This window comes from Dromaius novaehollandiae, chromosome 7 (assembly GCF_036370855.1).
Source record: "Dromaius novaehollandiae isolate bDroNov1 chromosome 7, bDroNov1.hap1, whole genome shotgun sequence".
Classification (NCBI taxonomy): domain Eukaryota; kingdom Metazoa; phylum Chordata; class Aves; order Casuariiformes; family Dromaiidae; genus Dromaius; species Dromaius novaehollandiae.
Window position 1 is genome coordinate 46,033,988 of NC_088104.1, and position 142,615 is coordinate 46,176,602.

The following is a 142,615-nucleotide window of genomic DNA, read 5'->3' on the forward strand; positions in this document are numbered from 1 at the left end:
GTAACCAATGCTGTCTGGAAACCTGCCCGGCCCGTGAGCAGTCCCAACCCTAGCAGGCTCCTTTCCCAGCGAGGCTCAGCGCTCCGTTGCCACGGCCCTGCGGACACCCACGGCTTGTGCACAGAGGCTGCAGCGCAGCGCAGACACCCCCAAGGTGGCACTCCGCACACAGTGGCCTCTGCAGAGTGGGGGCTGCTGCCTCGCGCCCCGGAAGCTGCCTGTGCCCAAAGCCTGGCCCCGCGCTCAGGCTCCCCCTCCACCTCGCAGCAGGATGCTCCCTCTGGGCACAGCACTCTCGCGACACAAACCGTCTGGAGATGGCTTGCTTGGTGCTGGCTCAAGATATCTACAGCATCCCCTGGCCAGCCCCACGCTGCCTGCACAGCTTCACCCGGCTGTCCCCTGCTCACCATCTCCTGTCTCTTGCACAGCAGGACAAGGCCTCGGAGGGCCAGCCCACGCATCACTCTGCACTGACTCCGCAGAGACATCAAAAGGGTTCCCAGGAAATCGTCCTTGTCGCCAGGAAGGTCACTGCAGGCCAGCAGCTGAAACACACAGCACAGAGAAACTGGCAATGGCGGCAGGACTCCCTGCATCGGGCAGTGCTGCATCCCACCAACAGCTCAGGACAAGGGGCCACCAGGCACAGACAAAGCCCAGTGCACAGGCAGCAGGGAGTGTGGAGAGCCCCTGGGGCCCCACTCCCTGCCCTGGGCCTCAGGGCACACCATGCAGATCCCCTGCCTGCTCCTCTGCTCCTCTCCACCAGCTGCAGCCTCTTATCCTCAGGCCTTTGAGGAGCTGCTGAAGAGAGAGCTGGCACAAAGGAGGCATCAAATACAGGTGGCGACAAGAGTTACCCCACCACAGAGGGGCCAAGGCCAAGGGCACTAATTGCAGGGCACTCCCTGCCCCACTGCCACTCGCTGCCATCCATCCCACAGGTGGGTAGAAGAGAGCACCGGAGCTAGAGGCACTCCAGAAAGGCACCGTCTGCCATCAGGCTCACCTCCACGAGGAAAGCCATGGCGGGGATCTCCTGGCAGGACTCCTTGCTCTTGAGCAGCGCTGTCAGCCGTTGGAAGAGGAAAACACGTACGTGTCTTGGGGTCTTCCTCATCTCTCTGGCAGAGGGAAGAAGGCACTGTCAGTTCTGAGCAGCCCAGGCAAACCTGGGCTTCTGCGACTGCCCTCCCAAACCCTCTCACCAGTGCCCTATGGGCCATGACAGGCAGGGCAAGGCCACGGTTGTGCTCGGCTCTGGCAGCCAGCAGCACTGCCCAGCGTCATCAGGCTCCTTTTGCCAGGGGAGACTGGAAGAACACCCTTCCGGCCCTGAACTCCAGCCTTCCAACGTGACCCCTTTCCTGCCCCCTTGAGTCAGGCACCCCTGGGCTCTTCCAGGGGCACCTTGCCCCTTCCCTGGGGGCTGCCCTTGACGGGGCTGCCTGCACACACACACCCCGGGGCTCCTGTGGCACGAGCCCAGGCCCCACGGGAGGGGACTCCACGCCTTTGGGAGGGAACTGCTCCTGGCCACCCCCCTCTCTTGTGCCTCCCAACACCACCTCTCCCCCAGCAGCTCGCAGAGCCTGGCAGCGATGGAGCCGGGGCTCCCTTGGCCGCTCAACTCGGCCAGGCCGCTGTCACAAGCGCTGAGGCTGCAGCCCCTTTCTTGGGGAGCTGGGCACCCCTGCGGGCTCGGTGGGGCACCGCATCTGCAGGGGAGAAATGCTGGGGCAGAGCAGGCACAAGGGGGCTCTCACCTGGCCAGCAAAGCCACTCCGCTGTGGTGGGTCTCAGCGCTGAGGAGCATGTCCCAGGCGCTCTTCCTCACCATGGCCAGCACCAGATTCTCATAGCCAGCATGGCAGAGCAGTGCTTTCATGGTCCGCACTGTTAACCTGTGTGCAGAGCAAACACCAGCTCACACTGGCACCCCGGCCCTGCCTCCAGGTCCGTGGCAGAGATGGTGGGGCTGGGATGGAGCACCTCACGGGGCTCGTGGGAGTGGACTCTTCCCCTCCGCATTCCTTCCAGCACATCTCAGCCTCTTCTGGTGTCAGCTCTGCGGTGAAGGAAATCTGGAATAGCAGCGCCAGGAAGAGCCGGGGGAAAAACTCCTCTAGCACCTGCAGGCAGGGGGGCTGCTGGAGGACCTCCTGTAGCGCTCTGGTTGCCTGCAGAAAAAGCCCAGAGGCAGCTCTCGCTGCTGAGACGTCCCTGTTGCGCTGCCCGAGCTTGGGGGTGAGGCTCAGGCACTGCCCTGCACCTGGGGAGAAGCAGCAGTGCCTGCCCTGGCTGTGTGGCCTCCCTCACATGCTGTGCCTGTGCGCCCTGGGGGAGGTCAGGGCTTGGCGGTAGATGAGGAAGGGGAGAGGGCTCCCTGCCTCTTGCCTGCAGAGGCAAGCGCAGCCCTAGGAGAGAGCGAGGCTTCCTCCAGAAACTCACGGCCAGGGAAGAGACGTCCACGACATCCCCAGCCGAGGTTACTGTCTCATACAGCGGCCAGTCCTCCAGCACGCTGAGCAGCTCCTGCAGCACCCGCTCCGCAGCCGCGGGCTTCGACACCAGCACCCTCCACATGGCCGCGGCAGCACTGCAGGCCCAGAGCGCCCTGTCAGCGGGTGCCGCAGCCGCAGCGCCGTGGCCTGGGCAGCCCCACAGGGCCTGGGCTGGCCGCCAGCCCTGCCGCTGCCCGCTGCCCGCTGCCCGCTGCCCGCTGCCCCGTGCCGGCAGCACCCAGCCGGCCCTGCCCCAGCAGGCACCACACCGCCAAGCTCAAGTCCCTTGTGGGGCAGGGAGGGAGCCAGGCGACCAGGCTCAGGGGCCCAAGGCAGCCAGGCTTGCTCAGCTCTGGCTGCTGCAGCCCTGCCTGAGGCAGCGGGGCTGGCACACGGGGACACCGGGAGGGCCCAGCCCCTCAGCAGAGTCCTGAAAAATCTCCCTCTCCCCCGCAGCCCACACGGGACGAGCTCTAAGGCCTGCGGGGCCCCAAGCACTAGAGGCAGCAGGGCCCGTACCTGTCGCAGGATGGGGAACAGCACAGCAGGCTCACAACCACCTCCTCGGGGTACGCGCAGGCCAGCTTGAGAAGGGCCCTGTCCAGGCTGTGCTGCGCAGACTCCTCCGTGACGGACAGCACGCTTCTCCACAGGCACCTCACCATCTCTGGCACCTGGAGGGCACACGGCTCCGAGTGGGGCTGCTGCCAGCCTGCAGCCGTTTGCCCAGCTCCCACCCAGAACTTTGGCCTCAGAGGGTGTCGGGTGCCTGGCATGCCTGGACTCAGGGGAAAAACAATCTCCCAGAGGCCTCGAGCCTCAGCCACACCACCCACAGGCTACTTACATTCGCCAAAAGGGAGGCATCGTCCGTCACAAACACATCCAGCATGTGAGTAGCTGCCTGTGTGTCATAGGTGCTGCAGGCTCTCATGCCCCTGATGGCTGTGACGATGATATCGGCCCTCTCAGCGGGCTGGAGGTATTTCCCAAACAGCTATGGGAGAAAGGAGGGCAGCCAAGACGGATACATCACACCCAGGGTCCCAACAGCAGTGCCTGGCTGAGTAGCAAGTGGCCCTGGAGAGAGTCGTGGGGCAGTGCTGGCACAGAGACTCCTGGAGAGCCAGGAGCAGGGCTTCTGCTGGGCTGGGTGATGGCACTGGGCTGGAGCTGGATGGTTGGGGTCAGGGTCCCCATGCACTGGTCCTGCGGGGAACCAGAGCTCGCTGGGGGCAGGAGGGAAGCCTTTGGCTAGCCCCAACCCATGGGCAGTGCGAGCCCTCACCCAGTGACCGCAAGGCCCCATCAGCCTCACGCGTTAGCCATCCCTCTCTTCATCCAAGTCGCATGCTGACCCCACGGCTGGCAGCCCCAACCAGGGAGGTGCTCCTTACCCTGCTCATTTCGCTGGCATCCTTGCACCCTGAAAGCCAGAAGGGGTTCGCAGCTTCCCCGTCCCTTTGGAGCTGCAGGTGCTCTGGGCTATCCTGCGACAGCTCCCTGCCTGCACAAGAGGGGAAAAGCAGGGCGGTCAGCAGGAAGGCTGCAGAGGTGGAGATGGCCCACTGAGGGCATCAGGGAGGAATCTGCCCTGGCAGACAACGGGGGCATGCCAGGAAAGTCTGGGCGGCAGGACGCCCAGGGAGGGGCTGCGCCTGTTGCCAGGCGGGGGAAGGAGAAATGGCTTGCAAGAATACAGAAAGGCAGAAGGACTCTGATCAGATGGTCTGGTGTGAAGCAAGACAGCAGACCTCGGAGCAGCAGGTGCTGCTGAAGGTTTCCCAGGCCGCTGCTAAGCAGAACAGGGCTGAGTGTCTGTGGTCTGGCTGCCCGTGTGTGCAAGAACCCAGCCCAATGCAGCTTCTTACTCTCTTCCCGCAGCAGGAATCTGTACAGGTGCCAAAGAGCATCCGCTGCCCTGTGACTGCTCCCCTCGTCCTTGTAGGCGCAGCACAGGGTGAGATGCCCCACCAGCTGCCCCAGGATTGGCACATGCTGCTGGTCGAGGGAGGCAGAGCTGGCACTGGATCCTTGAAAGCAGCCGCGGGCCTGGGGGAGGGAGGTAGCGCTGACACCAGGCCTGAGGGGCAGCGCTTGGGTCAAAGCCCTGAACCCGGGCTCCATGCAGGGCTGCATCCCAGGTGAGCCAGAGCTTTGGTGGCCCCTTCTGGCCCTGGCTCCCAAAGCAGCTGCGCAGCAGCCCAGGGCACGGAGGGCTGCCAGACGCGCTGGGCCCACGGCATGCGCCCAGGGCAGGCCTGGCCTGCATGGGCCAGGGGCACCGCTGGCTCCTGAGAGAGCAGAGACCACAGGGCAAAGCCCAAAGAGGCAGGCCAAGATCTTAGCTCCAGGGCAGGCTCTTGCTGAGGGCCCTAACCTCTGCCCAGGCTTCCCTCAGAGGGAGCCCGCAGCTGCAGGGCACTCCGGGGAGCTGACAAGGGGTGAGGGGGGGGCTGGAGCTTCCCTGCACCACAGGCTCCTTACCGGCAGCAAGGAAGAACTGGTCAGGAGACCACTCAGCCTCGCAATGCGTCCCACGGCCCTCTCATGCACAGCTGCTCGCTGGCAGTCGGTGAAGGTCAGCAGGACCTGGGAGGAGAAAAGCTGCTGCTCTGCCCTGCGCCCTGACGGCTGCTCCAAGGCAGGCAGCTCTGCTAAACACCTGGCCACATTTACGCTTCGGCTCCTTGGAGCACGAGCAAAGGCTCTAAGGAGGTTCTTGCCTCCAGAGTCCCTCGCAGCCATGGCGCAAATGCCCCAGACGGGCCTGCTGCGGCCACACTGATAGCTGAAGGCCATGAGGGCTCCAAGAGCACTGTGGGGAACCCTGCTCCCATGAGGGAGCCAGGCCCCTCCCGGCAGCATGCTCTCCGCTGCTGCTGCTGGCAGGGGGGTCCACCTGAGGGGGGAACTTCCCTTACAAACGAGGGACTGGTCCTGGGACCCTTTCTCTTGGCAAATACCAGACCTGCAGGATGCTCTGCATCTCCAGGAGGCCAGAGGTCGGGGAGTAGAGCACCAGAACCTGCAGCATGTTGTCCATAGCATCCAGGGTCTGCGAGGGGGACAGAGGGTTGAGGTGCTTCTTCCCCATTGCCCCCTACCTGCCGGAGAGGGGCTGGAATTCCTCCTGCCGGAGGGGGACACCTCTGGTCCTGCGGAGCCCAGGGAGAGGCCCCAGGGCAGGGGAGCTGCCTGGCGGCACTGCCCGTTGGCCTGCGCAGGGCAAGGGGAAGAAGGGATGCAGGTGGGAAACCGAGCTGGCAGCCAGCCCTACCTTGGAGCTCACTCTCGTCTCTCAGCACAGGGCAGCCAGGCAGCAGCCCAGGCAGCCTGGCGGGCCTCTGCAACCCACGCAGCACATACCTTGGAGTAGAGGGCAGCATCCAGGCACTGCAGCTCCTCCCTTGGAGGCAGAGTGAAGACGCTGCAGAAGCAGGCATGCAGCAGGCTCTTCTTGTTCTCCAGAAGCAGCCCGACTTTGCTGCAAGCACAGAGAGGGGCCTGTCACTCCCTGGGGCTGGCAGCAGTACCTTTCTGCCCTGGGAAGGTGGACGCGCACCTGGGGGTGGGAGACCTGCGGGGGATACCTGCACTAGGTGGGGGAGCCCTATGGGCAGCCACCTCTTCTCCCCAGGATGCTGGCCAGGGACACAGGACACGCCTGGCAGGGAGAGGGCATCAGGCCCCATGTGCCTGCCTCACCCTTCTGGGGGAAGCCCAAGAGACATGGCGCAGTCCCAGGGCCCTCTCTGCCCTCCCATCTCCACCACTCTCGGGCCCAGCGCAAGCCCAGCAAATGGCACTGGGAGACTCCTCCAGGATGGGGGAAGCCTCCCAGCTAGGACTGGGGCCATCGGGCCATCTGATGGGGAGGCCCTGGCCAAGCCAGGGGCTGGGGCAGCTACCTCATTGCGCTGATGGCGAGCATGACTTGCTGCCGCACCACCGTGCCCAGGTGGTCGATGGGCTCCTCTTGCAGCAGCACCTGGAGAGCACAACCGGGATGGGCCATGGGAGCTGCCAGGGCCCAGCAAGCAGGCTGCAGGGCTGGCAGAGCCCGGGTGCCCCCACGCCACCACCGACACCCGGGGCAGCCCCCTCGTTGCCCAGGGCTCAGCTCCCCCGACTCCTCGGTGGCTCCTGCAGCCCCCGCAAGGGCTGTGGCCACGAGCCAGGGCCCCACACCTCCCTGTGCTCAGACACCCCCATCCTGCCCTCATCGCTGGGCCAGTGCCCCCTCCACCAGGCCTGCTGGCGGTCCCCTCTCCCCTCACCTCCAGCGACTCCGCCAGTTCCCATTTGCGCAGAAAAAGCTCCTCCCATAACACGGCATCGGAGCAGGCCCCTGTGCAGAGGGTGCAGACGCAGGCCAGAAACCACAGCTTCTCGGCCTCTCCCTGGTACCAGGAGCAGAGGGACAAAGAGAGCGCGTAAGAGGGGCAGGGGCAGGGCCAGCAGGACCAGAGCACTGCAGGGCCTGCAGCGACAGTGGGGCTCCACAGCCAGCAGCCCTCCGGGGGCTTCTGAGCGTGGTGCAGCCCGAGGGACCCACCGGCAGAGGCGGGCACAGCCCCGAGGGGGATGGCGACACTCACCTCCCCTCGGTGATTGAAAAAGGCACGCACATACTGCATGGGTTCCATGTCCTCTCTGGGCAGAGCCAGGTGAGGAGCTGAGGGGAGGAAGAGAGCAGGCAGAGCTGCAGGGCTGGCAGCGAGAGGAGAGGAGACAGCCGAGCCCTCTGCCCCACCGCACACCTGCGGCCACGCGCACAGGCAGCCCCGGGCTGGGCACCTGCACCGGGGCACGGACACCGCGGCTCCCTGGGCTCGCCAGGCCTGGGAGGTGCCCAGCGGATGGGGCGCAGCGCTGCAGCGCTTTCAGGCCCCACGGCCCGGCACCCCCACAGCAGCCGGCTAGACAGCCAGGAGACCGGGGCAGAGCAGGGCGGGCTCGCAGCCCCCGGCCCTGCCCAGCCCAGCGGTGGCCCCTCACTCACCCATGGGCAGCGCCTGGGGCTCCCACCCCTCCTGGGGCTCCAGCTCACAGCTGCTTGCTGCAAGGGCCCCACCCTCCTCCTCCTCCTCCTTCTCCTCCGAGGCCACCCTGGGGCGGCTGGGGGGTCTCTCCGCCATCTTGGGCCACACGGCAAAAGCTCCGCGGGGCTCGAGGTGTCCCCCAGACATCTGCGGGAGAAAGGAGGGCAGCCCAGATAGATGCGGAGCACCCAGCGGTGCCCCCTCACTCAGCCGTTGGCAGCGCCTGGGGCGTGCGCACCTCGTGGGGCTGCAGCTCGCAGCTGCTCTCCGTAGGGACCCCACGGTCCTCAGCCTCCTCCTCCCAGGCCACCCTGGGGCGGCTGGGGGGTCTCTCCGCCATCTTGGGCCACGCGGCAAAGGCTCCGCGGGGCTCGAGGTGTCCCCCAGACATCTGCGGGAGAAAGGAGGGCAGCCCAGATAGATGCGGAGCACCCAGCGGTGCCCCCTCACTCAGCCGTTGGCAGCGCCTGGGGCGTGCGCACCTCGTGGGGCTGCAGCTCGCAGCTGCTCTCCGTAGGGACCCCACGGTCCTCAGCCTCCTCCTCCCAGGCCACCCTGGGGCGGCTGGGGGGTCTCTCCGCCATCCTAGGCGACGCGGCAAAGGCTCCGCGGGGCTGCCCGGGGACAAGAGGGAAAGGCCTGAGTGCACTCAGGGGGCTCCTTTGCCAGCCCCACGCACTCCCGTCCTCTCCCGTCACCGTCCTCCCGGACACTGCGGGGGCTGAGGCCGCAGGGGTGCCTGGCAACGCCGCGGGGTGTCACAGGAGCCCAGTCACAAAGGGCCCCACTGTCACCCTAGCGACCCTTGTCACCGGCCCGGGGAGGGGCAGGGTGGGTCCCCTCAGGGGGCGCAGGGCCAGCTCGCCCCCCCTGCTCTGGGACACCTCTGTTTGCCCTTGGGGTGCCCCAGGGCCCTCATGGCAGTCTGGTCCCCTCAGGGCTGCTCCTATCCTCGCCTGCTCCCCCCTGACCGTTGCTCGCTGCCCCTGTCCTCATGCACGCCAGTGAGCACCCCACGGGGACACACATGGCATGAGGTGCGAAGGGAACGAGCCCCGAAGGAAAGCTCTCCTCCACAGGGACCCTCTGGGCTGCTTCCTCACTGCTGCCACCCACCCCCTGGGGAGCAGAGCCAAACTCAGGGGTCTCCACCAGCAGCCTGGGGTCCCCGGGGCCCTCACACACCTCTGGGGCCTTTGAGTCCTCCCAAACCCTGACACTACTCAGGGGTCCAGAAGGGGTCCCCCATCTCCCTCACGCTGTGGGACTGTGGAGTGTTTGCCCTCGGGGGCCAGTGCCCCCAACCCCTGACCTGATCTGTGACAGGATCCAGGTGTCCGGGCCCTCCTGGTGTGCTGCAGGGGCCCTGCAGCCCTGCAGCCCTCTCCCACGGGGTGGGCAGTGGGGCTCCGCTCTCCCTGCCTCCCCTTTCTCAGGGAACAGGGGCAGAGACAGAGGCATCTTGAGGAGATCCCCTCCTTAGACCAGGAAAACAAAGCCCAAAACAGGGAAGGAAAGAAAGAGATTTAGAAAAGAATGGGGCAAAGAAAGGACACTGATCTTAGGGCTCCTTCAAGCAAAACCTTCACCTGGTTTCTTTCCAGCACTGCCGGGAGCAGCCTGGGCCGCCATCCTCCACCACAGGCACCCAGACAGGGTGTCTGGCAAAAAGGGAACAAATTAATCCACCGGGATCATGGCATAGGGTCACACTCATGCAGGGGACCAAACCTCCCACCCAGGACCCTGCTGCCAAGTGGCAATATGAGTGTCTGTGACAGGGTCCTTGCAGTGGTGTCCGCGGCTGAACCAGGAGAGACTCCCCGCACCATAGTTCTGCTCCATCCTTATGACCTACCTGCAGCAGTCGTCCTTGTAAGCTACCTCCATCTTTGTAACCTACCTGTAAGCTTGGGTGGCCAACCCAGCACATGCATGACCCATTGCTATTGATACACCTTAACTACGTACAAAAGCCTGTCTTAAGTGACCATTTCTGCAAGAACAATGTCTCCTGACTCTTTACACATGTCTGAACTGTGTCCAATTTGGTCACTTAGGCAGCAAGACCTACCCACGGGAGTCTTTAGGACATTCCACCCAGGATGGTAACCAACACATTTAAGCGTACACATTGGGCTAGACACAGCAGGAATTGCCTGAGGACATTTCTTAAACCGTCCAAAATTTCTACCTGGAGGGCTCTTGTAACAAGCAGTCGACTACTGAATTGTGAAGGGTCAGTCCATCTGTCCTTTGTCTCCAGCCACTCTCTTTTCTTGGAAGTTCAGATAACCAGCCGGGGAGTCCCTGGTCCACCACGGAAGTAACGGCCGATGTGAGCTGCGTGCACGTACAGCCTTGATGCCCAGCAGGACCACAATAAGTAAAGAATAAGTTGCATTTTTATCCTTACAACTCACTTTTAATTTCAGCCCTGTAGCTCTTGAAATATGAAGCATCTGAATTAGGCAGTGATGTCTGGGCAGAGGTTCATCTCAACCACCTTTTTGGTGCAAGAAATTTGGGCATCTGGTTAAGGGTAGCTGTGCGGGGCCTTTCATGGGTAGCTCTTACGACAGGATAGAAAGGCCTGTCTCAGCTTACTCTTAGGGGAACCTCGACATTGAGTTGGCACTCAAAGACTAATTTTTCAAAGATGGCAATTTAGGTGAAACAAATTTGTAGGTACAAATGAATGTGTCTATTTGTGGACAGGCAGAGGATTGAAAATGTAAGAAAAGACTTTTTCACTCTGAGGGTGGTTGAACACCGGAACAGGTTGCTGACAGAGGTTGTGGAGTCTCCAGTCTTGGAGCTATTCAAAACCCAACTGGACACGTCCCTGGGCAACCTGCTCTAGCTAACTCTGCTTGAGCAGGGGGTCAGGACAGATAATCCCCCGAGGTCTCTTCGAACCTCAGCTACTCTGTGATTCTGTCATTGGGTGGGTGGGAGTGCGAAGCGGGGAAGGTGCTTGCACTTCTCGGTCTAGTGAGGCAAGAGATCCTTTTATGCAAAATTGAGTCATTCTTGAAGTCACAGCAGTTTAGACATAAGAAAGGAATGAGATTGCAGTAGATAAAATGTTACGGTATTTCAAAATGCAATAAAGAACAAAACTTGGGGCTGTATTTTCTTGATGTGTATTCTCTTTAATGCTTCAATCCATAGGTTGTCCTGGCAAGAGCTTCTTAACCAAATACTCATATTTTATCTGTGAAAACCTTAATTGCGATGATGTGGAGTGGTACAGTGAAACGGTGCTGTGGTGAGGCAACAAAAGGTGCTGAACGAATAAAGATGGCAGTAAGAGTCAGAAAAATGCTTTTAGCAAGAAAGAAAAATAAGTCAGCAGCAGAAGCAGACGAAACTGAAAAACTACTCCTTTTGACACAATCCTGGTCTATATTACTGGTTGTGGAGTCCTTCACTGGGCCCTGTCTCAAAGAGCTACTTCTTGTTGATCTCAGTGCTAGACTTAGCTCATTAAAATCACAAAATAAGAAAATAAGGTAGTTCCTTTTCTTCCTGACTAGCTTTCCCTTTTGTCCAAAGTCACAGAGCCACAAGGCTGAAGGGGGGCTTTAGAGAGTCACATTCAACAGGAGTAAAGTCATATCCTCTTTTAGAGACTAACTTGGAAATGTCTAACTCAGGTCAAATATCCCTGAAAGGATAGCTACTCTATGCTGTGTACATTGGCATTTTGGAGATACTGAGGCCAGTCAAGCTGTTACTTTTTTTTCAATGCAGGAACTAATAACTAATCTGATTTCCAGTAACACAGCCCACTCTGAGGCGCCCTACAAGGGTAACTAAAGGAGGCAGGGGGGTGACAGCAGCCAGCTAGATTGGCTCAGGTCTACAAGGCTTGGGGATGGGGAAAAGAGAGAAAAGTTTTTAATTGGCTTGGGGATGGGGCTGTTCATACCACATCTGTTTTAGCAAAAGCAAAGAGTAAAAATGAACAAAGGATTCAGACAGCAGTGCTGCTGCTGAGGGGCCTGGAGGCAGTAGCCCCTACCTCCATGTGCAGAGGCTGAATTTGGTCCTGCAATTGTGCCAGGACTGGCCTGGGCAAGAAGGGCAGCTGCTGAGCTGAGATGGTGAGCACCGAGTGCTGGGGCTGTTCCCTTGCATGGGCAGATGAACTGGAGGTGAGGGGGGTTCTCTTCTTTCTTTTTTGGGAATAATTTCCTGACACAAAGAAGTTGCCTTCTCTCCATAATTTTTCAACTAGAGTCTGGAAGGGATGTCTGCTAGTCTGTTCTGCACCTTTCTATGTACTGGCCTTTCTTTTCCAATGTTACTAGAAGCAAGTGCCCTTTTATTTTCTTTTCCTCCTCTGCAAAACTGAATTGATTATATTTCATTTTCTTCTCGCCAATGCTTTGCTGGTTCTTTTTTCTCACGTCCATTGATACGCTGTCTTTAGTCCTTACTGCTCTTCAGGAATGGCTGCAACATTGGATGACCATGCTGGCCCTCTGTCTCTGGAAGGTGATAAATTTCTAAATAATAGTCCCTTGGGGACAGAGCAGCTGCCCCTTTGCCACAGGCAGACAGCCCTCTTTCTTGGCACAGGCTCTCCTCATCTCTTCCCTGGGCTGCCACGACCAACAGCACCGGCAGTGCCCTGCTCTGAAGTGGGGGACATGCTCTCACCTGCTGTGGCTCTTTGTCCATCTCATCTTTTGCTCCAGGTTCTGCTGAGGTTTCTGGTCCCAGCACTGTGCACCCAGGGCACAGTTACACAGTGACAGGGGGCTCTTGGCAGTAGTGCTGGGGTTGCAGGAAGCTCCAAAATGATTGCAGGTGTGGTACTCTTTAAACTCAGCTTGGGAAATGGAGTGTTTCTCTTATGTGTGTGCCTGGCTGGTTTTCTGCTAGGGTCCATGGGCATTTTTGAAGTGAAGGGATCTGTGGCAGAGGAGAAGGCAGAAGCGAAGATGTGAGCATGCAGGTGTTGCCGCCAGCCTTTGCACTGCAAGGACCAGAAAAAGAGCCATGGGCCCAGCCTGGGGGAAATGGGAATGGAGCTGCTGAGGGCAGTGACCTCAAAGGAATGGGAAAGCTGTTTTCCTCCTTGCCTTTGTCTCTTTAAAGAAAAGGCACCCACACATCATGAAGGAACAGGACTGCTTCTTCGGGCAAAGCACAACAGAGGGGTGAACTGGCTGCACAGCAGGACAGGTGGACCTGAGAGGCTTTGATTCCTCTGATCCATTACCAACGTATTTGATGTCGGGGCAGAAACCAGCCCCTCATGCAAGGCTTTGGGACCAGGATGTGTCAGTGGGTCAGGGGAAGGGGTGTGCTCAGCAGCCTCTGCTTTCCCGTTCCTCACAGCTCCTCTGGGGCCGTGGCGCTCACCCTGCAGCATGGCAGGACACCACCCCCAACGGTCCCTGCTTCCCTGCTTTGTGTGGCTCAGGCTCCTGCCTCTGCCCCCTCCCCGGCCGCGGCAAGCAGCCCCGCCCCGCCCCGCCCCGCGGCCGCCTCTGTGGCGGCTCTGAGCGCCGCCATTTCCCGTCCCGCTTCGTGCGAGCGCCTCTGCTGCCTCGTGCTGCGCTTGTGTCTCCCGCGCTCTTGTAAGGTTTTTTCCTCACAGGGCACGTAAGGTGGCTTTTAAATGGGAGCATTTTTATTCGGTTTAAGCCCTTGGAGAAACGAAATTGCCTCTGTCGTTTGCTTTTAATTTGTGTGTCTGTGTGGGTGTGTGTGGGGGTGCTAAATGGGGAAGCTTACTTTAGATTATTAGGCTTGGGTTACTTTCAGGTTCTTTGCGAGGGTAAAATATACCTTGAGATGTTCAAATACGGCTGTGATTTGAATCTAAACGCTTGGAAAAGTTAATATGCTACCTCTCTTTGGGAAATAATAGATATGCATTAAATGGAGTTGTGCCTGTGTCCAGAAATCCTGCTGATGGGTCGCTCGCGTGTCAGGTCTCGGTGGGTGTCACACAGCAGTTTCCTCAGACTGCTCCTGAGTCCTCCTCAGTAGCGAAGAAGGGCTGGCAGAAAAATATGTCCATGACATCCTATTGCTGGTGTGGAAAAACTAATTTCTATTATAAAATACCTAGGCAAACTCTTACAATGATTAATTAACTACTGTTATTTAAATGACAAGACCCAAACCTTATTCCCCCCACCCCCAGGTCTGTGCATTGTATTTGGTGGAAGACCACTTTTTCACTAGGAGAGAGGTATGAATTTATGAATTTCATACCAGGAGGAAGGTGCTGTATGATTTCCTACATGTTTTCCAATGAGCCATTTAAGCCAGTGTTTCAGCAGAAAATGTTCACCTGCATCTGCAGTAAAGTAACTTGGGATAATGTTGTTGGTGATATTTTTTATTCTTAATGGCAGAGAGAGATTTCATACATGTGTAGCTTTTGCTATATTAAAGTTCCTGAAGAGAACGCGACTGTTTTCACAGACAACCCCAAATTAGTTTAAAAATAGCCTTAATATGTGAATAGAGAGCTGTAATTTCAGGAAAAAAAGGTGGGGGGGGAGAGGCATGGGGTTGACTGCCTAGTGCACCTGCTGTCTGCAGTAAAGCTGTAATCAGTATATTGCTTTCTGCAGAATGGGTCCTTGTACTGCCAGGACTCAAACCAGCAAAATGACTGTATTGCCCAGTCTGCTCTAAATTCCTAAATGGAAACTGGAAAACCATTGCTGAAGGCTGTCACTGAGCAGCAGTCTCTTGTTGCTACAGAGACATCACAGAGAAGCTGAAGTGCTTTGGTTCTGCTTGAACACAGCACTTAACTGGTCACTGAAACAACATGGATATTTAAAGTAAAGCACGTGCATAATGTTCATTGATGAATTGGGTCCAAGGCTCCAGCTATGCCCCAGGAACCTGTGGTCACCACACTTCCAAACTGTGAGCAAACATGCAAGTCTGCCTTAGAGCTTGGGAGGCGAAGGGTGTGGTCAGAGCCTTAGAGCTGCATGAGCCAACACCTGATGAAATGAAAGTCTGTGCTTAAGGCAGTGCTGCTTGCTACTTCTCAGTGCGAGCAGTTCAACCATAAATGCAATCTAAAAACATCTTAAACAGGCTTTTTGTGAGAACTAGATGGCAGAAATGAGTCAGGGCTTAGAATCAGTGAGTGTTGGTGGTGTGGCAGGTTCCCCAGCAGTCACTGTCTCACCTCCTATCTGCAACAAGACATGTCCACAGCAGAGCATAGATACTAGCATTTGTAACTGCTGGCTAGATCAGAAACTTTGTTACTAGATTAGTTAACTTTGGTGTGTTAATTGGGTAATTGTGTGATATGTGAACAATTAATTACAATCAGGTGGCTCCAGGTAGTGAAATAATTTAAGGAGTGAGCTCTCCTCTCAGAGAAGCAAAGGTAAGATTTGCCTGGGTTGCTGCCTAAATCTTAAATGTGTTGCTGCCAAGTGCTAAGGTCTGAAATGTACCATGATGCTGAGTAGATGTAAAGCATGCAGAATCTGATTCCTGACCTCCTTTGGTAATAGTTCAGGGGTCTTTCAACTGCCATTAATTTCAGCGGACATAGGAGCAGGGTTCAGAACTGCCTGCTTAGCGGAGCCTTGAATCTTAAGATAGCTGTTTACAACTAATTCTTGCTCAAGTTAGAGATGAGTATGTGTTTAAAATGATGAGGACAGTTGAACCATTTATTGTGAATGTCACATGCAGTATTCACTCATCTTCTTCTTGTGCTACTGGAGAAACCTCATTAGAATGGCAGAGGTGTGAGGCAAGAAGATCAGCTTGTTTTCCACTCTGTGAGTTTGCCAAGATGCACAGTTTAAGATCCCTCTGCTTTTTTAAAAAGATGGAGAAACACAAATGTCCTGTTGAAATGCCTGGGACTTGCTCACCCCTGGGAGCAAAGCTGAGTCTTTTGTCTTACCACATACCTGGTGGGTTATGTTTTGATATCTGTTTTGACTGAGCTGTAGATCTGATGTGTGAGGTTTGCTGGAGCAATCATTTGCTTTTAAGTTTAGCATTGCTCTTATGGTACTGGATGGTAAGAAGGGTACGTGGAAGTAACTCAGAGATGGGCAAGGTCCTTGTGATGGAAGTAAATGCTGTTGCACAGTTCCAGGAGGTGCAGCTCCACTGAAGTCTATGAGATACTGCTTAGCAGTCACATATGGTGGATTTTGGGGTACCTCGGGTACCTGAAAAGGAGCTGTCTGAACAGTGATGGTGGTAGTGCTTTTTGGCAGCTCTGTTACTTGTCCTTTCCAGTGGGAGACTCCCTCAGAAAATTTATCTTCTGGCCCCTGGAAGCTATTTGAGTTTGAAAACTGCAACAAGCTGTTCTCTCTGGGAAAAATATTTTGACTCCCATAATCCATGAGTCTCAGCATCTCAAGGTGCTCCTGGGGGAGAAGACCATATAAACTGAGAGCCTGTGACAGACGTGTATTCAACATATCAACTCCATAGTGTGGCCCCTATGGTCAGTCATTTGGTGATAGGCTTTGAAATGCAGGGGCTGTATACATGATGTTGCTTTGCTGTTTTTGAAAATACTGATGCAAAAGCTGCTCGAGGGCCTGGTGGAAAGTCCATTTGAGTCAGTTGAGTTAGTGGAGCTTGCTGTGGTGTTTTGCACTTCAAGTTTGCATTGAGCCCTAATCTTGACTTCAAAACTGTTTTTTGTCTCTGAGTAATCAGTGCAGCACTGTCTCTCCAAGGCAAGTCTTCTCTTCCAGGTCTTTGACTAGTGTGAGCTCTGAAGTCAGTCATGTCAAGAAGTGTGAGGGAGGCTACACCCAGTCACATCAGGATGACAAAATTAGACATTTAACCATCTCACCTGTGTCCCCTGTGGTCAGAAGCAGCCCTATTACAAGCAATATTTTAAAACTTCCTCTCTCTTCCTCCTTCCTGGATCTTTTTAAAAGATGAGAAGAGGCTGGCATCTTCTGGAGCCTGGATGCAAGACATTGAGCAGTGCAGGGTCCCTGTTTCAAGGGGTGGTCTGCTAAATGACCCCCCAAAAACCTAATTCTGTGTGTGGTGTCAGTATGACTGAGTATAGGAGAGGTTTTTCAAGGAAGAGTAGAGCAGTTGTAATCACTGTGGAGAAGAGATACCGTCTTTGCTTTTGGTTTGCTTTGTGCCTTTTTGAATAGCAGAGCACTTAAATTCAAAGCATCTTTGATATGTGGTGCGTTTTGGACAGACTTCCCAGCTTGGCTGTGTCCATGTCCTTTGCATTAGCTAGGCTGTAACTCCATCTGGTTCCTGGTAATTTATTTTCTGTGAAGCAAACTTCAGCAAAGCATAGTGTTCCCACAGGGGAAGTATTTTCATTATAATGCCTCCCTGCTAGAACTGTATTATGTTTAAAACTTACATAATGAATAATGTTTCTCATGTTCTTGCGTTTGCCAAAATTGGAAGAAACTTTTACAGATCTGAGTATAAAGCCACTTGACTGAAAAAACAAATTAGTTAGCTTACTGTTCAGGCATGCTGACATTCCCTTAGAAACAGTTCCCTAAACGTACTGTATATATGTGTGTATGTATATACACGCACATGCACCACATTCAATGTAGATAAAGTGTATTTGTTTTACTGTCTGTGTTTTTAAGGGATGCTGCTCATGGGAGTGTGCCAAGGTTTGATACGGATTTGGGAGGATCAGTTTGACACTGTCTTTAAAAGTACATGTGTTTGTGAGAATTTCCAAAACAAGAATTTCGCATCATGTGTTCAGTATATGCACTGTTACTGCAATGCCTGATCCACTAAGGATTCAAGTAACGTAAATAGAGCAGCATGTTTTCCTGCATGGTTATTATTGGTATAGAAATCATTTGCTGAGTAGCTATGCTCACAGTGTGCTCTGTATATGTTCAGTTCTTGTGGGACATCTAGAGGCAGAAAGGAGACTGGTGTCTGGGAAATCAAAGTAGTATTTAGAAATGTGACCCCTCTCAAGAAAAGAGGGCCGAAACCTGTTTTTTCTCTACATATTGCTTTATAAATTACAGAGAATTTTGTGGGTTTTGGTTGCTGATATTTAAAGCAGTTTTGGCTCTCAGTCCCCCAAAAAAGTGTGTTTGGAAGCATCAAGGACAAATTGCAGCTTGCTGTTTTTAATGCTGCTCTGTTAAAGAATAGCTCCATCTCATTTCTTAGTTAGATAAACTGAACACAGAAAGGCATCATTTGGTTCGGCATGTTCTTTTTGGGCGGCAATGTGGAATTTTCCCCCACTGGCTCTTGTGCATTCAACTCATGACTGATTTAAGTTCATTCATCTTTAAAAGCAGATGAGCTCTTGTTTGACATCATGTTGTATCTCTTCACAGGAAGCTGTCTAGGCCTTGGATGGCAGTGGAAAGTTATTTTCGCCTGTCCGCCTCCAAAAGCTGGTTGAAAATAATTCAACAGAGAATTTGTCCTCTAAATCAGCATAATGGCAACTTGTACGTTTTTAGTTCAGAGGAACGGCCTGACTGCGAGACTGCACCATTGCCGCAGAATGAAATAAGTATAATGCACAATTTAATGATTCCTTCCTTAGGTTTGTTATTTTTTTGGTTGGTTACAGTGTCAGGCCCCAGTGTTGATGGACCCTGTCGCTGGCACTAATGCTGCCCTGCTCAAGTGCAGTGTGCTCTGTTGGGGCGGGCTCCTCCTTGTCGGGTATAGGGTAGCCCTGCTCTTGCTGCTCCCTTGCACTCCCTTGCCTGTTCCTGAAGCCATTTATACCTTTTATTTTACAGTGGTCTTGTTTCTCTCTCTGGTATTTCCGACTGTTGGCTATACACGTCTAGGAATTGATATGGGCTTTTCAATGACTGACCTGCTAGTAAACTCCTGGAGGGGAGTGTGGTGTAGCTATAGTATTGTGGGAATGCAGGCAAGAAGCAAGGTGGGGTTCAGAAGAAGCTTTTTTTGTTCAACAAGTCTTACCGTACATGCAGGACCACTCGATATGTGGCTGGGTAAGCTGTGCTGGAAAAAGGTACTTTGTGGAGGGAAGCTCAGCCTTTTAACAAGCATGACATGGGATGAACACAGCTGGGCTTTCCATCATGTTTTCCTCTGTGTAGGCTTGAGACCCTAGGTCAAGATGTGGGACAGTCCAAATAATGGACAAAAGAGTGCCTTCTGAAAGACGATAGCCCTGTATTCTGGAGGGCAATAGTCTTGCACAGCAACAAGTTTCCTAGGTGTCTTTCAGCTCCACTTCTTTCCTCTAGCTCTGCAAGAACAACAGTGGAAATGGTGGAATGTTCTCTGTCATTATTGCAGTGTTCTGTCTCCCCCCCCCAGCAAAGCCAGTGCAAACCAGCTCCTTTGATGGAGCTCTAAGGACCAATCTGAACTTCCAGTGCCATAGCAGCCTCAGGTATTTCAAAAACAGAATCAGATCTGTAGCATAATGTGTCTGTCTTTAAATCCCTGCTTTGGTGTTGTGGTTTCTATCTCTTTTCTGGTATATGAACTGTTTGACCTTTTCTTTTCTTTTTTCCATTATGTTCTGTAGCCTAAGGTTGCAGAATACATTTAGAAAGCAAGGTGATATTCCTGTGACCTTAAGGGTTTGGGGGCTTATGTAACAGGGCGCTGTAATGGAAAGATTAGCTGCAAAATCTCTGAGCTTTTCTGAGCTCTATTAGCAAGTCTCTGCACTGGAAACTCTGAACAACGTTATGGTTCTTCCCTTTGCAACCAGAGTATGCCACGTACTAACACCACAGCATGTGCTGATGTGCACTTAGATGTTGGGCATAATCTTCAAAGGGGATGGAGGCCCTGGGAGCCCAGCGAAACTCTGAGGCTGTGAACATGCTCTTCACATAGTGAAGAGTTGTGCCTGGGAGGGAGCAGGCCTGTAGGAGCAGGAGGCACCTGCGGTTATGAGGGAGCCATGCAAGGCAGTACTACGTGACTAGGGTGTCTTCCTGGCATTCACACTGTGCAGTGATCCGTACTGAGTTAGGGATGTATGTGGGTAATGGCTGCTTTTTTTCATCCAGTGGTAAAATGTTGACTTGCAGTTATTGTAATTGGTGGTGCTGATGGGTGGGTGCTGTTTTTGGGTGACTTGGACCTGATGCAGCACAGCTATTCTGCTCCACGGCCAGCTGGCATGCTTGTCTCCCATCTGTTGTGATATGCAAGCTCCAAACCGTGTGGTTCTGGTGCACCCTCTAAATCACCTGCTGTTACTTCAAGATGGTGTAAAGCTCTGCGGACCATGCTTGGGGGCCCAAGGAGTTCTTGTGTGTGTTGTTCTGAACCTTTATGCTCCCGTAACAGGTCTGTCAGACCTGAAGTTAGGTTTGTCACACAGATTTGCCAAGCTATCTTCCATGTCTACAGTAAACATCTAATTTAGCAGGATATGGAAATAATGGCAGTACCACTGTTACTAGCAAGATGGTCAGCAGGCACCTTTCCCTCTGGATTAAGGGAGTATGAGACACTCAAGTGTATGAGATTCTGTAGTTAGCACTGTAAATACATGTCCTTTCTCACGCTAGGAAATGTAAGACTTTAGTCATGAACAGCAAATTACTGTAGTATAGCTTCAGGCATTTTTCAAACATTTCATTTTCTGGTATTCACAGGCATGCTCAGCTTTGGATGTACTGGATAGTCTTCCCTGTAGCCAGTCTAGCTACTTCTCCATATTTTCCACATTGTATCCCTGCACCTTCCACACCAGGTTTTACACATACAAACACAGTCTGGGAGGTTACTCTGTGGTACTGCAGCACCTTCTGATACTGCAAGGCATGAATGCTTTTCATGAAGACTCCTTTGGAGCAAGTATTTTCCCCCTTATGAGCCTGTAGTAGACTGTTGCCCCTGTGTTATCAGTAGCAGAACTAGTATAAAAGCTTTCCATTTAGCCAAAGGGCCTGTGTTATTTCTCAGTTGTCTTCTGCTTTGATGTTTCAGAGGCAATCTTGTCATGCAATTGCCTGAATAAAGCAGCATCCCTCCTCTACAGCCCTCCATGGACTCCTCTGTAAAAGTATCTGCTAGAAGCCTCCTGTGGACATCCTTAATTGCTGGGTTGCTCATATTTTAATGGTCATCTTTTTATAGAGAAAATTCTCCCTCAGTCTAATGGCACATTGCTTTTTTTTTTTTTTTTTTTTTTTCCCCCTCTCTCCTCTCTCTGTTCTTTAAGCTTGCATACCTGCTCCTTACACTTCTGCTTGGCTACTCCTTCTCTTCAAAAAGTCCCTTGAAAGCCTTCCTCAAGCTGCTGCTTGGTGCCTCTCAGATCCTTCTTATAGCTGTCTTGCTGTTTGCTTATGAGATCTTGACCATTCCAGGTGGCTGAGTGTGAAAACGTGTCATGTGGAAACAGTCTATCGTCAGTTGTCTGTTTCTTGTGTTTTGATAGTCCCGTCCCCTAGTAGTTTATCAGTTTGAATGGACAGTAGCCCATGACTGCAGCTCTCAGTTATGACAGTGCACAGTAGTGGAAGAGGATGGCAGGTTCAGGTTCTGCAGGTTGCGCTGGTGTGGCACATCTCTGGAAGCGGAAAGGCCGAAAACTGAGACTTGAATTTTAAGAATTAAACTTTGAATTTTAAGATGTGTTATGCCCTTCTGAACATCTTCCCATTGTGTAGTGTGCTGATACCCAGGAACATCTGCAAGCGGATGAATTGTATTCCCCAGACCACATGCTGTTCTGTATTTTAAGATCATCCACATTATAGTTATGAAGACTTGTTTGAAAATGAGCTCTAGTTGCATAGGTATTGGGGAGAGCCTGTATGGGTGGCATTATAATAATTTGGACACTACTTTTTAAGAGGGAAGCTTTTGAAACCTCAAAATGGCAGTAGCTTACCACTGCTAGTCATGCCTATTTCTGCTGGTAGCATCTGCTCCTTGCCACCAGACAGTGGTCAGACTGAATTTGCCTTTTGAAGTGTGGTTCTGACTAACAGCTCTGCTTGGTCTACTGAATCTTTTTAAAAAGTGGAGTCTAGTCCCCTGAAACTTCAAGCATCCTGCTAATGTTGCTAGTGTATCACTGTCATTTATGCAGCTGCCTCACTAGCACTTCAGGGTAGCACAAGACTGTAAAGGTACAGTCAGGGAGGAGAAAGCACTGAGGTCAAGGCTGGGATGGGCTCACTGGGTGTTTTGTTACTTGACTAGAAAGGAATAATTCACAACTGAAGTGACTTCCTAATGTGAGAGTGGGAGCTTAGCTGACTTGAATGTTTTTTTTCTTTGATATGTCTGTCTGATCTTGTTTGTCTTTTTACAAAACTTAGGCAAACACTTCTGAATTAAAAACTCAAAGATCGAGTTCTTCAGTTTTGTCTTATTACCTGGACTGGTTTTGCCACCTGTCCATGTGATAGGTCAAATTCATGCAAAAAGATCTGGAATTGAGGGTGAGTACATGTAGCTTGTTACACACCTCTGGCAACTGGTGGGAACAAGCATGTGTCTATTGGGAGGCTAACACATACACAAGTATGCTCAGGGCTGGCTCAGGGAATCTCTGGGCCTACAAAAAGCAGGATTTGATGCAATAGCATAAACTTATCTTCCCCTGTTGGGAATCTGGCCAGTCCTACAGTCTTGATGACTGGAGTGATCCTGTAGAGCAGCTTATGGGCTCTGTGATAGGAGGAACCAATCTTTCTAGCCCTGGAAATCCAAAATCCTGTGAAAAGCAAACAGCTCTCACCCATTTATCTTCTGCCAGGGTGTCTCTTCTCTTGCATTAATGCTGATTCAGCCCCATGTGTATGCATACTTGTTCCTGACTTTCCTCCATGGTCCTTGAAATTGTGGTGGTAGGAACCTGCTCAGAGTTGGAAGATTTAAAAGGGGAGTTTCCATGACTGACAGCTGGGGAGGCTGCCCAGTCAGGGTCGGGAAAATAAGGTAGGTGTTAGCGCTGCTGGGAAGGGAGCAGACTAGCATGCATGGAATGGATTTGGAGACCAGGAAAGGTCAGCACAGCTGCTGCTGTGCTGAAAACTTGCTTTAGAGATAGATTTGATTTTAGGATAGCAAGTGTTAAGCCATTCCTTTCACCATTTAACCTCACCTTCTGTGATGGAAAATTATTGCCCTGATGTTCTTGCTTTGCCCCGTTGTAATACTAAATACTTGCTGAGAGGTGCTTATCCGTGCTGTTAATGTGTAGTAATGGGATTGCTATCTTAAAAATCAATACAAATATCACGCTAAAAGAGGAGGGCTTATAGATTAGTCTGTCAAGAGCTGTTTTAATAGATCTATCTGACATTTGAGACACTTTCCCAAAATTACCCTTTCGGTTTTAAATTAATTTTTAAATGTCACTGGTTGTAGATTCCAGGCTAGCTGGTACAAGTTCCTATAGCGAAAACCTTTCTCAGCAGTTTCAGGAAAAACTGGAAATCGTAAATGTTTTCATTACTTTTTCAATTGATCGAGAAAGTGCTTTCACAAATGAGGGAGCGTCAGCTCCAAAAGCATGCTTTATTTTTGTGGTTTTGCCCATCTGGTAGACCAGAGAAGCTGGAAAGTTGAAGGCAGTGTAAAAGTTCAGAACAGATCTTTCTAATAGTGCCATTTGCAGTGTGAAAAGCTGAATGATGCTGGCTTGATGCAGAGTAATTTTTTTTTTTAAGAGATGCAAAAAATTGTTAGTGGATGGCATATGTTTTTTATAATCTAAATATTTGAAGTTATCTTTCATATACTTCCAGGTTTTAAAAATCTTTCTGCCTCCCTCCCCCGTGCCCTTATTTCCACAGTTCTGTTCGGAATGTCCTAACAAGGTAGACATCCTTGTCTATCAGTGTGCCTGCAATCTTTCTCTTTCTCTGCTTCCTAGGGACCCATTAATTACCATTAATTACCAATAACTGCAGTTACTCATCAAATTTGGACATATTTCCAGGGCCCAGCTCTCTGGAATCTCTTCTGGTATTGATGCCATCTTCTTCTAGTTAACAGTAGTCCTGTCTGGGCTGAAGTCCAGTTTGGTCCAGGTAAGGTTTGTTCTTTGAGGACACATACCAAATTTACTGGGATGTAAATTTGCATGACTGGAAACTTGCTTAACCTTGGAAGGGAGGTAAGATTCTGTTAGGACACACTTATTGGCAGTTCCTGATTTCCTCTTGTCTTTCATATGAGATTTCAAGGTTAGTGAATTTTCAAAGCCTTGGGGCTTGGCAAAGAAGTGCCTTATTGTTTTATTTAAGCCTGGGCTTGAGGCTTGCGGGGATAGGCAATGTGGGGAAGATTTCTCTGGCTAGCTGCTTAGCCTCCAGATGCTGGCTTTATCTCAATTGTATATGCTAGGAAAACTGGCATGAGGGCAGACATTTATCTTTTCAGTCTTATGTGTTCTTGGCCAGATACTCTAAATGTTAAAACATCATGTATTGACTTTATATGGTTTTGTCACGGGAGGGGTGCTAATTGGTATGACTGAAAGCACATGAAAACTGGGTATATGCTCAGGATAGCAGATTCACATAGGGGGCAAAGTAAGTTGTGGTATCTCTGCCCATTTCCCCTGGTCAGAGCCCCTGGAAAGTAGTCTGCCTGCCATTGGGGAGAGAGAGGTGCATGTATTTCATGTTACATAATGTTTTAACCTGTAGAATTGAAGCATGTGTGTTCTGGTGAGAGTCTGAGACCAAAAAGGTTAACAGTGCAAATAGCTGAAGACTTTCAAATTCTTCAAAGAATTATTGCTTGCTCCAAGGCTTAGCACTACTCAGAGAGGTATCTTTTTTCCCAAGAGTTTGATTTACAGGTCTAGGTGACTCATCTCCTTCTCAGGCTGCTGAAATTTGCACTTTGCAAGCAAGGAGGAACGAAGAACTAGCAGATTCCTACCTTCCCTTTAGAGCCCACGGTGCCAGTGGCAAATAGACAAATGGAGGGAAGAAGGGAAAGAAGCTAATAGACATTCACTATTGAAGCTAGGTGGTTCTTTACTCCTTTGGAGATACCATTTTAAGACTGGAAAGAGTGCTTTGCTTGTTTGTGGTCACCTTTGTCCTGTAATGGGTATAAATGGTTTCAGTAGGGACTGCTAGGCTTTGTGATGCTTTCCCTGACTGGGACACTCAAAAGAAGGACTTGGGGTTTGCTACCTTTTGATACAGCTGGCAGATTTTGTGATGCTCTCGGTCACGTCCTGCTGTTTTATATGCACAGATGATTTTAAACTGTTCAACACATCAGGATGTTTTCTCCTTAATTCAGCCTTTTGTGGAGGGTTGCTGTAAAACTCTGTTCCTGATAGGCTCTGTGTGGAATGGCCACCTGACTCAGCCTTCTGCATTAATCTATAGCGCGAAACTATATGCTTCGCCTTAAAAGGTGTTTGTAGCTCACAATTCTCTGTATGAGCCAGGCAAGGACTCCACACCCACTTTGAGGCCCTTAAACTTCAACCACTGCAGACTGGAAGTTCAGACTTTGTGTATTGGTGGTTTCACAGAATCACAGAATGGTTGAGGTTGGAAGGCACCTCTGGAGATCATCTAGTTTAACTAACACACCCACACCCACCCTGCTCAAGCAGAGTCACCTACAGCAGGCTGTCCAGGACTCTGTCCAGACAGCTTTTGAATATCTCCAAGGATGGAGACTCCACAACCTCTCTGGGCAACCTGTCCAGTGCTCAGTCACCCCCACAGTGAAGAAGTTTTTTGCTTATGGAACTTTGTGTTTCGGTTTGTGCCCGTTGCCTCTTGTCCTATCACTGGGCACCACTGAAAAGAATCTGGCCCCATCCTCTTTACGCCCTCCCTTAAGATATCTGTATACATTGATAAGATCCCCTCTCAGCCTTCTCTTCCCCAGGCTGAACAGGCCCAGCTCTCTCAGCCTTTCCTCATAGGAGAGATGCTCCGGTCCCCTAATCATCTTCATAGCCCTCTGCTGGACTCTCTCCAGTAGCTCCATGTCTCTCTTGTTTTGGGGAGCCCAGCACTGGTCACAGTGCTCCAGATATGGCCTCACCAGGGCTGGGTAGAGGGGGAGGATCACCTCTCTCGACCTGCTGACAGTACTCTTCCTAATGCAACCCAGGATATCATTGGCCACAAGAGCACATTGCTGGCTCATGGTCAACTTGTTCTCCCACAGGACTCCCAGGCCCTTCCCTGCAGAGCTGCTTTCCAGCAGGTCAGCCTCCAGCCTGTACTGGTGCAGGGGGTTGTCCCTCCCTAGGCGCAGGACCCCGCACTTGCCTTTGTTGAACTTCACGAGGTTCCTCTCTGCCCGTCTCTCCAGCCTGTCAAGGTCCCTCTGAATGGCAGGATGGTTTAATGTCTTGAAGTTATTCTGGAAGGTAAGTTTAAATAAAATGACTTATTTAGCTAAAGGCCAGCTCTGTTAGTGTAATTAACAATTGTTCCTGGGGTTGCAAGCAGGGAGGTTAATTCCAGCAAACACTTTTCCTCCATGTTTTGTGTTGTCATTCATGGCCTGTTCCTCTCAGTCTGTTTGCTGATGCTGAAACTAATCTGTCTTGGTTGCAGTAGCTGCCAAGTTTACTTTTTTTTTCCATTGCAGTAGCTGCCAAGTTTACTTTTTTTTTTTTTCCTCTGTTCTCTTTGATAAGCATCACTTGACCTTAATGTATGCAAAAATGGGTCATGAACAGCATAGTATTTGTATTTTTCCTCATCTTTCTTGGGCCTTCCCTGGAGGGATACCAGTTTAGGTTTACCTTGGATACTATTTTTGCTGTCTATAATGTAAAATAAATCTTGGAGAAGAGGCCCAGCTGAGACTTATTGGGTGTCTTCACAGAACTTGCTTTCAGCTTCATTTTCTTGTTACTGCACAGTACAGTCCTAGCTTGCTTGTGTTTGGATGGATGCAAATGTCTTTTTTGCTTCTGTGGGAAAGTAAAATAGTGAGTAGAAATAAATCCACAGCACAGTCCTTTATGCAGTCACTCAAAGACACTTAACCAGTGTTACTAGCACACTAGGGGAGTTACAACTTTGCATTGCCTGTAACCGAAAATTTATATAACGTGTTTTTGTATTTGTTCCATTTTGGCTGCAGAATTGCTGTGGATGCTTATCAGTTTAATAGCTGATTTGATTCAGAGTTTGCTGCCTGTATTGATTTGTACGTCTCGCTTAGCTAGCCTGGGGAACATACTGGTTGTTTGAAAATAGTATGGCAAGATTACAGGTAAAATATTCTTTTGGGGGGCTAGTTCTGTTTAACCTCATACCATTTGTTTATTTTTTTGGTATGGAAGTTTGCCTGCTGCTCTCAACAGGAGAACTTACTAGGTAAGATACCCTTTTGATTAAAGATCAGTGGCAGTAGAGTCTGGCACATCAGAAAATTCAAAAAGGACATGTAGAGGCCTCGGGAGATGCATGTGGGTCTTGGAGATAGCTGCTATGGTCCTTTCTGTTAAAGTCTGTTACAGATATAGAAGTAACTGCAATGATGAGAAACATCAAGAGAACAGTGAAGGAAACTGCATTGTCCCTGAGAATTTAGCTGGCAAGTGACAACTTTTTTTTTTTTTTAAACTGTAGGGATGAGGCAAAGATATTATTTTCTTTTTGTCAGCCCTGTTATTTACCATAAGGTGGTACCTTCTTCAGTGTTGTCGCTGTGTTGTGAGACTTTTCTTTAGGGAACACTTTCAGCTGGGGTCAAGGTTGGTGGGAGCACAAAAGACAGGGAAAGGTTGCTGCACGTTGGTGATGGATCAGGGACTCCAGTTTTCTTCCCAGGGAGGAGATGTCCAGAATGCCTGTAGCGCAGAATAGATACAGCACCAGAATATAGCACACTTGCACCTAATTGCTGCCCTTAGCAGGAAAGAGATGATCTGGGACTTTTGAGTCATTTTTAAGCTCGTACATATAACATCTTGAAGAAGGAATGAGCGAATGCTTTGTACTGCTGAATTGCTAAAGATATCCTGAATGTGAAGCAAGTGTGACTAGTCTGGGGGAAATTATAAAAGCTAACAGAAATGTGTACTCTGTGTGCAAGAGCATATTGTCATGTATTGTCAGGATAGATGGTATCTGATGAGATTAGGAAGAGAAGGAGAGAAATAGAACATTTCTAGTCAGATGTGAGATGCAGAGGTGTGCTGACAAAGTTTCCATCCCCCTTTTTGCTGCTGGTTGTGACTACAACTAGAGGCTCTGGTTTTGGTGAAAGATGTCTCTTTGTCTTCTGCTCTGCTACTGTGTGTGAAGTCTAGGAGATCTCCCGGAAGCAGCAGTGTCTTTGTAAGTGGAAGCTCCTCAGAAGTGTGGCTAAAAGAGGGGTCATGTGCTTCACCTTTGTGCCTGAGCTTAGATTTGTGCTCCATTTTTTTCCCTTTGAGTCTGTCAAAGCCACTCACTTCCCCAGACCCCAGATTCCTCTTGGCGTTGGGAAATCAATGAAACATTTAAGTAAGTGGATCAAATTCATGGTTTACTCTAGATCACTTATCTTTCATTATTGTGCTGTATGATGGACATCAAATCTATAAACTGTCCCTGTAAAAAACAGACTGAATTGTTGCTTAGTGTTTTTAAGCCCATAGGCTTGACAGCGGCTGCTGATTAATAATTAATATAAATTAATGCTCAATGAAATAAATATACCTTTGCTAATCTATAATTACTGGAAGCTTCCTCATACATTTTCCATGAGCGTCTTTTCCTTGTAGGATTCTGAAAAAGTATATTTAGTGTTTGTTTGTTTTCAAGTATGGTTTTCGGCGGATATTGACTACAGCGTTGTATTGATCAGTCTGACCTCTGTCTCCAGGGGATTTTGTTCCTTTGCCTGTATCTCTTCCTCCTTGCCTCTCCCTTTGTGCTGAAATTCTTGGCAGAGCTGATAGCTCTATCTATTAACGTTGCCTCTAATGCTTCTCCCTTTAAGACTCTTTTTAGCTGAAAACTTTTCTGAACATCCCCATCTTGGTGAGGCGTTCTTGCTGAGTATGACCTGAACTAAATTTTCTTGGCAACAGTTTCTTTGTGTCAGTGGGGAGGGAGAGTTGTTCCAGCTTTTCTCAAAATGACTTTCCAGTAGCAGCTGTACTGACAACAAGGTACTGTGTAATGCAAAGTACTTAGAGGGCTGGAGGAGTCTGGTCCTCAGCACACCGCCCAAGCTGGATTATTCAGTCGGTCATGTCTGCACTCTTCCCCCTACCTCAGAGACGAAGAGGGCTATTAGCTTTTTCGTGGACTTGCCAAGAGTTCTTTCTATTTCAGAAAATTTAGGTGAATCCAAATCCTCTATTACAGGAGGGAAGGGTGTCTCTGGTGTCATGTTCCTACCTTATTTTTGGGAGACAAGTCGTTCAGAGTGACCTAGGGTGAGTGGCAGAGCTTGAGCTGAGGAGTCCGTAGTTCCAGGGTCCAATTCTTTGAGCACAAGGCTGTGGTAGGTACAAGGTAAGGTGCTTGCTGAAACAGAAGCTCACTAACTCAATGAGGAGGACAGTTTGTGAAGTTGTTTCTTTCCTTTTTTTTCCAGTGAAACGTGCAAGGCTTGGTAGTCTGATTACCAGGGAGTTCATCTAAGTTTATTGTCCATGAGATGTGCTCAAAAGGCATCGTATTGTAAGTAAAGCCACTGGCAAGTGAGGTGTCAAAATGCAATACAGAAGTACTCACGCAGGAGTACTACAGAAATTGAGCCATTACTGATTGCACTTGGATTACCTGCTGGGAAATGTTACAGGGAGTCTGTGAGGAGATGGAGCAGGGCAGAGGGTGTGATGCTGTGGTCAGACTGTCTTGCAATGCAGATGTTCAGGAGGAGACTACCTGTGGTTATACAGGCAGCCTTAATTGGTGTTTGCCAGTACCTAGGAATTTGGTTTGTCAGCCTCAGACTGCCTGAAGAATTTGGCCCATGCTTCTATCTGTTCTGTGCTGTTAGAGCAATAGTCCGGTATCTGCTGCCGGAAGTGCTGCCTTCACAAAACTGGAGCACCCTAAATGTATCACCCTGGATGACCTCCATTTTTTGACCATACTTTCTAGCTAAACTGTATTCCTGGCACTCCCTTCACAATAGATCGCTGCTGTTCCTTTTTGTTTTATGGTAGCAGGAGAACAGAAACAGATAGCAGTGGGATTTGGACATGTTCTCTCTGGTTGACCTGTCACCTCTGCAAGGATAGACAGTAGATAGCATGTTTCTAAAAGTATCCCTTTTGGTAACACCTTTGATATAAACCCTTTGATTTCAGGGTACCGCTTTTGCCTTGAGGAAGAAATTCTCCATGTACAGGGTCTGATGTGTTCTAAGTGCACCAGAATTGCTGCACTTGTAGTTCCCATGGAGATGAAATGAAATCTAATTCAGAGTCTGGAAGTTTTCAAGGCAGAAGCCAAGCTTGAAGGTGTTGACATAGGCCTCTGTTCAGTGCTCTGAAATGACCATGAGCAGAACTGTTAGCTTTGGGAATCCAAAAGTGCAGGGAGGGCCTCATTCATCCTACCATAGACCTCCTGGATTCACAAACTAGGCTTGCATTTATATGTAGCTTTGCTGGGGAAATATGGATGACTGACCGTATATGCATTTGACTCCTTCTGTGGTAAATCACATCTTAGGTTAATGCAAATGCTCTATTTGACAGGGAGCCAGCAGTAGGTCAGATGGCTGCATTTTGTTGACATCCCAGAAGAATAGAGGAAATGTGGTGATAATTAGTTGATAATTACTCAATAATTAGTTGATAAATCAGAGAAGTGGAGCCAGTTCTCATTCAGCTTTTAAAGACTTGAGATTCTCTGCTAAGGCCAGAAAATATGGATATTATCCCTTCTGCCCTTGCAATTGCTTATTATTATTACTTACATACGACTATGATTTGGAGCAGATTTAGTTCTCTGTGAGAAAACAACTTGTTCATTTTTTCTACTGGTGACACCTTTTGAGTGAAACAAAACCATCAGAGAATACGGGTAAACCATTCTTGTTTCGTGTGAGAGTATGGCCTGCAAGCAAAGGCCTACAGTGTTTCATTATCATTTGCTAGATTCAGAGGGACCAACATCTCAAGGCAGTGTATGAAAACAGTGTTATCTCCATTTGCTGATTGGTATATATTAGATAGTGTGTGCTCTTGTCATCTCTCCCACCCCCTTTTTTTAAAGAAAAAAAGGGGGGGGGGGGGGGAGGATTCAAAAAGCCCAAATAGTAATGGGGTTAATTGCAGTAAGGAAGAAAGGTTTGGCATGGAAAGCACTCTAGACTGCTTGGGGCCTATGGCATCTCAATTGCTAGAGGTTTTTAAGGATAATTTCATGAACCATCTGTCAGGAATGATGTAAACCTATTTGATTTGTCTTTAGAGAAGGGGAAAAAAAGTGACTTACCTCCGTAGGAAATTGCAATTAGATAGTAGAAAAAGATTTTCACTCTCAGGGTGTTCGAACACTGGAAAAGGGGCCCAGAGAAGTTGAGAATCTGTATTCTTTGAGATACTCAAAACTGAACGGGACATGGCTCAAAGTGAAGTAATCCAGCTGGACCTTCTTTGAGTAGTGGATTGAACCAGAGACCTCCAGAGATACCTCCCCACCTACATGACTCTGATTCTATGATTTCCATGGATTTAAGGACATTTTACCTAGGTGATTTCATTGGAGATGTGATTAGGGGGTGACTCTTTTAGGAAGGAATAAGCAAGTGCCTACTTCTGATGCACACTATTATGTGAGTAGTGTTGTGCAATTTGTTTAGTTTTATGAGATATGCATGCTACATTCAGTTTGCAGATAATAGAGACTGAAATAATCACAAACATATGTTCATTTTGACTGAATATGCATAGATCAATTTTACAACATATTTTAGTAAAACCAGATGTATTTCTTCACGGGAGCAGTTTCTTTTCATTAAATTAAAATTTGTGAAAGCTTTTTTTTATAAGTGTTTTTCTTCAGTATTGCCACTTGTCTTTGTATCATATAGCTTTGATTTATGAATACAGTCTCGGTGCATGCAACGTATGCATATGAATCTTATGCATTAAAAGAACTCAAACTATAAAACAGTACTGTTTAGCATGTCCAAGTTACAACCTTTACCACCCTGAGTGGTGTCAGTTACTAATAAAGAACAGTTTATGAATCTTGCAATGATGTTACTCTAAGCCTCAAAAAAAGCTTAATATTTTTGTAACTATCCTGAGTATGTTCATATGTACTCTATTACTGAAGTATGAGGGGTTGCTTTTAAACAAAGTGGGTTTGAGTAGGTTTAGTTTTGATGCAAATGTGAACATAATTTATTACTACGATTAATTTTTTTACTCTTTAATTTTTAAAGCTTTCATTGCTGAATCTATGTCTTAAGGAACTGCTGCTTAAATCTATAGGTTTCTCTGTGCTAGTCATCAATGGGATTATTCTGGATTAATGCTCATTTTGATTTTGATCCTTGTTAAATTTAGAGAAGTTCATATAGTTGTAGAAGAGCCAAGGTTGTGAGCCTACTGCACTGAAATTGGTGGAAATGAGTCTCAGTTTTTTCTAATTGAATAGTGTGCTTGGGATTTGGGGTTTGGGGTTTTTTTTTGAGGTGATCTAAAATGTCTTATGCTTTTTCTTCTGAAGCTTGATCAACACTTTCTCAGAACATTTCCATCAAATTAAGTGCATAAAAGCCTGAGGCGCACAATCTCTAGTCATCGCTGAAAATCACTCTGAATGTTCATAAGCTGAAAATTACATAATTATTTTTGGTGGATTTCTTTCATTTTTAAGGCTTTTACAGAAAGAATCTGACACAGTGTTCTATCCATACCTATTAATATTTCACACCAAAATGCGCTTTTAAAGTTTTCTGGACTAACATGCAAATCAGAATGATTTCACCCATTGTTCTCCAAATGCAAAGCACTCTCATGCTAAAAATAAATGTAAGTGTTTGTATTCAGGAATTTAAATTGTTAAAGAGGATTTTAAATGCTTGTGAAATAGAGAGCAGGATAGAAAATAAGATAAGGTAGGGCCATAACTTTCTGTTCTGTTGTTATCTGGCTCTCAAGGCTTCTGTAACACTAAGGCTTGTATCCTAGCAAGGTAACACTCGTCCAGGATATTGTCCCCGTTAAGTGAGATGAGCAGGACACTCAGGCCAATGAAAGGTGGTTATAATAGATTTGGACACTGACAATAATTCCTTTTTGAACAGTTGAAATCTCTATAATTGCCATAATATAAATGTTTTGCACTGGCTTATGTTCCCTTCAGTTACTCCTCATTGTAGATTTGATAGAATGTTACATATCTTGGAAAGACAAATGGCTAAAAATAACAAAATTGTTTTCAGTAATAAAATATTAAATCCTTGTGACCTGAGCAGCTCGCCAGCCAGAAATATGAGATTTTACAAGGTTTTCCATGCAGAAGGAATAAGAATCTTTGGAGCTGGGTATTTTTTATACAACTTCCATTATCTACTGCAGTGCACCTGCTTTGCTGAATACAGAAAGAAAAGAGTAACCGTAAAGCATTGCCTTCTCACAGAACCGTATCTTTTGAGCGCTCGTCTCCACTGAGAAGTGCCATTTACACTTTTCCCGGATCTGTAAAGACCCAATACCCCCAAAAGCTCCATTATCTGTTTTTCTTGCCAAAGTTGTACTGGAACAGGATATCACACCTGCAATTTAGGTAAGTCTGTGGCATATAGTATAGTTTGAATGGCTTAATTGGCATTTCTTGGAATGAAGAACACATGCGGTTGCTCATTTTACTGAGTTTTAATATAACCTGGAAGTCAAGCCAGCAAATTTTGTACTGTACAAGAGGAAAGAAGCTGGTTGTACTGGCTGGCAGGTGCGTGGAACATCCCAGTGCTTCAGGCACACTCTCCTTTCTCCCTAAGGATATGAATAACCAACAGCATGTGGAAAGAAACAAATAGTTGTAGTACGTGTTTCCTCACAGGCTCCTTGTGCTCTTAATAGTCATGTGCCTTGTACCATCCTTTAAGACCTATGTTTACAAATTGGTTGCCTAAATCTTCCCCTACTGTTGCAGCTGGAAAGTTGAACAGTCACCTACTTTCATACCTTGCTAGATTTAAGTAAGCAGTTTTTAATTTCCAGACATGTTCACTAGGAGCTCACATGACTCTTCTGGGCCTCTGATATACATTGTATAGCTCTAATATTAGTGCCTCTGAACTGCTACATGACTACTGTATGTCGCATGCTTTCATATTCTGTGTGGGGCCTTTATGTAGCATGCGTATCCCGTTAAAGCACTTTCCTGACAGGCTTTCCTACGTATACTTTGCTCTGAATTCAAAGGTATTGCAAAGTAGCACAGGAGTCTTTCAAGAGAGCCCTCCTGCATAGGACGAACTGCATTGCTGAGCTAGTGTGGCAGCATAGATTTATGTGTTGTGTGGTCTGGAGCACTTCATGGAGCGCAAAGCTCTATAAAAGTGGAGGGTGTTGCCAAAGGGTCATACCGTTAGCATGGAGAGGGACAGCTCTTCCAATACTGCAGCACAGACAGAGGAGAACAACTGCAGTAGCTATACCATGTTCCGGGTATGAGCTGAAGTGACCCTTCTTTCCTGCTTCAATCTTGCTGTCGTTTCTTTTCCTTCATACTGGGCTCAGAAATGACACTGTAGTGGCCGAGGTGTGTGAAGGAGGTTGCTCCCTGCTTTTGCTCTCCTTCCGGTTGGTCCATGTCAGGAGATGGAGCTGGTGCTCTTCAGCCATGCTGTGTTCTTGTGCACAGTCCCGTGAAAGTGACTGAACAGGTGCCTAACTCGGTGCACAGCCTTTGATTCCTCTTTTCTTGGTGAGACCCTGGATCCGCAGCCAGTTTTCTCTGTTCTCGTCTAGGCATGATCAGGGTATGACTTGAGCTGGAAGAGAAGAATGAAGGGACAGTGCTGAGAGGAAAGTGCTGCTCCCTTTCTCCTCCTCCTCCTCCCTACCTCTGGCAGAAATATCCATAAAAACAGTGGAAATATGCAGACCACTGTGTGATCGTCCCAAAGCAGTTTGCATGTGCTCTGGATAGATGGTACTGGATCTACAGCTGTTGTGTGGCCCTGAAGAGGTGTGGAGGGGATGCCCAAAGGTCTGGGTAAGATGTTATGTATCTCACTGTGTTTAGCCAGGGATCCAGGATTGAGCTGAGTGCTGTCCCTCCAGTTGTTTCGCTCCTCCTTTTTAGTTTTTTCTGTGTTTTTTTTTTTTCCAAACATCCACCTAGTCCTCAGATTTTTGTTCTTTCTTGCCAAACCTTCTTCATGCTCCTCTTACAAGTGTTTCACTCCCCAGCCTGCGGTCCTGAAACTCAGCTGGTTGAAACCCTTCTTGTTTTTTGAGTCTCAGCCTCAGTAGCCATGGGGCTGTCTTTCTGTCTCTCTCTGTCTCACCTCCTGCCATTTGATGACAATGACAGAGCTCAAGCTACACATCTCCAGTGCCCTGAGGAGGGTTGGGCGTAAAGTTTCTGCACTGCCTGCACTCTTGGGGGAGCTGCATTAGCCAAGGGGTGTCTTGTTTCTGGACTACTAGTTAGTTAGGCTTTTCCTGCTTGGAAGCTTTAGTCCTGTAGCATTCTCGGTCACTGGTACCCAAGGGACACGTAGCCCACGCACACAGCCTGTCCTTGTCCTTTTGCTTGGTCTGAAGGATTTTGTCTGCTGCATCTCAGGGCTTTTGTGGGATGCCCATTGCTAGAAGATTGATTTGCCGTCTGTGTAGCATCTTCAGATGTTCTCCTTAGCCACAGCTGGGAAATAGTAAACTTCTGATCATTGCTGAGAACAGCTGGGCATTTAAGGAGGAAGATGGGGCAAATAGACAAAGGGATTGGAGTTGAAATGGCAGGTAATTAACCTTACTTCTCCCCAGGTCTGTTGTGTAGTTCATGCCAGTTATGTTTGGGGTGCTTCTGAGGATAAGTGCTGAAATATTGTCTCCTAGTTCACCTTTAGTCCTTTTCATTGCTTTCTCCCCCTTTCTTCTACTGCTGTTGAGAAATGTAGTGCCCGAACTGAAGACATGATGAAACAGATTTGTTTTCCCTGGTGTTTATGAAAGGACTGTTTTCTCCATCAAAAATGCAACATAAAAAGGGTAAGGAGTCACGCATGCTGTTACCTCTGCTCAAGGTGAATTTCTGCAGTGTGGATGAAATGGGAGGAAGCAGGTCCTTACAGCTTCAAGCAATAAAAGAGGCTACAGAAAGCATGTCTTACATAGTAAATGAGCTTCTCTATGAAACTTTATCAGCACAAATGTCTGTTTCCTGCTCACAAGCAGGAATGGTATGAGCAGATTGGAGCCAAAGCCAAACAAATCCAAAGTGTTTTTTTCTGCAACAGATGTATTTTTTTAGTGCGTCTTCATGTAAGCATCTCATTTTTGCTGCTGTAATTAGTAAGTACTCTGGCTGTTCCATGACAGTATTTGGCATCTTATTCTCTCTGACAGTCTGTGAGGGGAATTTACACTAGGAAAAGATGTTGGTGAGCACTCAGCAAAATGAGATTATTTCAGCTCTTTTGCCCATTTAATCCATCATGCATGGATAGTGCTGCAAAGCACATCTGGTGTGTGTGTTTGGCCTCTTCCTTGAGTTCGGGGTGGGAATAGATGGCCCAAGAGTGTTTTCAGCCATTGAGTTCTATAGTATGGTGCCTACACTGTGAAACCCTATATATAATCCTCCAGCAAGACGTTGTCTTTAAACAATGTGCTAATAGCATGTGGCACAAAGGTGAGCCAAAACAACCTTGTTACTGGAAAGGATTTCATGGCCAGTAGTCTGTTTTAATAGAGTCAGCCAAGGACAGTCCACTTGGCATGAAAATTTTCACTCTGTATTGTGAAGTGACAAATTTAGTTTAAAAAAAAAGGTGGGGGGGATTGCAAGAGAACATATTAGACATCTTCTCAGGGAGCACTGCCAATTCTGCCTTCAGCAGTAAATTGCCCCTCTCGAGTTCTTGTCGGCTGAGGAATGGAATCACAGGGTTTGTCTGTGTGCAGAAACATCTTTTCTCCTTACAGTTTCTTCTTGGCTGTTGGTACAATAGCAAATATTTTGGGAACTGTGTGAATTTCCATTTCTTAGTGACGTAAGTGCTTGCTACATTTTCATTTCTGCACAGATAATGATGCTGGCAGTCTCTGAATGCTTATCCTGAGGATATGTGTTCTTACGTCATTCATCATAGCTCTTTGGCCTGAATCTGATATCTTTATAACGTTGTAAGTTTAACATAATTTCAGTAAAGATATTGGTAGCGTGGCGATCCTCATTATTCAAGTTCCCATCAACTGTAATTGGCATTGTTAGCACTAATGTAGTTAAGGATTTCTCAACTCTCTATAAGTTAAAAAGTAGCTCAAATTATGGTATCTTACAGACTTCCAGAGTGATGTTTTTGTGCCTCTATCTTTTCTTTCATTTATTTGGATAAAGTTTGCCAGCCTGAGCATGTGGTCAAATACAGTGCTTATACTGCAAACGTAGATCTTACTGTCTGTAAAGGCTGCTGGAATTGTGAAGGTAGAATCCATTGTAATTCCATTTTTATTGTTCACAAATAGTCATCTCGAATTAGTCCAGAACTGCTGTTACACAATCTTGAAATTCTCCTTGGTACTTTCTGTGCATTAGGAAAGACAGGAAATTCTGCAGAATTGGGCAAATACTCACTGAAATGTCTCTGGGTGAGTCAGACCTGATTTTGCTGGAGTACAGTAAATATCAGTTTATTTGCTGACACTTGTTATAATTAATGTAGGTTTGGAATACTTGCATGTGTATTCTCAGACCAAAGATATAGGAATGCTGGGAAGTTTGAATTATTACCAAAGGAGGAGTCCTTGTCCTTGGAGAATATTGAACATCTTTTCCCAGGTAGATTAAAAACTTTGTGAGATGTCTGAAGGGGATTGCTCTCATTTATGCTTGGGGTGCCCACTCTCTTACCTGAAGAACAGGTGGATTCGCTATGCTTGAAAACTGTCAAATGCTCCCTCAAATCCCTGTGTTTGCTCTCTGGTTTTGCCATGCCCAACAGGACCAGGCAGAAGGGTTTGCTCCCCAACTCTTCAATTGCTTTCTTTTGAAATGATGATTGAGCTCTTTGTTATGTACTTGTTAGTTCTTCATCCTCAGAGTTATCAGCCAGACTGGTTTCACAGGACAAGGCTAAGGGACTTTGTGTGGGTATAAACCCAAGATAAAGACTCACATTCCCTACCTCACTGATGTTGATTCATAAGCGTATTGCTACTATCTGCCTCTGCTGAAACCTGTTCTTGTGAAATATGGTTGTGAATGCAGAGCATCACCAGGAATTGCTTTATCTGAGAACTCTTCTTCCCAGTGCCCTGTACAGAAGTTGCAAGTCTGTGATCTGTTTCAGTATGTTCCCTGAGTAGTGGATTGCTTGGATGAATTATGTGTTTGAGCTGAACATGCGTGTAGTGGAGGAAGGCAAAAGGTAGTCTTAATTCCCCGTGACTTAATTAAAAGGTCACTGGTGAATGCTGTTGTAGGGAAACTTTCTGACATCGGTGGTGAAACTGCATCCTATGTTGTTGAGTCTGGGTTAAGTGAGGAAATGAAAGGAAACTTTTTTGCTTCATTTTGGTGGTCCAGGGGAAATGAAATGCAAGCTGCAGTAGCCTGCCATGGTTTAAACTCTTAATCAGCTTTTACTATCAGCTTAAGGTAGGCTTCATGTGATAATAGCTCTTATATGATGGAGGGATGTGGAGAAGCATGTGTGTGTAATGAATACAGGCTTTCTGGCTTTAAGCCTGAAGTTTCATGTGCTTGTCGTTTTGTGATCCTAGCAATGTTTTATGCCTAAGTTTCTTCAGTCCATTTCCTGTTTACTTTGTAGTTGAACCAACTGGATAACCAAGCCAAGAAGGGAGGGTGGGGAGGTTAATGGAGCAACAAAGTGCATAGTAGCTACCTCTTCACAGGTCATTAATTGGCAGTGTGCAGTTAGTATTGTAGCATAGACACAGAACTGTTGGTCACTGCAGTGTAAAGTTAAGCTCCAGACAACTTTGATGGCCAAGTCGCAGTGGAAGTGGTGTCTAAAGCATGTGCCTAGCTTTCCTTCCTTTGGGCAGACAATGTTGTCCACATTATGTATGGTTTCTTTCAGGATGGATTGACTGTCCAACAAATGCAGGGCTGTTCTTCCTGGATTTGCCTGTTAGCAGTTTATCTTGTAGCTTGGGTGCCAGTGCCTACAGGCAGAGCTGCTGTTCAGAGTGGTTGTGCAGTTGGCAAGTGGTGGAAGTTGCAAACTATGTTCTTGGAGCATATGGTGTTACCCTTGATGTCACAGAGGTATAAATAGTTTGTCCAAAAACATCTATTCTTGCAGCTTCTTGTCTTCCTTTGTTCTTTAGTCTTTTGATGACTTTGCATCTGAATGGGTAGGACACTGTGGTCCGTGATGGTCCTGGCCTTCTGGGCAGTCTTGTCACCGGGGTGCAGGGGGGAAGACTGACCTGCCTCAGGCACAAGTGCTGGCTGAAGTTCTGAACCCCTTTTTAGCTAAGGCCATACAGTGAAAGACAACTTTATGAATTCTCTTTTGCTTCAATGAAAGGATGAAGTTTGAAGCTTTCATGTCTGTGAGGGACTCGTATTTTGGAAGCATCAGAGTGGAGAAAAGTAGCTGTTAGGTTACTAGTGGAATTTTTTCTGTGCAGCACAGGTGCTCAGCCTCTGTTGCTTGGCATGAAATTTGTTCCCTCTCCAATACCTTGTTCAGTCAGATTCCATCTGTCCCGGTGGCACAAGCTCCCTGGAAGACCTCCTGCCTGAAAAACTTTAGAGTGTTGGCTGAACCAGTTGCTGCAGATGATGAAAATCTAAGGGTGAATTTGAAAAAAATGCTGAACTGGAATATGGGAAAATTTTTCTCTTCAGTTCCTATCCTTGACTTCCAGGTAGTGTGCTGGCAAGAAGTGCCAAGGACTTGACTTCTTTAAACTGCTTTTGGAGTAAACCAGTTTGTCTAGGGGACTGCTTTGCTCATCCCGGTGAAAGTCTATATTCATAATTAATTGTGATAATTGCTGAAGAGCAGTATTTGAAAGGTGCATAGGCTTGTTGGGTCTGTAATCTGAAAAGAACTGGTGCGAGTGGCTGTCCTGCTCTTGTCCTGAATGACTATAATCTAGCTCGAATACTGATAGATCTGTGTTCCAGTCTTGTTGCTGGTGATGCCAACACAGTCATGGAACTGGAGATTACAGCTATGTTGTATGTTGATGCATATGCAGATGTGTATATGCCAAAGTAACATGAGGGTTAAATAAAGGTAAATAAAACTATCTTCATCACAGCAGGAAGGAGGGCTCTGAGTCTGGGATACTAGTCTGCAGGCAGGCTGGAAAAGGCCAGCTCGGTTCCCACTTCTGCCTTGGTCTCTGTTGGGAACCTGGCTGAGTTGGCTGGCCTCTTAATGCTGAGGGTCCTTGCAGGGTAGCACTACCTTGCCCCATTGTGACTGAAAAGAAAAACGCACCCGAGACTTCTTCCTCCTGCTATCGCAAAAGCTGCTAGAGGAATGCCTTATGCTGAGGGTTTTTTTTGTGGGTGTCCAGGTATATGCCCTGGCCACACCTTGATTGCATGCTGGGGTCACATCCCTCTGTGCATTGCTCCCTCAGCTTGGTTTCCAAGGGGAAAAAAAGCCTGGAATTAGGTACATGGAGGGAGCCCAGTGCAGGTCAGCAGATTCTTTGGACCAGATACTCTTGGGGTCACAGCTTCAGCATGTACTTGTACAGTGTAGAAACACCCCTGGTTACCAGAAAATAATGTTGTGTGCTTTTTCAACAATGAAAGCTTAAAACACCTCGGCTTGGTTTTTGTTTGTGATTTTTTTTTTTTTTACCTGGCTCTCCAGGTGGTAGCTATGAATTTCATGACAATAGAAATGAGTCTCTCCAAAGTGAAACGCTTTAAATTAAAGGCACAAGAAAACCAGGTTACTTGATACTGGTGAGTGAGACTAGCAGCTTAAAAAATTAAAAGGCTCAGAGTAAGTTTTTATTGGGTTAAAATATCAGGTATTGTAAAATTCTGTGTAGTTGGTAGCGTGTCAACAACCTTTTAATAAGTTAGTTTCATAGGTGCTGATTTTAAAACTATGTTCTGTTATCTTTTGATATATTAAAAGCTGATTATTGCTTCCCATAAGCATTTTGTTGTTATACTTGTGGCTTTTTAATAGTGCTGTTGATTGCATAAATTAAATTGCAGTATTGTTACCGTTTTCCTACGATCCACTATAAGCAGATGGAGCAGAAACATTGCTGTTTTCAGCCACTTATAAGTAACCTGCTACAGTTATTTATTTTTTCCTGCATCCTGCTGTAATTATGCCTTCTTTCATTATCAGTTGCTGAATAATCTGCTGTTGCTTTCTCTCTCCTTTTCTGTGTCCTCCCTTAAAAGGAAAGTATGACACAGATCAAAAAAGGTGGGGCTTTGCAAGCTGAAGTATATCAAAACCTTCCTCTTTAAGTAATGAGTTCAGCAGGGTTGCTGGGGCATGTTCTGAAGATTCTGGTGAGTGTTTCACATTGGTATGTGATTAGGTTTTGTATTTTCTGTAGTTAGAGTATATACTTTTAATAGCCTGAAGCTGAGGTAGCTGTACTGCTGAAGTTTGACATCTTTTCCTTCTGAGAAAACATTTGCTTTAAACCAGTAGCTAAAATTATATTGATGGAAAAAGTGGTTAGAGGCATAGATTTATCTGAAACCTTTTTGAGCATGGAAGTTGGTCTTGCTTTTTTAGCTGCAGCCAAGTTGGCTCCAACTGGGAAAGCTTTTTATAGCCGACTGTAAAAACTGAAGTCTCTTTAAAACTAGTTATTTTTTGTTACTTTTTTTTTCCCCTTCAGTCGCTTCCAGGCTGAAGATTTTCTTGGATTATAGTCCTCCAAGTGCTATGGAAGTCATAATAGTCTTAAGTGGATTGTTCTGGTGTTTATCCAGTGATTAATACTCTCAAAATGTGTTCATTTGAGAAGGTTATGCTTTAATGCAGTAGTCTGTACTTTATTTATGTCTTTCTATATATTAAATGGATTGGAAATATGGATAATGAATTGCATTTGCCTGTTATGTAGACTGCAGCTAGGTCACTCAATTCATTATTTAAAGTATGTACAATTTTTGTGGTATTTCTAACACTTGTGAGGTTATTGGTTTTCTTTCATAAATATCAGCTAAACACCGGTAGCAATGCAGCTCTTCAAAACTTAGATTCAAAAATAATGCATAAGTCTTTCGGAGCTCCTCTGCCTCTTGCTAACTTTTTTTCAGTTTGTTTGCAACACATTCATTCTTATCAATTATTTACAGATGCAGTGAGACAGACCTGAAATCTTTAGTGTTTTGAATGAATAATTTAATGCCCTTGTTTCCATTTAATCTTTTCTCTGTGTAGTTATGTGTATGGTCACTCTTCTGTTGTTAAACTTACTAAGCATATCAACAAATAAAACTCGGCCAATAAATAGATTGCATAGATCCAAACCAAAATGCATTTCTCTCCATGGAACTCTTAGCTTGAATTCTAGCTTTTAAATCATCTTTACATCAAGCATCAGTCATAACAAATTAAAAGTGTTTGCTTACTGGGTTATTAGGAAACATGTCTCCCAACACACAATTGCCAGTCTTATCCAGCTAAAGCTTTAGTTTAATGGTAGCTGAAAACCTCCTTGTTTTTTGCTCTGTGTGTGTGTGTGTGTGTGTGTGTGCGCGCGTGTGTGTGTGTGTGTGTGTGTGTGTGGTTGGGTGTTTTGAGGGGGGGAATTTTACAGGAGTGACACAGTAGCCTCTCAATCATATTTTGTCTTGATTGTTACTAATGCTAACATTTTGCAAAGGCTGCATACTTGGAGTGTGGCTCTATCCATTCAGTTCCTCCAAGGTAAAACTCTGCAGGCATGTCTTTGTAGAAAAGGAACTGCTAGAGCTTTGGTAGCCACTTCTCTGCTCTGATCTTAGAGGATGGGTTTGGTGGTGGACTGGGAGCCCAGCCTGTTTCCAGTGATACCTGCGTATCATTGTACCTGTCCGTATATCTTAAGGCTGGAAAATAGTCCGTTTTTCTTCTGTCCTCTCATTGTGCAAAGTTTGCAATGTGCCAAGCTTGTGTCCTGTCTGAAGAGGGAAGGAGGCATCATGAAACCTTCAGGCTGCTGAATGAAACCTGTCATAATGCCAGCACTAAGGTCAGCTCTGTTACTGCAGCTTGTCCCTGTTTGGAAATGCATCATGAGACCTATCACTTTTTTATCAGAGGGCTGCTTGTTCACCAGGGTCCTATGGATCTGTTCTGCAGTCAGGGTCTCTGTCAGAGGAAGAGCAATGCTGGCCAAGTGCCTAAATGCTTCTCAGGTGGTTCTTTGGGCATCCTTTCATGGGTGCCAAGCAGTGAGGCTCTGCTGGCCTTAAAATGGTAGCTGCAATGGTCTTGGAATGGCAATTAGCAGAAATGATACTTAGCAAGCTGCTATCGCTTCATACTCGTAACGGGGCTCTGGGATGTGAAAATCAGGTGTTTCTGTAATAGCAAACTACTTTGACATTGTCATCTTTCATCTGTTAGCCTCAATTTCTCACCTGTAAAAGGTAGTCACACCGGATTGCTTTCTTTCGGTGTTCCAGAACGTATCTGTCAGGCAGTGTATTGTAAAGGAAGATGGGTACTTCGGAAATGCCGGTATCAACCAGATACGTTTGCATTCTCCCAAAGGAAGGAGATCTTTTCCTAAAGGTTTTGTTTCATAAAAGGAACTGAAATGCTTGCTGTTAACATAAACGTAACTTTGTTCTGTGCTTTGGGATGTGGCTTGAATGAAGTGATCTTCCTTCAAGGACAGAGAGACCAGTACAGGTGTCTGTTCTAGAGGGTAATTAAAACGCATTTGATTCCAGACTTCATGGATTCTTACTTAATGGGCAACTCCATTAGGTCTCAGTTCCAATAGATTTTGTTAAATTTCTTGTTAGAGGAGTGGACAGGGACATGAGGGATCTGTGTTGAGGTCCTGCAACTGTTGTAAGATTCTGGGGTACTGCTGAACCAGCTCCTTTTTGTATTGCGGTTCTTTTGTTTTTGTAATTGAAATGTTTCTTCTTAAGATCTTATTTAATTTGTAAATTGTAAATACACTGTGTTAGGGACTGTTCTTTGTCTGTAACTGTTGAATAGCACAAGTCTCCAGCTTGTTCATCAGAGAGATGGGGAAAGGAGGAGAGCTGAGATACAATTCGATTTACTGCAGTTAAGCATAGGATGGCATATATTGTACATTACTGTCTCAAGGCATGTTGACTGGGGTTTCTTTTAGGAGTGGGGGGGGGAGGAGGAAAGTCTGTGGGATATGAAATGGGAGAAAAGACTTTTTCTGAACGTTAGTTTCATATTTTAGAAGCCAACTAACTCTGTAATTTTTTACGTCGGATTTGAGTAACCCCCACTTTGTCCTCCCATGGCTCTAAGTGTCCTTGTTTTTTGTCTAGTGAAAGAAATGACTGTCGTAGTGAGCCTTCTTAATCTCCCCCTCCCCTTGCTGTTTCAGGTTTCTATGGGCACCATGCGACACCGAAGAAATGGCAATTTTGAGAGTTCCAGACTCCTTTATTCCAGCATGTCTCGCAGCATAGATGTGTCATGCAGTGACAGTGTGAGTATCTGGTACATCCTTGATAAGCTTGGGTATGCTCTTGGAAGTGGGTCACAGCGGTAATAAATCAGGTCATGTACTAACAGGAGTAGGCTTATTGATTTGTGGCAGTTTCCCCTTTATGGAAAAGTTTTCCTAGCCAGCAACCCTTCAAGCTGTAATGGTTCTTCCTTGAAGTAGTAAGAGTCTAAGGACATAGGCTGGATAAGGCTTGTAGATGGAGGTAATTGTCTTTTATTAACAGCACTGGTATAGTTGGAAAACACTGACAAGCTTTATACTGGAAAAGTCTGTCTTCAGAAAGCTTAATCTGTTTAAAATCTGAGGAAGGGTTTTAATGATCTTTCCTGACTGTACCAGCTGGACCCGTGAGATATCACTCTACTATGTAAACCCATTCTTCCTTTCAGGATAAGAAAGTTTGGTGAGTAATAACCTATTTACAGTGTGAAAGAGCAATTCCAAAGACCAATTCTGGACCAACAAGCCAGTATTTGGAATTGCGGTTACCCACTTGAGTGGTAGACTTTAGCTTGGATCAGAAAGTTGGGATGGGTACCATAAGAGATTGTGATAGTACTGTTGCATGCCAAAAAGCCTGTTTAGCCCTGTGTCCTCTCTTGCAGCAGACAGTGGTGGATCATGGAGAAGATGAGACTGTAGGGTTTTTTTGTTTTTGTTTTTTGAACCAGCTTTCTGCTCCACTGCCACATTCAGCGCAATAATTCTGTGGTTGGGTTATCTTTTGTGTGGAGAAAGCACTTCCCTTCAGTTTTCAAAACTCTGACCTGTGGGAACTGAGGGTTGTTCTCTCCTCATCATGTAACAATCATTAATGAATGTATGACTTTCCCTCCTGTCTTCCTTCAGTCTCAACTAAAGCAGAGTCCAGGTCTGTAATCTGTTCTTGTATGAAACTTTCCCATGTTTGTGTTCATTTTTATTGCCATTTTTGTCTCTTTCAAAGTGGTAGTATATCTGTTGTGACTGAGTCATTGTAACTAAGTATTCAGGTTTATTGTTGTAGAGAGCTGACACTGTGGCAAAATGTAATCTCTGTCCTTCTCCAGTAAGTTCTAGTCTTTGTTTTAACTTGTTAGCTGTTGAATACTGAGCCAATGTTTCCAGTGTTTATAAAATATGTTGAAAGGCCCAGATCTCTGTAGGACCCCACTGATGTTTTTCTTTGTTATGCGGTATGATTACTTACTCTTGCCAATTACATCCTGTTGTGATAAAACCCAAGAGGACTTAGTCTCCAATTTTATGGCAGCCAAGTGGGCGTGGGGTGTGTGTGTGTGTTGTTGTTTTGGTTTTTTTTTAATAACTTTTTGGCCCCTACCAATAGGACGGCTTATAAGCTCCTTCAAAAAACTTTGAATCAAGACGTGGTGGCACTATATGGAAGCTGGTGACTTTTACTGGTTTGCTTGATACCGTTGGGTGTGATGTCTGTAAGCACCTATCTGGTCTTTTCTGAAATGCTGCGTTTGCCACCTCTGTATATTAGACACTTAAGGGCTAATTTAGGCAATAGAGATACCCCACAGTGAGTAATTCAACTATTTTCCTTAGAGCACTTGAATGAATCCCTTTTGGTCCTTGAAACTACTGCTCGCTCTTAGTCGCTTCAGTTCTAAAATCCTTTTTCACAGTGCAGGTTGGGACAAATCCTCCAGCTCTTTTGCTGTAAAGAGGAGCTCCAGCTTCTTTACAGAACTTGATGGCAAAGCCAGACAAAGTAGAATTATGTTAAACATCCCTTTCAGTCCTCCATCATTTTCTGATCACAGCAATTCTCTGGCAATTTTCTTTCTTCTGATGTGCTTTAAAGAGGTCTAATGACTAGTTCTTATGTCTTTAGCATGTGACAGCTGCTGCAGCCACCCCCCCCCCCCCCCCCCCGCTTTTTTGTTCCTACATCATTGTGATTTTTACTGGCTAGTTATGTTCTTTTTCATATTCTTTGTTTTGGGTATTATACTCCTTTTTGAAGGATGTTTTTTCACTTGAAATAACTTCATTTAAGTGCTGTTTAACTATCATTGTTCTGTCAAAATGGTAAGCTGTAACTGTATGTCTTCCCTTTTCATCCCAAGTGTCTGCTGTAGTTCTTGGATTGCGAATCCAAGCAGTGTTTAAAAACAAATAAACCCAAGTATTAACAGCAGGTGAGGAAACTTTTTGCTTTATAGCTTGCTGAGGCAGATTAATAGTAAATTTGCATCTCCTGAGTTCCAAAGCTTCCCCTGAACTCTAAAGGCAGTTCTTGTGTAGTGTTCAATTTCTGGAATTTAAAAATTAGTATGACAATTAATGGTTAAACAAGCTGGAGACATCTTGCATTTCACTGAGCTCACTTAAAGCATGAGTTCAGTTGCTTAGGCTTCCTGATTTTTTTTTTTTTTTTTTTTTTTGTATTGAGTTAAAATAGCTTCTGCCTAAGAGGATGTTTATTCTCTTGTTCCAGGGAAGAAGTGGTGTTTGAAATACTGTTCTTAAGCACTATCTAGACCAGGGTTAAACAACTGTTTTGAAAAGTATTGCCAGTTTTAAGTTCTGCATGTTATTTGGAAACATGATAACACATGCAAATGGCAATGCTCTGTAGTTTAAGCCTACTGTATTGTGCCACTGAATTCAAGTGGGGTGTTTTCTGTGTGGCTGTTCTGGGTTAAATCTGCTGAAATCCAAACAGAGTCTCCACAGATTCTTAGGGAATCAAGCAATAGTAATTTTTTTTTTTTTTTTTTCTGTTCGAGATTTTGGGGGTAGGGAAACCCAACCCTCTGCCTTTTTAATATAAATTATGCTTAATACATACCAAAATACTGATATCAGATGTGTTTTTTGGAATTCCTGTCTATAATTTTTAGTAGTCTTTTGTGACCTGTAGACTCCAAGCAGTGCTTTCTAGCTGCCCTTCACCATCTGCTTTGAGAAAAGAGACTTGTGGAATTGCACTGGTTTTACTTGGTATTTAAGTTGTCTATGTTGTTACTGAGGTCTGTGCTCTATTATAAGTTACTAGAAATAAAAATATCTTTCTTTTTCTTCCTTCCAAGGATTTGGTCAACTTCATTCAAGAAAACTTTAAGAAGAGAGAATGTGTCTTTTTTACAAAAGACACTAAGTCAACGTAAGTAGATGCTTTGCTTTACAGGATTTGGGACTGGGAAATGAGAGTATTTCTACCCGTTTCAGAGGCTAGGGAGGCATATTTTTCCCAGACTTTTGTGTTAGGATTCTGAATCAGGCAGTGCAACCTCACCTCAGTCCTGCTTGTACAACTCCTTTCGTTGTCACTTCTTGTTTGGTTTGTTTGGATATGGCTGAGGCTTTCTTGAGCCATTGTTGAAAGAGTTGGAGGTTGTGGTGGTGGGAGAGGCACCACAGAGCGCTTCTCCAAGCTCCAGGCTGTGTCTGTAGTTGGTGTAAAAACTGGAAATGTATCAATTTTCAAGATGCTCTGCAAGTAACTTCATGCAACATCAGAAATCAAAATCAGAAAACCTTCATGCCAGCTTTGCCTGGATACCTTCCAGTAACTCTGTTACAGAGAGGTTTTTATATCAAATTCCCTGTTTGCAGCATAATTGTGGCAAGATACAGATGCTTTTAGGGATGCATTACCAGCACTAGTGTTGGTATATTACAATTTTGTATGTATCAGAAGCTTGCATAGTTTAAAATTTCCTTTGAAGCCCAAATACAGAAACTCCATGCGCAAGTCTTTATGGGAGAGAGATGCAGTCACTACGTTTTGTTCAGATCGATCTTCCTTTAAGATAGGGTATTATCTTTGCTCCATATTCAGGTACAAGTACTTATATGAGACAGACTTGAGGACCAGAATGTTGCTGGGACTTCAGTTTCTTTTTATCTCAGGACAAAAGTGATCAAATTAATGCAGCTTGGAAGTCCTAATATGGAACGCTCTGTGTCCTCAGTATCCTCATTCTCCTCTAAAGCTATGAGGTAAAAGGCCTCAGAGAGGGAGGGGAATTTGTCTCATCTCAAAAAAGTTTTACTTGGGATCCTCTTCTGCCACTAAAAATGACATCTGGAAAAGGGCCAGTGGAGGACAGAGAGCTGGTTCTTATCTCTAAGTATGCAGGTTCATACATAATACTGTAAAACCTCCAGCTTCTCTTCAGACAGCGATTAGATGGCAGCGGTTGCAGGACTGAATCTTCTCCATAAGCAAGAAACACAGGGAGTGTTGCGAGTTGGTCACTTGAAGGTACTTGATGTTCTTGAAGTCTGTATACCTAGATCATTTATGAAGCATTCTGGCAGGTGCCAAGGATTGATCTTTTATTGTAGTGTGCTGTGCCGCACTTTTCTTCTAGTCCTTTCATAGCCTTAAGAGACTGTTGTTCTCTGTATGCTTTTGCTTGTATTTGGATCCTGCAGCATCTTATAAATACTGTCACAAAGGCTGTCCTGGCAAAAATCTGGTTGAAAGCACAAGAACAAAAAGAAAACATTTACACCTAGCAGATTTGCAGCTGATGAGGTCACTCCTGGTGTTGTCTGATGCAGAGTTCTGTACCTTTGCTTCACCTCTGTGTTCAGTTGTAGAGTTTCACACTAGTTGTAGAGTTTCTCATATAGAAAAGGCCCGTCCAGAAATGTCAGCTCATCTCCCAGCACAAAATGTTGTCCAAGATGTATTCATCTCTGTTTCACAGTGCGAGTTACCACAGAATCATGTTGGAGGAGGAGTCACATGGTTATATACTGGTCTTAGCTGTTGATCTGTCACTTAGCAGATCAGTAGAATCTTGTGTATAATTATTACTGTAATTTCATCTGCTGCTTAGCTTGTTGTAATGAGTTTGTGTGACCTTGCTCACAGATTCCTGCTTGCTGTGACTGCTATTGTAGGTATACCATATTCCATAAACTCTAGATTTGTCCCAGAATAAAACTTCTTGGAAATGTGCTGCTTGAGCAGAAAGACACTGCACGTGTTTTGAAGGCGATACCAGTTGTGAATACTCTGTCTCTTGTTAATAAAATATCAATTACCGACAGAAACGAGAACTTAAAGGTGTTCACTGTGGGATTTCGTGCCCATTCACTCTTCTTCCAGGGACAACTTGTGTAAATGTGGATACCCTGAAAATCAGCATATAGAGGGCACTCAAATCAATAACAGCGAGAAATGGAATTACAAGAAGCACACCAAGGAACTTCCTACTGATGCCTTTGGGGACATTCAGTTTGAAAATTTGGGGAAAAGAGGAAAGGTAAGTGGTTGTGTCGAGGGTATTTGTAAGGCCTCTATTGGGTGTGCCATACTCGGAATCCTGAATCCAATGCCAGTTGAAGCCTCTGGAAAAGCAGGGAAGGTGAGGCTAAAGTAGATTTTATTCTAATGGGAGTGGAAGGAGTTTGGTTGCAAAGCAGGCAAGCTGGTTTCTCAAGCCCTGATATTAGGTAGGAAAAAGTAGTTTCTTTTGTTATTTGCTTCATAGGCTGATGACGGGGTTAAAGAGAGGTTATCTATTTCCAGATGTAGTAAAAGAATGGGTGAATGATGGCGATGCTCAATTTTGTGTGTGTATGTGTGTAGCTAGTTGTATTGTAATTGCCCTATAATACAATTCTGAGTGGAGTTAGGAGGGAATAATTTAAACTAGACCTGTGACTTCCCTCACTGGGACTCTGCACCCCAAGTGTATCAGTGTACAGTTGCAGTAGCCATTTTGTGGTCCTCATTTATACTGAAATCCGGTGTCCCTGGGGAAGAGCTTAGCACCTTTTTGGCTATCTTTAGTGGTGCCTGCCCTTGAACCCGACATGATAAGCTCTAGTGCCTGAGTGATCAGACTCCTGATAAAGAGGCTTTGTTCCTGACTTTGACTTCAACACCAAGTCAAGGTTGTTTCTTGGAATGTCGTTTTATTTCCTTTCCACCATGGACTAACTTGTGCTTGGGAAAGAAGATGGTGCTAGGGTGCACACCAGTGCAGCTCTTCAGGCTGGTGCGTGTTACACATGCTTTTCCTCTGAAGGTACAGTGGGATACATAAACTGATAGATAACCAAAGGGATTTCACATCTGTAGGGATGTAAAACCTGTTTTCTGAGGATCTGTGCTCCTAAATACATGTGCCTGCCTGATACTCCAGAAAATCCTCTCTCGTGCTTCATAATGGCTGTAACCTTGTGCCTGGGATGTCGTTCAGTGCCCCTCTCAGAACTTGCTGGCCACTGCCCTATTTTCCATTCCCCCCTTCCTCCCTGACTGTTCTGTGTGCAGATCATCACTATCTGCAGATATACAGTGTTCCCTTTTCATACATTTGTAGCTATGTCTTTGCCTGGGCACTTTGAAGGATGAAGGGGGATGTCGGAATGGGGCTTATGTGCCTCACAGATTTAGAGAATAATTTCGGTTGGAAGGGGTCTGTAGAGGTTACCACTCCAAACTCCTGCTCAAAACATGCCCAGTTAGGTCAGGTTGCTGAGGGCCATGCCTGGTTGGATTTTGAATATCTCCAAGGGTGGAAATCCTACAGCCTCTCTGGGCTGCTGGCCCAGTGTTTGAGCATGATCGAGGTGAAAATCAGAATTTCCTGTGTTGTAATTAGTGTTTGTTGCCTCTTATCTCTTCACGGTGCACTTCTGAAAAGAGTCCAACTACATCTTCAGTACGCCCTCCTATCTGATAGTTGTAGACTGCAATAAGATCCCCCTGTGCCTACTCATCTCCAGGATGAATAAACCCAGTGCTCTCAGCTTCTCCGTACATGTCCTCTGCTCTAGCCCCTCAGCCACCTTTGTGGCCTCTGTTTTGATTCACTCCAGTACGTCCATGGCTGTCTTGTATTGTGGAGCCCAGAACTGCCTACAGTATCCAGTTGCAGTCTCACACCTCTCCTCATCAGTTTGGGCTTTCTTAAAGTGTTCCACCAAAGTCCTGTGTCATTGTCGCACTGAATGTAGATCAAATATATGCAGTGGATTCCCAGTGCAGTTGCTAGCTCCCAGAGGGAACAAGGGAGGACCATCAGTTAAGGTTATGTTGGTGGTGTTTAGCCTCATATCTGCTGTGGTTTGGTGAAGTAGTGAAGGTAGATTTGCTGGAGGTGTAAGATATCAGTGAAACTTCAAAGGTTTTGTTCTATTCCCCTAGGACTAAAGGTTGTCAACCATACTTACACTGATTCAAATAGTTTCTGCATTTGTTGATGTGCATTTCAGCTTAATGCTACAGTGGTGTAAGCTGATGTATATATTTACTGAAAGAAAAAAGGATTTGGTTATTGCAGCATTTCTGAATTCCCAAAGATTAAATGTTGTTTACTTAGGTTGTTTTTCCCCCACCACCACCTTGAGAGCCAGTTTGTCTGTCTGTATTTGTTTCATGAGGACTCTCAAGGCTACTGTGTGTGTTTCAGAGCTTGCTTTGTTCAAATACTGTATGTAAGCCTGCTAATCCATCCCATTGACATGTTGGCCTGGAGTTATGCCTCTGTTCCAGATTCTCATTCACTACACTGTAAGGCACCCACTGGACTCAAATGTTACAAAATATATTGTTAGTCTCTTACAAAGCGGGGATAACATCAAGCCCAAAGTAATCTGAGAACTGCAGATGGTTAGCAGTAGATAATAGGAAGTTTTACATCCATCACAGCACTTCTTAGGACAGATGAGTGACGAGTGCTGTGACATAAATGTTAGATTATGTTAGAATTGTCTTACTCATGCTGTCTTATTTCTGCAGTGTTGCTCAGTACCTTCAACATCCAAGAACACTTTAGTTGCTGTATTTCATGTTCTGGTAGCGTTCAACCTGAAATATGCTTCTCCTGATACCTTTCTGACTTCAGCTACCAAAAGAACTTGGCATCACCTGTTTTGAGGAATGGATTACTGTCAGGTTGTGCTTGAATTTTTTAATGCAAATTTTTTGTGGGAATTGTGAAAAGTGCACCACCTGGGTATACCAGGAGATGGCACCATTGTATCTCAAAGAAATACATTCAGAGTTCAGAAAGCAGCTGAGCTGAGGGTTTCACCTAACTTCAGTAAAGCCTCACCAAGGATGTAGAGCTAGGAGGTCTGGGATTTATACTTGCTGGTGCATTGAATGAGGCTGAGGTGTAACTGAGGCATGTTTTGCAGTTATGCACATTGGTGATGTGTAAGAGGATGAGAGAAGTTGTACAGGCAAGTCAAGTCTAGTATCTTATTTGTTATTTGCTTTATATAGGTAAAAGCAAGTTATTCAATTGGAAACCTTAACCGTTGATGGAACAAGTATATTCATACAGGTACAGGGTACTTTGTCCATGTCATCAGTGGGGCTTAGAGCCTTGTGCAGGGGAACTGCCTTTGAATTACAGAACAAACAAGATTTGGTATTAACAGCAGGAAGTGCTCAATCCTGACAGACTGTGGGGTGAGGGCTGTGGGAAGGTTTGGGTCCTGAGCTTGAGAGTTTAGTATGCCAGGCTACAGCACTTGTACTGTTGTATAGAAGCCAGCTGATCCATGAGTGCCATGGCCTGCAGTTACCTCCTTCTTCCACGCTTAGGTTCCCAGGACCATCAGACCGTGCTGGGCACAGACATTGCAAAACAGTTTTTGCTGGCATGTGTAGCAAACTCAAAATCTGAGGTCCGCTCATCCTGGAAATACAATACTTGTCTTGGTCTCAGTGGCCTGCAGCTGGGATAGCACGTGGTTTTGTGTCCCACTTCGCCCCTGCCTTGCAGTGCTGTGAGTTCCCTTGGCCTATATCTTATGCCAACATGCCAAGCGTTGAAAGGTGAGGATGGAGGTAGAAGACTCCCCTGACACTGTCCTGTTACTGGCATTCTCATGGCAGTGCTTGTTGTTGCTGTGGGGATGGCTCGCCAGCTCTGCAGAGCAGTTAATGTTTCTGGCAGGCTCCCCTCTCCCATGGGGGATGGTCCCCTGCAAAACACCCAAGGCTTCATGCAGTCGATGCTTCTTAGGCAAGAAGCTGTGCGAGTCCATTAGTTCTGCATAGCTGCCTGGCTCTTCTAGCCTGCCTGTGTGATGTTATTTGTGCTGTCCTGGGCCAAGCGCAATAGTTAGTCCTGGGAACCCTTCCTGGAATAGGTGAGTATTTTCTTCAGTTCAAGTTAAATGCCTCTCAGGATATAGGTATTTGTTCCTTGGATTTATCCCGTAGTTTTGCTCCTCTGTGAACACTGGGCAATGTATACAAAACAAATGCACTGTGATTCAGGGCTCTCAAAAGGCTATCACACTAAACTGCTAACAGTGATGAAATTGGGATGGGGACTTTGAATAACAGCAAAAAAAGCTAGAGAGCCTCTTACATAAATGGAGAGACAATAGGTCCATATGAGACTTTTTTCTTTTTTTTTAATCTACTGTGCTTTGTGGCATCCTCATACAGCGTTCAAGCTGCAGTACAAATTTGAACAAGTTATTATAATGTGTTATGCTTAAAATGCTGTTATATGGTATAAGGGTATATGTTATGTTAGCGACACCATACACAAATTCTGGGTTTGGTGTTTATTAATAGTCTAATTGATATACAACTGTAATTACAACAATATCAACACTAACAATCTAAACTAAGACAGTTAAGTGTTAACAATACAGTTAAAATTGTTATACTCAAAATGTAACAGTAGCTTCCCCTTGCCTTTGGTGTTATGATCACGCTTCCAGTGTTGTTCTGGATCACAAAGTCAGCATTTTTGCCTACCTCTAGTGGAAGGAGGGTTGTGAGCCTTTTATGACGTCTCCTGAGGTCTCTGAAGGGAGGCTTTTGATGCTGGCTGTTGGAATCATGGGGATCCCATCCTCCTTAATCTTGGGTGCACTTGAGGCTGCTTTTTATAGGTTTTTGCAGCAGTCTGTTATGCTCATTCTTTTCATTGGTTCTCAGTTAGTAGTTTTCTGCTTTGTTATTTCTAAAACTAGTGTTATCTGACTCACAAGGTTGTACTGGAATAGTATCCTTTATTGACTGTTGCCATTTGTTTTTGCAGACTGGGCCCTCTTTCATCTGGTGTCTGCATTCTTCCAAGCCATGTTTTATTCTAGAGTCATAAACTGTTCAGTCACCTCAGAATAACTCCTTGTTTTCACTATAAACTAAAGCTAAAAGCAAATGTAAATGATAGTTACTGTACTGCTAGACAATTGCTATTACAGCTAAAATCAGCTCCAGCCAAGACAAACCCAAACAAATCCTGAGAAACTGTACTCTGTTCAGTACAAAGCCTGTAGACTTTTACTGGTAATGGCAAAAATCGTATTTCCTGGGTTATACAGTTTAGCTTCTGCCAAGTTCAAGATGTACGTGGCAGAACATGATAATGCAACCTCAGCATGGCAAACCCAAATACCCCACTGACCAGGGGACAGGAGATGCGGGTTGCAGTTTTGGGGCTGAACCTGGAAACTCTGGAGTTGGGAGATTGTAAGGCCAGCAGCTACGGTCTTTGTTACGCTGCTAGTCTGACTCTACCACTTAGTTCTGCTCACAGTAAGATCATACCTTATCTCAGGACCTGAGCACTGACCTCTCAAGTGAGAAGAGAGCTTTGCAAGCCCTAGTAATGGGTGCCTGGCTGTAGGGACAGGATAAAGATGCTTTAGAGGAAGAAACACGTACTCTGCTTCTTCATCCGTTTGCCTTTGTGTAGTGGCTATTGGGATGATAGTCTGTACATTACAGAAGCGAATGCAATTCCTGGTTGGTTCCTAGCTGTCACTATTTATCTCTTATGTTTATTTTCTTGTTTTCTCTCAACCAAGTACATTCGTTTGTCATGCGACACAGACTCTGAAACACTCTATGATCTCATGACTCAGCACTGGCACCTGAAAACCCCTAACCTCGTCATTTCTGTCACTGGGGGTGCGAAGAACTTTGCACTCAAGCCCCGGATGCGCAAGATATTCAGCAGGCTGATCTACATAGCCCAGTCCAAAGGTAAAGACTTGCAAATGTGTCTGTGTTACTTTATTGCTTTCAGCTACTGTAGACGCAGTAGGGAAGGAAAACAGATACCTGAAGAATGTGCATCAAGACATGAGTTTGGGCAGTTGACACCTGGACCCCTTTTATTGGCTTGGTTACCTAATGACTGTGGGTGTGATAATACCACCTGGCAGGTGAAGTACCTTGATGGATGTCTATTTTAATGTTTGTTTGGAGGATACCTTCTGCTTCTTCAAGCCCCTGAATAATGAGATAACTGAATATAATAATAACTAAATAAATGAGTACCCATGAACTTAATTATAGCCACTGAAACATAGGAAAGGTAACAGGATTCCCTGGACCTCATGATGTCCTCTGTTAAACTTGCAGATGAACTTTGGTCTGGTGCCACTGCCTTTCTGCTTAATGGAGAGAGAGAAGGGCATGGTCTACTGAGTATCATTGTGACTTGCATTTCATCTGAGATAAACAGCTGGTTTTAGCAGCCTTGGCTGCATAAGCCTGCTGGAGGAGAAGCTCAAAGGGTCAGCAGGGAGGCAGAGCGTTCAGTTTGTTTCTGCCTGTCTGGTGTGCTCCAGGCAAACATGATCTAGCAGTTTGGAAGTAACAGGGTTGAGAGCTGGTCATCAGGAGCGCCTGTGGTAATGTAAAGCAAGTTGTGCAGCATATCTTTTGTATTTAACTGAAGAATAAATGCCTCTTCTGAGGCCTCAAGAGGGAATTGGTTTGTGGTATCTCACTGATAATACCTTATGAGGATGGGTATTCTACTCCATCCTCCCATGTTACTGCGTATTATCCCCAGGGGCCTGGATTTTCACCGGAGGCACGCATTATGGGCTGATGAAGTACATCGGGGAAGTGGTCAGAGACAACACCATCAGTCGGAGCTCAGAGGAAAATGTGGTGGCTATTGGCATAGCAGCCTGGGGCATGATTTCCAACCGAGAAAGTCTGATTCGCAGTGGTGATAATGACGTAAGAAATGTATACAGTTCTCTGGTGGGGAAACCAAGAGAAGATTCCTCTTTAAATTATACAGATCATGTTCCTGATTGACTACTACTGTTAGCATTAACAGTGCCTGTGCTCGGCTGGTGCTATTGGCATGTGATGACTGACGTGAGCGGTCAGTTGAGATCTCCACTTGTACTTTCTGGTAAAGCAGAGCTAGGCAGAAGTTCTTCCAGTGCAATGTTTCTGTAGAAGCATGTCTATTTAACCTGGCCTGCTGTGTCCTAAACAATTCAACTCGAGGCCAGCTTTTCCTTGACGTACATGGCAGTGAGATGAAACACTAGGTGCCTTTCCCAGAACTGGAGGGACCTAAAGTGTTCTTATGTCCAAGATGGCTGCGCATGTCAGGCCTGGCGGGGAGACCAGCATGTGATTTTGGCTGTGGGCTTAGCCTGTGAGTCTATGTGGAAGTTCACCTGCTCCAATTTCATGCCTGACAGAATCAGTTAGGGAATCACCTCTTTCAAGGTTATTCTAGCCGTTGTGAAATCCCTGCACAGTAACCCTCAGTGGGATTTCCTATCAGCTAAGAAGTATTAGATCTGCCACTGCTGTTAAGGATCTTGCTCATCCAATATTATTAGTACCATCTGTCAGATATACCAGCATAGTTGCCCTTATCTTTAGTCTACTAGATGTTATAGAACTTGTCTAAAAAACCATCCTACTAGTTAAAGGAAAACAGTTGAATTTACTGAGGGGCATTGAAAGTAGGTTTGCCACAGATCTAATGCTTCCCATGGCTGAAGGAAGCATGCTGGAACTGGGACTGCCAGTGAGCAGTGTCTTGAGGCAGGAAATTTATAGACCCCTAAATAATGGAGAATAATTGGTGGCTAGGAATTCAGCTGTCATTGGCTTGCTCTGCCCCTGGATCTCTGTTAAACACACTGCTTTTGATTCTAGGGGTACTACTTGGCCCACTATATAATGGACGATCTCAAGAGAGACCCTCTCTATTGCCTGGATAATAATCACACCCATCTCTTACTGGTTGATAATGGCACCCACGGGCACCCAACAACAGAGGCAAAAGTACGAACTCAGTTAGAAAAGTACATTTCAGAGCAAGTTATCCCAGGTAAGCGTGGATGTTGGGCTGCAGACCTCCTTCTCCATAATGTTTGCATGCGTTGGGGCTCATTCTCAGAGTTTTTCTGGAAATGAAAAAATAGTACGTGGTAGCCCTTGGATGCTGAGCTAGAAGGGATGTTATCTGCATTGCTTCCTGAGCACCTTCTGGAAGTACTAGTCTTCTTGATATCAATACCTTTCCCCTCATCTTCTTTTGTGTATGTGTCAGTAGCCTGCCACAGTCCTTTCTGGGACTTGGTGAATTATCTGTTTCAGCATTGCAGTCCTTTCCTCTTCTTGCTTGGCTGTCTGTTTTTTGGAGGTTGACCCTTGACTTCTGCATATTTCCCACCTGGAACTGAATTCCAGGTAGCTCAAGCACAACTGTGCAGGAGCTGAAGTAAGGCTTTTCCCAAAATAGTCATTTGCGAGTGCGATTGATCCATCTGCAGCCTGGTTCTAGATCATCTCCCTTTCTCTGCCTCTGCCCCTTCTTTGCTAGGAAGGAAAAATCAAAGACCTTGACAGAAAGTTCTTAATTAAGTTCTTTTTGACTGCCTGCTTCAGCTGAAGCATACTTACTGTTAGTCATGATGAAACACCCAGACCTATGAAACTTGGTACATTTCTTAAAAACATTAACTTCTAGAGTCATAGGATTCTTAGCTTTTCTTTACAATTGAAAATATAAAGAGTCAGAGGTTCTTAATCTTCAGCTTGCAGTAAGAACTTTGCATCTAAATTCAAAATGGTCAAATCAGTAGGTAAACTGAACAAAATCGTATGTTTGGGGAACTTTGGAGCTTGTAACGACTACGACTACTAAGAGGAAAAAGCATGTGTTGAGAGAAGGGTGTCTGAGGCCAGTTTAGGCAAAACGTTAAGCAAAAATGAGTTTCCATTAAAAATAGAAAAGCTGTTAATAGATTTGACAATCAACAGTAAACTAGCATCAGAGTGTCTTCACGAACTGCTTGGAAATTCTTTAATCGTAGTGAGGAAAACGAGTTGTTCAAATGCATTGATTGGTTGAATTTTCTCCCTTTTTGTTTTGGCATGTTTCACAGAATCTAATTATGGTGGGAAGATTCCAATTGTATGTTTTGCCCAAGGCGGAGGGAAAGAAACTTTGAAAGTAAGTTTATTTCTTCATTTATTTCCAGAAGAGTAGAGACTTTGTTTTAACGTTTAAGATAAATTACTCCACAAGCAACATGATAAAGTGGCCAGTCCTACTATTCACTGAAGCTTGCCTGGCCCTTGCTATAGATAGACACTGTTTGCAATTGCATTTAAGCTTACCAAATTTGTTTCAGTTCAAGTTTTCCGTGCAAAATTTCTGCCTCAGGCTGAAACTCCTGGAAAACTTTTGTCTGGGACAGTTCATTTCTTTCATAAAAAAATTCAGCATAAAAATGTTTTATTTCTGGGTTTTATGAGCAGCAGTCAGGAGAGTCTTTGTCAGCCATGTAGCTCTTGATGCTTTTGTGTAAGTTTTGGTTTGGAAAAACCTGGCTTGGACGTGCTCAGTAGAGATAAGTGTTTGCTTATAGTAAGTATTCTGGGAAAATAAGCTGATGCTGGAAATATTCCAATTAGAGCTCACTTGAACCTACCTGTTATTGCTGCTGCTGAGAGCTGTGGGCTACACCAGCTGAACAAGGCAAGAAGGCTGTCTTTATGCTGACCCTTCTGAGCCTAGGTGGGAAGGACACAGGCATGAAGACGATGAACAGAATGGAGGAGGCAGATACCGAAGTTTCCTGAAACAGGATGTCTAAGTGATGCTGGAAGGGGGAAAAGGGGCAACTTCTAGGTCTGGATGTGGGTTAAAAAGCAGCATTGTTACTTCCTCCTCCATCCTAGCAAGAGTGCAGACGGGTGGCCTGAGCAAGGAAGGTGGGACTGATGGAGCAAAGGGGGCCTGGGGCCAGGGGCTTCAAAGTGAGGGAATCTGAAGTCTGGCTCTGTTGGGAAGGAACAGCAACAGTGGGTGAGGAGGAGACAGATCTGACCAGCAATGACAAGAGAAGCTGATATAGTCTGGACTGAAGGACCTTGAGGAGGCACTGGGAAAAGGGCCTGGGTTTTGCAAGAGAATAGGAATCGATGAAGAGAGCGTGTCAACATTTATGAGTTAGTGAAATTGAAGCAGAATGATTTTTAATAATTACCTCTTTTGAAGAGGTGGTCTTGATACTAATCGTTCTGACCAGACCTATGCTTTTAATATTGACGCTAATGAAATTGGTTTGCCTGTCAGGATGACAAACAGTGTGAATTCTAAGTACAGTCCCTGTTATTGCTTCAGTGCTAGCATTAATCAATTAGTCTAAACTACTCAGTGAAATATCAGATCATGACCTCAGCCTCTCTGTGGGTTTCCCAGGTTTTCCAGTTCCATTCACGTGCTCGGTTTTAGCTTTGCCCACAGGTAGATCATGGATGAATACAGATCCTGAGTTAAGTATGCTAATCAGAGGTTAATGGAAAGCATCTATTCAGAGTTTAGAGTGATGCTTTGCTACAAATGACATGTTGAATATGTCAGCTTCCTTTTGGTTCCAAATTGCCAGCATTTGAGAGGATTTAGCCATCACTAAAGGATGTTTTTTTCTGTATGCCGTGCAGCATAGTCAGTCAGGCAGCCTTATGAGTTGCATGTATGCTATGGAGAGCCCTCAAAGCCATTATTGGCAAATGATACATAACACAGATACGTTAGTTATCTAATCAAAATGAATAAAACCTGCATCAGATCGAATGCATAAATTCCCATCAATAAGTTACTCTGAAAAGTGACCAGATGATAGTTCAACTAAGGCTTCATGCCAGTCTCTTGGTTACTTATCAATGCTACTGGTACACTCAGATATCGGTATCTGGCTTCCTGATCGCTTAGAGGTGAAGCCATCTTCTCCAGAACTGGGCTGAATCTCTGATCAGTCCAAAGCAACGCAGTAAATGCCATGCTGCAGGTGTTTTTCCTTGCCATGCCGTAGTCCTAGCAGTGTCAGCCAGGAAAGACTCTCTCTTTCTATGCTTTTGTGCCTGATGTTTGACAGCAGGAATCAGCTTTAGCAGAGGAGAAGTGAAACTGTTTCATGTTTCTGTTTTAAAACCCCTGAGATGTACAACATGCGCTGTAGCTGGGCCTCTCTTAAGAAAACCACTTTGATTCAGTTGTCAAGAAAAAACGTATTTCTCGTTTCATATATCTGTTGTCCAATTGGAAGGTGCAATATGTGTTTGTAATTTGACAGCTCCAAGTTAAACTTTTTTTTTGTGAAACTGCCTCTGAATCTCTCTAGACAGCTGATAGATGTTCTGTATTTCCTGTGGTTGATCATCACTTGCATTCATTCTTTTTGTCCAGTTTGCTGGTGGGCAGCTTATATTTCAGTGACGGTGTTCTTGATAGTAATGAGGCAAAGGAAATAAATGTCTCCCCTTGTGGTGTTTGTAGCATACAGGTTAATGTTTCTTCTGTTATTATTTCAGCACTTTTTCTTTCTTTCTTTCTTTTCTGATGGTTATGTAAGCAGTGTATGGTGTTATATGAGAAATCATCTAAGTAGCTACTTGAAGATTTTTGACGATATTAAGAGTCCAGTATTCTCGTGATGTTAAGGAAATGATCTCTGTGTGAGAGACTGCTGCTTGTATCGCCAACAAATAAAGCAGGAGCCCTTGCCTCTTAAGCAATGCCTGCCATAGAAGTGGTTGTAGATGGGCAGTGTTGCAATGTGTCCTGAATGCCTCTTCCACTTGGCAGTTTTCCTGTTCTTCTGATCAGCTCTAACATTTGGCAGATTGTGATATCGGTCCCTTAGCATCTGTGGGGCTCTTTACAGCCCTGCGTCATTTGATAGATGCTGTTTTTAAAGAGTTAGCATTGGTAAAGTATCGACTGGAATTAATGAAAATACTGTTCTGGACCATGGATTTCTGTTTCACTCAACCTAAGTCAAATCTGAAACTTGAAGGCTTTCTTACTGAATAGTAGCCTCAAAAAAACAGTCATGGTTCAAGTGATCATCTGTCCCTCTTTGTTTCCCTAGTCTATCAACGTGGCCATCAAGAGTAAAATTCCCTGTGTTGTGGTAGAAGGCTCTGGCCGGATCGCTGATGTTATAGCTAGCTTGATGGAGGCAGAAGGCACTCTTGCTTCTTCATGTGTCAAGGAGAGCTTGCTCAGGTTTCTGCCTCGCACCATTTCAAGGCTCTCAGAAGAGGAGACTGAAAGTTGGATCAGATGGGTAAGTGTGTGCTACTGCAGAGAGCTGGCAAGGCTGAAAGTTGGTGAGGGGTAGCGGGGGAGAAAAAAAGGGGTCAGCACCCTGTGATTTCAAATTCATGAGTGTTATCATCTGCTAGTACCCTGATAGGTATTAGCAGAACTCCTTGTCACAAGATACCCATGAGGTGTGGCTTGACAGGATTGACATGGGGCAGAGCACCCCGGATTTAGTCCCTGTTGTGATCACATGTGTAATTATGTATTATGAGAGGGTTTTTCAGAGACTGGGGAAACTAGAGAGCTGAGGAGAGCATGTGCTGTCTTGGGTTGCTTGGGCCAGTCTCAGGAAACTGTTCTGACTCTCTGGTTACCTGACCTTTGGATGGACCTGTTTTCAGATACATTTCTGCTCCCCTTAATAGGGGCAGAAAAAACTAAACTCAAGAAAATCTTAACGCTCAGTTATTTTTCAGAAGTTTTGTTCCTAGCAGCACTTCAGCTCAGTGAACAATCCATTAACTTGAGCTAATTGACTTTCTCAATTAACTGCCCAATGCTCTATCCTGGGGTCTGGTTCTGTTTTCTTTCCTTGGTCAATTATCTCCTACCCACACTCACTGTGCTGGGGAGCAATTGCATATTAGAACCTTTGCTGAAGTTCCTAAGAGAGGATGGAAAATGTTATGTTACTTCCTGTATGCTTAAGGTCCCTTCAACTATTTTTAATGAATGTACTGTTGCAGGTTGTTTACTGGCTCCATGGAGGGCCCCAAAACTTTAACGTGTATTTCCTTTAATATGAACCTAACAAATCTCCTGCTGTTGAATTTTAAGGGATTATTGTTTTTAATAAGGCCTGAGTTAAAATCTTTTGTCAGAGCTTGGCATGCGGAGTCCATGGGGCATCCTGCAAGTTCCCCCTGTGCAGCCTGCTCCAGCTTGACCCTGCTTTGAGCAGGGACCATCTCCAGAGGTCCCTTCCAACCTCAGTGATTCTGTGACTCTGTAACAAGTTTAGAGGAGACAGAACAGGAGTAGGGCGTGGTTGTCCGCAGAGAGAGGCTTGTAGAAACTGAGTACAAAGCTGCCTTTTGAGCTTGGGGTTGTGGCATCCAAAGCTGAAGAGGAAGAACTGCCCTGTGAGCAGACCATGAGCCTGTGATTTCCAGAAAGAGATCAGCACTGAGGAGCGTGAAGTTGCTGGAGGCAGCTTTTCCTGGTTGGTTTGGTCAGCTGACCACACTCTTCACTGCTTCTGCTGTGAGCTGCTTTGGAGCTAACCTCATTCTACAGCTAAGTGTAGCTAGAATATTTTATATTTGCAAGAAAGAAAGAGAGACATGTCTAGTGAGAAATCATTTCTTTCTGATGGAGCACGAGGAGGTGGAAATTGTCCTCCAATAAACTGCTGGACATTTGTTGGAACTCACACCATCACAATCTGTCTTTTCCTTATTGGTAGTTCCTAATTTCTGAGATTATATCTTGTTTGTTATAATGTTCTGCATAGGGAGAAATCAGTTATTTGCTGTATGCTCAGAGGATAATTAATTTTGTACTTCGATTTCAAAATAAATTTCATTATCTACTTCTGCCTGGACTTAAGTTCTAACTGCATGGGAAATAGAGACCTGATGAAAAACGGCTTTGCTACAATGTGATGGGAAGTTTCCTCTAAAGACACTTCAGGAGATGAACTGATAATTAGCCTAGTCTCTTTAAAAATCTAACTTTTCCTTTTTGTAGATCAAAGAAGTCCTTGAGAACCCTCATTTACTCACAGTTATCAAAATAGAAGAAGCTGGTGATGAAATTGTGAGCAATGCCATTTCTTTTGCTCTGTACAAAGGCAAGTAATTGTCTTTCTGTTCGATTTTTTTAATTATATGGAAAAAATAGGTTAGCCTGCATTTTTGAATAGTGGGTTCAGCTTTAGACAAATGCATTCTGGCTTCTCAAACCACAAGGTGAGCTGTGTTGTGAACCTAGAACACATTAGTACTTTTGCAGGAACTAGCAGCGTTTTCAGAAACTTGAAATAACTGCCCCTGAAAGAGAGCAGCAAAGAGAACATGCATGTAGGCTGTTAGCTGCTGCATCTATATGCAACAAGCTTAATCCTGACTGGCCTAGAAACCACTTGTTTTTTGTAGCTGTGTAACACTTAGTTTGACTTGTGCTTGTTTCCTTTTCTCCTGCAAAATGTCCTGTTAAAACTATTATTGATGATGTGAAAGAGTGTGCATGGGGAGAGAAACCAAAGGGAAAAAAAAAAAAAAACAACAGTTTATATCCACTGTGGGAACCTTAACTTTCTAGGTCAGCCTTTCCCAAAGCAGTGCCATCTCTCTAGAGGTAAGCTGTTGCCGCAGTGTGGAGCTTGGCTTCATCTGCAGTCATGTGGACAGCCTACAGCAACGTTATGGGATCTGTTAGTGTGTGTGAGATGGAAGTTCAATCCAAATAATTAGCAAGGCATTCAGCAGGGCTTTGGGGATCCTAGGATAGTATATAACATTTTTGAGAGTAGCCCTTAGCCAGTTAATTAACAGTGGATGTGCAGGGCTACTTCCTAACTTTTGCAGACGCCGGTGACTTGCTGCAGCACATCACTTAAGAGCCTGGGCTCTCCACTCTTCCAGCAGAGCAGAACTGGTTCTCCACAGAGGTTGCAGGACTGATCTCACTTTCCTGTCTGTGCATGAAGAAAGCCCCTGAACATTACCGCTCCCTGTGACATTTCTTTTGTCAGACCTCGTGGAGGATCCTGCAGAATTTCCTTTGGGTAGTAGATACAGGACCCTGAGGAGTCCAGAGAAAAGGCTATGCTGTTTTTGTTGGTGGGGAGTTCAGAGCAGCTTGGTCATGCCAATTTAAGGGCAACTGGCCTGAGATCCCAAGAGTTTTGTTACCTGTGTTTCTTCTCACAGAGCACCAGAGACTGTTTGTATGTTGGATGAAGGTGAAGGTGTCATGTGCACACATGGGCTGTAGATGCATTTCTAAGCCTCCAACATTCTCCAAAATCTGGTTATGAGGGTGTGTGCGAATCTGGGGAAAGAGGCTAGATAGTGGTCTTGTTGCATGGTTGGAAAGAAAGTGAAGAGCAGGGATGAATAAGTATGCCAAGAAGCTCTTCTGTCTTTGATCTTTTACCTAGAGGATTCTTCTTCCTGCAGCTTTCAGCACCAATGAACATGACAGAGATAACTGGAATGGGCAGCTGAAGCTGCTGCTGGAGTGGAACCAGTTGGACCTGGCCAGTGATGAGATCTTCACCAATGACCGAAACTGGGAGGTACACACTGCTTCTGTCAGAGCACAGCATCATGGGTCAGGGGAGAGGTCGGAAGAGAAAGGCATTGTAATAGCAGCCCCTACCTCAGCATCGCAGTCATCATCAGGATAAGTAACTGCATCCTTTTCTCCTTGATCGGATGTAACCAATTGCAAGGGTTATCTGCCCATGCCAGAACCTAGGCCATCCCGCAAAGGCAACTGCATGGGGAAAAGCACGATTCTGAGCGTGTAGCGGCATAAAGGAAAACGTGGCAAGTAGCCGCATGTGCCAGCCCCTTAGTTAAGTGATCACTAGCCAATCTCATTTAATGCTATGGGGTGATGTCTGAGCAGAGCCCAAAACTGGAAAGGGCATGGAGTGCCTGCTCACCTAGATCAGTCCCACCAGACTTCCCCTGGGCAATTTTCGGGGGTGATGAGCCATAAATAGTTATGAATTCTGTACTGCCTATTTAGTCCAGCATCTGTTTGCTAGAAAAATAGCAAATGTTTTATTCAAAGGGCACCAATCCTGATCTTTTCAGTGGTATAAAAATAGTCCACAAAAAATACCCCACAAACAATATTAGGGCAACAAGTGTTGTTTTCTTCTCATTAGCAATAGCAAGGGTAAAATTTACTGTTAAACTGGATATGAGCAGAAGGTAATATTTTGAAAGTCAATCTCTTCAGTATAGAAATTCTCAGCCAAATATGATGAACACTGAGGAAAATTGCCATATAATGTGTAAAATTTCTATTGTACATTCCCACTATTCCAAAACTTTGAACCTGCTCGATGCATTCTAGGGAGCAGGTCTGGCATCCTTGGAGACTGTGTGTATAGATTTGAAGAGCAGCGTCTGATGTTGCAGACAGTGTGGGCAAGGAAGAAAGAAGCTGAACTGTTGCTTCAGCCAGAGTTTCTTATTTGAGAAGCCTGAAGCTGTAGGGCTGGATTAGACTGAGATAGGACCCTCCCAGAGTACAAATGAATAGTTTCCCTATCTGCTCACATCTTGCATGCTCCCTAATATTCGTCCTCCCATTTCTTTCCAGTCAGCTGACCTTCAGGATGTCATGTTCACAGCCCTGGTGAAAGACAGGCCCAAATTTGTTCGTCTCTTCTTGGAAAATGGCTTGAACTTAAGGAAGTTCCTTACCACAGAGGTCCTTACAGAGCTGTACACCAACAACTTCAGCAGCCTGGTGTTTAAGAACCTGCAGATTGCAAAGAATTCCTATAATGATGCTCTCCTCACATTCGTGTGGAAGATGGTTGAAGACTTCCGAAGAGGTCTCAAAAGAGATGATAAGAACAGCAAGGATGAGACGGGGATACAGCTCTCAGTAAGTGATGAACAAGTTGATTCCATTGCAAGTCCCCTGGAAGGAAAAGACAAAAATTTTGTTTTGTTTCTGGAATAGCAGGATTTACTTTAACAATCTAAGTCTTGTTTTAAATTTAGCTACTGCCTTATTTTACGAATGCCTGTTAGGACAGGGTTGTTTAACTACAAGAGGGATGGGTGAGCTTATTTGGGTATTGAGTTAAAAGATTTCTTTATCAGAGCAATCAAAAAGCGTGCTCTAGTTATGTTTGTAACTTACACCAATGTGAGTTCAGAGTCCAGTACAGAGGTACCAAATGGGCATGTGGAATTTGGACTGTGGTATCTTGGTCCATATTTAATACTTTTAAATGGCAGGATTAAAGTAAACCTTCCTAGATGCAAGGGTGTCAGACACCTTCTGGGCTTTATTTCATTGTCAGGTAGAACCAGACTCGGTAGTTACTTCAGTATGGTAGATCCTTCTGAGAACAGTTGTAGACTTAAGAGATGCAACACATGCGAAATTCAGAGAAGTTGGTTTGAAACTTCTAGTTCACTTTGAGAACTTCCACCAAAGCTTGTGCTACCTGAAAGCTTTCCTGCTCGAATGGAAGGTGGTGATATAAAACTTCCTCTCGGTTTTTAAGCAAGACCTAGAACTTCACAAAAACTTAAACAAAAAGGTCTATTGGTGTAAAGTTAGGATTCCTTTTAGGGATTATTCATCCATGGTGTCTAAACACAAAGCCGAGCTGTGAACCAGACCATCTAAACTATACAGGGTAAAGCAGAATGTGATTTTTGTACTGAATTTCCTGTGGTGCCCACTTTAGGAAAAAACGGGGGCTGATTCTCCTACGCAAAATAGGAAAATGCAAGGCTGCTATAACTTAAGTTGGTGAGACACAAGTACCAGATAGCCAAGAGAGGGGATCAGTGGGCTGTCTGTAAATGGAAGAAAATATCAAGGAGGAAAGTGTCAAGCTAAGGATTTGTTCCATCTGGAAGCAGTTTACTGAGCTTAAGTCTGAGCAGTTGTTGCTTTTTTCTTTCAGGATGAATGTCCTATCACAAGGCATCCATTGCAAGCTCTGTTTATTTGGTCAGTTCTTCAGAACAAGAAAGAATTGTCCAAAGTCATCTGGGAGCAAGTAAGTTGAATTTTTCTTTGGTCTCCTTTACAAACAGCACAGTGGGATTTCTTGTCCCTGGTTTATAGACCTTTGAAGGCTCTGGATCCATCTTCAAACACAAAACCACAGTAGGTAACTGCTAGGTGGCTCTTTAAGTAGGTTTAATATTACCGATATTGTGTTTGGGTGTGGATTTCATAGTTGCCTTTCCTAATGTCAGGTGTGAGTCAGCAGGCCAAGCTAGCATTTAATTACATACAGTTGTACATTCCACATCTGTGTTCAAGCTTGAATGCTTAGTTTCCTCCCATTCCACAATTTGGATGTGTTCTGATCCTGGGTACTGGGTTTAAATCCACTTCTAATTCTGGTTAGACTGTATATTTCGTGATAATTGTATGAAATACGTCAACAAAAATCTCTCCATTCTGGACCTGAGCGTTTCAGAAAGCTGAGGGTGATTCACAGGCCACAAATGTTAGAGTAATGCAAGCAAAGCTAATGGATGCTCCCATTCATGTTGTTCTGCACCTCTGAAACAGAGTGCCTCCTCCCTGCACATGTGCATGTGTTGCACAGAATGTACTAGCACAGTCTGGGCAGCTCAAGGTAGATCCAACTGGTTCCAGGCTGGTGCATGGTGAAAAAGATGGTGTACCTCACAGGAGAGAAGGCCTTGTTTTGTGAATCTCCAGGCAGAAATGCAAAGCTGATACCTAACCATTAAATGTGAACCTTTCAGACTGGTCACAAAGTTGCTATTAAACCAGCACAATGATAGTTACTGTGAGTCGGATAGTTTTGTGAGGCTGGATCTTCATTTGCTGATCTCGACTGAGAACACACACACTGAACAGCTACGCAAAAGGGGCATAATTTTTTAAAAATGTAACAAATTCCTTTGCAGAGAGCATGCTTGCATGACTTAACTCTCTTTTTCACAGACCAGAGGCTGCACTTTGGCAGCTCTTGGGGCTAGTAAGCTCCTGAAAAGCCTGGCCAAGGTGAAGAATGATATAAATGCTGCTGGTGAGTCTGAGGAACTTGCTAATGAGTATGAGACAAGAGCAGTAGGTAAGTGCCTTTTTCAAGTCCTTTGGAAGTTGAATGGGAGGGGTTAGAGGTCAGGAAATTGTTCTATTTCTTGGGATGTTTTATGTTTTAGTGATCTCCAGATATGACATATAGCAATGATGGCATGGTGATGCTTTTGTTCTGTGCACATAAAGCAAACTGGTAATCCTGCTGGTTTTGTTCAGCAAAATGCAAGGCAAGGTAATTCATTGGATTTGCCTGAAATGCTCCTCAGAAATTAAGGCCTGATTTGCAGAGAAGAAAAATGACATCTCAAAAGGAAGTAGAAGGAAAGCTTTATTTAAAAAAACAAACAAACAAACTGTAGCTATCCAACATTAAACACTTCCCTTTAATGTCAAAATGTATTTTTATTACTTGGAAATCTCTTCCAAAGCACCTGTTCCCAGTTGAGGCTGTATGGCCCTGCCTGAACAGCGTGCCTCCTAATGTGTTCATTTTGTGGAGAATTTATCCTTTCTTGAGAAAAAAGCTACATAGTTCTAATGGTAAGGCTAAGGAAGAGAGGTTCCCAGAAATAGGGAGGTGAATACAGAATAAGAGAAGCTTTCTGCATGAGTGCTAGCTGTAGTCAGGTTGGGAGGAGCCGCCCTTCAGATATGTGCAAGTACCTTTAGGGAGTGAGAAAAAATTGGATATAAAAGTGGAGTGAATTCCTAAGTTCTGAACTACAAAAATAATGTCTTCCTTATTCCAAGAAGACAAGCAATACCATGTCATTATTGAGAAGGAAATCTAGCTTGAATATTTTTCTTCCTTTGTATGACCTCGAGTTTCTCCTATTGCAAAGATTGTCAGTAATTCAGAATCATGAGCCCAGCAGCTCATGGGCTGGAGTAACCACCAGTTTCTTACTTAACAAAGTAATTGGTGACAGAGGAGACAGATGCAATTTTTTTTTTTTTTTTTTAAGGACTTCCATTTTTGGAACACTGGTGGTATTTCCTCAGTGCCTAGTTAGCTTTCAGAAACATGCAAACAAAAGCCAACACAGTCAGTAGATACTGGAACAGGGATTACTTTGTAGCACCCACAGTTTTGGAAATTCAGGCTCATCTGTGGTGCAGCTCAACGCTTGAGCTTTGTTCCTGAACTGGGAGGGAAATACAATACCTTGCTGCCTCTGCAGCTTTATTGCAGGTTATGGCCTTGTTCTCTTGCCTGATCTGCAGGTGGAAAACAGAGAATCCAGAACTGCATTTGCTTCCCGGGTATTTTGCTGTCATCACTGTAAGTCAGATTAGGCGACTGTAAAGTTGTAATAGCCCTGCAGGCTGACTAGGGAAACTTCATAAAAATGTTGGTTGAAAGGGCCCCTGGAGGCCAGCCTTCTGCTTGAGGTGGGGCTATCGTCAGGGCTAAATCAGTTCAGCGATGGCTTTATTTAGCTGAATCTTGAAAATCTCTAGGCATGGATATTGTTTTATTGCTGCTAAAAGCAGATCATGTTTGCTCCTATTCTGGGGCTAATGGAGTCTAAATTGACCTGTTGAACTTCTAGCCTTAATTTTGTTTGTGTGTATATCAGAATGATTACAAAGCTCTATCACTGCCCTAAGTAGCGGGGCTGGCTGTGGGAGCTGGCTCTCTAAAAGGCTACACTGCAAATCTGTTGCTTGTTATCAGAAAGTATCTGATACTTCACGGGGTGAAAACTGTTTAAATATACTTTTTTTCTTAAAGATATGTACATTCCTTAGGCCTAATTATTTAGCAAGATATTACGAAGTGAACAGGTGCCACTGGATTCTGTGGGGAAATTCATCAAAATTTATCTGCATATTGTAGTGTACCTGGCAATACCAGCTGAAGGTATTGCCGGACATGTACTTCCTTGCAGTTATGGTAGCACAGCTGTTTGTGAAGTGCCTGGGGAAATAAGCTGCTTGAGAGGAGAATTTTTAGTGAAGGTGGATTTGTTTTCTAAAAACTCTGATCACTCTTCAGGGCAGTGGCATGTTGCACCCTGTCTCAGATACACCAGCAGAACTACCTGCAAGTGGGGAATGTGAAGAAATGGAGACAGAAATAACTCTTTAGCAAGTATTGCAGTTGAATGCCTGTGTAATGAAACTGGTCTGAGATTTCATCCTAGTTTTATATTGGTAACATTCAAAGCAATGCACCTGGGTCACAGGTCTGAAACTTGTTTTCTTTTTTGATTGTTGCCTTCCCTACAGATTTTCCCTGCAAGTCAAACTTGTTTTTTCCACTCCACATGCATTGCTAGTAGAAAAATTCTGTATATAGAATAAGAACCTCATAGCCTTTTTGAAATAGCTATGTTTGCAATGCCTTTCCCAGCCTGAAAGCCTCAGATTCTCCTCTTCTAGTTTAACTCTGCTGGTAATATGGGACTGTTGAGACTGACTATAACTGTCAGATCAGTGCTAAATGAATGAAAATAAAATGAATCAAGCAGATATATGCAGTCATATGAGTTACAGAACCTCACATTTTTACTCAATTTTTAGTGCAGAACTCAACTCAATGCTATGTTTCTATGTAATCTTATTTAATATTACAGTTTTCCATCCAGACATGAATTCTGTATGAAAACTTCATATGTGCAGTTGGAGTTGTAAGCAAAGTGCATGATGCTTTACAGTGGTGAAAGTGTGGAAAGAGCTTGTGTGTGTGTGTGTGTGTGTGTGTGTGTGTGTGTGTATATATATATAAGTACATATATATATATATAAAGTATTGTATTTTTGAAGTCACTGAAGACAAATGCATCCAGGTTAGTGGAAAACTGAGTCTGAACTTGGAGCTCCTGTGTGAGTGATTGTGTTGGAAAATGTAGTAGAAATATGCAGCAGGTATCAGATGAATGAATGTTAGTGCTGGAGCACTGGGCTGGGGAATTCCTGCCTTTTGCGCTGTGCAGCAGTGGTTGAATGCGGACAAGGGCAGATTTGATAGAGTTGCTTTCTCCCCTTGTGGGACTGCTTCTTTCCTCCAGAGCTGTTCACCGAATGCTACAGCAGTGATGAAGATCTTGCTGAGCAGCTGCTGACCTATTCCTGTGAAGCCTGGGGAGGGAGCAACTGCCTGAAACTAGCAGTGGAAGCTAAAGACCAGCAGTTCATTGCACAGCCAGGGGTGCAGGTAATATCAGTGAAAAGGCGGCACATGGGTTTCCGTAACTTTTATGATCCGGGTCATTCTAAAGAAAATTAAGCAAATATTCTTGTTGTAAAAATGCTTCATCCATGTGAACAGTTTGTGAAAGGCCACGGCTTGGACACTGTCCTCCCAGAGTATGAGCATTGAGCTTTGCAAGGGGGTGAAGATGCTATGTCTTGCAGTATCCTTAAAGAACAAATGTTTGCAGCGCTATGAATTGTGTCCCAGACAGCACCGATTGTGGCTGGCTGGGGATAAGGTGCCTGGCTCTTCTTGCTGCAATAGGAAGTGGCTGATTTGTCCACAAATGCTAAGTCAAGAGGGGAAGGTTTGATTTAGAGCTGTAAATCATAACCAGCTGGATGATAGAGACTGCCAGAACTGACTTCTCCATTGGCACAGTTCCGATGCGCACACAGTGTGGATTTACTACGTGGTGTAAAAGTGCTGTATAAATCTGGTCAAGTCCTGCTCAACTTTGCTTTGAACTGATGCTGTAGAGAGGATAGCTGGATTAAGCAACCAGCATGCTATTACTGATGCAGAAAGCTTTCTGTATTGTTGAACTGGTGTAATCCTAGTTATTGCTTTGTTTTAAATCTCCAGGCTTTTCTCTAAATCAGATGTCCTCTGATAGTATTCCTAGGTTATTTTGTTGGTGTTAGAAACTAGGATATTTTCTTCTTCCCTGCAGAATTTCCTTTCCAAGCAGTGGTATGGAGAAATTTCAAGAGATACCAAGAACTGGAAAATTATATTGTGTCTGTTCTTTTTCCCTTTAATTGGCTGTGGTTTCATCTCATTCAGGTAATGAACTGGGTTCTCATTAGCAGAAATAAAGCAAGTCAATACAGTCTTAGAATCATAGAACAATTAAAGTTGGAGGGGACCTCTGGAGGTCATCTAGTTCAACTCCTGCTCTAAGCAGGGTCAGCAAGTTGCCCACGATCATGTCTAGTTGGGTGTTAAGTATCTCCAAGGATGGAGGCGCCACAGCTTTTCTGGGCAACCTGTTCCAGTGTTCTGTCACTCAAATCACTCCATTTTAAGTGTTTATATGTATTTTGCTTTATGTTAGCAGCTGAGTCATGCAATGCATTTATCCTGATCAGCTCACCTAAGCAGGAGATTATCATGCCTGATCTATGAATGGAAAAATGACAGAGTTGCAGGTTAATTGACTTGTCCACAGAGAACAGACAGGGAAGTTTACAGCAGAGCTGGGAGTTGGCATGGCCTGATTTGAAGTTAGACTCACCTTTTGCTGCTTGCAGGTTCTCTTATGTGACCATGCTGTCAAGAGCAAAGAAAGGCTACTATAGCTAAGGAATGGGCATAAGTGGACCAGAGACAGCTTTCTTGTGGTTTGTCTTTAGTTCTGTGCCATTTCTACTAACAAATGCTTTCTGAATGCTACTAATAATTAGGTGAGGGCTCAAATGAAAGTATTTAGTGGCTGAATGGGCTTTTGACAGATTACTTTCTATTTGTGATCTGAAGTTAAGATGTGCCACTTTACTTGTGTGCCTGAAGTCAGTGGGTGCAGAATGGCTGCCCTGCCTGCATGTGTGTTGACAGCCTTTAATATTCTGTGCTAGACTTTGCATCCTTCTAATTTTCACTTTGACAAAGAGCACAAATGTTTCCAGGCATAAAAGCTATGTTTTGAGATCTTCTCCTACCTTTAATTCTCCAGGAAAAAGCCTGTGGAGAAGAGTAAGAAACTCTTGTTGTATTATGTGTCTTTCTTCACCTCCCCGTTTGTGGTCTTCTCCTGGAATGTTATCTTCTACATTGTTTTCCTGCTGCTCTTCGCCTACGTCTTGCTCATGGATTTCCAGAAGGAGCCTACCGTCCTGGAGATAATCCTTTATGTGCTGGTCTTCATCCTGCTTTGTGATGAAGTGAGACAAGTAGGCAGCGCTTGCAGACCAAAAATGTTTAATGCTAGATGCTAGAAAAGCCTTGGCTTCTCCCCTTCCCCCTGTAGTTGCATAGGGCAGTACAGGCTGCTTCTAAGTTACAGGGGAGCTGCCTCCTGTGAGATATATTTGAGCAACTCAAGGAACAGTGTTTTTTTCCTAATATTTAATTCCTACCTATGCTACAATAGCTGCAGTGTCTGTGGGCCAAGAGGAATGTGCATTGATTTTTTGAGGCTGTGTGGATAAGCTGATGCTACTAGGGATATTTCTCAGGACTGTTTGGCTCAGAGGTTAAATTTAACAGAAGCTGTATCTAGATGCATACTTCCAGGTTGGATGGTTCCTGCTCCTTCCTCACATGCCTGCTTTTTGGACTGATGAGCCAGTGTCAGCATTATTTTCTCGCCACATATCATTAAGAATTTCTAATAATCTTCTAATCAAAAATAAGAGTTTTGGCTACTTTCATGTAGTCCCAAGGACCAGCTTCGGACTGCTTACACCACTTACACCACTTGTACTGGTGTTATGGGAACAGTGTGCTAGACTGCCTTTATAGCCAATCTGCATCCTCCTAATTGATATGCTTCTCCCTTCATGTGTTAGGGGACCACCTTATTGAAGGAGGCCTGATAATCTGCTAAAAAGGAAATATTTCCTAGAGTAGAAATAAGCCATATGAGTGCTTATTCTTTCTCAGCATTGCTTTGTGCTGTCTGTGAAGATACTGGCTTTCAGGCAAGCCTCTCTCTACTAGTCAGCATTCAGAATGGTGGTGAGTTAAGTGTAGAAGAGAGACTGGGGAAACTGGAAAAGAAACGGGTGTGCAGTTTCAGTGCAGTCCTCCTTTCTGATCATCCTGTAAAGCATATGTCTCCAAAATGAGTTTTTCTGGGTGATCTGCTGGATCAGGACACCCTGCTACAAAATTTCTTACATGAGCTTGAATGTCAGGACACCCTGCCACAGAATTTCTTACATGAGCTTAAAAGACATTGCTGAGTCTTAATGTTACTATGCTTAACTTGCTACGTGATCTTTTAAAAATTTTAATAGTCAATGTGGTACCCCGTTTAAGGCAACTTTACTTGCTAAGAAAAATGGGGGAAAAGTAAAAGACTCCATTGCAATGAAAACACTAATGAAGTGTTTGTTTCTGCTGATTTAGGTTCTGGTGTCTCTGGACCTGTCCTTGCACTTCCTGTGTGTACCCAGCTAAAACCCTGGGGAAAGGCTTAGAGATAGAAACCTTTTTTTCCTGCCATGTCACTATTTGTTACTACCCTGAGCAGGTAGAACAGCTTCAGATACCAGTAATCCCACTAATAACTAGTGGCCAGACTGTACCAATTTGATTGTGGGAGTGGAGTCAGCTAAAATAGAGAGTTTACTGAAGAAATCGAATTATGGCTTATCTTTAGCCAGTGCCCTGACTTCAGAAATAATTTGCTAAGAAGCCAAAGGCAGAGAAGAGCCTCACTCCTCTAAGCTTCTCAGGAAACTTCCTCTCTGGCTTTGTCTGAGATGGATTTGAGAGTGCCTTGGTGTAACTCTACAGTCAAAATAGCACCTGTGCCCTTAATGTTTACAGAAAGAGGGATGTTTCATATTTTGTTTTTGCATCAAATGAAAATAAGAGTAAGGTTGCCTGGAGTCCCACTGTAATTGCTGGAGTCACATAATTGGTTTTGGGGAGAAGTCAGAACTCTGGTTAGAAAGTGATGTGTGTTCTGTGGAGGTGAAAGCTGCTAAAAATTGCTACAGATTTAAAGCAGGTTGTTTCACCAAGCAGTGCGGGGGGAATCCATCATTTTGACATGTTGGCTCAATCTGTATCTGAGCCCCAAGTCACTGGTGCCCGTTTTCAGCTCTGTCATAGTAATAGTGAAATTGGAGATGCCTTTTTTTCCTGCTGTCTTCTTAGCCCACATGGATGTAGCCTCCAGCCAGGTGAGTGGGAAGAACCCTGTTTTCTTAAATAGAGAAGGAATATGGACAGCACCTACATGCAGGCTAACTCCTAACAGTGGGAACTGCTTGATGTTGAAGGGACTGAATTGCACTGCAAATCTCAATTATTTACATATATTTGCATCCATTTTCTCTCTGCTCCTGCACTAGACCAAAACCCATTTATTTTCCATTGCTGCCCCCAGAGGCATCAGGTGCAAGCCTGCTCCATTTAATACAATTGTAGTTCAATGTTATGCTTATTGCTTTGTGAGAGATGTTTGGACCCTATGTTTCCAGCTGTTTGCATAAAACACCCTTTCAGTGTCACTTCTAGCTGTTTCACCTTACTGAAAGCAAGATAACTTGTTTAATTTAGGGAGCTGCTAGAGAGGCATAACCTGATGTCGATGTGGGTGTCAGACATGCTTTCCCCACTCAGTGCTCAACCTTTGGCAGATTAAATAGTAAGAGAGGTATGTGTGGGTCCCAAGATGCTGAAATAGTACAAAAGTGTCAGGTAATGTCTTGAGCTTGACACCATAGCAGCTGCCAAATTCTGACCTGTCAATCTTCAGTAATATATCCCATTATGTGAAGAAACTGCAACTACGGTGCAACTGGAATGAGTAGAGTGCCTAGTCTGCTATTCTTTTGCATTTAGAGGAACTCCCTTGCCATTGTGTCCATCTGTTTCCCTTAAGTATTGAGAACAAAATTACATTTCTTGGATCTCTCAGTTAATTAGAGAGATTCACTGATCTGCACTTTACTGATTCAGAATTATTAGAGCTTGGGTTATTTTAATGAAAGTTTAAAAAAGAGAACGTAACAAAAAGCCCCCACACACCTGTGCATAGCAACTTAAAGCCCTGTAATGCAGAGAAAAGCCCAAATTAGTATCTTCAGCCACTAGGTGCCAGCATTCTGCTACATAAGCAGTTTGTCTTCTTTCAGGAATTAGGAAGTTGCAGGCGAGGTAGGCTGTAGCATTTTAAAGGCTTGCTGCACCTCCAATTATCTGTCAATGCATGAAATTATTTTCAGCAACCGAATGTGAAGTAATAGTTTGGGGCTGATCTTGCTATTTACAGGAGTCAAGCCATTCCAAACATGAATAAAGTTGTGGGGTTAACGTAAGCGGTTGACATTCAGCAGAGGTTTTGCAGTGGAATTTCTTACCATCAAGGACTCTGTTTCCCTGTGGTTGGTGGAGACTTTTTTTCCGGTTAAGCTGCTTTTCATAATGAGTCACTTCTGACCTGGATCTAGAAGTTGGTTCTTGTACACGCTTTGGACCCAGGGTGTAGTTCAGCTTGGGGAATGGCAGATGTTCTTACCAGCTTTGCAATTCAGAAAAGGAGAGGCAGGTAATTCAAAATATAAATGAAATCTGCATCTTTGACCAAAGGCATGTGCAGGAAGCCATGGACGGATTACTGAATGAGCTCTGCGAAGAAACGCAGGCTAGAATAGTCCAACTTCCCTAAAGCAGTGACCCCACAGTGTTTCATCCTCTCTTAGTAGGTCAAAGCAAGATTCTCTTGACCCATTTGTCAGTGGTTCTGCTGGAGCATACTGCGATCTACCCTGAAGTCCCCTGGCAGCATGTGATCTCTGTGCATAGTATTCTCAGTTTTTCAGGTGTGTCTCTCATCTCACCCAGAGCACAAGCTTTCATATCATTGAGTTGTGTCCTTTGGGCACAATAAACCCCACTGTGCCTGCATATTGATGCCACCAATGTGCTTAATTGGTCCCAGTGCAAGAGCATTAGTCTAGGACATCTGGACTGCGTGAGAAAAATTGTTAAGGAACTCTAAACACAGGAAATCTTCACCCATAGTCTTATTAGAAGTTAGCAGTAGAAAATATGTTGGCAGTAATTTCTGGGATTGCTGGGTATATTAAAAATCCTGTTTGGGGGGAAGTTACAAGCAGTCTGAACTCTGGTATACCCATTGTATATGTCAAAAAGGTAATTGGGCAAGGAGGCAATCCTAGCTATTGCAGTGGGTGGAATATTTACCCATGAGGAGCTCCAGTGGGAGACATGGGAGGGAGGAAGTACTCATGGATGAGCTTCCCAAGTCCGTGGCCAGTGCTGTGTGGTGGTTACTTTCTACTCTTTTTCCTTTCCAGTGGTACATGAATGGCAGTAAGTATTTCTCAGATCTGTGGAATGTTATGGATACGCTAGCAATCTTTTACTTCATAGCAGGGATTGTATTCAGGTGAGTAGTATCTCTTCTTGTGGCTATGGTATGTCTGTCTTTCCTTTCCATGTTTTGACTACAACCTCTAGCTAGATTTTGGGAAATAAACAATGTATTTATTAAACTTGGGGAGAAAATTATGAAGGCCACAAAGACTACCAAGCCTTGGCTCTAAATCTTAACAAAAAATGTTTTTTTGTTGGGTTAATGGAAGTTGAGTCCATCTCTGGACTCAGAGGAAGCGTGCTTAAATTCGGATCTTCTTGGGCCAGCAGAACAGCCCTTCTTAATACTTAGCTTTGCATGAGCATTTTAGCAAAGAGATGATTGAAATGGTATTAGATTTCATGACATTCCCTTCAAAACTGGCTATAGAGAGTACATCAGACAAAGTTGCAGGGGATGGCAAGATGGATAATGTCTGAGTCAAAAGTTCTCTGTGGGGTTTCCCCTGTCTCCTATCATTGACTGTTTAGTATGGATGCTATCTTTCAGCTTTTGTGTGTTTGTATTTAAGGAGACTGTAATTCCACCTCTGATATTTTAACAGAATCTCATTAACTCATATAGGCTGGTTTATGTGAATGTTGAGTTAACAATGACAAAGAAATTATGAAAATACATTTTACAGTATAATCGTTGAGTCAGCTGTAACTTAGTTCCTGTTGCCGTGGTGCAGCAGAGTGGTCATTGCACTGTGATGTTTTTGGAGGGCTCGGGGAGTAGCTAAAGGTACAAGATTTCCTTGCCGTTAATAGTTTGAGAAGGGGAGGGGAGACAAAGCAATGATTTAGCTAAGATAGGACATGTGTAAACAAACTGCAGATTAACCAGTTTTACCACATGTCATCAGATGGGAGTGGGAGGGTGAGGGGATGGGGCCCTGAGTGTCTGTGCCCTTTTTCACAGGTAATCACTTGCTACTCCGCATGGACTGTTTCAGTCTTTCTTTTTTTCTTTTTTTCCTCTCCTGTCTTCTGCATGCTTTGTCCAGCACTTTTCTTCATTTTCTTTTTTTTCTCTCCGCCAGGCTTCATTCATCCAATGAAAGTTCCTGGTATTCTGGGAGAGTCATTTTCTGTTTGGACTACATAGTTTTTACTCTGAGGCTGATCCATATTTTCACAGTTAGCAGGAACCTAGGACCCAAAATTATTATGCTGCAGAGGATGGTAAGACTCTGGCAGCCATTCAAGAGAGTCTAAATAAATGATGTGATGCCTTGTTTTTCCTCCAGAGTGAAATTCACCACTGTACTGATGATGGCAGCAAGTTTTCTCCTTCTCTTAAATCCGCTAAACAGGATTAATTAAGATTTAAATAGGACCTAATTAAGAGCACAGCCTTTTCCTTTCCCTATGCATAGGGTTGCTTTTCACTCTGAATGAAGATCAAGCTGAAGAACAGGAAAGAAATTTGCTTCCTAGTAGCTTTTGTCTTAGGTCTCTCAAAAAGTGGTATATTCAGTCACTTATTTGTTACTCACATGAACGTTCCCTGAACATGACAACAACAAATGGTATAGGAGAGAAGGATTTTTGTGTTTTATCACATCCACCACGCAAAGAACTAGAGAAGCTGGTGGCGAGGAACCCCTGTGTGGAGTAACCTGGCTGATTCTATCCTTCATGGTGTGGTCGAATGTTTCTTAGCAGACTTCGAAAGGACTGGGAAGAATCTGGAGTTAGAGATAATACAAGACAAGGTGTGGCAAGATGCAGGTTGCCCTATGTGTGGGTGTGGGGGTCTGTTCAGGGAGCTGGGGCTGATCTTCAGTCCAGTCTTCAGTCCGGTAATGCCTCTGCACGCACACACGCATATACTCCAAAGAAAAGAGATTTGAAGTGTACTGAACAGAGGGAGCATTTGGGGAATGACACTGAGAGAGCAGGTGAAGTGAGTATTGTTAGATGTCTTTGAGAAAAGATCTCCCTTTCTTGCTTTCTGCTCCTCCCCGTTTCTGCAGTGGCTGGGTTGTCTTGGGCACACTGTACCATAGCAAAGGATTGGCACACAGGGAATTTAAAAAATAGGTGTGTGGTGACAGTGGGAGTATACTAGCATGGACTGCAGCTTACCCAGAAAGCTTTTGTTTTGCCTTGTACCACTGCTGCAAAGTAGAAATCTAGAAATTATGTGGTCCTAGAGTCCCTTATGATGAGGAAGCAGCAATACAGAACGTTGCTGTACATCTTTCTCTTGTTTGGCCTACTTCATAAGGGACCAGGGGCTGGGTAGGTCTAATAATAAAGCTGATTGTGGTTGGTGGGAGGACAGAGCTCGGTGGAGGTGGATCTGCAACTGAAAAGGTCCAGCTAGGATATGACCAGTCTTTGGTTACCCTTACATTGTTAAGAGCTGGAAATTCATGAAACCCTTACCCAGAGTGTTTGGAATATTGGTGCTGGTTTTAAGCCATTCAGGACGATATTTTCAGAAGGGGCAGCTGCTTTCCCTTGACACTCAACTGCCAGGTCTGCAGCCATAGTTGTTATATTAGTCTATAGATACAGACTAATTAGTCTATAGACTCCGTATAGTCTTTCATGTAGATCTGGCTTATGTGGGTGGAGTCTGTCTGTCCACCAGTGGGATATCCTATATTCTGAAATGTGCCCTATTCTTATGATAGCTTAAACATTTTTGAAATTCCATGAGGGAGAATGGTCAGTGGTGTGTGTGTGTTGGTGACCGTAAGTCAATAGAGCAGTTATCTGAAAACTTTCACTAAAATGTTGCTGTGTTTTGCATATTTGTTTTCCACCCTCATGTAAAGTTAGGGAGGCCTGTTGCAGGGTTTGCAACAGGCGCATGGTACACTGATGTATTTGCTTGTTGTCCTTTCCCAGATGATAGATGTCTTCTTCTTCCTCTTCCTCTTTGCTGTGTGGATGGTGGCCTTTGGTGTGGCCAGGCAAGGCATCCTGAGAAAGAATGAGCACCGCTGGGAGTGGATATTTCGATCCGTCATCTACGAGCCATACCTGGCTATGTTTGGCCAGTACCCTGATGATGTTGATGGTACCTGTCTTATCTGGGAAGCTCTCCTGGGCGGGTGGAAGGGTCTGTCCTTGCAATGGTTATGCAGTTCTGTGTATGCATGGGACAGGGATTTTCTCAGCTGTGGTGTTTGTGGGGTCAGTAGCTGAATGGTGACCCAGGCTAAGGCCTTTGAAATGGGGCCTGTGAAGAGAAATCGGTTCCCCTGTACATCTGATACAGTTCCTTACTGTTGAGCCCTCTTTTGTTGCAACTTGTCCCTCTAGATGCTCCTTGCAGCCAGCCGCCTTCTCCCTTCTCACAGCTGAAATAGCTCTCTGTATTTGAGTCGCAGCATCTGTCCTAATCTGCTCTGTCTGCTTCAACCTTTTTGACCCCTTCCCTCCAAGTAGCAACAAGGCAAGGTTTTATGTCTGATGGGGAGGAGTGGAAGGAGGAGACAACACGTGTTGTGTTTGGTTTTCATACCTGAGGCAGAAAAACAGGGGAGGGCTGATAGTTTGCTATCCTCATCTCTGTCTCTCTCTGAGGTACCACATACAACTTTGACCGCTGCACCTTTTCTGGGAATGAGTCCAAACCCTTGTGTGTGGAGCTGGATGCCAACAATCAACCTCGTTTCCCAGAGTGGATTACCATTCCCCTTGTGTGCATTTACATGCTCTCAACTAACATCCTCCTTGTGAACCTGCTGGTGGCCATGTTTGGGTAAGTAGTAAAGGAGCAGTCATCTGCTTGTGGTGTCTGTATAAATATCTGAGGAAGGAAACTGCGTCCTGGAAACCTGTAGGAAACTAGTCCTTAGACTCTTCCCGTGTACTTTGCAGAGGATTTGCTCTGAGTAGGCTGGACAGGGCTCCCAGCTCAAAAGAGACCTCTGAAGTTAAGGCTGGTGTGGGAAGGTGAACAAAGGCAAGATTATTCAGTATTTCTCATAGCAATCTGATCAAAACTAGTAGAGTATCCTGAGGATGTATTGCTGCCTGTCCTTTTGCTACTTCTATAAGCAACCTTTGCACACTGTTATCAGAGGGCATTGAAATAAATGAGGTTTGCCTCACAAGGTTTGGTCATCCTTGCATGGTAAGCCTGGAGCCTTTGGGTTGGAGAAGAAAAGCAGATTTCTAAGATTTTGGTTTTATGACAGGAAAAATTGAATTTCCCGTGAGCTATGGGTTTGAAGCCATGTTCCATTCCAGTTTACCTGATAAGATATTTTACAGGCTTAATTATTTTTAAAATTGTAAACAATTAAACACCTGTTGGCTGTGACCACCTGAAGCACTACAGTTGTACAAATATGAACAATATAATGCATGAAAAACCTCTGATGCCTGGAGAGTGAAAAAGCTGTGATCACAAAATGTACCTTTCAGAACTCTTGCCTGGGGTAGCTTCAGGGAAAAGCTGTCGGCTGGACCCTGCTAAGACAGAGTTGTTAGAAATATTAATTACACCAACAGGTCTGTGGCCTTATGTTGCAAGGGCTCATGCAACATCAAGAACAGTGTTTGGGGAAATCCTTCTTCCTCATGCCTTTACCTGCTCCTGGGGCCGGGAGGTTTTCTTAACCATAGGTACTGCCCCATAGGATCTTACCATGAGATCAGATGACAAGTGAATACAGCTGCTTCTTGCTCTGCTTGTACTGATGAACACAACAGATCTAGCAGGAGGGATTATTCCTTTTCCAGTGTCACAGGTGTCCTTGTCTTTACTGGTGCTGCTCTTTGGAAATCAATGCTTTGTATGTTAGTGATACACTGTGACATCTTCAAGTTCTTCCCTAGTATTAGGGGACCTGGAGGGACTTGCTGGAGTAAAAGGTGTTTTACGTTTAAGGTGTCAGATTGACACTGAGGATTTATTTCTTACAAGCAAGTATTATGAAATAGTACTGGAGCTGGTTGTTTTATGTAACCCTTGCCCACAAGTCAAAGTAATACACTTAGCTTTAAAAGTGCACAACTGTCTAATAGCTGTCTCTCTGTGGACATTTTTTAGACATGTGCTTTTTGACCTGGGCTGGCTCCGTGGTCACGGAGTCTGAGGACGGTAATGAACCAGTTCAAACCTTTCTAGGATGGAAAACTGACTGACATGAGAAGGAATCTTCTAGAGTGATAGAGATGAAATCTGTGAACTTGAAATGCTTGCAACTCGCAGCTTCCCTTGTCTTCTAACCAGTGCAGCAAACAGCCCTCAAGGTGCCTTACAGGTCGGGTGAGGGCTTAGTAGAACACACTCTCCGGCTCAGATGTGAGCAGTAGTTTAGTTAGCTCTCCTAGGCTGTCTTCACTGTGCTCCACCCCAGTGTTACATCCTTTGGTTGCCAGATTTTCTCCCTGCTTTCTGCTTTTTTGGCATTCTCCCATCAACTGATTTCATTTTTTCTTAGCCAGATTGACTTTCCTGTTATTTATTTATTCCCATGCATTTTTTATAGTCCTTTTCTGGTTTTATCTTACTGATGGAGTTGTTATGGAGTGGAATACTTTCTGATGCAGCACAGTGACCACTGGAATACATTTATGCAGTGAGTGTGAGACTTGAAAGGTTTGTTCATTCTGCAGCATCAGGCTCATTTATAGCCTTTGGATCAGGCCGGCCAAAGAGAGGTTTTTCCCTCCTTCCACTTTGAAGAAAATGCTTGGATCAGCCATGCTCCAATATGCAGTTCAACACGCTCTCTGGCTGCAAAAGAAATGGAAAGTAGACATGTGCAAACCATCTGCTTATAAACACAGCCATAGATGATGAATGTTTAGCTATATGATGTTGGCTGCTAATTCCAGGCCCAGGAGCAGTAATCCCGGAAGGTCACCAACCATGTGCTTGCAAGGCAAAGTAAAACAAATTTGCTTTACCCATCAAGTCAAAGAACATACTTTGTATTGCCTCAGTCTAAGAACACATGTATGCTCAAGCACCTGGGAGTATTTCTACGCTGTTGTCATGTAAATGCCTACAAAACACTTTAAAAGGTGCTAGTTACTTTAGGAAGAATGCACACAGCAAGTAAGAAGCCTCCATCCTCTTGGCAAAGTTGTGCATGATTGTGGTTCAGTTTCAGTGCTTGGAGGTGCTCTCCATATCTCTGCTGGGCTTCATCCAAACCCCTGTGGTTCACACAGGGGGTGATGTCTGGGTCAGTGCTTTATTAAGCAGGAGTTTCTGCACAACTGACCTTGCTGTTGGACTGAATGGAGTTATTACCGCAGTCTTTTTATGACATTATAGTGTTATTAACCAGCACTGCTGCTTGGTCATCATGGGTATTGAGGCTTTGGTTTGTTACTGCTCTGTTGAACTTGCTATTTATTGTTCTGACTTATACCACAGGCAGTGGGCCGCATCTCCTCAGGACACATAAAAGGACTTTGTCTTGAAAAATGCCATCACCTCTGTTTTTATGTGGTAATTTATCTGCCAGTCAGGAGACAGATTCTGGCATCTTGTGAACTGTTAGGCAGCCCATGCAGATGAGTCAAGATATCCGAAATGTGCTGCTGGTAGCTGCTGACCTTATCGCATATCCTTTGAGTATTGGTTTGTGAAATAAAAATGGTGGTGGTTGTGTACATCACCTAATGTGTGGACTGTATTGGGACCAGCAACACCAAACCAGAGCTGGTCCTCAGGGAAACGTTTCCTGAGCTGCTTCCACAAATCCTTGGTGTTTATACTGTAGGCTTTTACACGGAGGTGAGGTAAATAAGGAAAGTCCTTCACATCTGACTTGGGGCAGGTGGTTCAGCAGAGTAAGGCTGTGGTCCTTGCTATGCTGTGATGTGTCTAGGTTAGTATATGCTTGGTGCGACTCTGAGGTGGAATGGGAGATGGGAAGTGGCAGGGAGGAGGCTTCTGAGTTTCTCAGTCAGTAAAACAGATTTCTTGAGGTCTGCTACAATTCTCTTTGTGTTTTGATGGTACCCTGGCTGTGACAGGCTTGGCAAGAATTTGCTTTGGCAACAGGTGTATTTGTAGGAGCCACTGAGGAATTTTGGCTTGCCTGAGGAAGATCTCCCTTCCGAATGCCAGTGTAGTGTTTCCTGGCTAGTCTGAGATCAGATTCATTAGTGTGATGATTTGAGAACCCCTCAGCTCTGGGATCAGCTCTCCCTTTTGCTATGAATGTTTCCTCCCATGCTGACCTGGACTCCATAGCCAGTCAGAAATGTAAGTTTTGGCAAAGTGGTTAAAACGAATGTCAGGGAAGACTGTTGGAACGTATCTATTATACCTGTGTTTTCTTAACCTGCACAGGACCTTGGAACAGAAGACAGTGCTTATGCTCCCTAGAAAGGGTGAAAGCAATTCACATTAATAAAGGAAAATGTAGCAGCAAGCCAGGTCTACCCTGGAAGATTTTGATATTTGTTGGAACATTCGCTTATTTTAACAGCACCTAGTGGTAAAAGTTCTGGTTCATACAGTTATGCCAGTAAAAACCTACTTTTTGCCAGTTCAGCTTATTTTGTGGAAGGACCTGGCATGAATTCTCTAATGACACTTTCAGAGCTTTGCGTAGTGCATTTTGACAATAGACTGAACAACTTAATGAAGCAGCAGTGTTGAATTGTACTGAACTCAAGAAGGCCTGTGAGCAAACAGCAACCTGAGATGTTTTCTTCTTGACGTATTTAGAAATGTGCGCGTCTGCAATGGCTTCTCCTAAGACCAATGTGTGCATAGTATTTGCTCGTCTTCAATGATGCTGGTGACTATTAGATGTCAGTCCAATCAATCTATGTTGTTGAAATTAATACGTGGTAATTACAGCAGAGAATCTTACCTCTTCTTTGCATCCAGCATGCATCAACTGAAAAAGGGTGAATATTAGTTTACATTTTACATACTTCACATACTTCTGAAATTAAGGATTGCATTTGTGTTCTAAAACGATAGATAACTTCCAACAGAATACTTATAGGTGAAGGTGTTGGCTTGTCTCCTGAAAGGATCCCACCAGGATCTCAGTGTGGACATTTTGAAAATATCCATCTGCCCTTTAATGACAACGGTGAAAGGTCAGGCAGTCTGCAAGCTGTTTGCTCTAGTGGCTGTTGCTTTGCTGAGTTCATACAGTGTTTAGTACAGTAGATTTGATGCATGACTGGAGCTCTCAATACCTCTGCTAAAAATCTCAGGAGCTTTCCATTCTTTCTAAATGGTCTATTTTTAGTAACTTATCTGGTGAATTAACGAGATGCAGTATTCTGCAAAGAAGCATCCTGCTCTCATGCGTCTATGCTGGAAGAAAATTGCCTAGAATTAAGGTAGTGAAACTATGTGGGCTATTTTCTCCCTAGTCCTATTTTTCAGTTTATTTGTAACTTCAAGGGTTTTTTCTACTGTCTTAATTCCTTCCATCTGCAGGCTTCTCTCTAGAAAGGACGATGAACTCAGTAACCTTCTAGTCAGTAAAAGAATCAGCTCCAAGACAACTTCACAAAAACATTCTCTGGTATAACAAAGAGTAAGGCCATGCTACTTGGCTCTGACAGAGTTCTTTGGGGAATAACTAATGAGATATGTATTTTCTTTCTTTGTCTGTCAGCTACACTGTTGGATCAGTACAAGAGAACAATGACCAAGTGTGGAAGTTCCAGCGTTACTTCTTGGTCCAGGAATACTGCAGTCGCTTGACTATCCCCTTCCCTTTTGTCATCTTTGCCTACATCTTCATGGTGATGAGGAAATTTTTTAAATGCTGCTGTAAGAACGAAAGTAAAGAGCCATCTATTTGTTGTGAGTAGGATTACTTCTTATTGCCTAAGAGTCAGCTCTGTGACAAGTGCATTGTAACTCTTCCATGGCATGCTGTACTCGAACCAGGCAGTTAGTGTTTGGGGGGGGGGGGGGGTAATTTTCAAGGGCAATGTACGTCCTGGAGGAAGTGGTTGTTGTGGAAATGAGGAGCAGCTCATTCATTTTCTCCATCAAATGCAAAACCACAGTGTTGCTAGAAGTCTTTCTGATGAGATTCAGATCAAAGCCCCGGCTGCTTTTCAGACATAACCTTCCCTGAGTACTCAAAGTTGCACTCTCTCTGGGATATGGGGAATTATACTGCTGACTTCTTTTGTTAAGCTTCCAATTGAGCTCTGAAAAAAATGTCGCTTTTGTTGTGGAGGTTTTGTCTTTTTAAAAAGCTTTTCTGCTCTAAATACCTTTGGTTTTGTTCTGGTTAGGCATATTTTGTGTGCTGCCATGGGACCTACTGCACTTCAGTAATATGCAGAATCATGCAGTGCTTTCTTTTGTCCAAGCAATTTCAAAGCATAATTAGCTCATGTATGTAAATGACTTGTCTTAAAATTAATCCCACCTGTTTAGAGGTGCCTGTGCTACTTTCTGTGTTTGAAAGCTTTTTGCATTAGACCACGTCTGCTACAAGTTACCTAAACGTACAGAGCATGCAAGATCAAGGATTTCTGGACACTAGGGAACAGTGCAGGAGCGATGCACTACCCATTCAGATGCTGATGAGAACTGAAATGGGATGTTTTACATTTTTCGTGCACACCATGAAGATGACTTTCAGCTCCTGTGGGTTCTGGATGAATGTATTCGGTGCTCTAATTCTGCTGGCCACTGTACCTTCTGGAATTGTGTTTCTTTTTCTCCTTCTTTTACAGTCTTCCAGCTAATGAAGCTCGTTGCTGCTAGGGCAGCCTGATAGAGTGCAAACTTCTTTAGAGGCTCTTCTGATTGAAAGAGAAAGCAGAGTCTTCTAGCCCTCTGGGCATAGCCAAATAAGCAAACTGTGTCAGGAAACCATCCTCAAAAGTGCAAGAATGGCTGAGTCAGTCCCATAGCTATCTCCCCTTTATTTACTCTTTCAGAGGGCAGAGATATGAATTAACACGTTTTTTTTTCCTCCCCCAAATGGAGGAAGTGTCGTCTGTTGTCGTTGTCTCGTTGAAGTGCCATTCATAGCAGATGAGAGAGAATAAGTTAATTGATGGACTTGTTCCCATCTATCAGTGACCTGACTGTTGCCCTGCAGCACAGACCGGATGTGTTATAAGTTTAGGAGAAAGATGCATTCTTTGGGGTATAAAATTTCTTAGCACTGACAAAATTATCTTGGCTTTCTGAAGCGGTGTTTCATTTCCTTCTTGGGGAGATAGTCTAATTGCAGATATTTCTTCCCAAGTGGTGCATGGTGATCTTGTTCTGGAAGCAAATGAAAGAAGTGAAGCCAGAATATCATTGTGACTGTGCTGAAGAGAACTGAGAACTGCATGGAGAATGCAGCTCCAGTATATTGACTATTGCAAAATCCTAGCTTTTCCATCAACTCTTATAGAAATAGTCTGATTGGGATTTGGGTGCTTAAATGCCTGTGGGTGTCTGGGCTGAAAGGTAAGGCTATGTGAGGTCAGAGGAACACTGGGTGGTGGAATCAGGGCTTAAATTATTTGTCAGCCATGGACCTGTCTCAGGAACGGATATTTGAGGTTTGCAGAGTGATGACAGAAAATCCAGGCTTTGGAGTGTCCTCACGCACACATTTGTCCTAGCCCCTCTACCTCGAGAAAAAAGCTTTTGTGGTAGGTTTCCCCAGGTGAAATATGTATATATGTAGGGCAAGCACAATTCAGAGTCTCCGTTCCCAAATAGCCTTTGATTATTGTCATGCTCTGTGACCATGCAATGTCGAGGAGTGATGTGTATGTCCTATGGCAGTCAGAGCCATGTGCTATTTGAAATGTCAAGTTATCGAACCCCAGGAAGTGCTGGAGAACTTTTCCACCCTTTTGGTTTTATTCCTTGTCTGGCTGCCTCAGTTTCCTTCTTGCTTTTACAGCTTTTAAGCTAAAGCTTGCTCTGACTGTGGTGTGACAGACACGGGCCTGCACACCTATGTGGTTGAATCAGTTCCCTCTGGAGCCATACCTCTTTAGTGGGATTTGTGCTATTCTGTTAGAACAGGATAAAATACAGAAGGGTTTTCTTGGAGGACTTTGACATCTCAAAGTGCATCATGCTCTGTGTCACTCTTCAATTTACAGCATCAACAGGAGATGCTTTCTAGAGAAGAAAATGTTTTGAAACGTTTTAGTTCAAGGATAATTCATACAGTATGGTTCTTAGTAGACGTTACTCCTAATGAGCTGACATGGGATAAAGTCAAAATGATTAGTATGAAAGCAAAATTCAAAATCCACTTTGGAACTTTCTGGAATGTTTCATGTCTGTCGAAATGGCTGCCATTTAAAAAAGCATGTAATCAAAGCTCAAAAAATTCTAGAGAGAGTCTTTTGGATCTGGGAGTGTGTGTGGGGTGTGTGTGTGTAGTGTGGTGGGTTTTTTGGTTTTTTTTGTTTGTTTGTTTTGTTTGTTTTTTTAAATCAATTCTGGCAGTCAGGAGTATACAGCAAAATGTGTTAATGTCATATTTATGTCAGAGCTGTGTTACAGCTGGGAAGTAGGGCTGCAAATGCTCTGTATGCTGAGAATGGAATCATTAGTCTCTGTGAATGCAAGCGCTAACCCAGCCTTTTCACATCTCAGCACTGGAGAGACAAATTAACTTAATCTAGTGTTTTTTTTTTATATATATATGCATTTCCTAGGCTTAAGAAGTGAGGACAATGAAACTCTGTCATGGGAAGCTGTCATGAAAGAAAATTACCTTGTCAAAGTCAATACCAAAGCAAACGATTCATCAGAAGAGTATGTCTGCCCTTTTTTTGTCTTTACTCTCTTAACCTTCTGTCAAGTATTTTTAATAAAATCAAGTTATCAGCAGCTCTAAATGTTCATAAACTAATGAGCATTTAAATAAACCTCAACCTTAATCTGCCCATTTTGTTTTGAATTGATTGATTGTTTTTTATCAGCTGCTGTAGCATGACTTCAGAAATAGTTCATTAGGATGGTAAGATGTTAACGACAATAATGCAGGTTTATAATGTCATATTATACACAGTGTATCTGGATAGATGTGTTAAGCACACTTGTTCCAAAATGTCTATCATAATATTTCTCAGAGAATTTCATCTTTCTGTATTTGAGCTTTTCTTCTTTACAATTTGATCAGAAAATGCTATATTCCTGTAGTACTTTGAGATCTCATGGTGGAAAGCAGTTCTGTGTGAGAGCTAAGTGGTTTTATAAAATTAGCAGATTATATGTAAAATGTGGTCTGAAATATCAAGGATTCCAACAGTATCAGTGTGTATGGATATCTCTACTTGGCATGAGCAGGAGAGACTTCTGGGGATGGGGAAAATGCTATTTGGAATGATGGGATTTGAAGACTTAGTGACTTGGACTACTTTTCTTCGCCTGTCAGATCACAACACTTTGGTTATCTTTGGGGTCTGTCCCAGTGTCTTCAGAATAATAGTTTAAAAGCAAAGAGAAATATTAAAGAAAGCTAGAAAACAGCAATAATAAGCTGCCTAGTGTTTGATGTGTGTGATGGTGTAATTTTGTAGCTAGCTTCTGACAGCTTAGGAGTTTCCTTAAATCAAATGTAATGGAAGAGCTGATAAGGCTGAGCAGGAAGGACCAGATTCTTCTAGGGTGCCCCTCTGTCCCTGCTGTGATCATTGCTGTCTTTAAGTGTTTTTGTTAAGACCACCCAGAGGCACTCAACATTGGATAATAAGCTGAACAAATTAAAAAAAAAAAAAAGAAAAAAAAAAAAAGAAAAAAGCTTTTATGTTGGAAGCAAAAGGGTCTTGACAAGGAAAATGGAAAAGTGCAGGACTAACAGTAGTTTGTGTGTTAGGTTATCATATTTGTAATAAAAACAAAACCAATCCACTCACAGACATGCCTTCTTGGAAAGATGAAATGATGGTGTTTGGAGCAGGGACATCTGCAGTCAACCTACTTTGTAATGGACCTCTGACTGCATGCAGAGAGGACAAGCTTCTGAGAGCTTCACACTCTGCACGTGCCTTAGCTCCACTCTTTGGTAAAAGACGAGGACTAGGTGTGCTAATTTCAGATAGACTTCTGTAAGGCAGTTCTGCATAGTTTTGCAAAGGAAGAGTGGTCAGCCATAGCTGCTTTAATGCATGGACTTAATCCTCTCTTCTGTGTCTTCTTTCTGTTTTCAGGATGGTGCATCGATTTAGACAACTGGATGCAAAGGTATTTGTGTTTTGGACTGCTCTAGGGGATGCACCTCTGTCTGGGAAAGCAGGTAGAGGTGCACACAGAAGCAGAGCACCACTGGGAGCTGTTTGCAACTGTTATCATCATCAAGGTCCCATTTTCATGGGGCTTTGTTAACATGCTCCTTTGCACCTTTGTTTCCCAGTGTAGCTTCATATTGTGCTGGAAAATGGAGTAGAATGTGCTTGCTAAGCATTGTAGAACTTTTCCTCAGTATTCCTTGGGTGGCATAGAAGTAAAAATAACTTCTATTGTAATAGGCCCATTACACTGGGGAGGGGAGGCATTGCACAGTCAGAGTATACCCTTCTCAAATCCATCTTGCGTCGAGTTTATCCTCTAGTACTGAAGGCATATGATCATTAATTCTATATTTTCTTGTTGAAGCTCTGCTTATAAAATGTGGCAACAGTTCAGTTGTATTGTGGCAACCCCGGCTGTGCTTTTGATAGCACAGAAAACACCTGCTAGATAAACAGAGAATGCTCCTTTCATATTGCAGGGTGAGAAGACTTTGAATTACGGAAATTTTGTGGCCAATTCACTCATCTGTATTACAGAGATACCCTGCGTTGTATCTGTATAAATCTACCAACCTAGTAGAGAGCACATCACTATCAGAACTGTCATACAAGTCATGCTTTTTGTGACTAATACTGAAAAGACCTAAATGTGTATGATGTTTGAGAGCCTGACTGAATTATGTATTTGGACTGTGAGGTGGGGAGTTGCGCTAGTGTGAATGGATGGCTACGTGCTCTTTAGGAAGGACAGGCCAGGAAGGGGAGGTGGGGGAGTGGCCCCTTATGTGAGAGAGCAACTGGAATGTATAGAGCGCTGCCCAGGGGTGCCTTCGGCTGCTGCCGAAAGGTAGGGATTACGGGGCAGACTAACATGGGTGACGCTGTTGTGGGTATTTGCTACAGGCCACTTGGTCAGGAAGAGAAAGTAGCTGAGGCCTTCTACAGACATCTGGAAGTAGCCTCACAATCACAGGCCCTGGTTCTCATGGGGTCCTTGAACCACCCTGATATCTGCTGGAGGAACAACACAGCAAGGCACAAGCAATCCGGGAGGTTCCTGGAGAGCACTGATGATAACTTTCTGACACAAGTGGTAGAGGAGCCAACAAGGAGAGATGTGCTGCTGGACCTTGTACTAACAAACAAGGAAGGGCTGGTTGGAGATGAGAAGGTTGAGAGCAGCCTTGGCTGCAGTGACCATGAGATGGTCATTGTGAGATGGTTTAGGATCCTGTGAGGAGGAAGCAGGGCAAAAAGCAGGATCACAACCCTGGACTTCAGGAGAACAAACTTTGGCCTCTTCAGGGACCTACTTTGAAGAATCTAATGGGATAGGGCCAGCCCTGGAAGGAAGAGGGGTCCAAGAGAGCTGGTTAATATTCAAGGATCACTTCCTCCAAGCTCAAGAACGGTGCATCCCAATGAGCAAGAAGTTGAGCAAAGGGGCCAGGAGACCTGCACGGATGAACAAGGAGCTCCTGGCAGAACTTGAACAGAAGAAGGAAGTGTACAGAAGGAAGAAGCAGGGACAGGCCACTTGGGAGGAATATAGGGAGGTCATCTGAGTATGCAGGGATGGGACTAGGAAGGCCAAGGCCCATTTGGAGTTTAAGGTGGCAAGGGATGTCAAGGACAGCAAGGAGGACTTCTTTAAATACATCATCAACAAAAGGAAGCCTAGGGAGAATGTGGGCCTGCTGCTGAATGTGGTAGGGGCCCTGGTGCCATGACATACAGAAAAAGCAGAGATACTGAATGCCACCTTTGCTTCACTCTTTACTACTAAGACCAGTCCTCAGGAATCCCAGACCCTAGAGACCACAGAGAAAGTCTGGGAAAAGGAGGACTTTCCCTTGGTCGAGGAAGGTCAGGTTAGGGATCATTTGAGCAAACTTGACATCCACAAGACCATGGATCCTGATGGAACGCACCCACAAGTGCTGAGGGAGCTGGCTGATGTCATTGCTAGGCCACTCTTGATTGTCTTTGAATGGACATGGAGATCAGGAGAAATGCCTGAGCACTGGAAGAAAGCAACAGGCACAAACTGAAACACAGGAAGTTTTGTCTGAACACGAGGAAAAACTTTTCTGTGAGGGTGACAGAGCACTGAACAGGTCGCCCAGAGAGGTGGTGGAGTCTCCGTCCTTGGAGATATTCAGAAGCCATCTGGACATAATGCTGGGCAAGGTACTCTAGGTGACCCCACTTGAGCAGGGGGGTTCGACTAGATGATCTCCAGAGGTGTCTTCCAACCTCAACCATTATGTGATTCTGTGAAGAACAGACTCCTTAGAAGCCCAAGGGTGAAAAGGCCCTAAAACATTTCAAAATATTTCTTTGGATTGCTGTCAAATAGCTTATATGGCAAACTAATAGCTTTTCTTTTAAGACCAAAATGTAAACAGTGAGGGACTGAAAGTGTCTGGTGATTCTCCTTTCAAAACTGAGATGAAGTATAACCTTAATTCTATACTGAAAAACAGCACCCACATTGTGCCTTCATACCTTCAGCTTTAATGACTGACATATGCTGAGACCTGTGCTTAGGAGTAGTGCTCCACTCAGCAAGGTATTCTGGGGTCATCTCCCTGGCTCCGGCTTGAGATGGTGTCCTGGAAAAGTCATCTGTGGATGTAACCAAGTCCCAGGCATGAGTCTCGACTGGGGCAAACTATTCTCTAAGCTCTATGGGATGTCTCAAGGAATAATGAGCTTTGGTTACAGCAAGGGAGGGTTAGGTTAGACTTTGAGAAGAGCTTTTTTAGCTTTGAGAGTAGCACGACAAGGATCTCTGCCAATTGCATTTTCTAAAGAGGCTGCATAGGCCTTGGTCAGGATTGTCTAGTTCATACCACCTCTGGGGACTGCTGTGGATGGCCTTTTGAAGTTGCATCCAGCCCTATCTGCTGCTGTTTTTGTGACAGTGCCTCTACACTGCTCTGTCTGGACTTCTAAGGCAGCAGCTCCATGTGTCAGCATTGAAAACAGCTGGTCCAGTTAATTCTATCTAATCCTAAATTCATAAACAAGCATGTCATTTTTCTGAAGCATCTTACTCTGAAGAATGACTTCCCAAGAGAATAAGATCTTGCTCTTCCTGCATTACGGAACTAGAAAGTTCTCCTTGGTTTGGCACTGCTGTACATGCATATAATAGGTGTTAAAAGAAACAAATATTAAAAACCACTCCTTTATGCTAGACTGGCTCCACATTACTCCACTGAACTGTAATCTTTGTTGCTTTAAAGGAAGAAAAGGAGATGGAATATAGTTTGGAGTTTGTAGCTGTCATGATGCCTCGTTAACTGTGCAAAATATGTATGCGTTAGGACTCACTGCATTAATTGCATTGCTGAAAGCCGTAACTGGGGATGTCCTTTCAAGTATTGTCATATTTGGGATGATATTTGGTGAGGTAATTACTTATTAGTTGTATTACTTATTCAGATTACTTTCCTGTGAAAATCAGTATTAGCACTGCTTCATTTGCCACCACAATGTGGTTACTGAATATGAATAGCAGTTAGTTATTGCTTCCTGACTAATGACTGATATTCACAGGGTAGCCAGGAAAGCAGAGTTCAGATTAGGGATTGTATGCCAGTTGTTGCTGATGTTGTATAGATGCTTTAGGGTATCTTAAGGTTCTTACTACTGCTTGCTTGCTTCTGTTCTCTTCCTTTCCCCATGTTCCATGCTGCAGTCATCTGTTGCAATGAGTTAGATTGACTTTATAAAGCTTCTTTCTTTATACTTTTAAGCTCTGTGATTTGAAAAGCCTCCTGAAAGAGATTGCTGGCAAAATCAAATGAATGCAGCTGAAATCCAAGAGCAGCTACCTGAGCAGGGTAAGCCGTCTTTAAATCCATTCTCTGACCTGAATGGGTTATCAGTATCTGCAATGTTAAATTGGAATGTCACTGGAGGAAGAGTTAGTGTTAATTATTGATGCTTGTATTGATGTTGTCTAATATCAGAAGAGAAATATAAGAACTAAATTCTCTCCCTTGCTTGTTTCTTTGTTTTGTTTCTTTCTCTAAAAAATACAGTTTTCCAGCTGGTGTTTTTAATAATTTTTGGCAGGGCTTAAAATATCTTATTTTGCTCCTTTGCCTTTGAAAAACTGTGAATGACCCAAAGTTATTTTAGTTGTCTTTGTGCTGGAGGCCCTCTGGAAAATTAGGAACTGCTGTGCTGGATTGATTATAGTTCATTTTAGCTCTGAACACCGTAAAAACGAAATAGAAAAGACAGACTTGAGGATAAGAGCAAGTTTTATTTTCTCACTGTCAGGATGGGGTGTTATGGTAGATCGCTATAGCCATCCTTTGTCATCTAGGATAAACTATGGAGTGAAGAGTGGACCCCAGATCTCCTGAGCTGCAGTCTGGGGTCTGGTCATAAGCTGCATGTCCTTTTTCATCAAGGTCTGTGGAGCAATTGGTTTGGAGCCATGGTCTCTAATGGGAAGTGAAAGCCAAGCATAATGTTGATGTATGCAGTGAACTCTTGTCGTCTTTAAAGACATCAGGATTAGAAGGGTGGCTGTTGAGAAGGAAGGATTATGTGGTAGGATTTAATCAGCCTGAACCTTAGAGCCTGGCTCCTTCTCCCTAAAAGGTTATTTTCTGTCTGCAAGACAGCTTCTACCTGTGCCAAATGGCTCCCAATTCAATTGTTTCGCTGTCTTTCAGGAGATGATTTCATATCCACTGAGGTCTCGTTCAGTTATGACTGACTTCCAACCCTCTAATAAAATCTGCAGGGATTACTAGTTACTGGGCATTTTCTTGGATGCAGTAAACTCCAAGTCACCTAGAGGGCAGGCCGCAGAACTGCAGAATAATTGAGGTTGGAAAGGACCTTTGGAGGTCACCTAGTTCAACCCCTGCTCAAAGCAGGGCCAGTTTAGATAAGAGGTAGCTTGCAGTTTGCTTAAAAATAAGTTGCAATAAGAACAAATGCAAATTGTACAGTTACCAGGGAATCACTACCTATGCAAGAACAAAATGGGGGAAATCTTATGAGGCAGCAGTTCTGCAGAAAAGTGTCTGGGGATTGTAGCCCCTCTGAAATAGAATATGAATAACTGGTGTTTTGTTGTCTGTGAGATGTGTGAAGTAATCCTTCTTATAGCATGATGAATCGTCAGTTAGATATAGCATCCAGTGTTAACACTAAGCTTCAAGGAAGTTGTCGAGTGGTTGAAAAGTGTTCAGGACAGTGACAAGAGCAATTGGAAGTCTTTAAAATAATTTGTAGAAAGAAGTGAATGAATTAGCCTGGGGAAGAAGAACTGAGAGGAAAGCAGTGGTCTTCAGACAGGCTGTAGAATGGTAGAATAACTGATGTTGGAAGGGACCTCTTGAGCTCTTCTAGTCCAGCCCCTGTTCAGAACAGTGCCAGCATAGACCAAAAGTAGCTGTAGCTGGGAGGAAATTGTCCACTTTTCATACACAAAAGAGGCCTAATTCACAGCAAGATAGTTTTAAGTAACAGGAAATGTTTTTGACCAGTAATGGTAGTGAAGCACTGAAGCAGCTTGTGTGAGGAGTCTTTGAAATCCTGTTTGACTAACTTGTCTTCAGTGTACAGTCTTCAGTATCCTGTCTTCGGGTAGGCAGATGGGAGGACAGAAATGGTGTCTGGAGGCCTTCTCCAGCTCTCTGTTTATGATGGAGCTTGCAGAAATGACCTGTTGTTTTATTCTACATTATAGATCAATCAGTGGCTTGAAAAGATGGAGTCTCTTTCCAATTTATGCCTGGTAAACTGTCTACGTTGAGTCCTGGTCGATTTTGTGACCAAAATGTCTTGCGTGCTAGCTGTCCAGGCTCTGAAGCTGATCTCTGGCAGTCCAACAGTGCTAGGGTAGTAGCATAAACAGAGGTTGGTGTCTCACAGGAAGCTGACGTTATGCTACCTAATCTGAAAAGGAGTTCTTATATCTGCACTGTCTTCAATATAAGATGCTGGATTGGCCATTCCAGTCATTTTGCTTTTGGCTGTTATTTTTGCTTGCATGTTCTGGCAACTGCTACCCTGCCAACACAGGAGGTGTTGGATGGCTGCAGCAGATAGCTGCTTGACCCCAAGTATTGCATGGGACATCTAAGGTTCGAAGTGGACATCAAGAGGAGAAAAGCAAAATGTGGAGCTGGGCTGGGAGCTCAACTCTAAATATCTTTCCTTTGCTCACACAGATACTGATTCATCAAGAATAATTTCTCAGAGCTGACGGTAACGACCAAGCCAGATGTAACCGATCCAGCAGAGCGTGTCAGTGTCCAATGAGTTCTTTTTTTAAAAAAATTTTATTTTTTGGTCTTAAGAGAAAACAACCCTTTCTGCCTGTTTCATGAAGACGGTAAAACATTAAGGGGACAATATCTCTTCTGGTAGAACTCCAAGTTACCAAGCCCTCCTTTTTCCCTTCTCTTCCTTGATGATTGCTGTCAGCAGGTAGTCCTTGTCAGCTGCTGTTAAAATGCATTCTTAATTCCAAGAGTTCTGCTGCTGCTGCAAAAATCATTTTGCTTCTCAGTTTCCTTCAAATGGGTCTGTTCATGGGTTTCCTTTAGCTACTAATTGCTTGTCTTAATGAATCTCCCTTCCCCCTCCTTTATGTAATAGCCAGATCTAGCTTGTTACTTGCACAGTCCATCTATAAGACCTCCTGAAGTCTGAAATGCTGACGTGCTGGGATGCAAGGTATTGCTGCATCGTGCCCTGGGGGAAACATGGCCATTGGTCCAACCACGCACCCACCTCTTGGACTCCAAAGTGGAGAGTGTGGACTTTTTCCTGCTATACCTGGAACTGTGCAGCAATGCAGAAGCTCAACTGCTACATCCCTGCATGGATGGGGAAGGGGATAGGATGTGATGCAATTAATATAGAAGCAGTTTCCAAAGGGTTTGTATGCAATCCTTGGTTGTTTCTGTAGTGATAACTTGTACGCTTGGAGTGTTGCAGTTTGTTTTACTTTTTTAAACATATACACAGTTTGTTTGTGTTATGATTCTCAAATAGAGAAGAGATTGTTGGCCATCTTTAAACTTTGTGATGCTTGCTACAGTTAGGCTGCTTTTTCTGTTTTTTTCCTAAAATAGGAGCTGCATCTTGTGGCAGATTGTGTGGTATAACTGAGTGCATTACCAACTGAAGGGAAATCACTCAAATGGCATTAATTTCCATTGCAAAACATCATATTTGTCTTCATCCCCAGTGACTATGAATGATCTCCCATTGCATTTGATTTTGAATGCTTAGATACTTCACTTTGGCTGGCAATGGGAATCTTAGTCTTAGTCTGAGGGTTGTCAGGTAGAATATATAGGTGCTTATAATGGCCACATGAGATCTCCTACTAGCTAATTAGGTAGATGGAGAGGAAATTTCTATGAAAGCTTCTTTGGTTAATACTGCCCAGGTGAGTCGTCATGACCAGTGCAAATGCAGCCAGCTGCTTCTTGGCTAGAAACCAAAGCCTGCAAGCCTGCTTCTGGGCACACAGCACATTCCAGTCCATGTGTGCTGGGAAAACATGTTGATCCAAGTGGGTGAAGACATTTTTATATGCTTTAATGTTTCAGTGACTGCTTAAGTTCAGGGCTGTGAAGCATTGATGTAAGTGAGGAATGTTTCTACTGGGGGATGCAGCTGACTGAGCTGGTCATCTGCTATTGGAGAGAAGGCCAGCATATGCATGGAGTCTGTAGGGTGACCTTTTAAATTTATTCCTTTTGTTTACACACCCAGAATATATGCCAGATTTGGCTTCTGTGTTTACTCAAGCTGCTGCTGTGTTCGTACTTCTAGCTAAAAATTGAATAGTTTTCGGGGGGGGGGGAGGGAAGGGGTTTTGTCTGCCTCACATTACCCAGTTTTATTGTATGCAGTGTATTACGTGATCCTAGTGTGTATAATGCCAGCAATAACAGTGTCACTCATTGATATATGAAAAGATTTCAATATTTCCCTGTTGGAAAGGTTATGAAGGACTCCCATTCGTTGACTACTTTGGCAGTTAGCTTGCATCATAAATGATTAAGATAAGTTTCCTTTATAGAAGTGAATTTTCCCATGTCATTTGTCTGCCTTTAATGTGGAAATTGTGCTTTTAGTCCATTTCTTTCTTATATGAAACCTGTAATATACTTGTCAGCAGCTGTAGTGATCTGTTCCCTTGTACTATTATAGATGTAGCTTTGAGCCATGTTGTGAAAAGTCAAAAGCATCCTTGTGGCCATATTTACAGATTAAACAATAAAGTTACTTTGACTTCTTGCTTTCTTTTTCTTTGATGGGAGAAGGGGAGAAAAAAACTCATTTCTACTGTCTACTTCTGCTATATCTGTGACATTTCCAACATTTTTATATAAAAAAAAATGTTATTGTGGCTGAGCTTTCTGTGTCATTCCTGGTGTTTGCTGCCTGTGCCCTAAAAAGAATCAGTGTAGAGGCCAACTACCCTACAGAGCTGCAGTGCAACTGAGCAGGCTTTGAGTTATATCCAGTGACAGTTGTGTTAGTGATCCATCAGCTACTTAAAGGATTCTTCAATAATTGGAAAGTCATTTATCAGGAGTCACTTTAATATCAAGGAATTTCTCTGTAGGGTTATAACTAAACTTTAAGAGTATTACTTCATGATGAGGCTTTCCAAAAAGTAAAGTTGTAGACCAGATTTATCTGCTTGATAGGAAATTTCTGATCTGCAAGACGTGCCATGTACTGTCAAAGTGGAAAGCAGCTTATAGTAGAAAAGCCCAGCCCTTTAGAGCTGTGGCTAAATCTAAGGTAAAATAAAAAAGGAAATGGGCTTTTTCAGCTTGCTCAGGGATCTGCCTTGCATCAAGAGTTGAAAATTACCCGGTGCTCCCCTGGTAAGGACAGAGGAAACAAATGTGATGCTTTTGTGTGCTTTACATATTTGTGCTGCGTTAAATGGCTAGTGTTCTTGAAAGAACCAACAATGCTTCAACTACTGCAGAAAAAGCAGTGCCCTGATGAAGTAGAAATGGGAATTCAAATAGTGGATGTTTGAAGGGCACTTTCTATTTAATGGCTGGTTGGGGATTTATGGTGATGAGATACAGTATTGAATTTTGACCTTTCTTCCTGAGCTACCTAGAGTGTTGTTAGCAGCCAACAGGGATTGGGAGCCTTGGAGAGTCCTCGTGCTCCATCACCACTGATAATTCAGCATCAGGCCCAGGGTTACAATGTGGCCCCCTGCTGTGCTGGGAGAAAGGATGGTTGACTCTTGGCAATATACTTCTGTTTATCCAGCCCAAGACCCTTTACTACAGTGTTGATGCTTTTGGAAAATAAGTTTTTATCATATATTTCTATATTGCTTACTTCCTGAGAAGCTTCCTATCTGTGCATTTTCCTGACCTGTAAATGTTTAAAAACAAAACAAAAATTCAGGATTCTACAGTTATGGTCATCAATTCAAAGTAAGAGCCCAAGGAAAGCGAAGATGGAATGACAGTATTATGTAGCTTGCAAGCAACATTAAGAGGAGCAAGAATCCCATCCCCTGCATAAACCCAACCAGAAATCAAACCAAATGAGACTAGAGGTAGGGTACCCACCTAGTCTGTCTTGAGCATTACTTCAGCAGCTGAAGATATTAGCTAGCACACCTTCCTCTACGGGCATGTGGAGTTTGCTGCTGCTGGACCTGAGTCAGGTTGTGTTCAGTTGTCCAGAAGCCTCCCCTTTTAGCCTACTGTTCAGAACAGGCATGGAAAATGCTACATGCAGAGAGGAGAGTCCTAGATATTGCTTAAAAATATCATATTGGAACAGGATCTGGTCTCTCCTGCAATGAGAACAGATGCTTCTTGCTCTCATGACTGGAGGCAGGAGTTCAGAGACGTGAAGAAGACATCAGCCAGCTTGTGTTTGCAGAGGGCCTGGGGCTTTAATTCTGAAGCAGTGTCTGGAAACAAACACTTGGTGAAGTAAGAGCTAGAATGCCTCTTCTGAAAGGACTGCAACTAACTCAGTCTCACCGGGATTTCCTAAGCATGTTTGTGCGTGTGTATTTCCCCCCCAAGAAAACTACTGATCTGGGTAATGCCCTTTGCAGGAAAGTGTGCGTGAAGTAGGAAAAACTTCTTTAAAGACAGGTGGAGGGAGGAAGGCTTACTCTATGCTAACAGTATCTAGGTGCTTTGGGGAGGTAGGAGGCACAGGGTATGAGCATCCTCTCTGTTATAACTCCAGAACTTAATCATGGTTGCTCTGTTGCAAAAGAATACCCCTTGCTGCAGGCTCACAGCACTGAGGGTGGGTGGATTTACCTTGGGTCCGTGCCTGTGGCAAGCCTCAGCGTGCAAGCTTTACAGAAAAAGGGGGATGTTTTTTTCAACCCGGCACTTCCTGTAGGGTCCAGGGTTCAGCTGCTGTGAAATAAGGACTTGGCCAGAACCCAGAGGAAGGTCCTCTTCTAAGAGCTTATTCAGTTAAAGCACATTAAAACACAGAACAGTGCAAACAGCATTCACTGCTCTCAGGCCCTGTCAGGAGCTTCCATCACTTGCACTGGTTTCAGACACTGGCATCAGCCCTCTGTGACCCTGGACTGTGACAGCTAAAGAGCATACTAGTAAATGCTTCCAAAAAGTTCCTGATAAGTTAAGTGCGATGTCTCTTCCTGTTCTCTCTGGGGTCTTTCCACCTCCTCTGGCCTGTTGCATTTCAGAGAGGGGCAGGGGCATGGGAGAAGGGATGAACAGCACCAGCCAGGACTGGGTCCCTTGGGCCATGCCTGTGAAAGATGGGCCCAGATTCTCCCTTGCAGCTGCGGAGAACTAACTGTCTGTCGCAAGCACATGCCAGCAGGGTCTGTTACTGGCTTCCCAGCTGAGGCCTGATCAGAAGCATCCCGGCCCAGAGCAATGGGGGCAGATGTGCTTCACTACCTCAGGCACAAGAGAAGTCCTGGCAGGCGAAATGAGTGCTTTGCTCTAAGTAAATCAGAGATTTGGTACAGGAGGAGGGAATCGGGCTCACCGGTGTGGCTCTCTGCCAGCATAAAGCATGCCTGGGATTGAGGGTGTTAAAGTTGAGATTTTGTTTAACAATTTCAGCTGGATGACTGTGTGAAGAAGTCTCTCTCTCCCTCGTGTCTTATATGAATGGCTCTGCATCATCCTTCTGTGCTGTATCCTCCCCCCCAGCTCTGTTCCCACCACCCTACTCCTACTTCCTCCTTCCCCTCCCTCTCCCCTGCTGGTTTGTGTCACGGTTGTCTGCACTAGTGACATGGCTCTGCCACAAGGTATTCTACATCAAATGCAGCGTGAGAGTGGCTGGCTAGCTCCTGTGACACGGCCAGCTTAATGCAGCACTGAGAACCGTGAATTAAAAGGCCTGCACCTAAGCACGCAGGCATATCTTATCTATTAGGCTTTTTAAATCCCTGACAATATGTGCTTGCCTGTCTTTTGCTGCTGTGCCCCAAGAGGTGATGAATCTATCTTGCTTTTCACTGCCTTTGCATTCCTAGCTTAGATTACTGTGTATAAATTTAGTATCATGATATTCTAGTGCCTGATACCTCCTGCCCTCTGCTGCCTCTTCCATGCAGATGATTGCAGGCAGATGGAGAGTCAGTCACAGCCTCTTCCTTGGTGTAGTCTGCTGTGGGCCAGAGCCAGCATGGACCTAAGATGCATGTGCCATACGGCTAGGAGACTCCTTCTCTGTATGGCACCAGGCAGGTCTTGATGGCCTCAGGTAAGAGCTGGAAAAGTCAGCTTTGGCTCCCGAAGCTTCCTGCTAATCGGCCTTTTCTGTGGATCTTAGAGAGAATGAAGCATTTTGGGGAGCTGTCACTAGAACATTAGCAGATCTTAAAGCAGGAGCGTGTTCTTGAACAAGCACAGCTTAGGCATCCTCTTGGAGGGCTCAATGAGAAGAGCTGGATGCTGTTTGTTCTTCTGTGTTAATATGTGAGGGTTTGTCTGAGTTCAGGATGACCCTGGATTGTTGTGAATATGTGGGTGGGTGATAGTGCCACACGTACACAAGTTAGCCTTTAGACAGCCAGTTTTGTCTACCTAGGTTCCAGCAAAACACCTAACAGCCCCTCCATCCATATGTGGATGGCTGGCCAGGACCGACCTGTCCTGGAAATTGAGGCGGTTTGCTTGGGTACCTACGCACCAAGCGCAGCAGTGTTCCTTCAGACGTACTTCAGGATACCCTGACCTGAGGGATGTCTTCTGTACCTCATGGTACCAGTTGCTTTTTCAGGGAAACATCCTGCATCAGTCTCCTCCTGTTTTAGCAGTACAGCCAGGTTTCAGCTGTAAAGTAGTGGTCATTTAAGGCAGGAAAGGAATGGAGGCAGCAGGCGTACATCTGTGTGCAGAAGGCAACTTTAAGGCTGGTATTTTCCAGTCCATCCCTGTGGGTTATCTGCAAACTAGTATGGGCAGAAAAGTCCTTTGGTAGCCCATACCTACTGGTGCAGGTGGTCACCTCTAGTGTGACTAGATGTCCCTGTCCTTCCTCTCCTCATCCTTTCTTGCTCCTGGGGCAATGTTGGGCAGGTTTCTGCCCAGCTGAGGACCAGGAGCAGGTTCTGCCCTGGGGATGGGGACCCGATATGAGATGCAGAACTGCAGGGAGGGAGAGGATGCAGCATGGCCCTCTGTTGATATTTAGGGCTTTTGGGGGAGGGGGAGATGCTCGAGACCGTGCCTTGGTTGAGAAGGATGGGTGCCCGGCTGGAGCCTGCCGTAGGAGTCTTGGCACGAAAGCGATAACCGGGTGTTGCAAATAAGCCAGTTTGTATTTCCTCACAGAAGAGGTGGCTTACATTTTTTGCCCCTGGCTGCCTGCTGCTTTTTCATTATTAATTTGATTTAAAACATTGATGTAATACTGTCTCAAGGCAACTTTGTGTCAACTTAGTTTCCTGTATCTCTAGTACATCTGGGTAGTAGCTGTTGGTTTGTGCCATTTCTGTTATTTCTTGTGTAGGATGTTAATATATTTCCAATAATAACATTGTAAAACCATAGTCTAAGAAACACATAAATCTAATAACCTGCCAGCTAATTAATGACGTGAGTTTTCTGCTATCAGGAAATCTTTGCTGTAGAAAAGGAATATTACAGGGATTGTATAAAATGCTTTTGTTTTTATCTTAAAAGGAATTCTCTTTTGCTTAGAAGATGTAGATTTGATTTTCACAGTAGATAGCTGAAAAACATTGTTTCATCTTCATTATGGGCTTGGTCTGGGAGACGCTGAAGTGACAGTTAAAAATATTGGCTCAAGCAAGGGTACATGAGTAAGTGAAGGTTGAAAGGGTTCTGTTTGCTGAGGTTGTTGTCTGGCAGCTCATATGTGTTGCGTAGTGTTTAGTACTTGGGTTATATATATGTGCCAATGGGGCTCCTAATTCTTGTGCTTGAGTGTAAATATAAAACTTCATCTCTGTTAATACTCGCTGATAGGCTTAGATTGAAAACACTTGATAGGTGACTCCCACAAATGTTTTCTTTGATGAAGCTTGATCAGAGAGACACATGAAATATATTAAACGTATATATAGTGTATATATATACATATTATATGACATATATGTATCATATATATACATGAAATCTATAAAAATATATGGAAAATATATAAAATAGCCTCTTTGGTTTCCCACCTTGCTACAGCTGTACTTGTGTACAGTTTGTTGCTTTGGAGGATTTTTGCCAAAAGACCTGTGATGCAGCATATCTTCCTTAACACCTCATCTCTTGCAATGCACCTCTGCTTAAATGAAAAAGAAAAAAAACCCAAAACCTTGCTGTAAGCCCTTAAAATTGTCAGCAAGCCCTTAAACTTGAACTATAAAGCTTCATCAATCAAAAGGCAAACAGCATTCTTTATGTATACTATCATCTTCTTCAATCTGGTTTTTGAGGGTCTGATGCACAAATATGTGACTGGTTCAACCTTCCAGCATGTGAAGAAACTGCACTGTGTAGATGATGACTTTGATTCTCTTCCAGGCATGGAGCCCTCCAGAGGCAGAGGAACTCCAAGGCTACTGAACTGTTGAACTGCGGAGTACTAAATGCAGCAGAAAATAGTTCAGGAGCAGCACTTGTGTCTGTCCATGTTAGTGTATATTTTTGTGCTTTCTGCCAGTGCCACATGACTGCATTCTTGCTAGCATGAATGCCCTTAAGATACTTGTTTGCATGCTCAGTGCCTAAGGAAAGTGTACCTTATTTTTTTTCCTTGGAGATGACCGTTGCAATCAGGTTTATGTATGTGCCAAATATAGCCGCTCAGGGAACAGAAGGAATATTACATAGTTAGATAGCCTAGCTTGAATGATAAGATCCTGCTGACAGTGCCTCTTCTGAGAGCAGCAGGTCTGGAGTCAGAGCTGACTGGCCCTCAGCAGTTCACAGAGAGAAGTGTGTCAGCAGATGTGCAAGACAAGTTCTTTCTAGGCTGTTTCATTTAAGCAGCTGTGATGCCCAGGCACAGCCCTTGAATGAATTCATAAACCTAATTGCTCCAAGTCATTAAATGAGCCACACTTAAACAAAGATATCGCTCTGCTGTATCTTTTCAATGGAGCAGATACAGGCGCTAAAGCCACGTCTAATCTGGGAGAGCAGGGTCTGTGTCATTCTCCAGCCTGGGAGAAGGGGACAATTAGGACACTTCATCGTTGCAAGCCCTTCAGTAAACAGCAGCAAGGTGACCAGAGACAGGATATCACACTGGTGGTTGCACTTCACAGCCAGTGGCTTCAGAAGTGGGAGGTGAATGTTTAACCTGGTTTCATCTAGGATTTTGTATTTTACCAGGGCTTGGGTTTGACCAGTGATCATGAGTAACTGTACAATCTTTGGGACTGGGAGAAGACCTTGAAAATTATCAGTATGGTCAGCAAAAGTTAAAGAAAAAAAAAATCTCTTTGGCTTTTCAGGTGACAGTCTTTGGATCTTGAGGTAATGTTTACTTTACATCAGCTACAAAGATGTGCCAGTGGCTCCATCAGAGCTGGTTACTGCTGAACTGGCAGAAATAATAAATATAAATATTTAAAGTTTCAAAGGCTCAAAGGAATGGAGCGAGACCTCTCAGATTCTCCTGCAGCCTGTAATGTTTCAAAACAGTCATACAGTGTGTTATCAAAGTTTTGTTTGCTGTAACGTGTGCTTTCTATTGCTTCACTCTCAAAGTCCACTTCTAGCAACAGCAGTAGGAACTGTGTAGGCTTGGGTTGCGTTCTTCAGACAAGCATGTGTGGTGCACCCCAAGAACTGCGGTGCAAGAGGTGTCAGGCACTGGCCTCTACACACTTGCTGAAATGTTTTCTTTAATCCTTGTAAAATTGATGTTAAGAAATCAGTTCCAACAGTTTTAAGTCTTGCCATAGAACAATTCAGCGAGTTTGCCTGGAGCACGTGTAAACCTTGCGGATTATGGAACTGCCATCTTATAAACTCCAGATCTATGAAATGCATTTAGTTTCATCCTTAATACTATAGGTGTAGAGGAAACTGAGATGTGAGCATGTTCACTTCTTTTCACTTTACCCTCCTTTTGATGATCAAATCTTTAAGTGCCTTTGCTAGTGCTTAACAGGGGAAAGCTCTAAGTAGGGCTGTAAGAACTCTCTCCTCTTGCTGAGAAATGCAGCCACTATGGCATCGGGGACAGTCTTATAGTGTGAGAGCAACTAGAGAAATTGGAAATACAAAGATTCATTCTCCATCCCAGCTATCACAGGCAGTCACCTAGGGTTGGAGACCATTCCAGAGCCCGTGGGCAGAGTCTCTGCACTGGCTGTCCCAATGCCTGCTGGTTTCTCAAGGGACATGAAGACGAGGTCTAAAGAGAACCAAAGCTGAGTCTCTCCATTGGTGTCTGTGAACTTTGGATCAGGTCTCAAAGCCTTTGTTAGTCTAAGCAAAATCAAGAAGCCTTTTCCTCTCACTGTCTCTTAAAGCCAACACAACAGTTAGGCTTCTGAGGGTTTGAAGAAGAAATCACCCATGGAGTAGAAATACAAAGGCAGACCACTGGAGAGGCTGTTGGTTTTGCTATTGCCACACTGCCAGAGCTAGGAAAAAAAAATTGTTTTGCAATTAGTCAGGGTTTTGTTTTTTTTTTTTTTTCTGAAGGGACATGGTTAACTTTTCTGTGTGATCTGAATGGCCGGGAAACAAAGGAGCTTGGAATAGTTCCTCAGTGCCTGGGATGGTGTTTGGACTGTTCTCAGAGTACAGACATATGGCAATGCTGCATGATTTACGTTCTTAATGAAAATGTATCTTGTAATTATCAAAATTTCACTCATAAAGAGAAATTATTGTTCTCTCAGTTGTCTGGGAACAGAGCTGTCTTGATTGCTGGGAGTGCCAGTGGTCTGAAAATAGTCATCTAGAAGCAGCTATTAAACTCCCTAATTTTCTGTGTTCTTAAATGGTGTACATCTATTTGCTGCATAAATTAATTTGGATACGCCCCACCCGCCCTTGCCAAGGTGCTTGGCATCTGGAACTTGCTGGTACTGGAGCCAAACTTCAGTCCTTAAATTACTGTGGATTGTCTTTCTCCCTGTTGCCGCATTTCAGGTTTCATGAGGTTTTACTGTATCCTATATTTGTTCTTAGCCTCCCCTTCCTTAAAAGATATATATGTATGTGCCCATATGCTTTTTCTGTCAGCTCTGCAAGCTCTCTCCTGAAAGTCTTCTCTTTCTCCTTTAGTCTGGTTAGTACTCTGTGGTGTCTGGGTCTTCTTCCCATAAAAGTTTGTATAGTCCCTGCCAACGTGGAAGGCAGTAGGGAACACTTCAGAAATGCTTGTCTCATTTTCACACCTGCTCAGCTTTGTTCTGCTTTGTTTTCGGTGTGAGGCAAGGGCTTCACTCTCCATCACTTTTCCCCATGACAGAGCACCTCCCAGCAAAATGGCTCATAGCCGTTAGTAATTCATAGCAGGTTCTTTGCCTGCAAATGCTGGCAGTTGACCTCTAGAAGAAGGATAAGTCACTTTTCTCTTTCAAGAGCATGTCGTCCTCAGTCTTAGTGGCTACACCCGTGGGATTTTTTGGTATAGATGAAACCACAACTTTCGATTCTAAATGTGCCAATAATTGAAGAGTCTCTTGGGTTCAGGATTTTGACTTCAAAGTCGGAGGCCTTCTGTAAAGTACTTCTTGAATTCCAGTTTGAATTCCAGCTGCTTCTCCCAAATTTAGTCACGTTTCCTAAACTGAAGTTTCAGTTACAGTCTCCAGTCCAAGTGAAGTGGACCAAGTATGGTGAAAACCTCAAGCCTACCCAGAAACTCAGAACTCTGGAAACTTTGAGTATGGAAACACAGAATTGACTCAGCTTCTCCCCATGAGGGGTTCCTGCTTATTGTCCTGCTCCTGTCAACAGGACACCCACAAAACTTTCTTTCTCTGCAGAGAGAAAGAGAAGGAAATCCTGGCCACCCTCACCTCATCTCTCTTCCTTTCCCATTGCTTCTGTCTGCCTCTCTCTGTTTCCTCACCCACATCAAGAATCAATGTGTACCAAAATTTTCTAATCTTTCTTTAAAATAGTGTCCTACCCGGCTCCTAGTTGGAAGAGAAGCCGCTGCTGTTGCTTGTGTTTGTGATTCTTCCTCAGTCAGTCCTGCTCCTCCTTGCTTGGCTGGATATTCTGCTGGCTCCCAGTTCCTCCAAACCAGGCCCTGAAGCTTAGGGAGCAAAGCTGAGGTGAAGCCGGTTTTTTACTTGCCAGACCTGATCCTGCAGCAGACGGATTGCTGCACTGGAGCCTTTAGTGTGAGGCAGACAGTTTGGAGGAGGAGGAGGAATGCCATCTGCTTCTCTCCTTGCTCTCCCTCTCAGTGACACTGAATGAGGAGGCTGGGGAGGCAGAGCTCTGTCTATCATTTGTACCAACAGACGCAGAAGGTAGTCTGCGCTCGCTTATCTACCCTGAACCCAAACGCTCCTCTGACAGGTACAGTGAATGAAGCCAATTTTGTTGTAACAACATGAATCTACTGGAGTGTATAATGTATCTGTGGAGACACAGGAGAAATATTTACTGAGTTCATTACAGGCTTAATGAGCCAAGATTTAGAGAGATGGAATACCAAATGTCTCCGTTTTCTGGACACTGCAAAGCAAAGCCAGAGCTCTGTGGAAGAACTTTCATTTCATTAAAAAATTTTATTTTTAAGCACCACTCAGCACTTCTACATTCTTGCTGGCAGCATCACCTAGTAGCTACTGTAAGAGAGAGGTCTTTAAAATGTACAATCAGGTCCATAGTTAAAATTATTGGGCTGCTAATAATGCTCTTGCTCAGCAGTTAGGAAGCAGTTTTACATATTCAGGTCCTGACAGAACATTAAATGCTTCCATCATGGGTGAGACAGATGATTCTTTTCTAGGGATGAAAACAAAAGCTACATGTTGTCCAAAGTGGCGGGGAAAAACAGTAAGGTCCCTGGAGCTCAGAGTCCTTTGCATTCAAGTGCCATGAGCTGTCTTCCTTCTTGTTTCCTTACCGCAGCAGCAGCACAGCTGATTGCAGAGAAAGTGCTGTAGTGGCGGGTCAAACACTGTATCTGAAGGTTTCCTCCTTGATCTGAGGCATCATGGTTGGGGTTGCAGAAAAGCTGGACATAACACACTGGACTCTGTTCCTGAGTCTCCAGTTCAGTTTAAAACCTCTGTGTCGTGGTGCTCTGTCCTGGCTGCAGCGGGGAAGAGTGTTAAACAACCTGCCTGTGGCAGACAACAGCCAAAAACAGGGAAGCGGAAAGGGCAGCCAGTCCTTTTACAGACGAGGATGTCCAGGAACAGGTAGAGGCTGTCCAGAGCTGCTATGAGCAGGGAGAATGGATGTACAGAAGAGACTCTGACTTTTGACTGGGAAAAGTTTCAACCAGCGTTTTTGCCCATATTCTCAATGCTGAAATCCAAATTCCTGCTCCTAAATAGTTGTTGCAGTTTCATTTCGACTGGTTTTGGGTTGGCTGGCAAAAGATGCCCACCCCTTTTTGGAAGGCGCACCCCATCCGTGTCTCTCAAAGCAATGCTTGGACGGGATGGTACACACGTGGTGTATCACTAGCCAGTAATACGGCCCCACCGAGTTTCCTGTTTGGTCTCATGTCTGTTTGTCTTCCTGGGCATGCCTTGTTCCAAGTGGAGTCACAGTTTGTGCTCATGTGGAGTGCTACCACCTGGCACACGAGCTCTCTCACTGGTGCACACCATGCTCCACGGATCCCTTTTCTGGGATCTCACAGCAGCAACATGGAATGAATCAAGGCCTATGCTGTGGCAGCTGTTTGTACCGTGTCTTAGAAGTGCATAGCCTTCATGGGTCTTTGCCCTAAAGTACTTTCAGTGTGGGTGATACTTATCAGGCTCCATTTCTTATTCAAGGAGTCAGATTCCCCTGGTTGGAGCTCTTGTGATAGCTTGCAGTCCTGCAGTCTGACACCTTGTGTGCAGGAAAGAGCTGGTAAAAGCAGTGTGTGTTTTGTCTAAAAAGATGACTTAGCTGCTGCAACGCAGTGAAACAACAGCTACCATGGGTTCATAAGTGCTACTAAAGTGTCACAGCTACGAATTGTGCTTGGCTCATCTGCAAGCTGTTCCTATCAGAGCCATGAAGAGGGGAACTGTTCTGATGGCTTGGATTGCCTCAGCTTTGCAACATCATTCTTTAGCGCTTCTGGAGTGCAAAATACAGGATGAAGAGGAGCAAGGTCGCTTGTTCTTTTGGTGTTGCTGAGGATGTGACTGTTACTTTTAATAGAGATGAAAGTGTCCCTTTTGACTGCAAATTCTTGGAGGTTTCTGCCATGGATAAGCATCTTTAGCCATCCCTCTAGCACAAGCTATGAATATAGGAAAGAGGAATGGGCAAGGAGGCATGACATTGCTATTGCATGAATACTGATAGGATGCCCAAGGCTTTCTTTACCCTAAGAGCTAACAACCAGAAGCAGCTTTGTCCTCTTACTAAATTTCAGCCCTGGTACTTCGCATGCTCCATGTCTTCCCTTGAGTGCTTGTCATGTCATGTGGGAAGCTCTGACAATGACCCCACTCCGCATGGTGCAAGCAGAGCTGCAACTTAAGGGAGGAAATTTATGCATGGAAACTTCCCAGTGAATGTGGATTTAGACATATCTCTGCCTTGTGAACAGTCAGGAATGGATGGACTTGTTGGAAAGCAGCTACTGAATCTCTTGAGCAGTTTCTCTCTCTCCTCTCCCAACTCTTATGGACAGTCTTTACCACTAAAACACAGGTGCTTCTCTGAATCTTACTAAAAACATTTCAGTGGTTCTGCTGTGGGGTAGTTGTGGTACAGTCAAAAGACATGTTCCCTGCATCTGGAATGCAAGACCAGCAAGTGCTGAGTGACTTTGTGTTGGAGAGGATGGTCACAGAACCCCTTGCCCAGTTGCTGTCTGGCTCTAGTCAGCTAAGAGCTTCAGTACCGAAGTCAGGCTCTAATTTTTTCAAAACTCCCATTAAATTCTGTGCTGACACTGAGGCTTGAGCATCACAGGGGGATCTGATGGAGGATATCAAATGGCCACAGCCAGTGCCTCCTTTGTTTAGCTTGGCTCAGACTTGGTAAATCAGAGCGATGTGAGCGCTCCTCTGGTGCATGATGAATAGCAGAGGTCCCAGGAGGCTGCAAGGCAAAAGGATCTGGGCTGTCCCAAGGGTCTGCACTGTGCTGTGTGTCTAGGAGGCTTCTGTTTGATGCTATGGCCCGACAGGGTCATGCTGACAGACAGGTCTGTGTAGGTGAATTCCCATTCAGTGCTGGGGAATTGTCCCTTCTTCAGGGAGCATGGGCATGTAACTGCTTTTAGTCGCTTCAGGGACACAAAGGTGCTTGGTCAGGTATTAAGGGAAGAATTGACTTGCCAGCTTTAAGGTGAAAAATGATGGCTAGAAGTGAACAAAAAGAACTGGGTTCTGCCTTTGGCTATGGAGATATCAGAAATTCAGTGCTTCCTTCTAGTCACAGCGCTAGGGGAAAAAAACACTGCAGTACATCTCTTAATGGAGAACTACTGCTAAATGGAGAAAAGCCGACAGCAAATATTTACTCCCAGATCAATTCTGTTTAAAGTGCAATGTTTGTAGCAGAGCTTGGACACAGGAAGGTCAGGTGTAATATCAAGGCTGTATTTATATAAAGACAGAAGAACATGCTCTGGAAACCACTGCTTAGAAAGGGAAAAGACCAGAGGATTTTGATAGGCACACTATGAGGATCTTAATTTTTGTGCTCACACTGAGCATTTTCTCATGTTCAGGTAAGTTGCTTAGAATGGATCCATGTCCTATTTCTTATGAATTAGAGGAAAAAGGTACAAGAGCAGATTAACATTTAATGGAATTGTGTGTCTGTCTCAGGGTTTCCAGTGTATGACTATGAACTGCCTGTCACAGAAGAGGCTCTCAATGCTTCCATTGCAAGAATCAATTCTCAGTCACGGGGGCCAAACTTGTATGGTGTTGTCAGGAGCCATGTTAGAAGTGTAAGTTTGCAGACAACTCAGATACTTTACCTGAAATATGCTTTTCTTTGGTGGAAAATTGTTTTCCACCGAACTTGGGAAACCCCAATTTAATTGGAGTTTTCAACATTTCTTGGAAGAGGGTGGATTTTGGGCTTTATCCAAAGCTATGGCTTTAGAAACCTGAATGTTCCTTGTGTGTTGTTTTTTAATTAATAATATGTTAGGAGTTCAAATTTTGCACTCCAAAAATAGAAATTTGTGAGGGAGGTCTCATAAGAGTTTGTTTAAAACATTATTCAGAAAAGAGCTGGTGCTTTCAAATACCTCTAGCTAAGTGCTTTACATTTTGGGCATACGGTCACCTGGTCTATCTGAAAGTCTCAGCTGAATGTCTGCAATGCTAATTAGATGCCACCACCAACACAGGATTCTTTCTTCAATCTGCATTTACTTCATCGGTCTCTGCATACCATTCTGGATTGAATCTACTAGTATCTAAATACAATCAGGAAACCCTTGTCCATTTTAACCTCTGTTGCTAAAAATTATATTGGATTCCCAGAGTTAAGGAGTTAAAACTTCATAATTTGAAGTTGGCATGTCTGTGTTCCTGAACATCCTCAGAATCACTCTGTTTCTATAGGTGGCATGTATCAAGTCCTCTGCAAGGATGAATGGCAAGATGACATTTGAATAGATCTAGTCTGGAAAAACTTGCACTTGAAAGCAATTACTGAAAGCAGTGTTTTTGTTTGATTTTCCCTTACTGAGCTAAAACATTGATTAGACTGTGAGGATAAGAAAAGAAGATCTTAATGTGTCAACAAAAGCAGCCAAACTCTCTAAAGCTCTCAGTGTGGTATGCACACTTCCTACGGAGGCACCTGAGCTGCCAAGGAGCGTCTCTTTAAGCTGTGTTAATTCAATTGTTTGCAATCTTCTGGTTTACTTCCAAACTCATGTGTTTGCAATATACTTCCCAGCAGTCTAGATATCAAAAGCAGAGCTGTTAGGACCCTGGTTTTCATAGAAAGGGTGGGAGCAGCAGGAGTGCTGGCTCGCTGTTGCCTCGGTGGGCAGCAGCGAGCAGGGGTGTTGCTATGTGCACTTACCTCTGAGGGCTGCAGTCTTGGAAATCAACTTGAGCAGCAGGAGACCCTGCAGTGGACTGTGGTGTTTCATCTGAAACACGTATGGAAAGCTGCTCTATGTTGCTGTTACCAAATCTGCTTAAGAGAACAAAACCCAATGTATTTTGTTTTTCTTACAAACGTGCATAAGATAACACCCTTTCTCACACTACAGTAATCTGCTCTAAATTCAGCACTGTCCCATAATGCTGTAATGTCTTGGCTCTGCTTGACAAAGAAGCAAGATTGCCATGTAGTGGACATAGAAGACTAACAGGCACTAATTATGTATTTTGTTGATCTTCTTTTTACCAGGTTGACATGTGGAACAGCAATGATTATAAGCTAGTGCTGCAGTTCAGTATCCGTGAAACTGTATGCACAAAAATTTCAGGGAGAGACCCATTCACATGTGACTTCAAAATAGGGCCTTTTGTGGTAAGTGTGTTTGTGTCCTTGGATGGGGGGAGAGGGAGAGTATGAAAAAAAACCCTTGGTACAGGCTGTTCTTACAGCATGTCGAAACATGGTGCTGATGAATGATTAGCCTCCTGAAAACCAAAACAAACCAAAACAAATGTAACCTGCAGTATGGACCAAGTGTTACGTGGGGAGTGGCAGTGCTTGGAAATTCTTCAGGCTGACCTGTGAGGAGTATGGGAACTGCTCTTAGAGCCGAAAAGAAAGTATGTGTGTCTTGGAACAGCATGTAGTGAAAGTGTCTGTGTCTTTGGGACCAACTCCTGGAAGGAAGGTATGGCTTCTTTCCAAGATAAGAGAGAGGAAAACCTGAAGTTTGACCTGCTTTTGTCTATCACCCATCCAGCTAAGGAGAAATAAGCCAGGAAAGCAGGATACAAATGCAGAATTGGCAGTTAGTGTAAGATGATGTGATGACCTTCAGAGACACAGCTTTGTGTGCTGCATTATGTAGTAAGGCCAGGAGTCCTAAATGAGCTAAAGATGCTGTGATGACTAGATAGTAAGAATGAGAAAGGAGCTTGACAGTCTCACCTCTCTGCTCTTCGAGACAGGATTTCCAGGCAGCCTGAGGGAAAAGTGACACTGTCAGTATTTTCTCAGCAGAAGTGGTACCATATCAAGGAAGGAAAAATCTCTAACATTCCTGAGTCCCTTTCCAGAGAAGAGCAAAGTCACAGATTAGAGGCCAGGAGAGAGAAAGATGACTGTGACCATGCAGCCTGAGCTCCTGTCAGGAATGTAGTCTGGTCATCAAGGCACCTGCTGCACGAAGCAAAAGGACCTTGTAGCTTTGTGCCTGGCTCGCTGAGGGTGCTGAGCCAGCTCACAGTTTTTGGGTAGTCCTACTTCATGCCTGTGTCCAGCATGTGCCACAGTTGTTGTCTTGCATTATAGAGCCAGAGCTCCCTAACTGTTCATTCAAAAACTCTTTCAACCAGAGAGGCACTGATTTTATCCACAGTGACCCCCTCTTTCCACTCCCTGTTGGTTATTGAGTAAATGAGCCAGATGCAAAGAGATGCCAGGGTAGCTTAAAGCCACCTTTGTACACACTTCTCTGTGCCTCCTGAAGCACATAGTTGCAGACTTTGTCAAAAGCAGAATAGCCACTCTTAAACCCTGTCCCTCTGAGCATCCTCCTATTTGCAGAACAAGGAAATGGCATGATAAAAATCAAACAAGATTTGCAGAGCACAGGTTTCTCCGTGTGGGGAGGGGACTGAGCAGGTCATTTCTGGCCAAATTTATAGCTGTCTTATGCTTCTGGATCAGCCTGGGGAACCAGAGGATTTGACTTGAGTGACACTCAGTTTGTCTTCCCTCTCTCTTTCCCGCATTCTTTTTTTCTGAAATCATTACAAAACCCTTGAGAAGATACCGTGGATGTTATGTAATGACATTTAAGAAGATACCTTAGAGTTATGTAATTGCATGCGTAACCTGGAAAGCTGCATGAGGAGACCTGGAGCACAGAACTCTGCTGGTTATGAGTTCCAGCTGAGTGCCAAAGGCTGGCTGAAGCCTAAATCCAGTCCGAGTGCATTTTCCCTGGTAGGCTTGAACAGTGAGTGCATTCATTTATGGACTTGGTGAGAATTCCCTGTAACTTTGGAAAGAGAGCAGAACTCACCTGGCAGTGCATGGTCTTCCCATCTACATGTCCCTGAAGTCAACAGTTGCTGTACTTTTGGCCTTGACTGCTCTTGGATGAGACTGTGAAGGTACCATGTAAAGGCTTATCTTCTTATTAAGTGCAGATCCCCCTTCACTGTCTGCTGACGGTGCTAGTCTTTTCTGTCAGATTTTCAACTCTGTTTTCAGCTTGAAATAAACATAGATCGGGCTTTTGATGTAGCTCTTGCTGGAATTCTGTCTCTTAGATGATTAACTTCAGTGTCAGTACACCAACCTTGATTCTGGTCTTCTCTGTGCTTGATTATTTTTGACAAAACATGTCTCCTATTGCAAGGAGTGCTTCTGAGTGGTTATGCCCAGACTTGTATAAAACCAGCAAAGCATATGGAGTAGCTCTTGAGTCCCTGTGTCCAATAATGCCATACTGTGCTATATACTGTATAATGGCACTCAGACTTCTAGAAAGATTATCTGTGGTTCTTTGTGCTGCTGCAAACTGTGTTCTTATCACAATTTTTTCCTTCTGTGAATGGCAGCCAAACAGGTCTGTCCTTGCTGGGCACAGAGTTTAGAGAAAAAGTGGGATTCTGGGAAGGCACTGAAGGATGGGATCTCGGAACAGATGGCACAGAAGCTTTCGTAATAGCTAACAAATCATGCTACTCCCTTGGGAGGTAGTTCGCCCCTTAAAGAGCCAATTGGGTCTCATTGAGTACCACTGCCCTTGAGCTCAGCAGCTTGTGTGTGTAGAAGGGACAATGCTGAACTGATGGCTGTTGCTAGGTTTGTTTCAAAACACAAAGGTTGGCTGCAGTGAAGTTATCACTGTATCCTAGACACCATCCCACAGGTCCTCCCAAACCGTGGGCGTCTGATCAGATTTACCTGATTTATTGAGTGAAGGCCTGAACTGGTTCACTGTGATGTATATGTTGCACATATTGATGTACCTGGAGTATATAGAAAGAAAGGTCTAGTTTAGGCACCATAGTTTAGTGGTTGGGAAGATCCACCCCTTGTTCCTTCCTATTGGTGCAATGAGGTAGGAATGACAGTGTAAGGATATCCATTTTCTAAATTTGGGTGTAAGTTTGGCTCAAGCTTCCACCCAATCCTGAAGGCAACTTCTTTAAAGGCAGTTTCACTTCTAGAGTTTGAGCTGCCATCAGCATAGCCCTGCATAGCTCTTCTGTTCATGGTTGGTAATGCCAGAGTCATGGAAAGGATCTGGAAATTTTCTTCTACCTCTAGCAGGCTCCAAGCTTCCTACAGTTAATATGCAACTGTGGAGCAATAACTTGTGGTTATGGTAGTTTGGAATTGTATGCCACCAGAGTATACTGTTCTGGCCTCAGTCTGCTCCAAGAATTAGTTCAGGGGTATAGCCTTGAGCTTTTTCCTTTGGGAAGATGATTAATAAATCCCTATACAAATGTCTTCCCCTCAGTGAAACTCCAGGAGGGAGATTACACTATAGGCTTGCTCTGTCAAATTTGTCCTATTTTGATCTGTTACAGCCAACTGCTTTCTGCAGAAGCGTCGTGGTCGTCTCTGAAGAGCAGATCGTGAACATGGTTGTCCAGTGCCATCAGGACATGTCCAGCTCGGAATCAATAAGCAGTGAGGAGGTAAGGAAGAAGACAACATGTTTTTGCTGCCTGGGAGAAAAAATCCGCTCATCCTCTTTTGAAGAGAGGTTGGGTAAGTATGTGTGAAGGCAGGATTTGTAACTGGCTGTGATCATGCATATTGAAACTCTGAATGCCAATACAGGGATTTTTTTTTTCCACCTCACTTGATAGTGTTCCCATTTTATTGGTGGAGAAACTGAGGCATTGCAGGGCATGGAATTTGCCCATGATTAATCACTAGGCCACAGTTCCTCCCCTCCAAATATAATGGTTGCTTTAAAGTTGGAATATCTTTTCTACACACTGCCACATTGCCAGAGGGCTCTCCATCCCAGCTGTGAGTCATCTGATGGTGTCCTTTTTCTCTCCTTACTCAAATGTCTAGTAACCTTCTTGTCCTGTGCTCTCTCTGCTGCGGAAGCTGTTGCCATCTCTTTTAGTAGCAGCTGGAGGTTTTGAACAGAAAACTGTATGTGGTTAGAAATCCAGCAGTTTCTTGTCATGTTGTACTTTTCATCAATTCCAAGGTTTGACCTTGCTTGATGGCTGCCTTGGGAGAGTGTGAATCTCTGATAGTCTGGCAGATCTACCAACCTTGACACTCTTTCTCCACTGAAATATATAATGTGCCTGTGCCCAGAGAACAGTGATTGGCACATCTTATAGACACATCTGATGACTGCGACTCTGTTATTAAATCCAGCCCTCAGTTGAGCGTTTAATCACAGTATGACTGAAAAAGGCTTGTTCTGCTGGGATTTGTGTTCCACGTGGCTTTGTTTTTGAGCTGTCTCATTTGGTTTTTAAGGTGTGAGTAAATGCCAGTCCCAGTCTGTGAGTTCTTGCTAGCTGTTTTCAAATCATGCCAGTGTGCACTTTTCCATGAACTGACAGAAAAAGGAGTTAATCTGAAATTGGGTGCCTGCTCTTACAACACAAATCAACGGTGGGTGATGTGCTTGAGGATTATGTTTGGAGAATGAAGCTAGTTCCAAAGGCAAGGTGCCAGAGAATAAGGACAGCTTTTATTTTGGGGAACTGCAGGCAGCTGAATGAATAACTTGAAGCAAATAGGATTCAGCGTCACCTCTTGGTTTGGATTGCCAAATTAGCTTCTGATTTTCTTGGTCAGAGTCTCTGTTCAGAGCCAGCTAGTGAATGCACCACAGGAATTCTTGATTTGCAGAGCAGAAAGACCGTGTGTGAAGTACTGAAATATGTAAGGTAGTCTCGGATGTTCAGTCTGTCCTCTGTGGGTTAAGCATAACTCTTTTTTAATTGGACACTCAGAATAAACACTTGCTTTTACAAGCAGAGTTCTTTCTGCAAGTCTTCTTTAACCACCACTTAAAATTCAGTACTGCTGCCAGTATTCCTGTTAGGGAATATACTTGCTAGAATGTTAATGGGGAATAAATGCCAAAGGGAATTATCGCACATGAAAGGGAAAGTATTTCTTTCTGCGAAGGGCTGCAGCAGGTGCACAGCAGCTCTTGCTCTAGAGGTTTTAACTTGGTTCAAAGGATCTCAGCCTGGCCCACTGTGAATGATGTTGGTGTAAATCCAGTAGTGCTTGTGCTGCTTGGATGTGACAGGAATCATGAGTGGCTGAGGCTGGTATTATATTACTGGGATAGAGACCTACAGAAGAAGATTATAGAGAGAGTTTTAAAAGAGTCATTTGGGGCAAAAAAAGGTGCTCTACATGAGCACAACTGACTAACTCAGCTCTTCAGGCTGCCTGGCTGTATCTGACTACAGTCAGATGTTGACCTGAGGGCCTACCTGGAACTGCAGATTTACTTAGAGACATAGCTGCTTTGTAATAGTCTCAGCACTGATCTTGTTTCCAGACAAATTAATAATGAAGTCCTGGATTACTTCAGTGACCACACGCTACCTGAGGAAATGCAGGAGAGGCTGGTTTCTTCATAGATGAGCTTCTTAAAGAAGTGTCTTTAATTTACAGATAATGCGTATGCAGATAATGAACCCCAACAGGCAGGGCAGCAGTCGCAGTGAAGGTAAGTGATTTCTACCATGCTGGACTTCCTTGGCACATGTTGGTTTGCCTTTTGGGCAGGACCAAGTCATCAGTTTTAGGGAGCAGGAAATATGGGAGACCAGCAGTTTGCTCAGATCATGCCCAGCTTCCTTTCCCTGTGCATGAGGATATATCTTTAAGAAAGTAATGAGGGCATTAGGCTGCAATGCGGGGCAATGCTGAGGTTGGTATGCTCTAGGTAACCATTTTCAGGATTGTGCTCTCCTGATTAGTGCTTGTGTGCATCCTTGAGGTTGTCCTGATGTCACGGAATGCTGAATGAACACACGTCTGGAAGCATATAACACTTATGTATGTCCCCATGTTCTTTCTTAAAAGGTCTATTTGCTCCTGAAGCCTTCCCTTCAAGGAGAAGAGGTAACAGCTATGGAGACTGGCATAAACCCAGCTATATCAGCTCTGACAAGACTGAATAGCACGATTTGGGTAAGTACAGTTGAAAGCATAGCTTTCATGCAGGCTAGGTCTGCAGGTTTTGGGGCAGAGCAGGAATGTAACTGCTCAGAATAAAGGATCTCTTGGGGGAATGTGCTTCTTGGCTGCAAGCATGTTAAAAGCCATTTTGTCCTAGACATTTGTAGGACTTGCTTATGGGGAAATGCAGTGACGCAGGAGAATACAAATAGCACTATCAATTGGTCACTCTCCAAATGTTGCTGAAATGTGAGGCAACCCATGCAGTTCTTGTAACTCAAAGGACAAATCCAGGCAGTGCTTTGATAAGCTGCCTGATTTTGTCTGGAATGTAACAGTAACTAAACCATATGGTGAAGTCAACTGGTACAAAAAGATGAGGAATTATAATTCTGCTCCCTCAGTTCTCCCACTATGTACAGTACAGAGAATGGTTCAAAAGATACATTTTTTTTCTGTGAGATGAAGTAAATGTGCAGGAGTGGTATATGGGGATTAAGACCCTCTCAGGTCCAAAAAGCTAGTAAGGTCACAGCTTAGGGAATGAATGGTACAATTGCTGTGACCTACTTGTGGGAGTTACTCTATTCCATATTGTCAAAACCACTCACAAATTTGGGTGTCATCACTGGTCTGTGCAGGCAGGGTTTATTTTTCTGGGTGGCTGTCTCTCGCAGAACAGGGGCTCCAATGGGCTGTCAAGGCAACAGAAGATGGTTTTGACTGCCTCTTTGTGCTATACCTGTTGTTTCACTTCCAAGAAGACATCCATCTACGGAGCTTATGGCTCTTGCTCATTCTCAAGTATTCTGTCCCGCATGCTCACATAGTGTCCTGGTGTACAGATAGTGTGAAAACAGAGGCCAACAAAATCAACCTGCTGTCCTGAGCTAAGCTGAAGGCTCAAGCCTTGAGCTACAGTTGTGACTTTTTGTCTCCATTTTGGTTGACAGTGATGTTCCGTGGATGCTTTGGAACTTTCCCAAACTGGTTGCTCTTAACAGGGGTGTAGCATTTGCCTACGGGATATCAACCATGCCCTTTTGTAGCGTATTGTCAAAGACACTGAGCTGTTTGTGGCCCATTCTGCCAGTGCTCTCCTCTCACCCACAACTTGTTGGGTCTATTTATGCAACTTTTTCTCCTCCAAACTCTTGAAGGAATGGCAGTGTCTTTGTGCAGAATCTAATGCAACGGGGCCCTGAGGCGCCATAATTCAGCAAACAAAAAACAAATGCAGTAATAATGTATCTGAGAGAACAAAGAAGCAATTTACCCAGGGCAACTTTTGTTACAGAGAACCTGTGAAGGTGATGTTTGGAGCCCAGTTAATGGAAATAACAGTGACAGGCACTCATGATTCATTGGATCTGGCAAGGCCTATGCTGCACATACCACCTTTGCTGCCCTGCTTCTGAGGATCTGCGTGGGAGTAGCTCTAATTGCTGCTGATATTTTACCTGCTGTATTATGGAGCTAATCTAAAGGGAAATGTTCTGAAAAGAGTTTTAGCAACACAGAATGGAGGTGGTTCTTTAGCATGTTAACCAGTTTTAAAACAGTTGGGAAAGGAAGAGGAAATTTCTTAGCGCTATGTTTTTGCCATAAAAAGGACTTGCACGCTCAGTGGCTACATGCCCACAGCAGGTCTGTGTCCCTGAGAGGGCCAGAACTGAGTGCTGCATCTATGTAGAGCTCAATTCAGCCTCGCCCCATTGGAAGCAAGACAGTTTTAGATGCAGATTGCACCCACGACTCACCAAAAACTGACACAGTTGTTACTCATAAGTATATCCTTGATAAACATATACGTGCTGAAGGAGATATACCCCCTACTTTCCTAGAAGCTTGGTATGAAAGGAAAAACCCAGCAATTCTGCTAGCTCAGGTCTTCATTTGATCTTGTAAAAATGCTTTCATTAAATCCATATGCTATTTTAGTTTATCCATAAGCCAGTACGAATATGCTGTTTTAATTAGTGCCTTTCCTCTTATAGGAATTTCTGACTTTTCTAAATGTCTTTGAACTTCCTTGAGCATATTGCAGTGGCATTCTGGTGTGAATTCTGTGTCCTTTTGGGTAGCTTTATTCTAAGGAGTTAGTGTGGAAAGGCTGAGGCTTACTGAACAGTAACATACTGTTGATTTTCTGTTTCAGAGAAGAGAGGGAGAAATTTTGTAAATGTCTGACCTTTGTTGACTTCTGTGAACCAAACTTTCCCAGTCTGGCTCAGTGAATTTGAGTTGAACCATCTTCAACCAGTCTTCCAGAAAAGCTGTGGGGAAGGAGGTCTGTGCTCTTTAAATGCACGGACATTCCTTTTCCTTGCATTTGGAAAATGCTAAGTCTCTTAAATCAGTTCTTTGGTTCTCCAGAGGAGCTATCCTAATAAAGCAGCAGCCACAAATGTTTTGTGTTTCTGGACTCAATGTGTAAGAAACCTCTAAACCAGAAGCAAGATGTAAAACCTTCTTGAAAGAGAACAGAAAACAAATGGGGAGAAATTTATGGTTCTTGAAATGCGATGCAGTTCCAGTTTAAATACTTCCTGCTCACTCTTGAAGGTAGGTTGCAAGGACCAGAGTCCTAGGTTTTGGCCCAGTCGTAATTCAAAGGTGGATACATCAAGAGATTGAGGGAGATTTTCAAAGCCTGTGAAAGCTGCTTGTCTCTTATTTTTGTTGATTTGACCTATTATTAGCTGCAAAGTCTGGAGCTATGTTTGCTTCTCAATTTCACTTGTATCCAAAGTCTGAGGGTTTCATCTGTGGGCTTCCTTTGGAACAATGTGTATCCGAATTATTTAATGTGTTCAAGGCCAGGGAAAGTCATGTTTTTTTCCCTGTGTTTTGGCACCTGCATGATTATGGTTGGCGTTATTACAATTCATTTTGTGATGACAGTGTTCGATGAAGCATAGGAAATACATGCTATGTTTTGAGATGGCAGTAGTTCAGCTGGCTTAGCTTAGCTGAGAGAAGATTTTTGGGGGAGGTTGGGGAAACAGCAATTTAATAATAGAAGACTTTTATCTCTTAAACAAAGAACCTTTTGTTGACAGGCAAAGCTAGACAAGTTCAGGTGAGAAACAAAGTGTGATGCTCTTTTTATGCAACAGTGTGGGAAACTGACTGCTGCAAAAATTACCAAGGCAAGTGGTTGAAAGAGTTTCTGTTGCTGGATTTTGGATTTCTGAACTAGATCTTCCCCTTTAGCCACATGAATTATTTCAGGGGAATCCTGTGCCTGACTCTATGCAAGAAGCCAGGCTAAATGATCTCACTGGTCCCTTCTGGCTCTGTTTTTGATTTATTAGAATATGCTGAATATTCAAGAGGAAAAAATTAGTGCAATTCTTATATAAAAGAAAACTTTTTCAAGTCTGCAGTCTTCAGACCCAACTGATCTGCGGATGCCTGCAGGAGCCAGCAAACTGCATGTGAAAGAACCACATCAATGATTAATGAGCTTACTTCAGTGACAAATTCTAATCAGATTTTCTGGATTTATTTCCTAATGCATCTCCGGAACTGGGGAGATTGTGAAAATCACATGTCAGGCTGTGGACCAGCCTTTCCAACAAATACCTCAGGCACATGAGCAAGTGACAGCAGGGGAGCCAGCTGCTGTACAACAGCTGATCACTGGTTAACAACCTTAGCCTGCAATAAGTGTAAGGTCATTAGTTAGCTTGGCCTGTAAGATATGTGCAAAGCTTGCTGGAGCTGTGTTAGCTGCCACAGTGTCAGCAAAGGGCGTGTTAGTAATGCAGTTAATCCCTTGTTGAAACCCTTGGGGAGGAGGGATTCCTGCTCAGAAAAGGATGCTGTTTATCACACATAGAAGATTAAAGGCTTTTTGAATGTGCTCAGGTATGTGAAATTTTATGTGGAATTCTAGGTTCCATTAAGCTGGAACCAGCTTAATGGTATTTGTGGCTCTGAATTGCAAGGAAGAGTTTAAAAAAAAGGCTCAAATTCACCGAATATCTTGAACCTCAGAAAGCAAAGGAAAAAGGCCACCAATGCTCTGCTCTTTCAAAATCAACTGCCAAAGGCAATTATCCTTTGCGAGGGATGGAGTCCAACCTATGACTTTTTTTTGTCTGGAGTCAACAGAATTGCTTCATTTCCTTGAAGAGGAAAATTAAGAAGAAAACTCCTGTCTTTGCTTGCAATATACATGTAGGTTGTAATTACTAATTTTCTCTTAGTGTCATTAATCACATGAAGAAAGTGTTTTCTATCAGAAGATCAAGTTCCTTCTGTATAAAGCCAAGGGGTTGTGATTTCCTTATGAAGTTTTCTGCATTTTCTTAAAACAGCTGTCTGGCTGCATTCACGTGGCATAACCCCATTCCAGCCACTAGTGAGCTATGGCAGTTGTTAAGACTTGATTAGCAGCCTTGCAGTATAGTAAATTGCTTGAAGCAGAAGCAAACAGACCGGCATCCTTGAATATTGGGGATTTTCATTCACAGAATAACATAACGTTGGGCCTATTCTGCTCATACCTGAGAAATCCAGAATCCAAACTTCAGAGTGGATTGAATATTTGTGTTTGTCCTTATTCCAGAAGAGTAATAATGGAGCAGGGTGCATTGCTGTTCTGGGGTGTGGAAAGATTAGCTTTTATCCTGGGTGACTTCGTTAAGAAGCTGCCTGAGTTTAGTCCCACTTTTGTATTCTCATGGCTTCCTGCATTAGACTTCTTTCTCCCATCCTGCTCCTTCCCCCCCCCACACCCCTCCATTCGCCCACCCTACTGTCTCTGATTCTCTGAAAGTAGCTTATAGCTTTCTGGGGAAAAAATTGAAGCATCAGAGGGAAGGAAAATCCCTGCAGAATGGGATCTGTTGCATAATGCATGAGCTCCATATCCGGATCAGCTTTGAGAGTGAGAGCAGAGCAGTTTATCTGTCTTAGGCAACAGGGAGGAAATGACAGGACACCATTATATTCCCCTTGCCTTGGAGTCTGTCTGTGATATCTCAGTCCTTGGTATCACCTGGCACCTGTGATATACTGTAGCAGAGAAGACAGTGCACTCTCGTCTGTTCAGAAGTGAAGGGCTGAAATTTAATCAGACTCAGGAAGGACCTTTCCTGATGCTCAGGTCAGATCACGGCATGGGAATGAAGTGGAGGTATTATGACAGAGAGGAGAATTGCTCTGGCAAGCTGTTGCTGCTATTCTGAATGGCAGTGATTTCGTCTTGCCCTTTGCCCATCTCCTCTAGATTTATTTTGAAGGATTCAACCTGCTGCTGCGCTGAGGAAATTGCTCCTGCTTCTGGAAGATGCAGAGCTTGGGTGATTCTTTAGACTTCAGTATGTCACTTTAAGGCCCCATTGCAAACTCCTTAATTTTATTGCTAAGGAAAACCAATAGCACTTCAGTGGAGGGCTAGAAAGGACTCTTATAGCTGTCTGTCAGCCCGCTGTTCAATGTTGTATTTTGCAAGCACTAGAAATGAACTTGTCAGAGAATAGGTTGGAAGGGACCTCTGAAAGCCTCTGCACCAACCCTTGCTCAAAGCAGGACCAGTTAGATTAGGTTGTCCAGCTGAGGTTTGAATATCCCAGGATGGAGACCCTCTTGGCTTCTGGTTCAGTGTTTTTGATCACTCTCAGGGGGAAGCTTTTTCCTTATATCAAGCTGGAATTTCCCATATTCCAGCTTGTGCCTCTCATCCTTTCCCAGTGCACCTCTGAGAAGAGTCTGGGTCCACTTTCTCTACAGTCTCCCATTAGGTAGCTGCGGACAGCACTATGATCTCCGCTTTGCCTTTTTGTCTCCAGGCTGAGCAAGCCCAGCTGTCTGTGCTTCTTCTCCTATTTCTTGTCCTCCAGCACCCTAATCATCCTGATGGCTTCCTCTGGACTTGCTCCAGTTTGTTCATGTCTTTCTTTTACTGAGGAGCCACTCAAACAGGGCACAATATTCCAGATGTGGTCTCACAAATACCCAGCAATGGGGAAGAATCACTTCCCTCAACCTACTGGCTGCACTTTTGCAAAATGTAATGGCTATGCCTGTTTCCTTGGGTAGTAGGACACTGTCTGGGTAGGAGGATCGTAGCGCAAAAGATCACTTGCTCCCCAAAGCTGAATGTAGCTACTGGTCGCAGTTCTTTGGCCTGCATCCCTCATCCTCAGGGACTGGCCAGGGCCCCAGGTGTTCTCGGGGAAGCTAGACAGCACCAGAGTGTCACTGTTTCTGTCTCTGCCCCATGTGTGGACATTCCTTTCTGGCACAAATCTATCCCTGAAATTTTATTAACAAAATTGTCTTACAGGAAAATTTCAGGTTGCCATGGTGACCAGCTTGATGAAAATACAGCGTAGGCTACAGACAGCTGTAGAGGCAGTCACGTGTTCTCTTAGAAAAACACAGCTCAAATTTTCTGTGCATATTGTAGCTCTTAATTCAAATGCATTTCTCAGAAGACCATGCACCAGCTTATAACCTTAACCATCTCTGATTTTGAGACTTTCCAGCATGTGTTGATTTGTATCTCCTGCATTAATTATTTCACTGTTGTTAATTTTATAGCAGTCTGCTATATATGAATATATGCATATATATATTTTACTAATTAGTAGGGGTTTGGTCTTTTGCGACAATGGCAATTGGGTAAGCACGATGTTTTCGCATGTGTTAAATGTTCTGCATATGCAGTCTTCTCCTTAAAGAATCCCCGACTATGATTCTGATGCTAAAGTTGCATACATTTTTCCTAGGCTGTGGATGGTTGATTAGTTCTGTTAAATATGAGACAAATGCTGAAATATGATATTTCTTCCCTCCCCACCTTTTTTTAAAGTAGACTGGAGAATAAGAAGAGTCAAGATTCAAAGATCCAGCATGTGAAGAGGGGACCTGATGCAATTTCCTTTGCCTTTTCAGCAAAATCTACTGTGTAATGAAGTGGCAGTTTTCCTCCAAACTCACTTCCTCTTTTAATGTCAGAAGTCCATTGGATGAGCTCATAAGTTGCTAAATGTGTGCAGCTGTCAGTCAAGAGCATTCCGATACATTAGAATTCATTAGAAGGACTGTCTCACACACCTAGCATAACTGTATCCAGTATCATCTCATAATGATGCTATTAAAGGATGATTATTCCATCTGTGCTCTGGGTTGCTCCCCGGTTGCTTGGTTGCTTGTAATTTTCTGTAATGCTTGTAGCTAATTTTTGATTCATTCAAACTAATAAAGGCACTTCATTCCTTTTTCTCTGGAGTGCAATAGCTGTGGATAGAGAGTCTTGCAGCAGATCCAAAGGCATGAGTTTTAGCTGACCTGCAATACAGCTTTATATGGACACCTAACCACTAACATGGACAGCTGAGGGAAGCTGGATCAAAAGCTAGATCAAAATTCCTCTTCCTCACATGCTAATGACTCTAAAAAGGCCATGGTAGCTCTGCAGACCTGAGGCATGTGAACAGATTTTGATGCATTCTTCTCCTGGGAAATATTATGGAGGGTTGTGGTGTCAATACCAAAATGTGTGGAAGGGAGGACCTATATTTTCCGATCATCTGTCTTCCATAACTTAGGTAAGCAGATTTGGTTGGGTTAGGTATAAGCTATTTGTTGTCTCTCAGACAGTAGGGTGCAATTTGAAGTTCTAAATTTGCATGAGGCAGGAATGGAATAAAGTTCAAGCATATAATCAGCATCGTGTGGCTTAACCCCTTATTATGCATCATTTGAGCTGTGGCAGCTGTCTGTTTGATTGCTCTGACCCATAGGAAATGCCATGTGATACAACCTCTTGCAAACTGCTAAGTTGCATTGCTTTCCGTTTGACAAGAGCGTACACAGGGATAGTTAACAGGACATCACTGTGAGATAGCTGTGCCATCTGTGGAAATGCAGGTGTATGTCTGCACCTTGATTTAGCAAGCTTTCTCTGCTCTTACCTGTTCTCTTCTACATCATGTTATACTCATGTGAGAAGCAGAGGAAGATCAGGACAATGAAAACTGAGGAAGCATGCTGACCTTTTGAGAACAGATGGGTCTTTTCTCTGGAGTCCTAGCAACTTGGCTTGGCTTTTTTTGGCTTTTTTTTTTCTTTGATCTTTTCTGTGGCAGTGGTCCACCAAGACGAAGTGTGATGTCCACCAAGAAATGAGGCAAAGTGTACAAGTCTTTCTTCCTTGCAGACACCCTGAAAGGCAAAAATTCAGGAATGCGGGACAAATGTAATTGAACTTTTGCACTGGAGCAGAGAATGGGCTTATCCGAGTACCTGACTCAGTCGAGAGCATTTCATTTATAGGAGGACAGGAGAGATGAAGGGAGTTAGTCAATTACTGGGAGTGAAGGTACATGTTATACCTGGGCACGGTAACAGCCAGGGGGTACCTGTCTGGGAGATTTGCTTCTCCATGACAGTGTTACCCAGTGCCAAGATCCTAGTGAAGTAGTTTTTCTTTTCTAAAAAGCACTGTCCATGAGTGTCTGTACAGCAGCGCCGCACTGGTGATGCTCTGGCTTTCTTGGTAACTCCTTAAGCATCCAGAATCAGCAGTTGAGTTGAGGTTGTGTTTAAAATACCCTGCTATGGCAGAGTGCTGTGACTTTCTTCCTTCTTATAATTACAGGCCCTGGCAGGCACACTTTGAGAATTGCCTGATATAAGCATAGGGCTGATAAGAGCATATGCTCTGATAGCGTGGAAGACGGAATTAAGCAGAGACAGGCTGAAGTATAAATCTGTTCCCATTAAAAACAGCTCATGGCACTAGAGATCCAGGTAGATGTTTTTTGTAACTGCTTATAGTGGCTTTGTGCCAAATTGGATCTATTTAATAGGTGAATTTGATGACATAGCAACAGTCAAATTAATTGGGTATCTGTTGGAATGCAACACTGCCATTTAGTGATGAAGTGGTCTTTAAGAGACACAGACAAAACAAAACTGTGGCTTCAGGAAAAGTATTGCCTGGGTTTTAAGATCTGCTTCCATCATTGTTTACTTCCATTACACAGAGCACAGTTTAATTTCCAGTTTTGCTGCTGTACTCCATAGACACTCAGCTGTCTTCCTTGTAAGCGGTGGTGATGGTGGCTGCAGAAATAGTTGTTGGCTCTTTATCAGTTATGCAGATGTCCCTCCTTTCAAAACCAACTGATTTGCTCTCTGAAGTAACACTCTCATTCAGTTTGACTTGCAGTCAATTTTCTTTTCAGAGTGCAGTGAAGTAACTTGATTTGCAGGGATTTCTGTCTCATAAGCATGACAACAAGTAATCAGAGCCCTCTATGATTAGAAGTAGTAGCAGCAGGGGGTAGGAAGTGGGGGAAGGTGTTGATGAGGTGTAGAGGAGAGGCCTATCAAAGGAAGGGCTGTTTTCTCATGGTGATTTTGCTTTGTTTGTGCCAACAGGATTGGAAAAGTCACCCCTTCCTTCACTACAGATGTTCAGCTCTTGGGCCCCAACTGACTCGCATAGTCTGTTTCTCTGCTGCAGTTGAGTCATTTTTGCTAAGCATCTTCCTAATAGGGGTGACTCCACAGTTTTGTGATGATTTTAGGTATAACTATGACTCTTGATTTAAAAGCTGGTGGAAAGAAACAGCTTAGCTGCTTTCTGAACCTGCTGAGCTCAAGTGATTGTGGCCGTTGTCTTCTAATGCAGATGTGTCTTCCCATCCTAAGCAAAGGCATGGGCGTGCAGCAGGATTTCTTTAGCTGCTGTGGTAAGACCATAGTTTGCCTCCTGGGGTGGATGAGGTGGACTAGCATGTGAGGCAGCTTCAGCTGTTCTTAGGTGCTTGTTCTTTTTCCTATTTTGCAGTTCCCAACAAGCAGTTCTCCTGGCCTGAAAACCGTGGTTGTATAGTGTTGCTTGAGAGGAGCGGCAGGCCTCTGCATTAGCAGAAGAGGAGGAGGGCATGTCTGGGAAAAGAGACAGAAGAGATTAGTGAATTTGTTAGTGGGTCTTTTAAAACCTGGAGTAGAAAACTTGTCTTTGAGCTTAGGGCTAGTTAGCTGATATTATTCTCTCACTTGCGCTGTGTTTGGGGAAATAAGCCTCTGTAAGTAAGCAGGAAAGGAGCACCGTTTTCCTTCAGGAAGCTTCCTTCTGCATCATTAATTTACCCTATCCGCCTGCTAAAGATAAAAGTTCAGTGATGGATGCTATCACTGCAGTGATTTCTGTCACTCATGGGATACACTGCCAGGGCGTTATTACTGGCAGTGTCTGAGCTTAAGGCATTTAGATTCTCATACATACACAGTTACTGTCTGAGCTGAAGAGTCGGGCTACTGTTAAAGAATGAAAGTTGGGGTTGTCCCTCACCTCCAGATGTGACCTTTGTGCTAAATGGGAGGACAAAGGTCTTCTAATCTCTTAATGCTGGTGACACAAGTGTCCTATGAGCAAAAATGCTTCAGAAGGTAGTGCTTTACAGTCATGCCCCCTGGGAACAAGGAAAAGCACTTTGTCTGCAGGGAAGCATGGTTGTGGCACATCCAGAGGCTGTAACATTTTCTTTTGGTAAATGTAATAAAAGCAACAAAAGGCCAGCCATCTCCAGTTTACAAAGGATGCCTTTATGCTAATGACCTGTGTGCAGGTCTCTTCTTTGTGAAAAAGCAAAGCAAGCACTTTTTTTTTTCTGCAGCAAAATGGATTACAGCTACTCTAGACTCTTTGCTGCACGTATGTAAATGCCTTCACACCTAGAAGCTGATGTGGCGCCTGCTGTGCAGATGTTTCTCTGGGGCTGGGGAGTAATAATTTCTTTGTCCACATTACTCAGGTCTTTAATGGGCTCAAATCACTGACTCAAGCACTTGTTACTCCAGCATACCAGTGACAGTTGCTATGGATGTTCCCTTCCAACTCCCATGCTTGAGGGTTTGGTCTGAAATACTGTAACTGCATCCAAGAGCAAATCCCCTCACTGTAACTGAAGCCTGAAATCATATCAAAATCCTTGCTCTGTTAGCATTCAGCCACATCCTAGCCTCTGTATGCTGACCAACTCCAAAACCACCTAGCTTGGAGCGACCAAGCTCAAATGGAGAGCTTTATCATCAAGCCCTTTTTACACTCCTGCACCAAGAAGTGGTTTGACACAATGTCCATGTGTATGCTCTGTTCTCCGTGTGCCCACCGTCCCCTCCAAGTTTTAAGTTACAGTACCTTTGCCGCATATAAATGGGAAGAGCCAAGGTGTTATGCTGGAGTTTTAGTTAGCTTTGAAAGAGCCTCAGGTAAGATACCACCTTTCTCCTATATTGTACAAGGGAACATTGGCATGCTGGTTTTGCACAAAAAGGAAGACTATTGTGAATATCAAGATGTAGAGCAGAGCACACAGAGGAGGGAGCAGGCTCTATATAAGGAGACCACTATTTATATTGTTGTTGGGTTTTGCTTGGAAAGTGAAGGTCTATGGCACAGCAGGAACAGGGAGGGAGTTTTCCCCGCACCTCTTAGAGATGCTAGTTGCAATGGAAGGAATGTGCAGAGTAGAAATTCTCCTTTTGTAGACTACGAGGTTGTTGACAAACTCTGAGACAGCAAACTATGGAGCTGTGTCTGAAGGGAGGCAGCAGGTCCATGTGATATTAGACTGGGGCTTGCTCCATACAGGGACTTTGCGGCAGTTGCTTTGAATTTTGTCTCATCAAAAGGTAAACAAGTAGTCACTCTTTGATTTAGAGCCTCTGCAGTAGCTGGAGGATGATGAAAGAAGTGAGGACTTCTGGTGACTTGGACTTTCCTCCCCTAAGAAGTAAATTTGAAGTTGCTTTGTTTCTTGGAGTGCTAAACCTGAAGTCATAAGAAAAATCTATCTAAGCCTGTGACCTGAATGGTGCAATAATTTGGAGAATGAAGTAGGAGCTTCTGCTCCTGCTTGCTGTGAGAGGTATCAGGAGATCTGTCCATGCAAACAGTGAGTGAATTTGTCCTATGCAGAAATTCAGTGCCTTAATTTGTCTCTGTGAGAACAGGGAAACTGCTGACTTTCTACTCTCTCTGAAAGGATAGTAAAACCCACATTCATGGCTAAATCAGTCCTTTTATGTGCATTTTTTATTGTCTTGCACATCATAACACTTTTTATGCTGACAGTGTCTGAGGAGGAATCCCCACGTTGTGGTGTTGGTGAAGGACCGTACCATAGCGTGGTGTTGCAGAAAAACTGGGCTTAGTTCCCATCCTGCCCTTCCATCAACAGCTGTGTAAATACAGGGGCATGTGGGCTCCAGGGTGGTGCAGCACTTCACTTCCTGGACACTCATTGCCACCATGCCACTGATGCTCAGTGATAATAGCTGTATATGTAGTATGTTTTGGGCTCAACACTGCTTTGGTTTCTGCCACCACTGTAAGTGTGCTGGCTATCTGGTAGTCTCATAGCAATCCTGTTCACTTGGGCTACTTGGGTATGAGCAGAATTACCAGAAACTAAGAGGGGTTTAGTGCTACATGAAATTAGCCTACGCTTTCTCAAGGATGAATATCATCTCAAGCAAAAGCTGGATGGAGCCAAGCCGATGTTAGAAGGAAGGTTATTGCTCATCCTGAAAGAATGCAGAGACTTCCTGGCATACGTTCTCCTGTCAGCAACTTAATCTCAGGTGGGTGACAAACCAGACTGACCCCTGGATGATCTCTCTAAGATGAAGGATAGGCCTTACTTGCCAAGCCCTTGTCCTGATACAGAGTATCTAGATGTTGGGATTTGGACTTGAGCATTTTCCAGTTTTGACTCCATCATCAGACATGCGGTTGTCAGTTCATTTCCGAGGGTGAATTCAGCAAAGAGACTTGGGAGGAGTTAAGCAGACACAGCTGTGCTAACGGTGGAGCACATCTCTGGTGGCAGAATGTGCTCAGTCAATAACGAATGCTGAGCACTGGCGTTATTGCTAAGGCTGTTCACGAGCATGGCTGGCCACTTCTGCTCCTGCTTCCCACTAGTGGTGATGCCCACTAGATGTCAGAATTGAATAAATGCAGGGCTGGTACAAGGGGAGGGTTTGAGCTGTCGAAGTTTTTTGAGGTTTTTTTTTCCCCTGTGGTTTCTTGCCTGCTGTGTCATAAAATGAAAATTGTTGGGCGATCTGTTTGTTTAAATGGTGAAGAGATTAGGGTAGGAGGAGGAGAAATGACTGAGACGAGAACCCCCTGGCCTAGTTAGAGTGCTTGTTTTGCATTTGGGAGTCCAGCGCTTAAATCCTGCTCCTGGCACAAAATGTTCTTGCTTATTAGTTTGGGGACAGCAGATTCTTCTCTCCTCTGCATGACAAACTGATGCATTCTGATAAAATGGCTTTTAATCATGTTTCCCAGCCAGCCCTCACCTTGGGCTATAAGCTTTAAGGCATCCTTGGTAAGAGGAAAGCTGCAGAAGTTCTTGTTGTGGAGAAGGTTTAATTTCAGATTTGTTTCCAGAGCAACAAGCTTAACACAAGGCTGTGGGACTTGGAGCTTTTCTTGGGCGGGCTGTTGGAGGTCTCTGCAGCTGGGTGGAGTGCCTTCTGTAGCGGGGACAAGGGCATGATGAGGGCTTGCTTTCTGCCTGTATCTGAGGGGAGGCATTCCTGCATATTGTCTGCTTACCCCACCTACTCTAGAGCTCTTTGTACTCCTGCTACCGTACCTGAGAACTGCTCATGTGTCTTCTCCTTCAGAGTACCCTGATTTCCACCTGTGCTGCTCACCCCTGCTCCTACCTCCAGTCTCTCTCATTCAAGAGTGCAGCTCGTTAACAACAGCTGACTAGCATTAGAAAGGCCATCATAATGGCTTTTAAAGATTAAGTGCACTAATTAACACTTGCACAAACAGGAACAACTTTGCTGCTGTCTCCTATCTCCAGGTCCCTACCACAGTGTTTTCTCCTTTCAGACTTTCTGCTGTCTTTAAAATCCCTTTTTTCCTCTCTAGTCCAAACGCTTTGTCCTGGTATCCTGTTGCTTCAGTCTCATGCTGCCGTGGGGACACATGCTCTCTGCACTGAACAGAGCACTAGCGGATTCCTGGAACGTCAGACCAGTTTTCCTCCAACTTCTGTTCATATTGCTGGTGAGGCGTAGTTGTTCAGCAATCAAAGCTACCATGTGAAGACCTAAGACGTTCTCCCAGCTGGTGCTTGGCCAAGCAGAGATGTTCTTGTAGTTTTCTTTCTGTGGCATGAAGGGGGTGAACTTCTTTATGATGTTCTCACATGCCCCAGTGGCCGATAGTCTCAGTCAAGGGTGGCTCAAGACATCTCTCAGGGAAGGGAACACTGTTGAATGTGCTTGTCCTGGCCTTAGCTGGTTTTTCTCTTCCTAGAATGTGATGTACCTTTCCAACAGACCTTGGGTTTGCTTCCCTCTTTTTCTGTGTGACTTTATCGGTGAAGCAAAAACTTAGCATCCGTGATCTTCACAACTGTTAAGAGTCCAGTCCTGAGCTTGTTACTGCTTGTTAACTGAGCTTTAAGTCTGAATCTTTAGCAGCAGCAGCCAAATGAAACACTTTTCCCAGTATGAGGAAGAAAAGAAACATGAGTCAATCCTTTGCTGTGATGCCAATGGCATTAGGAGTATGCTTTTATCTCTTACATCTTTTCAGTTTGTTGCTTTAGTTATGCCTGCCTCCTCCAGCACTACAATGCTTAGGAACATACCAAATTAATTGATTAGGGGACATATACCCCTCCTCACCTTCTAAACACTGCTTGGTCTTCAGACTTTGATCCTGAAGCCAGACCCAGCTGCATGTATTCCCCTTCACTGTGACTATGTGTGGCACTTGCTGGGAAGGGCAGGAGGGGATGTCTCTAGCAGCTTCACTCCAGGCAACTTTCAGGCCCTAGAGTGCATTTGGCAATCCTCCATGTGGCAAAGGCAGAGGCTTCAAGAAAGATGGTGGTGATGTGTCAGTAAGAGTTGCTTGTTCTCTGGTAGGAAGTCTGTGGCAAACCAGCATTAGAAAGGGAGGCTTAAAACATGGGTCTAAAATCTTTCAAGGAAGTCAAACTCCTGAAAGTGAACTAGAGGCTCATTGCGGGTTAAGTCAGGGGAAGGTTAAACAGGAACAAATAGCGAGTAGGATGGAAACTGGGATTTCTTGTTAGCTTCCAGAGACAAAACTGGTTTAAGGCATTAGCTGACAGTGAGAGTTGCAGTTGAAGCAGATCACCAGGAAAACTGCAGTCTGGCAGGATCCCAGGAGTTACAAGCCATGATTAATAATAACTTAAAAGGAATCTTGTGTGCTTTTTGAGACTGAATCTTTTTCTGGGTAGTAGGGGAGGTGCTGTTGTCGGCTGAGCCTCCAAATCTGGAATAAATAATGGAGAAAAAATAACAGCCTACCAGATCGAAGGCTCTTGACTTAAATAAAAAATCCCATAATCCCTCCAAAAGTAGGCACTGTGCAGGGAATTGGAGGTCAGAAGTATTTAAACCTGGAAACTAGATCAGTAAGCCTTGTGTCTGCACTAGGCATACTAACGAAAATGATCTTTTAAAAGCCACTTGGAGTGCACCAAAGTGGTGGAGCCTTGCCAGTGTTGTTTCTGCAGAGAAAAACATTGAGGTGTCTGGAGTACATCAGGAAAGTTTAGACCTGATCTAGACTTCCCAAAAGCCTCTGCAGGCCTTTCTAGGGAGAATACTAGAGAAGTGAAATAGTCATGGCATAAGAAGAAAAAGTGTCATAGCTGAAAAACTGGCATGGACAAAATTATGAAGTGAGTAGACAGTACTTGACAAATTCAGCTGGTGTTGCCGTAGAGAACCTTAGAAACTTCAGTGAGTAGTTTTGTCGATGCTCTTACAAGCATCATGCTTCTAGAAAACTGCTATTTGACACCTGTAGGTTAGTGGGCTGGGGCAGTGAAGGCCTCAATACCAACCAACTGTGCTTGTCTAAAAGATTTTTAATTTTCTTTGGTATTTGAATGCTGAAGGCAAACTTGTTCAACAGTGACAAATCTGTGTCAAGCAGGATTGCCAGGTACTTTGTGAGATCCAAAGGAGAAAAGCTCAGAAGACCTTGGGACAGGTTCTGATGCACAGGCTAGTAAGGAATGTTTTATACCTTCCCTGCTTAGTGGAATGGTCTTGCAGAGTATTTTGAAGGGAAGAAGCACTGAATATAGGAAATATTCAGTGAATATCTTGAATAGATAACAAGAGCTGTTGATTTGATTCTCTGAGCTAGTTAAAAAGTGATGTTTTATTAATGCCAAATCTTTTCATCATCCTGGTAGAAACTGAACTAAACACTTGTCCATGGAATTGTTTTTAGCTTCTTGAGCCCCTAAATACTTTTAAAGGATTCACCAGTCCTGATGGTGGATTTTCTGCTCGGGAACAGGCAGTATCCAAAAATAACCCAAGGCTCACACCCTCTCTCCTAGCAGAAAATGTTCCAAGCACATGAGAACCTTGCATCTAGGAAGACTGTCACAAGAATAGGAGCAGCATTCGAAGCCTATCTTGTTCAAAGGGACTGGAGTAGCAGATCTATACATCTCCAGTGTGTCCAGTAAACCAGAACAAAGCCTTGTTTCCCCTGAAAGCTTACATGCCAAAGTCTACACATTTAAATATTGAAGTAGGAGTGTTTGGGAAAAGACCAAAAGGATATAGGTGGGCAACTCCAGTTCCAGTGACTATGCAGAGCCAAAGCAGCTGCTGCTCTTTGCTGCCTATCTTTGGGGAAAGGCAGTGATCGCTTTTTAATACATGAGCATAACCAGAACGTTTTGCGAGCTAGGCTAGCAGCCAGTCTCTCTTGAACCCTACACAGTCAGTAAGCAGGAAGATGGGAGGATTTCTAGCCCCACTCAGGGAGAGAGAGACTGGTCTGAAACAGGTTTGAATACATTCAAGGGATTCTTGTTGGGTGTTGTTGCTGTTTGCCTGTAGTTTGGAGACTGTCACAGATTTAGTTCTTTCACTGAAAGATGGAACAAAAGCCTGTAGCTGAAATATTGTGCCTTGGCTTTGTGCCCCAGTTACATTAGTGAATCCTCTTTAAAAATGTTTGACCTTTCATTGAAATCTGCCATTGTGCAACAGGCTATATGTTGCCTTTGTTGCACTGCTCAATTCTGCCTTCCTCTCTGGCTGAAATGTCTCTGCTGAAAGTTGCTAATAATCTACTTCCTCTAAAATCCTATTTTTAGGAGAACTTGCTATTTATTGAAAATGTTGTATGGTCTCACTGTGAACAAAAGCACAGATCCTCAGTGTAGTGCTCCTGCCTGTAAGCTATTGACATTTGCTGTGTTGGCTCTGCTGGAGAAGAGCAGCTTGGAGAGGAGGATTTGCGTTCCATAGGGGCGTGCTGGTAGGCCGGAGTCTGCCACGGTTTCAGTGTGAACACTGCCTGCGACGCAGGAAACTCCATCTGTTTTGTACTCGTTCCTGTGATCTGTTTGTACTGCGGGGCTCTGGGCCTGGCCCTGCAGGGGTTTCACAGGCTGATGTGCCCAAGAGCCTGCGTTGTAAGAGAGTAGAGCATGATCTCTGGCTGTATGCACTTCTGAGCTCCCAGAGGAATTGCAAGACTCAATTCTGGGTTTGAAAACTATCTTTAGGGTACTTGATGTCAGGGTGTCAGCCTTGCTTTTAATTTGAGGGTAAGGCTTCTGCAAGATCTGGTGTTAGTGTTTTCAATCCAGCCCTAAGCAGTCTGAAACCTGACATCTTTTGCACAGCCTAGGTATGTGCAGTGGTGGAAGGAAGTGGGCTTATTCCATCTGGGAGCTGGAGGAGCTAAGGACCTGTTTGACAAAGGAGGGAATTTCTCATGATTGTAAATCGTCTTTCCTTTTGGAAAGAGGGGAAAATAGACGCTATCTTTATTTGCACAGAGGAGCTGCTTTTCAGTTCCCAGCTAAGAGGAGGCATGGAGGCTTTCTTTACCCATGTGTGTGATTCTCCAAGAGTGGGAAATGTGCTTTTGAGCAGTCCTTGACATAACAGCAGAGTTCAGCAAGGGGTAAACTACAAGTTTTGTAAGCACTTTCTGTTGTCCTTCTCTGAATGTCCTCTCCCTTACGTGCAGTCCCTGTGAGCGTAGAGTACAGTGTGACCACTGTGCTGTGGGTCCTGAAACTATACCTCTCCAGCCCTGACGTGGTGAAAAATATTGCTGCTGCTAGTTACTGAATTGGTAAATTATGTTCTGAATGGCTGAGCCTAGCATGGGCCAGTACACTTTGCCAGTTTGCCTCGTGTGAATCCCATATAACATAACTGCAGGACATGCTGTTGCATGAAGATACTGTTTCATACAGTGAACAAATGCTTTGCAGTTATTAGAGACTCACAGATACTTGTTGGTGTGGAGTGCTGCCCAGTTTGTGGTCAGTTGCTCTTTTGAGGCCATTTCTAGTATAGAATTAAACAAGTCAACCACCATCTGGTTCCAAGACACTAAGTTTAGCAAAAATAGTAATAAAGTCTGGCTCCCCTCTCTCCCCCACCCCCATCCTGCTCTTCACTGAGCAGGGACAGCCAGTTCAAATGTGCAAGTAAAACGTGAGCTGAAAATATGAAAGGCAGAGAGACAAGGCAACTCTGAAACTAGGTTAGAGATGAAATGAGCCTGAAATTTGGCAGCTGTAGGCAAGGCTGGGTGGCCCTAGGGAAACGGCTAGAAATGATTGATGAAATAAATGATTAATGAAATCGTGTGATTAGCCTATCATGGGAGTGCATTACTGTTTGGATCCTGAAGACAAAAACTAAGAGGAGCTGTGTGGGTGTGAATGAGGCACTGTAGAAGAACATGTGCAGAACAGTGTTTCCCAGAAGGCAAGTGAGTCCCTCGAGGCAACCTCACCTTTGCTTTATTGCACCCTGCAGAGTCTAAAATATACCCCCCACTGCTACCCTGTTCAGTGGATTGAGTCTTCATTTGGTATTGGAATTTGCCATCTGCACAGCTATCCTCTTCCTGTTTAAGTGTCTCAGAAAACAAAGAAGGCATGTTGTTTTGTGCCTTGGTATTTGCTAGTGTCTTCATCGTCATTCACCTGAGCAGACCGCGTTTTTTGGTATGTCAGGAATATCTGGTATCCGGGGTAGTTCACACGGTTTTCTGGATAGGGGCAGTAGCAATCCTGGGGTTCAGATCTTATTCTGCTTTTGCCTGGACAGATTCTTATTTCAGCAAAGCAGAATGGTACAGGTTGTCCAAATAACAACTAATTTGTCACCCTGGTAGTTGTATGAAGGTAGTCTAAAGAAGAGATCTATCTAGTTCCCTCCCTCTCCCCTCTCTAACTCCTTGGAGAGGGAAGATGTCAGAGCTTGGAGAGTTCCCAATGAGGAAACTCATTGCATCTGCCATTAGATTAATACTTCTAGACTTTAGAATGACATAGCTGTGCCCTGAAGTCTTTTTCCCCAGTAAAATGCACACATACATCACTGTTGCTCTGGTCCAAGTGTTTACAGTGCAAAATACTGCCAATCAAACCCTTGTTCGTCAGGAGTTAGCTTGAAGAACCAGTCTCCTAGGGCCTATCAAATGACTTCTTTATTCCCAGAAGTGCAAACATACTCACTGGCTTCCCATGGCTGGCATGTCCTAGCAAGTGGCTACCTCCCGCTCTATAAGCTTACAGCAAAAACTGCTTGAATTGCACCAGAGAGATGCAGTTTCTCCCAGAAATTGCAACACCTTCTGACTATTTCACAGCAGCTGGCAGCTGGATACTAAATATGTATGTGTGCACACACACACACACACACACACACACGCATGTAAATGTGGCTCTTTTTAATATTCAGAAGATTTTCTTCTCCCCCTTTCCTCTGCAATTCTGTTTCATGCAGCTGTCAAGTTCCCCATGGATTAGCACACTGTTGTACTTCTTCACCTTTTCTTTTCTGACGTGAGAGATTTCATTGGCATGGTCTGGTACGTAAGGTAGTGTCCTGAGAAACAGCAACTGGGCTGTGTTCCTGTCTTTGCAGCTAGATAAAGCAGCAACTAGCTTTGCAGTCACACTGCCGCTGTTTCTTTTCCTCTGTTCTGTCTAGTCAGAGCTTAACCTTTCCAGGGTATGTGCTACTCCTCACAGTGCCTAGCACGATGCTGAAAATGCATATGGGTGCTAAGAGCAGCAGAGGGGCAAAAACCACTCTGTATGAAGGTCGTTTCAAGGGTTCTTTTTTCCCCCTAAGGACAATAAACATATGTGGAATGGGTTGTTGAAGGAGTAAAAGGTGGGTTTTTAGGCAGTTGGAGTCTACTCCTGGATACCTGTGCTATAGAAATGAGGTATGCTCAGTCTTTCATACCTGTGCAGGTGGAGAGCTTGTGGTGTTAATTACCAGGCTAGATGTGAGCTGTGTTCTGAATTGGAGAAAGCTTTTTTTTTTTTTTTAATTCCTGTTTCTGACTATCTTGTCCTTTGCTTGTCCTTTTCTCTGTAGAAGGCAAGTCCTGGGACTAGGCAAATGATGTAGGTAGTTTGATCCTGAGCTTCTCTTCCCTGATCTATCACAAGATGCAGCTTGTTTTGAGGATGAATGTGAGATCTCACCTCTCTGTTACAGAATTTCTCTTACCTTTCTCTGAACCACCCTTACTGGTTACTGTTAATGGTAGCAGGCATGAGTGTACTGGAGCAGAGACCCATCTGCTATGGCAATTCATAGGGACTGAATAAATGCCTTCCTCAAAGCAAGGTTGCAGGCTGCAAGGCTGCCTGTAACAAAGCTGCTTCTGCCAGAAATAGCCAAGGTCCCTGGAGTAAGCTCTATCCCCCAGGTGTTTATCAGGAGTCAGGTCCAGTCACCTACATGACAAAATGGCACTGCTGGCAATTGGGCCCATTACTGTAACATCTGCAATGTACAGTGTAAAACCTAGCTCAGAATGAGGCCACCTGGAACACCACAGCAGCATCGCGTTTTGGGAAGTATGTGCTCTTTCAAAAGCCTGCACAGGACTCTCAGCCAGGGTGACCTCACTGTTTAAATGCTGAGGTTGTTTTCAAGCACTTGTCGATTTAGTGAACATGAAGTAATGACGCAGTGAATTTGGCTGACTTTCTGCAAAGGCATTGGTGTCACAAAATGAGAACCTCATAGAAGTTTTTTAAGGATAGTTTTACACAACAGCTCTCCCATTCTCTTGCTCCAGTTGAAAACAAGGCTGTTTGAGTGTCTCCTTAGCATAACATCATGGGACTTCTGTGAACAACTACCCATAATGATCGGCTCTGAGAAAACTTGCTCTAGCTCCTGCCATGCACTTGGGCTATGTTACGTTTAACACCAGTGGGGCACAGTGTCTGCATCTCTTTTTGGCTCAATGTCAAAAGGCGCAGATCCAGACATCATGATTTTTTTCCATGTACACAATCGAAATCTCCTTTTCTAAATGAAGGGATTAAAACAAGGAAGCAGAAATCAGACTTCTGTGTGATCACCCCATGTAACCTGTGCTATCCTTGATGCTGCAGAAGGATCATGGGACTTTTTTTACTTCTTGGGCAAGCCAGATCTTGTTCTTCTTCTGCTGAAGAGGTGTCCTTTACTGAAATAACCAGGTAATTGCCTTCAACTGAAACCTCCAGTGCATGGAAAGCTACCAAGTGTCATGACGTCAAGACCTATCTAATGCTGGATTGCTATCTCACCCTGCTGAGGAGGCTGGAAAGCCCTTGAGGCCAAAGCACTCTCTTAAGGTTTGTCATCACCAAGAGACACAGAGGAAAAAGAGTTGTACAGGAGCCAAGTGCACTGATTTCTTTTTGGATGTTTCCTGTAGAGCTTCTCTGCTGCAACAAAACCATCTTTCCTTTTCTTACAGGACTGTTCTCCTGTAAAACTAAGAAGCCTTAGGAGAAATATTATAGCCTAATTTCTCATTCTTAGACTCATCTGCAACCACTCCCATGCTCCTGCCCAGGTACATCTGTGCAGGTTCGCAAGGATGCTAGGAATACAGAGGGTAATGCTGAGCTGCTCTTGTTTCCTTCGATATGCCCTTCCCTTCCTATGCCCCTTTCGTTCTGCTGGATATAGTATGCACATCTCAGACCACTGGGAATCCTGCCAGTTGCAGGATTTGATTTCAGAAGCCAGACTGTATTTCTGATTTGAGGTTTCTTTGAATAATGTGAAGGATGGAGGTAACTCTTTTTTTTTTTTTTTTTTTTTTTAAGGACAGGATATAAGAAGAGAATGGTGCAGAGCAAAATAAAATGGCATACCAAAAGAGACTGATGGAGTGGTACCTTTGGCTGCTTGCTCCCATAATAATAACATACCTTGGTATCCAAAAAATAGCTTTCCTAACATAAGGTGTCTTCAGTGAGGCATTGCACCTTGTCTTCTCTTGGTTTAAGTGAAAGGTAGTGGTGACTGCTCCTCTGAAGGTGACAGTGAACAAGCCAGTTCCGCTGTTGCAGATTCCCAGGTAAAAGGCGTTATGCAAATGTCAGAAGAATAGTTCACAGAATAGCTAACATAAAAAAATGGGGAGGAGGGGATAGAATAGACTAAAAGCTGGACTCCAAATCAAAAATAGTCCTACCTCTGAAAGCAGTTTTCTGATCAAAAGGTCCCTTTTTCTATTTCTTCCTGTATCTGCAGTAATAGCTTTGCTGCAAGCTTCACCATTATACCTGCATCAGTGGTGACCTCTCAAGCTTACTGAAACATTTTTGGATATCAGTCTCTGTTGCTTTGCTTATCCAGGCAATATGCTTCTATAATTGCACTCTCTGCATCTAGTGCCTTCTTGGGTACTGGGCAGAGGAAATAGAGTAGCTACGAGGGTAGAGAACATGGTCTGAGACATCAGAAATTTGTCCAGCCAAGGGACCATGGGCAAGTGAATTTCTCCTTAGTGCTTTAATATCTATGCCAAATGTAGAAAACAACACT

The 142,615-nt window shown here is 44.5% G+C and overlaps 2 protein-coding genes across 9 annotated transcripts; both read left to right on the forward strand.

Moving 5' to 3' along the window:
• The first annotated feature begins 44,168 nt into the window (after positions 1 to 44,168).
• Positions 44,169 to 98,646, forward strand: TRPM8 (transient receptor potential cation channel subfamily M member 8). The gene is made up of 25 exons (XM_064515463.1): positions 44,169 to 44,279; positions 47,345 to 47,418; positions 49,378 to 49,534; positions 55,065 to 55,242; positions 56,060 to 56,232; positions 57,178 to 57,352; positions 58,413 to 58,480; positions 61,407 to 61,604; positions 63,332 to 63,438; positions 64,748 to 64,883; positions 65,924 to 66,214; positions 67,254 to 67,349; positions 68,276 to 68,405; positions 71,389 to 71,534; positions 72,247 to 72,359; positions 73,249 to 73,465; positions 77,570 to 77,661; positions 78,674 to 78,815; positions 80,493 to 80,664; positions 81,174 to 81,351; positions 86,204 to 86,394; positions 89,229 to 89,328; positions 90,726 to 90,759; positions 94,571 to 94,657; positions 97,013 to 98,646. The coding sequence occupies exons 1-24, from the start codon at positions 44,181 to 44,183 to the stop codon at positions 94,619 to 94,621; spliced, it is 3,318 nt and encodes a 1,105-aa protein (XP_064371533.1). The 5' UTR covers positions 44,169 to 44,180; the 3' UTR covers positions 94,622 to 94,657; positions 97,013 to 98,646.
• A 13,353-nt stretch (positions 98,647 to 111,999) lies between these two features.
• On the forward strand, positions 112,000 to 126,960 carry SPP2 (secreted phosphoprotein 2). Of its 8 annotated transcripts, none has more exons than XM_026105973.2 (7): positions 112,000 to 112,157; positions 112,258 to 112,382; positions 113,810 to 113,932; positions 117,130 to 117,240; positions 119,213 to 119,267; positions 119,627 to 119,734; positions 126,549 to 126,960. In XM_026105973.2, the coding sequence occupies exons 1-6, from the start codon at positions 112,109 to 112,111 to the stop codon at positions 119,722 to 119,724; spliced, it is 561 nt and encodes a 186-aa protein (XP_025961758.1). In that variant the 5' UTR covers positions 112,000 to 112,108; the 3' UTR covers positions 119,725 to 119,734; positions 126,549 to 126,960. The 8 variants fall into 8 exon arrangements, with proteins under 8 accessions (XP_025961758.1, XP_025961756.1, XP_025961757.1 ...); XM_026105971.2 differs by having other exon boundaries at positions 126,552 to 126,960; XM_026105972.2 differs by lacking the exon at positions 126,549 to 126,960 and adding an exon at positions 121,881 to 122,097.
• The last annotated feature ends 15,655 nt before the right edge of the window (positions 126,961 to 142,615 follow it).

Coding starts and splice junctions, on each gene's coding strand:
- TRPM8 (XM_064515463.1), top strand. CDS start 44,181: ATGGGCACCATGCGACACCGAAGAAATGGCAATTTTGAGAGTTCCAGA. Junction 58,481..61,406: donor GAGGGAAAGAAACTTTGAAA/GTAAGTTTATTT, acceptor TTGTTTCCCTAG/TCTATCAACGTGGCCATCAA. Junction 63,439..64,747: donor TTTGCTCTGTACAAAGGCAA/GTAATTGTCTTT, acceptor TTTTACCTAGAG/GATTCTTCTTCCTGCAGCTT.
- SPP2 (XM_026105970.2), top strand. CDS start 112,109: ATGAGGATCTTAATTTTTGTGCTCACACTGAGCATTTTCTCATGTTCA. Junction 112,158..112,257: donor GAGCATTTTCTCATGTTCAG/GTAAGTTGCTTA, acceptor TGTCTGTCTCAG/GGTTTCCAGTGTATGACTAT. Junction 117,241..119,626: donor AATCAATAAGCAGTGAGGAG/GTAAGGAAGAAG, acceptor CTTTCTTAAAAG/GTCTATTTGCTCCTGAAGCC.